Below are 144,179 nucleotides of genomic sequence, written 5' to 3'. Positions count from 1 at the left end.
CCTGGACTTTTATGACTGTTTGCAGGGAGCGTGCGGGATGAACGATGCCAAGCAGGGAGGTGAGTCGGGCTCCGCGCAGGAATCCATTGCGGGGGTGCTCAGTCTTACCGAATGTTGCCTCCTCAGTCATCACACCCCTTTTCTCTGTGCCCTGCGGCTCCTGCCCACAAGTAACACCTGCAGGGCCGTATATCTTTGCAGGCGGGAAGCTGCTTCCAATGAGGGTCTGCGAATACCAGCAGCAACTTCCCGACCTGCCCCCAAAAGTGTGCTGACCTGCCCTGGGGTTCCTGTGACCCAATCGTGGGTCAGATTATTTAGTCAGTGGTGCTGTGGTGGGTGCATCAGGTAGGGTACTGCCCCGCCCCATACCTTTGCACTTTATCTTTGGGGACCCCCCCCCCCCCACTTCCTCCTTTTCAAGTTCCTTTCGAGCTGAGCGGAGCCTGCGACTACGGACTGCGAGCCTGAGCTGCTCCTCCCGGCCCCAGCCCCTCCTCTCCTGTGAACTCTGCAGTCTGCAGATTGCACCGGCGGCCGTCCCCAGCAACTTTAAAGGTGAGTGTTGTGTCCTCATGTAACGTAACTGGTGCTCTGTAAAGCGCTCTGATACCCGAATCGGGTCAAGTTTGCGCTATATAAAACTCGGCAAAAAAAAAACGGACCTCAGTGATTTCTTGTAGAGAAGCAAAGACTTCACACCAAAACCTACAAGCCACTGCAGAACTCCAGTCCTGGTGGAGAAACTCTGCACCCTCCTCCTCACAACAGACACACCCGGTCTTCCTTCAGCCCCAGTCTATGTATTAGGGAGTCCAATATACACTGAGTGTGGCCGTAGTGGATTAGACGCCACTGACTGCTTGGGCGGGAGCTCATCCGTTTGTGGACAGCAATGGGCCAATATTTCATCTGTCAAGGGACCTAAACCTGCCCCCACGCTGATGCTGCGGAGTTACCTCTAAATGCATGTTGGGTTTTGCCGCCTTGTATAATAGGGTAATACACTTTCTGTGGAATGCGTTGTTTACAGCAATTTTTAAAGGTTCCTGTGAGGTTCGGTGTCAGTTGTGTGCCTGCCGTGTGGAGCGACTCTCACTTTAAAAGCAGATCGCTTCAGGCAGTGCATAAGCCAACTGAGCTGCCTTATCAGAAAGGAGCCAAAGACTGAGAACAGGCCCCTGTATTGATAGCTGTACCCCAGAGCTTGGATGCCATTCTCCACGCAGACCACTTCCTCCAGCCTACTGACCACCACCTGCACAGGGCACTAGGGATTACTGTCCATGCCACGCGCGGCGCGCCTCGAGGCACTCTCAGCTGCCCATGAACGCTAGTTTAGAAGAGTCATCAGCCCGAGGGTGCCGGAGCATGAGGGGGGTGCAGTAGGCTGCATCGTGAGCCACAGGTCCTGGACACAGAGCCTTTGAGCGCAGAAGGTCAAGGTTCTCAGCAAACGAGTACCCCAAAGACTGGCCCAGGGACAGTACCTCGAGGTGCAAAATGTCTAGGAGGGAAGGGCAGGAGTAGTTTGTAGCTCCTAATACCAGTATTTGCCCAGTATTTGCAGGAGCGAGAGAGACACAGAGAGATGGGATAGAGAGAAATACAGAGAGTCTAGAATAGATAGAGAACCTGAATGTGCCTCAGAAAAGTAAGGGAAGTGAAAGTGGTTGTGAATAAGGTGAAAGCCCTAAAGCGCTATGATGTGACTGACATAATAATGTGACTTCAAGCGGCCCATGGGTATGTTTGGCTCTTGCAGACATGTTTTTTTTTCACTTTGGTTCCGCTCTCTCGGTCTAGTTTCGTTTTTGCTGCACATTTCGAACGTTTGTATGTTTAAATTAGTATTTGGGGGTTTTACGTTTTTCCATCACCAATTGGAAAGAAGATTTATCACGTTCTTTGCAGAAACAGAAGTGTGAAATCGAGCCGGAGGGAAGTGGGCAGGCCCACCCAGTTGGAAAATATTTCTTGACAACAGGAATTTTTATTTGCATTTGTATTCCACTGAGAAACAGATTTTTACCTTGTAATGTGACAGAGCTAGCTGCACTTTTCTGAGAGGAATAGAATTCGGGCCTTGTTCACATTGAAAACTGAATAAATCCCTTCTGCCTGGAACAAAGTAAACGTTTCAGAGCGATATTTGTCTTTGATTAATAAGCGCTGGTGGGCAGATACTTATCCAGCCCCTGTGTGTTTCATCATTTGTGCTTCATTCACAGATTAATGATCGGAGTGGGCATTTCAGCTGCATTCGAATACCATTTGATTATGTACATATAATGTGCATTTAGGCGACTTTGAACAAATCTCTGTTGGTAGGTTCATTTGCTAATTGTGTCGCTTGTGTGCCTTTTGGTTTGTATGTCTTGCACTTATTTTGTGCTATTTGGAGTTTATTTAATTTACTTGTATATCTGTTAACTAGTTTCTGTCTCCTCTTTGGTATTATGTAGTACGTTTGAGTTTTTGGTGCATGGGTGTTGTCATTTGGGTGGATGTGTACAGTTTCGTTTGTACGTATAGCATTTATTGTGTTTGCTGCTTATCTTTATATTACAGACGGTACATGTGTGTATGTTTGTGCCAGTTGTCCTTTATACCATTTAATATGTATGTGACATTTAGCGTGTTGGAGTGTGTGACGATTTCTTTATTGGGCCTGCCGTTAGTTTTTAATTTTATGTCCACGCTCTGCTTGCTGCTGAGTGTGTGTGTGTGTGTGGTATTTCGAGTAGAGTAGTGAGTAGTGAGTAGAGTAGTGAGTAGTGAGTAGAGTAGTGAGTAGTGAGTAGAGTAGTGAGTAGTGAGTAGTGAGTAGAGTAGTGAGTAGAGTAGTGAGTAGAGTAGTGAGTAGAGTAGAGTAGTGAGTAGAGTAGTGAGTGCAGAGTAGTGAGTAGTGAGTGCAGAGTAGTGAGTGCAGAGTAGTGACTAGTGAGTGCAGAGTAGTGAGTAGTGAGTGCAGAGTAGTGAGTAGTGAGTGCAGAGTAGTGAGTAGTGAGTGCAGAGTCGTGAGTAGAGTAGTGAGTAGTGAGTGCTGAGTAGTGAGTAGAGTAGTGAGTAGTGAGTGCAGAGTAGAGTAGTGAGTAGTGAGTAGAGTAGTGAGTAGAGTAGTGAGTAGTGAGTGCAGAGTAGTGAGTAGAGTAGTGAGTAGTGAGTGCAGAGTAGTGAGTAGCGAGTAGAGTAGTGAGTAGTGAGTGCAGAGTAGTGAGTAGTGAGTAGAGTAGTGAGTGCAGAGTAGTGAGTAGAGTAGTGAGTAGTGAGTTGAGTAGTGAGTGCAGAGTAGTGAGTAGTGAGTAGAGTAGTGAGTAGAGTAGTGAGTAGTGAGTGCAGAGGTGAGTAGTGAGTAGAGTAGTGAGTAGAGTAGTGAGTAGTGAGTGCAGAGTAGAGTAGTGAGTAGTGAGTAGAGTAGTGAGTAGAGTAGTGAGTAGTGAGTGCAGAGTAGTGAGTAGTGAGTAGAGTAGTGAGTAGTGAGTGCAGAGTAGTGAGTAGTGAGTAGAGTAGTGAGTAGTGAGTGCAGAGTAGTGAGTGCAGAGTAGTGAGTAGAGTAGTGAGTAGAGTAGTGAGTAGAGTAGTGAGTAGAGTAGTGAGTGCAGAGTAGAGTAGTGAGTAGGACATCACAGGCAGCAGCTGTGCAAGCTTCTTACACTCACAAGGAGACCACAGGCAGCTGAGGTGCAATCTTCTCACACTCACAAGAACGACATCACAGGCAGCAGCAGTGCAAGCTTCTTACACTCACAAGAAGGACATCACAGGCAGCACCAGTGCAAAGTTCTTACACTCACAAGGAGACATGCCAGAAGAGGTGCAAGCTTCTCACACTCACAAGAAGGACATCACAGGCAGTAACGGTGCAAGCTTCTCCCACTCACAAGAACGACATCACAAGCAGCAGCGGTGCAAGCTTCTTACACTCACAAGGAGACCACAGGCAGCAATGGTGCAAGCTTCTCACACTCACAAGAAGGACATCACAGGCAGTAACGGTGCAATATTCTCACACTCACAAGGAGATCACTGGCAGTACACACCACATGAACACACTCCACAACACATAGCAACAATACATTGGCATTTATAATGCCATTAGCTCAAACTCAAATAAATCCGAGCCCGATTGCATTTCTAATGCTTGTTTTTTTTGCTGCTGTTTCCCAATTGATGTTGATGTTTATACTACCCCCCCTGTTCTTTCCCTCTGCCTACTGTAAAGCGCTCTGATATCCTTCGGGATCTTGTTTGCGCTAAATAAAACGTTATAAATAAAAAATATATATATATATATGATTTTCACTTGCTCCCTTCAAGTATGTTTCCTTCCTCTTGTTCTTAAACCTCGACGCATACAATCCGCAAATACTAATACTTTTGATTTGCTTCTTTGACATCCAACTGGTATCCAACTTTGGTCCACGAGGAACAGCACCATGTTTCTTTATGCTATCCAGTTCATACAGACCAGGTTATAAAACGACATTAAATAAATTACAGCCATTGATTGTTGTAAAGACATAAAATACATTCCGGAAAAACACTCTGTCAGATGTTTACTTAGAAATGAAACACTCTTTTTTAAAATATTATACTGCGAACAACTACCTGATTGACTCTTGCTCCCTTCACGTCTGCTTTCTTCCTCTTGTTTCTATACCTGCACTCACATTTCTTTAGAATAATCAGACCCTTCTTTTTTAATTTCCGCATGGAGACGGTTTTCCATTTTTAATGAGAAACCCATGCCACGGTGTAATGCTACTTTCGAGCAGAAATCCATTCGTTTTTAAATAACACATTCATTTTTTACCAATCCGCATACAACAATACTTTCATTTGCTTCGTTCACATCCAACTGGAGTCCAACATTGCTCCAGGAGGGACAGCACCAAGTCTTTCACTTTAGCTGAAAATACATTTGACATATTTAACTCTGTTTGCTATTGCCTTCCTCTTCATCCGCACTTTATTGAAACCCTTTGTACCAGTTCCAAATCTAACCCCATATGTTGGTTGATTTTTCTCAAAAAAACAACAAAGTATATGACAAGTACATGAGGGGATGTGCGTCCGTCAAGCTCTGACCCCTCAAAGTTAAGCATAGTAACACACACACCATGACATGAAATTACTAAGAAAGATTTTCAAAACTACACTACTATCTAACAGTAAATCTCTATAAAGGGAAGAATGCCGCCTTTTCATTAAGGCTTTTCTCCTTTGAGATGCAAACAACACCTCGCAGGGTGGAACACATTTTATAAGTAGGTGCTAAATACTAACTCATAATCTTTCTTTAATCTCATGCTGGGAGCCACCTAACCACCACCAACACCACTACCACTTACTCATCAGCACCATCACAACAGCCACCACCACCCTGCCCTAACCAACACATTCACGCTTCCACTCAGCGTGACTCTCAATTCTTATAGATGCTCTTAATTTCTTTTTTTTAAATATTTGTTTATTGGCATTTCAAAATAGACAATACATAATATATATCCGGATTGCGTAGATATATAACAAACATTTGCATCAAGATAACGCAACAAATTAAAAGAAGACAGAAGCATCCAATTAAACATGAAAAGTATAGACACCATTCGCAGACAAAATTAGCATAGTAAGTGGTCATAGGCAGGGCTGTGGATTGATAGCAGAAGATCCACCAATTCAATTTGTAAAGCTCTTAATTTATTAACAGCAACTTTCAATGTATTACTTGATTGGTGTTTGAATAAAGTTGTGACCTACGCTTGTTTACACTCAAGTGATATGTTCTCGCCTGAAATCATGTATCTATGCATCTAGTAAGGCTAAGTCATAACAAAGAGTAAAAACATTTAGCTGTCGTCTACAGCTTGAATGCATACTGTGAACCTAGGGTGAGTGCTTGATGAGCAGATTCACATTTGCAGAAACATCACATTTGATTGCCTTGTACATTTTCATTGCTGTGCAGGGGGAATAAGAAAATGTTGTGTTCAACCCATTACGTGGCAAGTTTTTTCTAAAGCAACCTACAAATGCAATCAATCCTGCTTCGAAGACTGGCTATGTGGGCTTTCATTCCTCTTGTTGTGTTTGTCCCTCCCCCTGAGCCTAGCCTCATTACTTGTGTCCTTCCACTGCTCCTTTTTCTGGTACTTATTTTTTCTTCTTGGTTAATCACTCCATGAGAGTGCATATATTTTCCCACTAGCTCCCTTGTGTTCATCTTTTCGCCACACTCCACGTAGCTCTAGACAGGGTGCTTCTCCTCCACCCCCTCCGTGTAGTGCTTGTCCTTGAGTGCTTCTCCGGCCGGGATTCCTTTCTCGCCCATGTGCCTCTCCCCCATGTGCTCTCTCTCGCTCATTTGCTTCTGTTCCCACATTGTTCTCCCTTACATCTGCTGTGTATGTTTCCCACCAACTTTGTGTTGCATCTGACCCTGTCCTCCATTTATGTTTCTGTCCACCCTAGCCCTCTGTGTTACTTTCCCCACCAACTTTAAAAAAAAATGATTTTGTACTTTTTTTTAACCATCAACCAACCTTGGATATTAAAAAACAGCTCTGTAATTTGTAGACGCGTGCTTGCGTGATGCAAGCCCCTTCAAAATGATACGGGGGTAAGAGCACCTTGTTTTTTTTGTTTCCTCTTCCTCAGCATCACTAGAAACCATTGGCCAAGCCAATAGGTTCTAAAGGCAAGACCTATTGGCTTTGCCAATGCTTGTTTTTAATGTGCAGTAAGCGAATTGAAACCGTGCCCCTCCGCTGCTCCTAACATGATTAAGGTTCTATATCTTCTGCCCTCCTACTCCCGCTGCCCGCTGCTCTCTCCATAGCACTTGCACTTTTTTACTCGCTTATATAGCTTTTGTTTACATTCTGGAAAAGGGTTTCATGGGCAAGGCAAAATAACAGATGCAGTCAGATAAAAAATATGCCAAAGGCATACAGGCTGCCCATCAACCAATATGTAAAGTGCTCCTAAAACCCATTTGATTACAGTGGTAGAGTACACCACTAAACACAAAATATAATAGTAATGAATCAGTTTTTCGTGATATTTTTCTATTTAGCTGTACATGAAAGTCCTCTTCTCTTTGAATGTATGTCACTGGCTAAACTTTAAATGTAAAGATTGCTTTTTTTTTGTATTTACAGTACCCACTACACGGCGCTGTTTGACTTGACTGAGGGCCTTATTTAGAGTTTGGAGCTCCATGGACCCCTGTCCTGGCGGTGGTCGTCCGAAGGCAGTGAGCCCTCTGCCGTATTATGAGTTGGGCAGATTGGCTTTGCAAAGAACGCGGATGGACTGCCGCATCGCTAGCTCACTGCCGACGGCCTGGGTCGCAGTCGGTGAAAGGCAGCCTGCATTGGGCACTACAGAGGTGCAACACTGCTGTCCGCATTATGAGAGGACTTCCTGACGAACTGACCACGGCGGTCGGACCATCGCCTAACGGTCAGCGGAAACGAAGGACTGGGGTGCAAAGTCACCCCTTTCCAATTCTTCCCTGCAGATTTCGTAGTGGATCCCTTTCTCCAGGTCTCCTCTACACAGGAGCATCTTCATCCCGAGGAGTACGACCCGGTCTGCGGCGAAATACAGGTAAGTGCTTTGGTACCATGTACCCATTACCGGAACTGCCCGCATATGGGTTGGACTCCAGCAATGGGTAGGTGGTATTTTTTCACATATATTATGCATATGTGGGCATGCGACACATATGCAAACAGAATTTACACACAAGCATCGATATATATGGAAATACATTGCCCATTGCCGCATCCACGCTGCCGGCCTCTCAGGAAACTCGTAATACGGTGGGCGGAAGGCCACAGGCGCAGCAGTTTCCCACTGGTCGCAGACGTGGTCCTTGGGCAGTCAGACCACCGAACTTGTAATAAGGCTTTGAGTGTTACTCACTGTGCGATGCTGTGTCTAAGTTAAACCCCCACCACCTCTAGCTGTCATGCATTATTTTCTTACTGTGAGTTGTGAATTCAAGAAACCTACCGGAAGCGCTTTCACAATCCAACATCTCGTCAAAAAGTTGCGCTTTCCTCTCAGTTAAATGCTTTTTTTACCCTATTTAGCAATTATTTTGATTTATCTATCACATTCCACCTCACCATTAACACAAGTCTATATTGGCTTATTAGTAAGAGTGTTTTTACCAAAAAGGGGTAACCCTGTGTCCCTCAGAACCTGGGTATGTATGGTTAAAGTCAAAAAATGGTTCTGTCGGGTGAAAGACTAAATTGCTTTTTGGTGAAGGCTAGGTTAGCTCATAACAACATATAACCAATAAGAATGAGAAGACCTCTCTGACAACAGATATAGTTCAAAACTTTTATATAAGAAACTTTTATATAAGAAACAAAGTCACATTTAAACACCGGAATTACTTCATTCCATTTCAGTTTCAATTATAAGTGAAAAGTGACTATTGGTGAGCAAAGTGAATAGTGCAACAAATTCAGTGACACTTATTTACAAATATATACAACTATATACAAAATTTATACAAGGAAGAGTGGGCGGGGGGGGCAGATTTTTGGCGGTCAGAGTTCTGAGTTAGTACTCCAAGGAGACAGATGGTAACTGTGCCCGTTCCCGGAGGTTTCTTGACCAATATTGTGCGTCGACGTTTCGATCCTAATGTGCCCCGATTGGTGGTCACGCGGATCTTTATCAAGACAGGGGGGAGGGGGGGAGGGGGGGGCGGTTGTATTTTCTGGATACTCAGGAGGCAAATGTCACACACTGTGGAGAAGGCCAATAAGTCGATCCAACGTAGAGAAACGCTTTTCAAAAGAGCAGGATACCGGCTGTCTTTGTTCGCGGTTGCTCAATGCAACGTAAGCCCCGCATAACAGGCATAGTATAATTTTAGGGGACATATTTAAACTTGCTGTGGAGTGTCACTCCCTCTAGTTTGCTTTCACATTATATTTCATTCATTATATTATCAAAAACATTAATGCAGGGCAGCCAGAAAAATGAATCCTCTAAGATATTGTTGTTAGCATATCAAGTAACAAATTTCAGTTCTCTCTCTCCTCCCTATTCCTCCCTTCCTTATTAGCCTCCGTAATCCCCCTTACTGCTTTCCTTACATCCTTCCTTACCTTCCTTCGATCCTAACCCTCCCTCTTTTTCCCACTCATCATTACTTTAACCATCTCGTCCACCTTCCTTGATTCCTCCTTCCCTCAAACCCTTCCTTCCTATTTACTGCCACTGTCACTTCTGCCTAGATTCCTCTCTGCCTCTATCTTTCTTCATTACCTGCTTTCCTTCTTCTTCCTTCTTGTCTGTCTTAATCCCTCTCTTCACTCCTTAATCGTATACACAACCTTATTTCCTCAACCCTTATTTCAACTTCACTTATTGCAGTCACTAATTTCTTGCCCTTCCGCATTTCACTAAGTCCTTTAGATTTTTCTTCTAGCTTTCTCTCCTATCCTTTTTTCCTTTTTATCCCCCCTCACTCCATCCTTCCTTCCCTCCCTTCATTTCTCTCTCACATCTTCTCATATTTCCTTCCTTCTCTTAATTCCTTCCTCCTTTCTTCCCTTCCTTCCCTTATTTCCCTATCACATTACTCTTTCACTCAATGTCACACAGTTCCACGCCACACAATTCAACTCCGCAATACATAATTCAACAAACCGCATCAGTCAACTCAACAACACAATTGCATAGCACCAAATACATCCAATCCAAGCACCATAATTCCACATCATGCTAAAAAATTCAACAGTACATGACATAATTAAACTCCAGTACATACCATTCCACACCCCAAAATACCGTTCCATATAATTACACGCCATCACACCCACTCCACATAATTCCAATATGCTCAATGCCACATAATTCCACTCCACACCACACATTTCCACTACATACCGCATACATACCCTCCACAACACATGGATAAGGGACATTATCATTTACAATGCAAATTGCTTCAACTCAAGCAAATGCAAGAGCAATTGCATTCCTTTTTGGATCACAAAAGTAAAAAAAGGCACCTGCATCATTTCACGTGGTAATGCATGCATGTGCCTACAAAATAATGTGGCCAGTCTTGTTTATTATAACGTTTCACCAGGCTGCACAGCAGACACACTGCTCTACAACATAGTTAAAACAAAGGCCAAACCAAAACCTTTGTCTAAACACTTATAATATCCCAAAGCTGAGACCTATTGGCTATACCAATGCTTGTTTTATTTTATTGTTTGCAGTTTCAGATGGCGTAAACTCGGTCCAGTGTCATTGAAGCACCATCACCTTTTTTAGGCACGGGGAGATTAAATGGTTTGCCCAGAATCACAAGAAGTTCATGCTGACGCCGAGATTCGAACCGAATTACAGGTTCAAAGTCTGAAGCTCTGGCTGTTAGGCCACATCTCCTTCTGATTATCTTCAATGCACATACCCCTGATGTTTCAGTGACTGCACAGAGTTACCTTCAGTGTGCATGCACTGGCTTAACTTACTGATGCACCAGGTTACAATCAGTGTGTCAGTGCCAGATTTCCTCAGTGCATGTGCGACAGGTTACCCCTACACAACTTACTTGGTCATGCTCCTGCTTACGTTCAGTGTGTGCACCCCTGCTCACTTTCAGTGCATGTGCTCCTATTTTCTTTCCTGGAATGTGTTCCTCTCACCTTCAGTGTACTTGTTACCAGTTTCTTCAGTGCATGTATCCCTGGATCTTCCGTGTGCGCACTCCTGCCTACCTTCAGTGCATGTGCCGCTAGTTTCTTTCCGTGCACATGTCCCTGGTATCTTTAGTGCGTAGGGCCATGGTTGCCTTCAGTGCACGGCCCCCCTAGTCTGTGCACCGCTGCTCATCTTCAGTTCACATGGTTCTGGTTTCTTTCTGTGCATGTGTCCGTGGCACCGTCACTGCACAGGTTCCTGGTGTCTTCAGTGCACAGGCCCCAGTCACTTTGAGCGCACGTCATGGTGTCTTCAGCGCATGCACAGAATATTACCTTGATATCATAAGCACTGGGTTATTTTTCATGCCCGAGAGGATATGCGCCAGATTGCCTTTAGTGCACACATACCTCCAGGGCATGTGCACCAGATTACCTTTAGTGCACTCAAACTTCCAATGCATGGTCACTACTGGTGAGCAGAACTCATGTAATTAGGTTTAGCGTACTCGCGCAGAATTACCCCAAAATTCTGCGAGATTATGTATAATTACTAAAAGAGTCATCCTGCATTTAACGCTATTTTCTTTGCACAAAAATGTCCCCTCCTATCCAAAATGGATGAGGATGCATTGTGCGCTAAGAAATAGTACTAAATGCAACAGAGCATACACAGCAGTGTGAGGAGCCGCTTGATAAATGTTCTCTTGGGGTAGGATTTTGCCCCGGGAGGTAATCACATTATTATCAGAATTTCTGGATCAGAGTAACGTGAAATTACCAAAATCACTCTGATTACTCCGGTGTCATTGAAATTCCGCCCAGGGCTAACATGAACCAGATGACCCTGAGTGCGCACACAACCTCTAGTGCGCGTGCACCAAATTTCCTTGGATGCACACACATCCAGTGAATTTGCACCAGATTACCTCCAGTGCACACATAACTCTGTTGCACATTTCCTTCAGTGTACACATACCTCAAATGCACATGCACCAGATTAACTCTAGTGCACATTTACCTCAATTGCACATGCACCAGATTACCTTTGGTGCGCACATACCTCAAATGCACTTGTACCAGATTACCTTTAGTGCACACATACATTGAGTGCACGTGCATCTGATTACCTTGCAGACGTGTAGTGCATGTGCACCAAAATACCAACTCCATTACCCCCTCTTCATGCCCAAAGTCCAGTCCATTGCCTGAATGCCTAAACCTGTCTTTAAATGTCATGGTCCAGAGACGTGTTTATTTGTAGACATTGTGGGTTAGATGTACATACAACTCGTCGCAAATTACTCGTTATAATTTGCACCAGTATTTTTGAGACCAGTGTGGTAATTTGCGAAACGACCTATGTGCTAATATGTAGTTTTGCAAATTATCAATTTGACCTATCTCATGAATATTAATGAGTAGGCCGCTATTGTTGACCCACTAGTATTTGCACCCATCACAGAAATTGTGGCCGGCTGTGGTCAGCAGACCACCATGTTTGTGATTGCTTTTAAATAAAGCAATAATTCATTTTTTTTTAATGAAGCCGTTTTCCTAAAAGGAAAATGGGATGCGTTTAAAAAATATAAAATGAAATGTTTCTTTTTTTTTTTTAAGAATAGGCAGTGGTCACTAAGCACTCCGTGAATGTCTGGCATGCAGCTACGGCCTCCTTGGGATGGAGAAATAGGTTGACAATGGCCACTCCGCTCTGGCACTCTGAAATGCTTGGTAAGCTGTGGAAGACGAAAGGCTTCGATAGGTGGGACCTCATAGGCATTTCTACGGTTAAGGACGTTTGGGGGAAGGGGAAGATTAAATCATTCCAGGAATTGCAGACTGAGTATAAACTTGCCCCATCGGAGTACTTTTGGTATGGTCAGGTACGGCATGCCCTTCTGTCATGGCTGCCTGGAGAGGCAGAACCTTCAGAGGCTTCCCCTCTGGAGGATAGAGTATTAGACGGCCACCTTCCGGATAAAACAATCTCTGTAATATATAAAAAGTTGATTAATGACAGAACTGACTCCCTAGAGGCGCTTAGATATAAGTGGTTGCAAGACGGAATAGAGCTAGACGAGGAGGACTGGCAGATAGCAGTGTCCTCTCCTAAAGAGGTTGCGATCCCATCTTGCCTCAGGCTGGTACTACTTAAGATTTTACATAGGATTTACCTTAGAGAACCCAGGCTAGTACATATGGGCCTTTCACATACGGGGCTTTGTAAAAGGGGATGTGGTCTAGTTGGTACTTTTATGCATATTATTTGGGAATGTGAGCATGTCACCACATACTGGCGCAATATACATAACACTATACACAGAGTACTTGGAGTTTCCCTCTCTCCGGAGGCACGAAGGTGTTTGCTTAATATATGGGAGCCTACAGACCTAAACAATTCGCAGACGGAGTGGGTCACCCTGGGGTATATGATTGCAAAAAGGAATATAGCCCAGCTCTAGGGGGCAGTACAGCCCCCCTCCCTGGTAGAGTGGGAAAATAACTTAGACTGATGTATGTTCAGGGAGAAAACTACATACCTAACGAGGCGACGCCCTCGGAAATGGTAATTGATTTGGGGGTCATGGAACAGTTTCAGAGGAGACATCTGTACACCACCTGTGAGCGCTATCCTGGATGAAACCCCTCCCCATGACATTCTGACATGTTTTTGGATTTTGTCGCATTTTATCTATGTTCTTACGGCCTCTCGTGTACGTCTCTGCTAAGGAGCGCTGGCAGCCTTATTAGTGGGCACCGCCAATGTATGTCACTTGCACTTATTTTTTTTACAAATTAAGCACTCGTACCAAGATAACTTTTCATTTCAGGACCGATACGGCAAATAATGTCCCTACAATTAATCTGAATAGGAATTATTTACAAAGCCAACGTTATCCTGAAAATGTGCATGGTGGAGAGGGGCTCATGCACTTTAATTTTAGATTTTGTAACTTTGGAAGAGAAGTGCTATGTTGCAGGGATGTAAGTTTACTTTGGTGCACACCTGTCTTTGAGTAAGTTTGAAACACAGAACTTGAAGCTGACAGACTCACTCTACGTTAGAGGGTGCTTGAGGAAGAGAGGGTTGTCTCTCGCCTCTCTGATCACTGAATTTCCTAAAGTTTCACTAAATTCTCCCTTCCTTGCTTCAACCACGAGGACAGAAAGGGTCTAATCGGAAGAAGGTGATGCGGCAATAAATAGAGGAAGCAGAGTTTATAAGAATCAAGACGGGGAAAGACGTTTTTAAAACGTCCCAAATAACAATAAAACAAGCATTTACAATGCAACGGTCTCGCCTTTGCAAAAGTTAGAGCTATTGGCATTGTAAATGACCATGCCATTTATTTATCTTTTTTCAAAACCAACATATAAATAAAAATGTTGTAATTTACAATGCCAATAGCTCTAACTTTTGCAAAGGCGAACAGGCAGACAGGGGTGCAAGACAACCAACACAGTGTGATCTGTGTACCAACAACAAACTACTACATGTGCAGGCTCCACTCTGGTGGATCACAACTACAAGGAGACTGTTTACTTTAAATACTCGGGGCACGCAGTCACCGGTTTATTATGACAGAGAAGATCATGAGTGAATTCAGTACCTTGCACACAGCGTTTTCTGTGCGTCTCATTACTAACTAGTCTCTCCCCACCAGGTAAAGCAGGAACTCTAGCACGTGTGTATTCCAGCCAATGTGACACTGTCACAGGGACCAACATCAGCGTCTTGGATCATGCAAATGCATGCTTTGGTTTGTCATCGTGTGCATTAGCACACAGCCTCCGTGAGAATTCAGTGAGGCAAGCAGAGTGCACACCCTACTCTCTGCAGCCGAAATTAATGCACGCGAGGGAACATCCGTTCTTCGGTTAAGCCCTATTAGGATGCTTCGAATTCCTATTAGGATGCTTTGAATTCTAGCAAATAACAAGAACAATTTTTGTCGGACTGGTCGTTTTTACAGCTCGGATGCAAATAGACCGCATAAGAATGTAAAGCACACTGATGAAAAAGATTTGTGCAAAACATACGGTGCGGGTATCTGTCATGTACACAACCCTTTCCCGTTGATGATAGAGAGCCGCCCATGTCGAAGTACTCCTCTCACAGCATCCAAACATGACCTCAGCCCGCCACCGAGCACAGACTCCCACCACATGCATGTGCGGGATGGGGGCGAAGATAGAGAAGAATACACATCCCGATGCAGCGCATCCCAAGGAAAACACCCCTGCCCTTCGAGACTCACAAACTGCATGGATTAAAGGGGCTGAGTACAGATAAACACAAATACGAGTTCTCTGGGTAGTGGCGTTCACGTCTCATGCACAGGAACCATGGGTTAAAGAACGGCGAACGGCCAGCAGCACCACCCACCCACTCGAAGTCTGGACCCTAAATCACGTGTATGCGAACCCGTGAATCCCAAGTTCACATCATCCCTCGATCAGAAGGGCTGCAGACAGAGTGCAGCCCACTGCAGAGCCCCTCCTCCCACGATCATGCGTTGCACGGCAGCAGCATGAGCAGAGTGCTGCAGAGAAAGCACACGAGCAGCACGGCACAGCACTCCTCATGACTGTGATCCCGTCCCTCCACAAACCGCGCCCAGGACAGAGGCATGCACACAGACTGCAGATACCGCACGCTTGCACTCTGCACCCCACCGTGGCTTTAGCGCACAGTTCGAGCAGAGGCGTAGCTCCCTCTCCGCCCCCTCCTATCCTTGCCCCTGCCCCGGTATACCGCCCCAGCAGTGACCAGAGAGCGCGGGTACCTTGCAGACACCATGGGAGGTCCTCGCGCCCCCAGCCAGCTACCGTGCTGTCCTGTTATCGAGTATACTCGGCGAGAGGTCTGGATCCGGGTCCTGGAGAGAAGCACTTCCGGGTTGCCGAGGGCAGCGCGGCGTCCCCTTCAGGTCACTGCAGGCGGTGGTCAGAGCGCTTCACAATAGGAACAGAAATTATCCATGAGACGAGTGAACACGTACATTAGGCAAAAGTGACAATTGTGAGCAAACAAAATACAAGAGGTAGCAAAGGGTACATTACAGGAGAAATAGACTGGGACCTCGGCAAGAGGGAGGGTGTAACGCCCATCACTAGAAAAGGGGCGGGGCTTAAAAAAAGAGAGAAAAACGCCCCCGAATCGCGTTAAGACGGGGCCTGAACTGAGTGACGCCCCTCTCCTCCAATGGCTGGCCAGCATTTACGAGGCCAGCCAATGGATAAGAGGGGCGTGTTCTAGCCCCCATATTAGACAACATAAAATCTCGGACTCCGCCCACTGCTTGGGACGCTAGTCCGAGACCTAAAAAGTAATATAACATAGTTACGATGTTTAGGGAACACGCAGGAAACTGTCGACTCACTGTGGTGGCAGAGACTCGAGAAGTTTGTATGACTCATCCTGAGCTAAGCAGAGAAACAACACCAGACTAAAAGAACAAACCATCCAGAAGAGAAGGCACAATTGTGGTACCCAGTGGATTCGTGTAAAGGGCCTCTAAGAGATGGGCGCTATGGCCTCCATATGTATCTGTCTCTCGCAAAGCGTCTAACCAGTGCCGGCTTTTAAAAGCACGATCTGGGGCCCCCTCAATACCAGGAAAGCACCCCCCTATACCACTTCCAGGGGAGGCTGATGGAAGGGGTCTTCCTATATGGCTAGCCCTCCTCTGTGGTACATGTATGTTTTTTCTCTTGTTCGTGTTACTTTCTTCATGTTACTTTCTTCATGAAAAGATGGGTTCAGTATGGACTCCTCCAAAAACCTTATTGGAAAAGACATCTTCTTGACCCGGAAGAGGAACAGACCTTGAGCATTTCACAGCAGGGCTAAATATCTCAGCAGGGCTAAATATCTCAGTGGATAGCAGTATTTAATTATGGGAGGTAGAGATACAGTGGCACGCCTGGTAAAGCAACTAGAACACAGGGTACAGGGGAGCCACAAGGACAATCATTACTATCGCGACACAAGGGATACCATCCATTTCCATTCCCTGCACTCCCCTGCAGGCAGTAGCGTACTCACCTTCTCTTGAGCCCTAGTGCAAAGAAGGAAGCGCCCCCCTTGCTACTGTTTGAATGATAAAATACAGCAATAATCAATGTTCAGTGGGCCCCGGCGCCACTGCACCTACTGCACAATGGAGGCGAAACTCCCACCTGCAGGCAAGCTATTATGTGCACTGACCCAGAAGTCAGGAAATGGGAGAGTGAAAGGCAAGCAGACATGTGGCTTTCATTGGTGTGGCAGATGCAGTGGCACCGGGGCATAGGGAAATGTGGGGCCTCCTGCACCCCAAATATAGTACTCAACCAAGGCCAGAAGGTGCAGTTTCCATGTTTGCAGCAGGACCCCTGGTACCCTTGCTACAAAACAGGAGGCAAGGTAAAAAAAAACAGCTAGTTATTAATAATTTTAAAACACAAATGCAGACAGTATTCTTCACAATAAACACCACCAGACCCACCCAGACCTGCAATTTACTGCGCGCTTCGAAATACATGACCCTATTAACAGAGTTTCTTTTAGTAGATGTGACTTCTGTAGTAATCATGGCTTACTTGTAAAGTCCAGCCGTAAAGCAGCTATACTACAACAGTAAGTCACAGCAAAATCTTTGTGAATCGAGCTCCTTGTCTCCAGGCGAACGTACACATGTTATCTCAGTACCAGTGCCCCCCTATTCTTACCTCATGCATCACTTTTATTTAATTAATGGGTAACACAGCCACATTTTGAAAACATCACAAACTCCCAAAGAAAGGCACTCGTTGGTGAGTTTAAAAACTTACCAGAACGGAGAGAAGACAACAAACCAGTGCACATTTTAACACACAGAAAGAGGATCTCAAAGGTTAAAATAGAAAGCTATATAGAATATAAAAATAAAATCAAAGCCAGGTTAGGCTACAAGAAATTCAAATAGTGCATTCCTCGGCACCCAAATACCTGACCCCACACCCTGGATGAAGCAGAGTCCAGCTGGGAATACATTGCTGGAAACAGCAGACACCAAAATTGTGATAACCATGACGTTATATTATAACGGAATGTGTGGGGGTGGGAGTGGGGGGTGGGGGGTGGAGGGAGTGGACTATTTATACAGTGTCTTAGGTTTTCTATTGCCACCTTTTCAATAGTCAAATAACTTACATAGCACCTATATATGTGAAAGTGCAAGTAACAATCTATAAGTGAATAAACCTCGGGGCACATGAACAACATTTTAAAGTAAGACCGGCCATACCAGGACTAGTCACGTGTCCACGCACGTGCAAAAAGCATAATTAAAGAATCCATACAACAGCATGTTGAAGCCACGTGCAAGGGGCTGACTAGAACATATAACCCTGTGGGAGAGGTGTGGCGCCGCGGCCAGGGCGACTGACGCTGGAATCTGGGGACCACGGTTCGATCCCCGGCTACGGCGGCAGGTCAGCCCAGCACCATGCGACTCTGGGCAATAGCTTGCTTAATCTTCCCGACGGCCCCCAGCGCCTAGAGACCCTAACGGGTGATTGTGCGCTATACAAATGTGGATTATTAACCCTCGAAATGCTCCAGCGGAAATGTATATCATAATGGCCCGAGCCTAAAGTCTGATGCCTAAGGCACACTACAAAAGCCATCAACCATGACATCTTTGCCGATCAGAGACACGGAGGCCAAATATGTGGACACCCGGATATGGATCTTCTTATCAGTGTCAGACCTCATTATCCTCAAGGCAAGTTCCATTTCCGAACCCCAAGTAAGAAGCACATTGGTTGGTCTGATCTATTACATGCGGGACACGAGCTTGGCAGAAAACAAAAGGAAATGCTGTTGGCAGTCAGACGATCGAAGGAGGGCCCTGCGTGGCAGACCCCCAGCCCAATGCCCATGTCTGTAGCAGTCTCGGCACTTACAAAATAAAAGTGAAAGCGCGAATGGCACGCTGAAAAAACGAGGTCTGCTTGGGGTTTGAAGATCTGTGATAACGATGGATGACCCCTTTAATAGCGCTGGGCCAAAGCATATAAGCATATTACAACAGCATTAGACATAGCATAGAAATTAGGGTAGTAAAATGGCCTCACGGGTTATCCACTGGGTGTATTACGTGTTCTGTGAGGAGACCTGGGAGGGCGGGGGCTGCCCGCGCATGCGCGGCATTTCTAACTTTCATTCTGAAGAGCCCCGGTTAGAAATGCCGCACATGCGCGGGCAGCCCCTGCCCTCCCAGGTCCGGCAGCTGAAGTCTCGTCGTGAAGAACATCGGAAAGGGGCTCCCATGCCTAAGGGGAGAGGAGCCCGGTGAGTGGGAGTGGGAGTGGGAGTGGGGGTGGTGTTGAATCCAAGGTCAAGGGACAATCGATATTTGCCCGGCGGTATCGCCTCTTTAACCCACAAATTATTAATCAATGAAGAGGCAGGCGCTGGAGACGGGAAGGCAGGAAACAAGGTTTATTCTCTCCGGAGGAGAACACAACAATTCAGACAGCAGGTATCGTCATGAGGTGCTCTATCTGCATCTCTGAGGCCTGGCCTCTTATACACAAGTTTATTACTTTATTACATATTACATATTCATGGCAATGCTTTGATGTACGGAAAGACATTCTCGGAACCCCCGCTCCAAGCCCGTTCCCACACACATATACAGCTGAAGTCCCACCCCGGTCACAACAGGTGATGATTATCGCGCAGCTGGACATTCCGCCGATTCATGGAACGTGGGGGTTTGATCGGATCTCATAGGGTGGGGGCTTTGATCGATTCGGGGGTCCTTTGAGGAGGGTAGCTTTCTACTGTACGGGGAGGGGCAATAAACAGTATCGGCAGGGCTAGGTGTCGGCCTGGGAACGGGGAGGACAAACGGGCACACAGGAAAAGGGGGTTTGCATCAAAAGGGCCTGGGACCATGAAAGGAATGAAGGGAGGTGTCGTGCTGGGAACAGGATGGGGTTCTGAGGCAACGCTGCGCTGAAGAGGGGTTTATGACCCAAGGCATGTGTGAGCGGGGGTTGGTCAGGGTGCGGGCTCTGTGAGGGAGGAGGGCTATGCCGGGGGTCAGTGGCATGAAAAAAAGGGTTGTTCTGATCGAGGCACCTAAAATGGCGGGTGCGCACGACAAAAAGTGTGGCATCAGGGGAAGAGGCAAGATGGCGCAGATAAGGTTTACCAAACCGTACTAATTTTCCACAGTCCTCCCTTTAACATATCCAAGACATCTTACTGGCCTATTTCCAATTCATGTCGACTGTGGTGATCCTCGGAAAAGAAGTGGGTACCCAGGTGAAGGAGTTATATACATTACATTTTGAAATCTTTCATCTTAGGAGGCGGGTCTATCGATAAAAACTCGTTTGCAGGAGAGTCGTAGTAATGTGATAATAGACAAAAAATGATTCTGTAGTGAGAGCATTGAGTACATTTCATAGTTGCTTATAGTCGTTTGGAATGTGAATTGATAGGTCATTAAATATGTGAGTTCTGTTCATGTTACAATGGTGGAGCATAATTAATACAATGGTGGCTGGGAGAGAAATGAGACGTAGCAGAAACGATGATTGAGGGAGTCAATGTTCGAAGTTAATGAGTTCTCAGCATTCTTTGTCGTCTTTTGTTGGCGCTGTGGAGCACCGGCGGTGGAGCTAAGGGTCCAGCTCTATTCGAGGTCCCGCGTTGCAGGGCACGACCTTTTCCTCGCGTTTCTGGTCAAAAAGGTCCTTTTCGCCCTGTGTCCTTTGAGTTGATTGTCAAAAAGGTTCAGATGGAAGAAATGTGCGTGTGAGCAGTCCTTTAGGGTAGGTCGGAGAAAAAGGGGGATGGAGCAGGGCCAGATCGGGAACAGACTAGGGGGACGGAAAAACTTCAGGTAGGCGGGCTCATGACCGAGTTTTGAGAGCGGGGACTTTTCGGCATACATTAGACATCGAGCAGGGGCATCAGGTCAGCCCTTTCCTCTTATTTTGTCGAAAACAGTGCCTCGTCCTGCAGCTCCTTACTGTCGCGGTCTCGCCCTGGCCAATGTTGCAGATGTTCCATAGTCTGTAGTCAGGCCACGTGCTCCCACATCCGGTCCTTCTTTCCTCCGACAGTCGTACCCTTAAATGAGTTTTGAAAAGACAGTCTTTAGAGAATTGGCAGAGGAAGGTAATCACATAAGTCTATTTCTCTCCCAGCTCCAGGTAAATGAGAACGCAATGGTGTTTTCTGCCTGGTCATGGTACGTGATCTGGTGCCTTTTATTGCATTACAGTTACGTCAGCTCTTCTGACGGAGACCCACCTTCCTAGTACGAGCCTTACAAAGCTATACCGTTCTCCTGGGCTATATATCAAAAAACGCAATGTGCTATCACCATGGTCTGATAGGTATCTTTCTGAGAGATGAACATAGGCTAAACATTTTTCATTCTATTAATGCATCCTGCCTTTCAGCTAAACATTTTACTTTCAACAGGGTTCATTGCAACGATTTCTTCACTTTGGTCTAATCTTAATTTTGCAAACATCGTTCTAGTTCCTACATAGCCTCCTACAACCTGACTACTTAATTAAAAAACCGGGGTCTTGTGGAAAACAACTAGGGGCATAGAAAAACTGTGGTAAGGGCGTAAATCGACCCATCTCTTACAACCGGGGGTGAGGGGCAGTTTAAATCTCCCGTCGGGGGCAGTTGATACGAAACTGGGGGTGTTCTGGGAAGATGGGGATGTTTCGATCACCTTTACTGTTTGGGTATTGCGACAATTCGGGACGGGGAAGGTCGCGTTATCTGAGGCATCTTTTTATAACACAGGAGCCGCTGACATGTAGTTTCCTTATTTCGGGTCAGATTAGGGAACCTCAGTCGTCTTACCTGTCCTTTCCCTCTTGGCCAAATCTCGGTTTCATCAATATAGCAGAAAGGAGAGGTAGTGACACGGCGTCAGGGTGATTTTTTTTCTTAGGACAAATTTTGAGCAAATACTCGTGATATTTGGGGCCAATTGGTGGGGCACTAGGAGTGGCGGTTTGCCAATTTAGGTGCTTAGTCGTTCGGAAGAGCGAGAGAGAGAGAGAGAGAGAGAGAGAGAGAGAGAGAGAGAGAGAGAGATGTGCAACAACAGGCTAAATAGTACACGTGCGACATGGGGAGTGGCCGTGCATTAAGACAGGCTATTCAGCGCATTACGCAACATAAGGCATTACGGGTCTGTGTTAGAATTTTGAAAGCACGCAGTTTGGGATGGACGAGCATTAGGCCGGGTACAGGGGACATGCATCGAGGAAAAAAAAGGGGGCACCAGTGTGTCGCATTTCTTGCATTCTCGGTCCGTTAATCAGTTAAGTCAACGCGTCAGTCATACACAAACATCATCTCATAGTTTCAGACATACGTGACAGGTGTCCATTCACGCAACATGGATCAAGGGTGATCGCTTTTATCATGTCATAAACTCTATTGGCTCTTTTGGTAAAAAGAGAGCAGTTTGTGGGTGTGTTTAGGTGCCACCAGGCAGTGTTAGTCCGCTTCGTATATCAGACAGGGCGAGGCTTCAGATCTTCACCATACTTTGGTCGCGATTCCGGTGTGGCCTGTAGAGGGGAAAAAAGAGGGGAGGGGGACAACATTCGAGCATATCAAAAGCACGGGTACGAAAGTCCTTTACTTACCTCATACTCGTCTTATCCCCTCGGGATAGAATCCCTGGGGTTTTTGGTTTCTGGAGCCAAGGGGGGAATGGGGGCAGTGCGATTCATAGGCTGTGAGTAGGGAAACGTTAAAGAATCAGAAGCACTTAGTGCGAGGTTTCCAGTTGGTAGGTGTATTTAGCTATTGGGGTCCTTAAACCTCTTTCAACGTTGTGATGTTCTAAGGTTTATCAGCTCTTCGGTCAACTCTGTTCCCTAGTATCTTTGAGTGTCGTATCTTTATAATATTTTATCATTTTACATCGTTTCATTTTACCCAACCTTTATATTCCATCTTTTACACCATTTCGCTTTTACCCATCCCCAGAAGTCGAGGTCTTTCTCCAGGCGCGAGTCCCTGAGTCAGTCGCATATTTGACGGCAGAGTGTCGTGTCTCAGATTCGATCCTCCATCCGGGGCTGGGCAACCATCTTCTATTAACCTTAAAGAGAGAGCAGAGTAGGGTGCACAGAAAAGAACTCTCCCGCCGATCCCATATTTTAAATAAAGCATGCAATATCCGTTCATAGTTTGAGAAACCTTTATTTTGCAAAATCATTCAGCATGTAGATCTATGAAGGTGCAGTCGTACTTGGCTGGACACGGTAATGGCTAAAGTGCGTACAGTAGGGGGTTAATTTGCAGCATTAGAAAACATTAGAAAGGTTTATTCATTCATTCGTAGGAAACTAAAAACGTCTATAAATTGGTCGGGGGATCGGGGGGCATTTATTTCATAGTTTAGAAGCACCGTCAGACTAGTCGCAAACAGATTTCCTATATGCATACCGTGTATGTGCGTCATGAGCGAGGTTATACATCAGCTATAAAAAAATATAATACATCGTACATTTGTAATCAACATTTTTTAACGGAGTCCCTTTATATGTTCGTCGAGTGAATTCTCTTTCTTTCTCGTTAAGCGTACAAAGGGTCAGGTACATGTCTCAGAAAATCAAGTTTTTCTTTATTAGCAAAAAGAAGACACCACGTGGCGTTCGTAAGTTCCTATTGTCACCGGCGCCATTTTGGGCGGGGCCGGGTTAGTCTGGAAGTAGCATCAGAAAAAAATGTTTCCTACAACCGGCAGTTGGACCAGAGTCCTTTTCGGTAGTTCGAGAATTCATGCTAACAGAAAGAGTGGCAATGTCATGCTTGTTTTGTTAGCGATCGAGGCAGTTGTCCCTTACCGGAAGCCTGCAGGGGCCGAGGGCTCCTGGGACGTTTGTAGAATCTTCAAGGCTGTGGGGGTGCTGTCGGAGGTGGGGGCTCGTGCCCCGGTGGGCAAGCGCCCGAGTTACGTTGCTGTTCACAGTTATTCTAGCGGCCGAGACCCGCCTTCCAGGGGGCCCAGACGCCATTTTGAGGCCTGCAGCGGCCGCCCTTCGTCGTGTCTGCAAGAGTGGAGGAGACCTTTTGGAATGAACCCATGTCCAGTGTTGCGGAAGTATGGCCACCTGCGGTGCATGTTCGGTGCTGTGCAAGTATCGGCACCGTTGCATGTTCGGTGCTGCGCAAGTATCGGCACGTTGCATGTTCGGTTCTGCGCAAGTATCGGCACCGTTGCATGTTCGGTGCTGCGCAAGTATCGGGGCGCCACCATGGTATGTTCGGTGCTACGCAGGTATTGGCACCACCGCCTGGCTGGAGGAGTTCGGCGCTGGGCCGGGGGCTGGGAAACCTCCTATCCGTGGAGGTGGGAGAGGCTCGTCCGCGTCGCCTCTCCCTCCCAGCCCGACCAGGACTGGAGGTATGTACAAGACATCCCGCCGCCCAGAGTTGTCGCGGCCATTGTTCATGACAGAAGTGGCGCCGGGCGTGCTGCTGCGGCCATTACGGAGGGGAAAAGAAAGAAGTGTCCTGTCCTTCTCTGGACCGGGCTTCAGGCGGATGTCGGCCGGACGCCCCTTGCTCTGGCCCCATGAACGGGTTCTTTGGCTCATCGGCTGCAGCCGGATCCAGTTGGCCCCGGTCCCTGGCCATTGGTGGCCGGACCGGGAAGACATGTGGCGGGACTACCTAAAAACTCCCATGCGCCACCGTGGCCGGACCGGGAAGACATGTGGCGGGACTACCTGCAGCTATCCAGGGCCGCTGCGGCCGGACTCCGCTGGCCCCTGCCTCTCCTCCGGCTCCACTCTATGTTATGATTTCCTGACCGGTTGTTGGCAGCAGGGCCCGCCTTATATGGGTTGCCGCCGGCTGGGCGTAACCGTAACCCTGCCCTACTTTGGAAGGTTCCAGAATGGGGGGGGGCGAAGGTTCTGTTGACTTTCATTTTCTAGTTTTACCGTTCTTGTTTCAAACGTTTTCTGTAGTTAGGGCATTATTAAGTGTTATTATTACATATTGTTATTTGTTTCTTGTTCGTTATGTTAAATAAAAGTTCAAGTTCATAAGTGGCCTATGGATTTCGTTTTCTCACTCCTTTCTTTCCAGGTTGTTCCATACTAAAGCTTCTGTTAACAAAAGTTTAAGTACCAAGGTAACACAGGCAGAGGGATGACGCAGATTCATGCATTACGTACACACAAACTCAGACGGGGAGACAGTACAAATATTATATAAAAAGACCCAAGACAAACATAATACAGTTATTGGCCATAATTATCTCACTTTTATATGCTGCGCATACTTTTTGTTGGAGCAATGGAGCAGGCTTTAGTTATATGCCTATAAGGACGCGGAAGAAAAGGAGGTAGTAGGTCTTCAGACATAGGCAATATCCCTAGTCCTATCGGCGAAGGATACTTGTGTAACCCTTACCTCGAAATACCCTAAACTTTTCCCTACTTGGCTAAACGTAAGGATGCTTGATCATGTGTGTGTACATTATTCTTTCTGTTTTCATCGGGGTTTGTCGTCTGTCAATTTAGAGCTACACTGGGTTTTCCCGTCTTATCGTTGTTGGATCTATGAGGACTCGAACATGTCGCTGAAATTGGCTTGGCGAAATCTGTGCCATCGGGCATAATCAAACGTGGTGGTTCTATCTGGCCTGTTCAAGTCAGTCTGATTCATCTTTGTCTCGCGCCTTTTCCCTTTCTGCCGGCCTGTTATTCCTGTCGGTCCTCTGCTCCTATTCACGCTCAGTAGAGTTGGGCATTGGGCTTTCCAGTGGCCGGCATATCTACAAAAAGCACATTGGTTTTGCCCTAAGTCTGGCCGTCCTGTGCGTAGTGTCGGGGGATTACTTTCAGGACGTTGTGTTCTGAGGTCGTCCTGTCGATATGTTCCTTTACCTGCTCTGTCCTCGTCTCTAATCTTTTGTTGCATTGCTTCTTTGCGCCACATACCGAGGCAGTCAAGCATAACGGGCGTTGTCTTATTATCACGCAGGGCTATTTCTAACGTTTCTATTTTATCAAGGTCGAAGGATCCTATCAGTGGCCACTGTTTCTCTTGGCTTTCTTTGGTATACCTGTGCCACAGTTTACTATAGGCTATGGTAACTAATCCATAGTTTACGAACATGTCTTTATTAGGGGTGCCTTCCAGCGGAGCTAGATGATCCACCTCTAATAAACGGTCCGGGCTGAACCAGCTATCGACCAGTGGGGAGAAGACAGACATGACAGCTCACGACGAGGGACAAAAAGTCAGCACTGCCTATCTTATCACTGCGCGCAAAGACTAGACAGAATATTTCTATTCTACGTTGTTTGCAGGCAGTGAATACCTCATGAACCAATAACAAAAACAACCAATAAAAATAAAATAAAACCAGTGGGGAGAATAAGTAGGCACGTAAAAGTCTGCGTCCTCTACCCTTTCACTATCCGTAAAGAGGAATCTGTTATTTCCTGTTTGCAGACAGAGAATCTCCAGAAAACAATCCGCGAACAGTAGTTCGGGGCCAAAAACAGTTAATCAGTGTGGGAGAGGGAGTCTCCCGAGAATAAGCCGTCAAATAAATAATAAAACCAGTGGGGGAGAAAAATAGGCACGACGGCTGCGTTTCCTATCCTTCACTGTTTGCAAAAGGGAAAGAGCCTACTGTTTCTCCGTGTGCAGACAGTGAATCTCCAAATGAGTCAACAAAGAGTAATACTAGTATTTTCTGAACAATCAACAATTATTTCGTGATTCGTCGTGTCTACACGACCTTACCCGGACCGTATGGACAGTTTCTTGTCTTCCGAATCCAGCGCCCGATCGTCCTCTTGTCTTTGTATTCCTCGCAGCACTCCTGATGGTTCCCAGTCAGGACCGTAGATCACTCGAGAGAGGTCTGTTCGGAACCAGTGAAGTTCGGATGATCGGCTGCCAGACGAGGGTCTATTGGGCAAGAGCTCTCCCGATCGTTGCAGTCGTTCACTCTGTCGTCAGGACCTCTCCCACTGGATCCACGAGTCGCTGATGGGCCCCACGCTTGGGACGCCAATTGTTGAATCTAAGGTCAAGGGACAATCGATATTTGCCCGGCGGTATCGCCTCTTTAACCCACAAATTATTAATCAATGAAGAGGCAGGCGCTGGAGACAGGAAGGCAGGAAACAAGGTTTATTCTCTCCGGAGGAGAACACAACAATTCAGACAGCAGGTATCGTCATGAGGTGCTCTATCTGCATCTCTGAGGCCTGGCCTCTTATACACAAGTTTATTACTTTATTACATATTACATATTCATGGCAATGCTTTGATGTACGGAAAGACATTCTCGGAACCCCCGCTCCAAGCCCGTTCCCACACACATATACAGCTGAAGTCCCACCCCGGTCACAACAGGTGATGATTATCGCGCAGCTGGACATTCCGCCGATTCATGGAACGTGGGGGTTTGATCGGATCTCATAGGGTGGGGGCTTTGATCGATTCGGGGGTCCTTTGAGGAGGGTAGCTTTCTACTGTACGGGGAGGGGCAATAAACAGTATCGGCAGGGCTAGGTGTCGGCCTGGGAACGGGGAGGACAAACGGGCACACAGGAAAAGGGGGTTTGCATCAAAAGGGCCTGGGACCATTCCACTCCAATCTACCTCACTCTACTACAAACTACCCCACTCCAATCTACCCCATGCCACTCCAATCTACCCCATTCTTCTACAATCTAGCCCACTCTACACCACTACAATCTACCACACAAAATGCTACCCCAATCTACTGTCCATACTACGCCATCTATCTACTCCACGCTACTCTAAACCAACCTACCCCACTCCATGCTACCACAGTCTACTTCACTCCACGCTACTCCAATCTACCTCATTTCACTCTACTCCACATCACTAACGTTTAACCTGCCGAACAGCAGCGACCCTGGTGTACAACATGACTAAAGCGTATTGTTCAAGCAGTGGCATAACAAATTTGAGCCCCCCCCCCCCCCACTTGAAAAGTTCATGGAGGGGGCCCCCACGCTCTGGATTCAGTCAGGACAGAGTTCGCAGGCCATGGACCTGCCAGTCGTGCACAGTGACGGTGCCCCCCCCCAACCCCCAGCCCCCTTGCACCGTAGGGCCTGCGGGGGCTATTGTAACGCCACTGTGTCAAAGCCAATAGCTCTCGGACAGGTAAGATCTATTGGCTTTGCCAATGCTTGATTATATTCTACTGCGAAGCAATCCTGATTACGCTGTCAGGTGAGAACAAAAGGTCGATTTTGCATGTTTCATAATTCGGACACATATTTTGGAGGGCCGGATTATACTGTTTTGATAGAGCACACCTGTGGGTTTGGCCCTCCTCGACTGTCACGTGCTTCTTTGTGCCACGCGCTCCCGCCCCCCACCTACCGACGGGCCGTGGGGTGTCCCTCCCTCCCTGCCGGGACCGGCGGTCCTGACACGGTCTGAACTCCGGGGCTGTCCCCGGCAGCGCTCGCTCGGTTCCTGCTCAGCGAGTGTGTCTCATCGCCGGATCTGGGAGGTGTGCGCGGGTTTAGGAGCCGCGCCCGTGGGCGGGGAGCGGCGGTGTGAGGAGAGCCGCAAACACCCAGAGCTTCACCGGAGACCGGCTGCGCACCTGGGACTCGGCGGAGGCCGGACGCCTGGAACCATGTGCGGCAAGGGTGAGTGCGGGGCCACGGTGGGAGAGAGGTGGGACAGCGCGGGCGGAGGAGATGGGGCGCGGAAGGGGACGGGAGTGGGATCTGTTGTGGGAAACCTTGTAAAGCGCCCTGACACCGCTCGGTAAAGTACGCGCCAAATAAAATCGCATTATAAATACAGTTTTCCAGGTGTTGCAAGCAAGACTGAAATTTATGAGACCGGACAAAGGTGACTCCCTCAATGCGTGTTACTGAACGTATTGTGCGCAGCAGCCACTAACCCAGTGCTCCCCCCTATGCACTGCTTCCCGCTGCCGCCAATGTCAAGTTTATAATCTGCCCCCCTGTTAAGTACTGCTCACCTCCAGGGTCGGATAGGTAAGGCGGACGCTCTGCAATGGGCCGGTACCTGAGTTGCAGCTGTGGGCCACTTTTTTGGCCAGCGCAGAGGACGATTTGGGCTGTGTCTGTGCTTGTTCAGATGCCACCAGTGAGGTCATGGGCGGCTTTTCCAGAGGCAACTGGGTCTCTATTACCTCCTTTTACCAAGGGGGGCGGAGGTGTCATTCCCAGTCTCTCGCTGGGCCAGTCCATTAATGTATTGGGCAGGGGGCCAGGTGTGCCTCACCATTGTAAACTAATCTGTGCACAGAGTCCTGGTAACATTTGCGTTTTTTGTATTTCAGAGAAGTTAATAAAACATGCCTCTTTTAGAGAACCCTCCCTTCTTTTTATAATACTTAAAACACTGGAGCAGTGTTTGAGAAAAGACACAATCGGCAAATGTGGGCCACTTTTCTTTAGGGTGTCCGGGCCTATTTTTGATCCCAATCCAACCATGCCGACCCTAACCACAGCACGCTTTGCACGCTGCTCCCTTAAACTAGTGTCCAGTTGTCTTCATCCCCTATGTACCGCCCCTTAATACAGGAGGTTCATAGCACTGCCTCTCTATACTCAGGACTAACCCAGACTGCTACCCCTATAAGAGCTGGTAGCCTTCAGCACTGCCACCTCCAGCCACTGCATGCCCCCAGTACAGGCTGTCACTGGTCAGCTTTGGACAGGCCGCATGGCTGCTAAAACCCATGTTCAACATAGGCACAGTTTTCTGTAAACATGTACAGTCACCAGCAGTCCGTCCTTTCCACTGTCCAGTGCAGCCACCGCCCTCTCGTAGCTAGTGCCAGCTTGACACCTACCCACTTTGACCAGTGCCAGCCCTTCACACTACATAGCACAACCATGGTTCGCCCAGGTAGCAGTCTCCTGTAATCACTGCCGGTTCTGACCACTGACCCCTAGTAACCAATATTAGCCTCGAGCACGGCCGCTCTGTAGCACTATCTGGGCATTTTTGCCAAAACCACCGCCGAACATGAGCGGCATCCTCCATTGAGGCCCGCCATCCCATAGTCTGCTCCTTGTAGCCGTTGTTTGTTCAAAGCATTGCCCTCAAAAGTACTGGTGATCCTCAAAACTCCTCACATATCACCACTGAACCCCTCTCCCGGCAAAGATAACCAGCCTAGCCATACAGCTCACTAAATTATATATTTCGTCAGGAATTGCTTTTTTTATGTTGTGACCATAGAATTCTGCATTTTACATTACTACTTTATTTTTTTATGAACGATTTTTAATATTTTCTGAAATCCCGGGATTTTATTTCCGAATCTCTTGCACGTAGTACTCCACTGTTAATACTGGTGTAAGATTTGTTTCTGTTTTGTTTCACAGATAGTTAATCTAAAATGGCACAGAATTCTGAGTACATAGTCAAAAGTCAGCATCAAAGTTGAAAGGTATAATGAGGGTAGTTAACTGTAAATGTCAGTATTTGAGAAGTTGGTATGAATGCTATGAAGTGTGCTTTGGTCACACTCAACCTCTGTTAAAGAGTGTCAAATAGTATTGGTGTTCGGAGTTTGTTAAAATGTGATCAGCATGGATGCTAAAAATTAGGGGTTAGGATATTACCTATTTTTTGGTGAAGTTTTTTGAAATTTCATAAAAATTCTGTGAAATTTTATTTTTAGAGCAAAATGTGGTTGGACACTATCTTTCATGCCTTTTTTTCACAAGTGCTTACTTTGCACAAAAAATAGGCATGGGATACTTGTTGGAGCTGAGTATCTGGCTCGCACACATTCAGACCATAATCTTCAATATATATCACTTGCTTGGGACACGCAACCCTCATCGATTCCCACGTGGCGTTTGCAACCTGGAAGACCCACCCATCCGCGAGTCTCTCCATACTGCCACTACTGAGTATTTTGACTATAAGGCAGGAAAGGCAACATCCGTCCTGTCGGGTGGGATGCACTAAAAGTGACGCTGAGAGGTCACTGCGTGGGTCTGGGCTGTGGGATGCAGAGACAGGTGGAGAGTGAGTTACAAAAGGTGGAGCAAGAGTTGCTGACACTTGAGACATGCTTGTCCAAGGACTCCTCTTGTGCTTCAAAGTTACTGACAGCGAGTGCAGCATTAATCGATTGGCTGAGATGCCTAAATTATGCGGAGCACTCTGCCAGGGCACGCGCGGTGGCAGATCGCTCAGAAACCCTTCTTGCATAGGTGATCTGACAGGAATAGCAGTGAAGCCCCATTATGGCATTGCAGTCCCGCAGTGGTTTAATGCGAATCTATACACACAACACAAAAAATACATGGGGAATTGGTTCTTCATTTCACGTCGTTATACCAATCGACCCAGGAGGCCTCTAAAACTCAGAAATAGTTTTTTCTTGAGGAACTCTGGTTCCCTAAGCTAACTCCAGACCAGCACCTGGAACTAGATACTCCCATCACGATAGCCCAGATTCAGGGCGCAATGCAATCACTAGCCTTGGGAAAAGTGCCAGGCCCAGACGGCTTCCCATCTGAGTTTTTTATAAAGCCTATGCGGATCTCTTGGCTAAAAAACTACAGAAGGTATATGATGAGGCATTGCACTCATCCCACCTGCCAAACTCCATGTATGAGGCTAAGCTGGTCACCCTACTGAAGCCTGACAGAGACCCCATTCACCTTGGATCTTACCTTCCATTGGTGTTGTTAAACATGGATTATAAGGTGTTAGCTGGAATACTGGCAGGGCGACAGGCCCCATTTAATAAATAGTGATCAGCATGGGTTTGTCCTGGAATGTACTACTTCTCTTAATCAACGCCGGCTGTTATACGATGTGCTCATTGCATTTGGCCCTGTACTGGATGCAGGGTACTTGACTTGGAGAAGGCATTCAACACTGTTGAGTGGCCATTCCTCTCCCATGTCCTACCTCGGTATGGGATTGGGCCCTATTTTATTGAGATGGTCAAGTTAGTCTATAACAGGCTGACCGTAAGAGTCAGGACTGGTAGCATGGTGTCAAAGCCTATAATGGTGTGAAGGGGCACCAGACAAGGCTGTCCCTCCCCCCCCCTTCCTTTTCTCACTGGCCATCGAGCCATTGGCCCTGGCCATGCGCGCTTCCGCAGGGTTATGGGGCGTACCATTTGGTGGTGACAAACACGCGATATAACTATACGCTGATGATTTACTATTATACATAAGAGATGTTGGAATGGTTCAGGAAACTATACCCAATACACTCATTCTCTTCGCACGTCTGTCTGGCTGCGGTTTAACTGGGAGAAATCATGCTTGTTCCCATTTGATCCCAGCCCACCAGACCTGGTGCTCTTAGTCAATGATGCCCCAGTCAACTGGCAATCGCCTATGTTTAGATACCTGGGCATTAGGGTGTACCATGATGATCAGGACTTACATGACGGCAACCTTACTAGAGCAACTATCTCTCTGGTGTCGCAGGTGACCTTCTGGAAGACACTCACCCTTTAAGTAGCGGGAATGGTGTTGCTCATTAAGATGGTGGTGCTTCTTCGATGTCTTTATTTTACTAATTTGCTGCTGTATTTACCACCATCCTTTTTCTGGCCCATAAAACGTATACTCCTTGAGTTAATTCGGACTACATCACGATGCAGAGTAGCACTCGTGAAGCTATAGCTACCATCAGATAAGGGAGGCTTAGTGGTACCCAATTTAGAACATTATTACCTAGCATCTCAATTACAATGGGTGGCTCGTTGGGCGGCAAAGCTACACTTATCAGACACAGCTGAGGACAGTACTCTGTATGCACTAGATATTTGTTTAAGCCATGTCGTAGGAAGTCTGGGCCCCTCCCCTTACTGTTGCAGGTGGCAAACCTCTGCTTTCAGTAATGTTTATTTCTTTCCGGCCTTTTGAGAGATGGATCAGAGACATTATTCTCTGTAGGGTCCATCAACCTTTTTGATTTTAACGTACCTCAGGTCCGCACTAATAATGGTGACAACCGAGGAACCTGAAGACACTTTTAATTTAACTGGATCCCGCTTTATCCTGTAAGTTTTATGTAAGAACTCTCTCCTACCGCCAGAAGTCTTCGTGGAGGTTGAGTCCACCCTGGTAGTACCACCTTACCAGGGTGGGGAGAGGATGCCTATGATGAAGCATGACACAATTTTGTGAGTGAGGCATCCTCTTCCATTAAGGATGGCCTCCTAGACCTCCTTAAAGATTCCACTAGACTTACTACAGCTCTAACTGCGCTTTCATTGCTTTTACATGAATTAGTGGCTACCTACTTCTTTTGTGTTTACTATTTCTCACAAGAAACAACAAAACATATGTTCCAACAATTCCACTGCGGGGATGCCTAGAGGCAATGGGAAAACTTCGCTGGCAGAACTCACTGTCCGGCAAACAGCGGGCATCCATACGCTAGGTGCCCTTTACTGAGACGGCACACTTATGACGTATGAAAACATAACACAGGAGGAGGGAATGCCATCTGGACACTTCCTTAACTACGCCTCTTGAATTAGCCCGTTGCGGTGCAGTTAGGGGAACATAACGCAGGAATTGCAAACGCACCTTATACTCCACTATATACATGCTTTGGGGGAGGACCGTCACCTCACTCACTGGTTTGCTGATGCACTCCGCTTGCACACTGCAACAGATTTAACTCCTTTGCGAACTTGATGAAAGATGACCGTAGGTCGCCCGTGTACAGCTGCGGAATGAAATCTAATTCTGGCGAGTCTTATATATGTCCCTCTTAATGCTAGGTTTAGATGAATCCAATACTACATAATACATAGGGCATTTTTGACCCCCGAAAAAAATAATCGCTACTTTCATAGACAGGACATGGGCTGCCCTCGTTGTACCCATCCTGTTGCTGATATTCTACATATGAATTGGTCATGTCCTAAACTGCAACATTATTGGGAGGGAATAACACAGCACCTGGCTGAATGTACTGATAAACAACGTTCAAATTCATGGGAGACATGTGTATTGGGGATATTTGCACGAGATAAAAAACACAGAGCCACAAACCCATTCCTAGATCTTGTAGTAGCCAAACGTCTCATCACGAAACACTGGAATTCCAGCGATCCACCGTCCCTACTGATCTGGTCTTACTTTATAATTAAAGTGTCCCTTTGAGGGAGGACATTCTAGGGCTACGGACATTTCCCATCTCAGAAAGCTATGAAATTCTTTAGGCCACTGAACTGTGTCTGCTACAACTATAAGCAGTCTACTTTTAAGTTGGTGGGTGCTGGTGGAGCATTCCGCTCTCGGGGACAACCACAAGAACATAAAGGAGTACTACCAATTCGAAAATTAAGCTCACCAGAGTTTATTTACAGCTGCAGGTTCTTCCATTAGGCCGTTAATGAAGGCATTCAACCTCTTTGGTTCATTAAGAGAGATGCACCTTCGTGAGAGGACATCTGCAGTGTCTGGTCAGTCGGATATTATAGTGGTCCTATTGGAGGTGATACAGATATGGAAATCTGTGTGTTGGCCACAGGGGAGGAAGTGCTCCTTGAGTAACAAAGAACACAAACAGTCCACCCCTCAGGCTTCTTGAGCCATGTATCCATGGGTTTGGGCAACAGCAGTGACAATGGCACAGAAAGTGGCTTTATCACCAAGGGATGTGGAGAGGTGAAAAGGATCCTTATTAGCTTTGTAGTTTGTCGTGAGCAGATTGGACAGCAGCGCTCTAGTTCTGGCAGAGGCTCTTCGCACAAGGAAGGCAGGCCCAGGCACATGCCTCACACCAGACACCTGGCTGTGCTTTCTCAGGATTCTGGCCACTGAAGTCATACTGGTTCTTTGCGCTCCTTGGAAATCTACTTCTTTCTGCATATTCTCAGTATTAACAGATTTCTCCTCAATCTAAGAGCCTTTCCCTGGCCCTGGAGAAGGATAGCAATATGGCGTTCTGTCCATGACCATGTCCTTCCTCTGTGCTGCACTGCAGAGCTCTGCCCCTCTTGGACCCATCCAATTTTCTAATTTTTCAGTGAAACACTAGAGTGTGTCTTTGTGATTCTACACTGTCAAGAACTCTGATTTAGCACAGAGGTACTTGCTTGGTGCTTGGGCAAAGCAGATCTAAAACTCCCAAATTTACAATGCAGTCCCTTAAAAAAATTTCTATAGAATGGCTGGCCCTTTGCCTCGTTGCACCCAAAATCTATGTTTCAACACGGGTGCTTGCGAAGATACTCAGGATAAAGGTTCCCTTATCGTTTAAAACTCCAATGTTCACGAAATTAATAGTCTGACTTGCACTAATAAGGATTTTAGTATCCTAAGAATCATGTTACGAAAGGCAGACAGATTGTTCCTTTTATTTCCTTCTATGGATGCTGGTATTCTGATCAAAGACATCTTTTTAATTTATTTGCCTAGTAAAGGGCCTAAGATATTGGCTGATTAAAGAATTGATAGTGAAAAACATATGTTACAACAAGTTTTGTGAAGGTGGTTTCGAGTTCCCTTTGAAAAGCTCCTGTTGCCAAGGGCAATGGACGATCGCTTTGGCCTGGGTGGCTTCAGAGCTTTTAAGAAAAATGTTGTTGAATGTATGATGCCATGGTTCTGCTGGTGATCCTGTGGAACCACAAGCATTTATAATGTAAGTGACATTTTTAGGGGAAGGGAAGTTGAAGAAAAGTAACCCTAGTTATCGGCCTGTTTTATCAGTTTGGGATTACACTGGCTATCCCTTTTTGTAAAATTATACAGATAGCTTTCCAAGCCTTAGGCTTTTGCAATGAAATTCATGCTAGGGATTCATAAAGTACCTGAGAGGCAGTCACTTTTGAGTTGATGCCGTGAGGGATCTGGACTACAGAACCAATTTACTTAGTTTCTGTGTTTAAATATCTTTTAAGAAACCGCACCATAAAATGTTCCTAAAAAACTTAAAGTTGGGCCCAAACTATAAAGAGAATTACCACCCAATTACTTATCTGACTTTCCTGTCTCACTATGGAAAATTGTGCTGCCCCACAACTTGATGAGTTCATCTGTGGAGATGGTAGTGGTTAATTAGACCCATCTGGTTTCAGGCATCGACATAGCACTGAAACCTTGGCTCACAATAGTGTGGATGAAATCTACCAAATAATGAACAAAGGGGATTCTTCCCTTCTGATATTACTAGACCTCTCAGAATCACTTGACACTATTGACAGAGAACTCTTAATCAATACCCTAGACACACCTTTTACTGTCGGGGGAACTGTCTTACGCCTGAGGTCAGAAAGGTGCTTACATCCTGATGCAAGAGAAGCCTTCACAGACCACACCGAAGCAGTAAAAGCCTTTGAGGATACTTTTTGTTGAGATCACACCCTTTTGGGGCATGGTTAATATTTAACAGTCTGTTTATTCAGAGATGAGTTTGAAAACTTCACGGCTCAATAAATCTGTTTACTCGGCCAAAGGGGACTTACAGATTGGGAAACCTTCTTCACAGAGTTTCCTTTCCACTTGCATTGTATGTGTTGTGCATCTGAGGCAGCATATACCTCCCCACCCTATATCTTCCACTTTAACCCAAAATGTACCACATTTCAATTCTTTCCACTCATAACCTTACTTCCATGGTCTACTGTGTCCTTTCCCACCACTTCTCCTCCTCAAGTGGCACTTTCCTTTGTGAGGTAGCAACGACCCGACCCCAGCCAGAATATCTTCATCTAACACTACCCCGCCCCCATTGACCACAACTTGTGTCAACGCTACGTTTTATTTTCCTGTAAGAAAATAGTTAAGGTCGGTAAATGTAAAATAGCCCTGAATATAACGTGTGACAAATTTACCTGGGCTGTGATTGATCCTATGAACTTAGGAACAAATTAAAACCGGTGCTACCAAATTTACTTGAAAAACATGATCAACTTGTTAAAATAAGTACAGTAATACTTGAAGATTATTCTTTCTTATGGCAACCAACCTTATGTAGGGCAGGGTGTTTCTCAGTTTGTTTAAAAATGTGTATATTTTAAAAATCTATGTAAGTCACTTAAATAGTTCCCAAAAAAACACTATTAGAGAAAAAAAATGAAAACGACTTGCACCATCCTCCCGCATCCTTCACCCGCATGCGCCCTCCTTTCTCAGTGAGCACTGTCCTCCAGAGGAAGCATTTTTCTACCACATCAGTCCTTTCCTCTTATGCCACTGACTTCTACCACAGTGCCTGAGGTTGTATTAATTTCCTGCTGGTTGTAGGGATCAGTAAAGAATGTCAGTGATAAGATCTGCCCTCCATACATACCCAGTACCCTGAATAACTAATGCTTGTAAAGGTTATCAAAGAGTCGCCTAATTCCCTAGTTATGCTTGGGAAAAGGTGCTACTACGCGCGCTAATGCTGCTGTGAAATTAAGCGTGCAGCGCTTATTACTATTTTAAAATTTACTGTTTTGTCTATTTTGGTTTATTTAATTTTTTATTCCCCTGATTTTAAAACAATACCGCTGTGCCCACATACTTGCAGCATAATTGTGCCCCCACCGCGTTTAGAGCGGAGTTTGTTGTCTTCTTTGCTGCCTGCTCGTGGCGCCTGGCCGCCATCTTGGGGGTGGTTATTCTTCATCGCGCCACTTGCCTGAGCGCTCTAGCCCCTCTTAGGAGTCCAGGTGAGCCTCTACTTAAGGCGAGCACTTCAGTTGCTCGGCCTTGGGAAAAGGTGCTACTACGCGCGCTAATGCTGCTGTGAAATTAAGCGTGCAGCGCTTATTACTATTTTAAAAATTACCGTTTTGTCTATTTTGGTTTATTTAATTTTTTATTCCCCTGATTTTAAAACAATACCGCTGTGCCCACATACTTGCAGCATAATTGTGCCCCCACCGCGTTTAGAGCGGAGTTTGTTGTCTTCTTTGCTGCCTGCTCGTGGCGCCTGGCCGCCATCTTGGGGGTGGTTATTCTTCATCGCGCCACTTGCCTGAGCGCTCTAGCGCTTCTTAGGAGTCCAGGTGAGCCTCTACTTAAAACTCACACCTCTCGCGCAGCGGTGACGCGCAGCGGTAGCGCCTGACTCGCGCCGGAGTCAAGCCAGAGTCTGCCCGTCTGCGCCCGTCCGCGCTAAGGACGCGCGGGGCGCTGCGGGACCCTCTCGGTAAATCTCTTCTAGGGTGGCAGGATGATTGTATATTCCAGTGCGTCGCTCCGGGCAATTGGGCAATCTCTTCCGCGGTGCATTTTTGCACCGCATCATCCGTTGTGTGGCCCTTATCAGTGTGCCTGCAAGGGATGGTCGCTTGACCTGCCAGTGGGTATTCGGGACTATGACATCCCCCCAGTTCCGCGGAAACGCACTTGTGCGCCCTTGCCGACTAGGAGTTTTGTCCATGGTCTACGGATATTAAATCTTAACACCAGATCTCTGGTAAAACACCACTTGTCCATTGCAGACCTTATTACGGATGAGGTGCCAGATCTGTTTGTCATCACTGAAACCTGGCTTCAGGACACTGACGCTGCCATCATCAATCTGGCCTGTCCTTCAGGTTATTCACTTTTTACGTGGAACCGCTTGTCTAGAGGTGGAGGTATCGCCCTAGTTATAAAATCTACTTTTGCGTGCACCTGGACGGGTTTGCATATTGCTGGGTGCGAAAGCGCCCTGTTTAAGATCACTATCAGCCCCCCGTTCTCGTTGTCGGGGATGGTTGTTTATCGCCCCCCAGGCAGTGATGTAGCTTTCAGGGGAGCTTTCCCGGAGGCGGTGAGCACGCTGGCGAGTGGCTGCGCCAATTTTTCTATCATAGGTGACCTCAACCTCCACTTTGACAAGCAAGAGATTGTGGCTATCAGTGGTTTTTTGGCGGACTTGGAGGCCCTTCAGCTGACCCAACTTGTTTCCCAACCCACACATGTGGCTGGTCACATTTTGGATCCGTTTTTTACTAACTTAACGGATGTCCAAGTTCTGGCTGTTTCTCCTGTGGCATGGACCGACCATTTTTTGGTGTCCGTCTGGCTAGCCCTTCCTGTAACCCCTACAATTCCACCTCCCAAGTGGATTCCGCGGCGCCACTGGAATAAGCTTAGGCTAGAGGACCTACATCACATCATGGCTAAAGAGCCATAAGGCCCTCTGCTTAATGCTACCTCGGGCTATGACCAGTTCTGTAGCTGGATTACCAAGGCGCTTGACGCTCTGGTGCCTATCATCTCCAGTAAATCCAGTTCCCGGCAGGCGAGCCTTTGGTATGACAGTGCTCTTCGCGCTTTGAAGGGATCTTGTAGACGGGCAGAAAGGGAGTGGCGAAAGACGTATGATGCCGTTAAAAAAACTGCGTATTTGGCTTCCGTCAAGCTCTACCATCGAGCCATCTGTAGAACCCGTGCGGCGTTCTACGCGACGGAATTCCGTAACAGCCTCAATCCATCTAAGACCATCTTTAAAACTATCAAAGATCTGATGGTTAAGAGAGCTGCTCCGCAAGTGGATGGTTCCATTTCCCACTGTGAGACTCTAGCCGTCTTTTTCTTGGACAAAGTCAAGAACATCTATCAGGCGTTCCCTAGTACGACGCTGCCTTCGATTCCCCTGAACGGCTCCCGTAGCTGTCCGGCATTGCACTCTCTTCCCACTCTTTCCTGGGATGAGTTTGTCAAACGGGCACAGCGAGTCAAATCTGGTTCTCCTGCGGACCCTCGAAGATCGGCCCTTTTTAGAGACCCCTCCTTTCAGGGGCACACAACAGTGTGCTCACTGATTAATCTCTCCTTGACCTCAGGTATCCTTCCTGCCAAGTGGAAGCAGGCGGTGGTTTCCCCGATCCTAAAAAAAACATCTCTGGATCCTTTAAAACCAGAAAACTACCGCCCTATCTCCTTGCTTCCCTGGCCGGCCAAAGTTATGGAGGCTCATGTCAACCTGGCCCTCTCTGAGCATATGACCCGGGCCAATGTCCTCGATCCCATGCAGAATGGGTTCCGTGCTGGTCACAGCACGGAGACGGCCCTTCTGGCAATGGTAGAACATCTGCGGATTGTGTTGGATGCAGGTCAAACGGCAGCGCTTATTCTATTAGACCGTAGCGCTGCCTTTGATACTGTGTCCCATCGCATCCTTCTACACCGCCTGGAAGGCATTGGCATCTGTGACTCTGCTCTGCAGTGGTTCCGCTCCTTCCTTAGTGATCGCTCCTTTTGCGTTGCCACCCCTCCTTTTCAGTCCAAATACCATCCATTGGACCTGGGAGTCCCTCAAGGCTCCTCGCTGAGTCCCACGCTTTTCAACCTATACGTGCAGCCGCTGGCTGATGTCGCCAGGCAGTGGGGCCTAACCATGGTCTCATATGCCGACGACACACAGCTAGCGGTCACGATCAGCGGGGATGCCGAGCAGGATGCCCTCAGGTTCCGAAATGGGCTGAGAGAGGTGGCCAGCTGGATGAATAACAACTGTCTCCAGCTGAACACGAAAAAAACTGAGGTGATGATCGTTGGAAGAGACGCGGATTGCTGGGGGGACAGTTGGTGGCCGCCTGAGCTGGGGCCGGCCCCTTCACCAGTGTTGGAACTCAGAAACCTGGGAGTGTGGCTAGATCATACCCTTTGCTTCACGACTCATACCAAGAGAGTGGCGGCAGGTTGTTTTGGTGTCCTACGTGGGCTAAGGCCGGTGCTCAAATTTTTTGATGCTCCGACAAGACAGCTGGTCATCCAAGCGACGATTATCTCCCGGTTGGATTATGCCAGCTCGCTCCTATTGGGAGCTAACCAATCGGAGATCCTTCGCTTACAACGTGTACAGAACGCGGCTGCAAGGGCAGTGGTCGGTCTGCCACGGACCTGTCCTACATCTAACACTTTACGGTCCTTACACTGGCTACCGATTAAAAGCAGAATCCACTTTAAGGCTCTCAGCCTTGCCTTTAGAATTTTAAAAAGGTCGGCACCAGAGATACTTAACAATCTTGTATCTTCTTACGTTCCGACCCGCCCTCTTAGATCTCTCGGCCAATCTCTTGCGGTTGTTCCGCGTTTCAGACTTAGCCGGATGGGCGGTCGTTCCTTTCGGGTGAGAGCCGCGATCCTCTGGAATGCTCTCCCTTTAGAAATCCGCCTGTTAGAGGACTTATTTGTATTTCGTAAGGCACTGAAAACCCTCCTGTTTTAAATTCTATCTCCCTACTTTTTCGTTTCTTTTAGTGTTGTGTTGTGTCCACCATTCCCTGCGCCAGGACGCTCCTTAGCTGGAGCATCTGTGCGCAATAAAAATGACAATAACATAACATGCAGTGGCATCAGTGTTGGCATAGTCAGAGGATGTAGTATCAAGGTTGGTTTTAGAAACGATATACTTTACTTTATTAGACTTTATTTCGGAAATTGCCATAAAAACGAATATAACAATAAGTTAAAAGGAAAAATCATTAAAAGCCTTAAAATAGTGACATATAGAATAGCTAGAAAGACACATAAAAATAAAAACTGCCAGCATATGAGAGAGACATCACAACAATTTAAAGTGCAAAACCATAATTAATTTCAGAGCTCCTAGACATGATTTTGTACTGTAACATGCGCCAAAAGTCCATATTAAAAAAGCAGCATATCATTTATAAAATTGTGGGATACAACATAAAAACACACAGGTTTTGGGCACGAGGCACTAAGCAGCAATAGGACAACCCTTTTCTGACTAGGTCTCCACATGTATGTGAGAAAATGAGAAACAGCAAACACAATTGGTTGAGCGGTGTCTGCCTTAAGTATCCTGGTTGCAATTTTGTAGTCCCTGATGCCCAGATTGCAGCCCAACTGCAGAATCCATTTCCTTCTATTTGTATAGTATTGCGGGCAGAAATACAGGACATAGTCCTATAGTTTCCTTAACTGCAGGACAAAAAGGACTGCTCTGGTCAAGTTCAACATTGGCAAGGGGACATTGCCACTTTGCAGTAAATGAACGAAGCGGCAAGGTCCAAGTTCAACATTGGCAAGGGGACATTGCCACTTTGCAGTAAATGAACGAAGCGGCAAGGTCCAAGTTCAACATTGGCAAGGGGACATTGCCACTTTGCAGTAAATGAACAAAACTTAATGTGAAGAGATCTGGCAGCCGAGGGCTCAATTATATCCATGTACTCTTCCAGACAATAGGTGTCTTTAAATTCCAGAAAACTGGAGGTCAGGGAACCTAATTCGCAGTCCCTGGGGGTTTACCATCTATGTGTCTCCAATACAACTTCTTAAGCATGGACTTGGAAACGCCACTTGAAGTTTCCGGATTAGCCCAAATATTTCCGTACCCAATCTCTTCAAGACAGTGCTTAATGTACTCCAACCAACGGATCCTAACAGCCCCAGGTGTTTTGTAATTTCGTCCAGACCCAGCCGAAAGGGCAGTAAGTCCTCTGAGTACCAGATCTTCTTCCAATACAATAAAGCTCTAAGTTGGAGGCAAGTGGTTGAATGGCAATATCCAATAGGAGTGGCACTGATGGAGTCCTGGTAAAAGGATTGGTGAAAAGTTTGAGAAAACGATTGTCTGTCAATTCCATATCATGGACATTGTCGAGCCCCCAAAATCCCACACCATATAGAGACCCCCCCACCCCTAGAGCTTGCAAGGTATACATTTGCAATGCGGATGTTATCGGATGAAAGCTAGATCCCTTCAAGGTTCTCAAGATACCACCAGTGTAATGTTCTGGCTTGAGTTTCCACTTTTGTAACTGAGGTGACCAACCAAAATGCTCATTAAGGGTGAGTCCAGGTATTCCGCAAATCCCCGTCAGCCACTGCACTAACGTGCCGTATGTACGCACTAAACTGCCGTTCCCTGCCCAAACACAGTATACAGATTGCCATGCTGCTTGAAGAACACAAGCCAGACGTGGTATTTCTGACAGAAACATGGCTCACCGAGCACTCTGAGCCGGACGTAGTTCAAGCCTTACCTGTAGGATATTATATCCTTAGAGCAGATATACCGGTAGGGAGAGGCGGAGGTCTGGCGATCATTCTGAAGAACCAGTACCGATGTCGGACCACAGCAGAGATCATTCCTGAATGTGAGAGCATAGCATTCCACATAGAGTTCAACGCGAACAACACTTTCTCCGGTACCTTGATCTACCGCCCCCCGCAGCCCGTAAAAGAGTTTCATAGGACTCTTCCTGAGACCATAGCGGGAAGAATTCTGTCCGCCGCTAACTACACGATTTTAGGAGACCTAAATCTCCATTTCAATTCCCCCTCAGACAACATTGCTCAGGAACTACTAGAGGATCTGGAGGCTCTCCAACTGTCCCAACTGGTTGCTGCTCCGACCCATGAAAGGGGCAACTTACTCGACCCCATATTTAGCAACTGCCCGGATCTAACTGTTGATCAACCCATCCCCCTCCCATGGTCGGACCATTTTCTAATCCCATTCACCTGGGTCAAACACAAAACCCCCCAGCTCCCTCCCCAGGTTTCCTCTAGAAGGAACTGGTCAAAACTCCCACTGGAGGCCTGGCTACACAAACTAGACTCCACTTGCCCTTCACTCTGCCCAGATCCCAACATGGCTAACTCCCACTACGAAAACTGGATCACCCATTCGCTAGATTCGATTCTCCCGATCCGTAAATCATCCTTTAACAGACTTCAGAAAACTGCCCCTTGGTTTTCTGACTCTCTTAGACAACTAAAACGCCTCTGTAGGCAACGGGAGCGAGCCTGGCGTCTAGACTTTCTCCCAGACAAAAAGGCCTCTTATAAAGAGGCGATTAAAGTCTATAAAGAAGGGATCAAAACAGCCCAGGCAACTTATTATTCTGAGAAAATATTAGAAGCAAAATCAAAACCTAAAGAAATTTTCCAGATAATAAAGCATTGCTCCACCGCCAATATGGCACCTCCACCTAACAAAACCAAGGATCAATGCAACGAGCTTGCGGATTTCTTCTATAATAAAGTCACAAGAATTTACTCCACCTTCCCCACCTCAGACACTACTCTGGATGTATCTCACTCTCCCCCCCTAAATCACCTTGGCACCCAGATCAGCCTGCCCTTGAGCACTTTCTTCCGTTGGACCTTGACACCTTAAGTAAAGTGGCACGACAAGTAAAATCCGGCTCCCCCCGCGATCCTGCTCCTCCAGAAGTCCTAATGCAGGCAAGTACAGCCACTTTGCCTGTCATCCGGGATCTTCTAAATACCTCTATATTCGCATGCTCAGTCCCCACAGCCTGGAAACAGGCCATGGTAAGGGCGCTGCTGAAGAAGCCCGGCCTGGACCCAGACGACTACTCCAGCTACCGTCCCATCTCTCTTCTTCCTTGGGCCAGCAAGGTGTTAGAGAAGCACATAAACATGCAGCTGGTCCAGTTCCTGGAGGACCACTCTCTACTACACACATCCCAGACGGGCTTTAGACCAAAGCATGGCACTGAAACCGCCTTGCTAGCCGTCACCGAAGAGACTCGAAGGATACTGGATCAGGGAGGATCAGTGGCAGTGATCCTCCTTGATCTAAGTGCCGCCTTCGATACGGTCAGCTACACCACCTTGCTGGACCGTCTCCATAACATCGGAGTCTCAGGTGACGCCTTAAGGTGGTTCGAGTCCTTCCTGTCTGGGAGGTCGTTCCAGATCTTTGACGGAGAGATGGTGTCCTCGAGTAAACCCCTGAACTGCGGAGTACCACAGGGCTCCTCTCTGAGCCCTGTACTGTTCAACGTATACATGAGGCCGCTGGCGGGTGTTGTCGAACCATATGGCATTAAAATTGTGTCATATGCCGACGACACCCAGCTGGTGGTCTCGTTGGCCACGAAGAACACTAGGCATTCCACAGCCGACCTCCTAAACTGTCTAGTGGATGTCAAGGGATGGATGACCAACTCCTCCCTAAAACTAAACGGTGATAAGACGGAGCTTATGCTCCTAGGCCCCACCTCTCCCGTACCATTCATTTCACTGTGGCCCAGTGTCTTGGGCCCTCCTCCCACCCCTAAGGACAGCGTCAAAAGCCTGGGGATATGGCTTGACAACAAACTCTCCTTTTCTACTCAGGCCAAAAAACTGTCTTCCACTTGCTTTGGCCTGCTTAGAATCCTGAGGAAAGTCCTCCCGCTACTCCCCCAAGAGGCCAAAAAGGTGGCGGTACAAGGCCTTATCCAGTCACGCCTGGATTCTAACAATGCCTTGTATCTAGGAGCACCAGAGATGACCCTCCGGAAACTACAGGTCGTCCAAAACTGTGCAGCCCGCACCTTGCTGGAACTCTCGCGCACTCAATCAGCCAGACCCGCTCTGAAAACTCTCCACTGGTTGCCAGTGAGGCAGAGAGTGACCTTCAAGGCGCTGTGCTTGGCGCACCGCGCCTTTTGGAAAACAGCCCCAGCCATCAACACTGACCTTATCATTCCTTACCAACCTAACAGGAACCTCCGGTCGACAGAGGCGTACCTCGTGGTTGTTCCCAGAGTGAAGCGAGCCAGGTCTGGGGGCAGGATGTTCTCCTGGAACGCCGCCAAGCTCTGGAATGCCCTCCCCATCTCACTTCGGTCTAACCCAGACCTCCTTTCATTCCGTAAAAGTCTAAAGACCCTACTGTTCGTCAACTCCGCCTCCCCCTAGATCCCCCCCAGGTACTCCCCTCCAGGTACTCCCTGCTTCTACTCAGCGCTTGGACGCTTTCGGGCAGCAAACGCGCTTTACAAGTACTTTTACAATTACAATTACAATTCATAGTTACAAACCCTCTCCAGTGGGGAGCCATTAATGACTGGGTGCGGTCTGGCCATCTTGCAAGGATTCAATACCACATATTTGGTTTTATTGAAGTTGATGTCCAGTCCTCTAATCCTTCAGAAGACACCAAACTGATCCAGCAAATTTTGGTTGTCCGTTGAGGCTTTCGAAACCAGAAGGGTGTCGTCTGCAAACAGGCGTTCTTGGACCTTCCTGTTTGCCAGACGCAGGGCAGCATGCTTACACTGATCTAATGTGGTTCCCAGGTGATTAATGTATAACAAAAACAAGGTGGGGGCTAAGAGACACCCCTGTTTCACCCCTGGGACACTGGAATTATTTATTTATTTATTTATTTTGTGTACTTATAAAGCGCAACCTATCACCCAGAGGGCATCCTGGAATAGGGTCTGTCAACTCCCCAGCAGGGCCACACCTGCCCTGCGCATAATTGTTCAGGTTAATCCTCCTGAGCACATCAATGAAATATTTCAGAACTGACCACATGCCCTGCCTGGGGACTAAATCAAAAGCCGACTGAAGGTTGACAAATATGATAGAGGCGCCTACCCCCCAGAGGGACATACTTCCAAAAGATGAGTTTGAATTGGAGCACTTGGTCAATAGTGCATGTCCTAGCCCTGAATCCTGCTTGGAGAGGAGTCAACACTCCTACATCCTCAATCCAAGCTTGTAGTCTTCTAAACAGAATAGGACAGAAGAGCTTCTGTGAGCTATCATTAGGACACGCTTGACCAAATACGTGCTCACATGTAAAAACATCAATGCCCTCTTAGACTCCTTTCCCTTTTTCATCAATCTTTTATTTTCCTATTACAGAAAAGAAAACTGTCCGCTATAATGAGCCGAGAATAAATATACGCTAATGTTGGGAAAGTAAAATCAGCATATAAATACAATATGTAATAGGTTAAGGAATACACTATACACTGAATTTGCTATTCATTTGTAAATGCAAACAGCATGCATGTATAATCCAAACATGATTTTGTAGACGTACGCACTGAGGGTAAAAAAGGTGGTAGGAAACGAGAGGAAGAAATATAAGCGCTGAAATAAATAAAACCATGAGACAATCCACATAGTGATACTATGTAGCACATGTTTCCAATTTCCCCCCGAGGCATGGCAAGGACTTTTCCAAAGTACCCACCTGATATAACTCCTGAATTTAGTCTTTCCCAAAAGGCTGCTTGTATATTTGCACTTTCCAGGACAGCACTTATTTCCACCGTGCTTGGCTCACATTAAGTCTTCTTAAAACCACATGAAGGAGATTCAATGGGTTTAACAATATACAACAAGCTGAATGACCGTCGCATCCTTAAACTCTGAAGAATCGAGATTCTGTGCCACTTCTTTTCTGTAATACTGTACCTATGGCCATTGCAATTTTAATTAATGAATTGGTCTATTAATTATGCCTTAAACTACCATTACCTGGAGGCATAAACAATGTCCATTAGAATTGCCTTTCATGACACTTTCGGCCACGTTTGCTTGTGATACTGGGGTGAAGACCAATCGGCTTTGCCAATGCCTTTTTTTCCAACAGATAGCTGCCCTAGGATAAGCATTCCGAGATGTCTGCTGCGCCTGCAAGCATGTATCAGCAGCAGGCATATTTCTGGGAGCCTGTGGGTTTATTTTTAAATAAAAACACTGTGCAGGAAAGAAGTTGGGGAGAAGGTAGCACAAGCAAAGAGACAGAAGGTGAGAAAATAGTCCTTTCTTGACTTCAGCAATGGAAGGATACATTTTATCAATTCAAAACACGATGAGAATGAAATGCTATGTGGGGAAGGCAACTGAAAGAATGGAGAGGAAAGCCATTGAAGCAGCCGCAGGGAAATTTAATGAAATCTACTAGAAAAATATTTAATCCTGTGCTAAGGGCTGGGCCAAAAGCCGCTCTAAGTGTACATTGGATACAGTAAGTCTGTTGCCAAATGAATGCTAAAGCTGACTGTAGGTGAGACCCAAGAAGAGATTTTCTTAAATGGAAAATTTCAAGTAAGTTTTTAAAAAATGTGCCACCTACTTCCTCACTCCATCACATACATATGGACAGAGTGACAGTTCATCCCTTCATACATAATGCATGATCAGGAAACTGAAAGTCCCCCCTGCCGAACCTTGAAATTTAAGGAAAGACTATGACAATTTAATTATTTTTTTCACCAGCACCGCAAAGACCATCTATGAAGGTCACTTTTTTAAAAACTCTTTATTTACATATTCTGCCAAAATCAATAAATATGTTGCAGCTTTGAATGTCAAACTTGATTGTGATTGAAAGCATACATTACCATCAATAATACATTAGTAATGTAATAAGCCTCGAAAAATCATAAATATTTTGCCAGACCTGCAGGTCTAGTGACTTCTATTATCTACTCAATGTAGCGGTAATGCTATTGACCCATAAAATGGTCTCATGTATATTAACCCCTTCAGCGCTCATGACGAGTTCAGCTCGTCATGAGCTACGGCGCTCCGGTGCCCATGACGAGCTAGGCTCGTCATGACCGCTCCCGTTCCGTGGAACGCTCGCATGCTGGGCTGATTCCCCTGCAGTGCTGAGCGTTCCATTGGAACGGGAGTAGCCATGACGAGCTCAGCTCGTCATGAGCACCGGAGTGCCGTCGCTCATTACGAGCTGACCTCGTCATGAGCATGGGGGCGCTGTGCGTGCCCCCCTCCCACCCCCCAGCACAGCGGGGAAACAGCCCCGCATCGAAGGGGTTAAGAATCTAACCCACATATAGGGTACACATGACCCCTGACTAATGCTTAATTTTTTAAAGAAAGAGTGCTGGTGACCGAAACTCTGCTCAGAAGCTTGTGGCCGGTGCAATTAAATGTGGGTGCGTGGCATACTAAGACTGATAGACTTACAACCATCAAATGTCTTTATAATCCACTCCCAGACACCCCCCCCCCCCCTTATCGCACTTCTGCAGGTTCCTGCTGTCTATTTTTTGTGAATATTTTGCAGTCTTTCCCTTCTTCCATCTTTTCGATATGTGTAATTTCCCTCACTTATCTCTGTAAATAAACCATGAGGAAAAAACACGTGCAGTTCCCCAAAAAATAAGTGTCCATGGCCCCCACCGGCAACCACTGACTCAAAGTAAGCACTACCCTTGACCTGCCTCTTAGTTCACTAATAGCATTGTCATCAGGGCAGGGGCTGGAATGTTTTCTCAGATTGTGTCTAAAAACTCTAACTTTTAATAAATATTTTACTCAAGCATGATGTTATAATGTACTCTCTCTTATAGACAGCAGCTTTTCCTTTGAAATGTCCACAAATTTCTCACTGACATGCAGTTTTATTGATAAAATTATATAGTGTATAAACAATAATGCGTAGAAATAGGGCATCATCACATATTTATCTTTTGCTCATCACCAAGTAACTTGTTATGATTTGTTTTGACCCTATTAAAGTCTTTGTTTCCATCACACTTCAGAATTACAGAATGTGTTTTCCTAACTTATATATTTTGAAATATGTGTACAGTTCATTTACATAATATATAAATGTATGTTAGAAATAAAACTAACGTCCTGCAGCCTTCCATTTCACACTCGCTGTACCCCAGCATGATTGTGGGAGAGTTCACTTTACTCTAAACTTATTAGTTAGAGAAAGAAAAGTAAACACCAATTTCCAGGATAAAATAAGCAACAGTTTGTAAGACATAAGCTAACATTTGACCTCTGTATTTGAAGCACAGCACATGTGACTGGATAAAATTCACATTTAAAGGCATAGTTATCCCTCATCCGCTTTCCTAATAAACAGAACACCTGTTCTTAGCCAGATCGAGGTCTCTCGCCAAAACGAACTAGTAGGCCCTAAAAATAGCTCACCCCGATTAAAAACTCCATAGCAAGTGGGCAAGTAGATTTTTCAAGACGTGGGTTTCCCAGGCATATTTCACATCACAATCTGAAACCTTCTCGGCAGGGTATCTGTTTATCTTTCCTCGTTTTTTGCACTTTACTACTAGCAACCCCCTCTATCCACCCAAAACCCCCATTGCTTTACATCTATGACCATGTCAAGCTGAGCCTAATTGCAGGATTCTAAAACCTCTCCTTAATAGCTTTCACATCTTGATCTAGCCCTTTCTCATAATGGAAATTCCCTCAATGGACATTAACTGCTCAAGTTGGTCTGGTATGTGGTAGCTGTGACAGCCTCTCTCATTGCTGTTCAGTCCATAAGTTCTTGAGACATTTTCTAGTCTGACCCCACACTACTCGTCTGCCTCTCCTCAGCTATTGCACCCTGTTAGACTTGGCATCTTTTGGTGTGTTTACCCTGAGTTTTTGCTCTCTGACCTCCCGGTTTTGACTGCTTTTGCTGGCGTAGTGTTTCTGTGTGCTTTTCTCAGTGCTGATCAGTGGTAAAGTGCAAGTGCTACTGTGGTAAATTGTGTTATGGATTGGTGTTTCCATTATTGGATATTTGATTTACTTGTTAGTCCCTAGGAAAGTGAACTGAGCGTGCCAGGGCCTATTAATCAAATGATCCTAGTGGGCCTGCAGCACTGATTGTGCCACCCGCGTGAGTAGGCCTGAAAAGGTAACTCAGACCTGCCATTGGGAGTCTGCGCGCAGTTTGTAACTGCCAAGTCGACTTCGCCTGTGCACACGCTTGCCAGTCCATCACCTTCCCTTTTCTTACATGTCAGCCACCCCTAAGGTAGGCCCAAGGTACCCCTGTAGGCCGGGTGCAGTGTATGTGAAAGGTAGGACATGCCCTGGTGTGTATGGCATGTCCTGATAGCGAATTACGGCCAATTTAGTTTTTCGCAATTGCAAAGCTACCTGTTCCCTATAGGACAGAATGGGGAGTTTGTTAATAACATCTTATAAACATAACTGGCCCGGGGAAGAGGTAGGAAAATAACGTTTAGTATGTCTGAACTCAAAATCTAAAGATGCATCTTTTAGTGAAGGTGATTTTTACATTCTGTGTTTGAAAATACCACTTTTAGAAAGTAGGTATTTTCTTGCTGAGTCACCCCGTGTGCCCCTGCTGGAATGTGGATTGCCTCTCTGGGTTTTTGATGACAGAAGGCTGGGGAGCAGGAGTGGCTCCAGATAGCCTACGTGGGTCAGAAAATGGCTAAATAGACCCAGGCTACGTGGGTCAGAAAATGGCTAAATAGACCCAGGCTGCAATTGGGAGAGGAGATTTCCTTGCACCTCAAAGAGACCTGCCTCTGACCATGCCGTCTCCACCTCCTGCCAGGAAGTCACACCAGAGAAGGCAGAACTGGTTCTGGCTCGCCACAGACACTCTCTGCCTAAGAGATCAAAGGATTTAGGGATATAAATATTGGGGCCCAGACCCCTGAACTTTAGAACTCTTTTGGATCAAGAAGACTGCCAAGAAGAAGAGCTGGAGAAGCTGAGGGCACCGCCGCAACGCGACCCTGGTCTCACCGCCGCCTACTGACGCTGCCACCGAGCCGCTGCTCGCACCGCGACCTGTGGGCACCGCCTTCCACACCGCCTTGCTTGACGACGCCTTGGCCTTCCCGACGATGCCGCTCCACGTCGAAATCGACTCCACTGCTTGCACCGTGGTTTGAGGGCACTGCTCGTAAAGTTACACTTCGCACCACCCTCATCCCGCACAGCAGCCTTGGCCTACCGATCCTGGCACCATCGACTCCAGACAGCGCTCCAGCAACGATAACGCCGCTTCTTAAACCACGACATGACGAGCACTGCATTCACTTCGCACCGCAACCCTGATCTCACTGACAACGCCATCTGACGCCGCCACCGAGCTGCTGCTTGCACTACGACCTGAGGGCACCGCACGCCGCACCGCTGCACTTTGCCCTGCAGCACCCGACGCCAGCGCTCCTGACTTCAACAGAGAGGAGTTAGATCTGCCATGCGGGTGACTTCGAGGGCCCAGATGACTCCTGCACCAACCTCCGGAATCGACGCCTGCGGACGCCGTGCTTTCAGAAGCACTACGAGAGGTCGCCAATGCTCTGCATTTCTAAAAGGTACTGTTTGCGGGTCTTCCCGACACCGTAGCTGGCCCGCGACACCGCTGTCAACCAGTACTGTTTGGATTTGTTTGTTCACGATGCTGTGATCGCCCCGAACGGAGCTATCAACTTCAAGAAACTCTTTTTCAAGGTTATTTTGATAACTGAAGATTTGTAAGTACTGTATTGTTGATTATCGTTTTGGGTCTTGTCTTAAATATATAAAAAGTAAGTCCGAATGAGGTCGCACACTGCTCGTCCCATCAGCGTGTGACCCCGGAGCATGATGGTCGATGTAGTCGGTATCAGCGGGTGCGCTTCTACCTGAGTTTAAAGTCTTGAGGGTGTTCACTGGTGTGCTTGCCATCCCTGGACACGTGTTTCGCGTTCATTAACGCTCATCAGCAGGGATTAGGCATGTGCACGGGGTTGCTGCGTGGGCTACCGAGAATATTCGTAGGTCCAGATACCTCTTAAGGCTCGCAGGTGCGTTGTCTCGAGGTCGTCACCTCCACCGGCTCAAGTGAGCCTGTATAAATAGTAAGTCCGAATTAGGTCGCACACTGCTCGTCCCATCTGCGTGTGACCCCAGAGCATGATGGTCGATGTAGTCGGTATCAGCGGGTGCGCTTCTACCCGAGTTTAAAGTCTTGAGGGTGTTCACTGGTGTGCTTGCCATACCTGGACACGTGTTTCGCGTTCATTAACGTTCATCAGCAGGGATTAGGCGTGTGCACGGGGTTGCTGGGTGGGCTACCGAGAATATTCGAAGGTCCAGATACCTCTTAAGGCGCGCAGGTGCGTTGTCTCGAGGTCGTCATTCGGACATACTTAAATATATAAAAATATTGGATATTTATCTAAACTGGTGTGGTGTAGTGCTTACACTGTATTACTGTTGGTTATGTGCACATGCTTTACCCACTGCCTCTAAGATAAGCCTACCTGCTCGTGCCAAGCTACCAAGGGGGTGAGCTGGGGTTATTTTAGGAGTGTAACTCCCTTATCCTGACTAGAGTTGTAGTTTCTGCCTGGCTTTGGCACATGCCCTAGCCTACTAAAAATCCCATTTCTAACACACACACAACCATATGTTTCACTGATGCGTGTGTTTGCTGTCTCTGTGGTCTTAACCAGCAGATTGCGAAGTGTCTCTTTATGAGCATCTCTTCTGGCTTAGTAAACTGCACTAACAAGAACTTACTTGAAGATTTCTTGACTTACTTACAGGCATGCTATTCCACATTCCTTGTCAGTCTTCATCCCACTGTGCTTTAACTGTCAGGGGCCTCCATGCAGTATCAGTTTTCAAGGCCATATAGAAGTTAGACTCCAATCTGCCTCTCCATACCAGATTAGGGGGCACTATCAGAGTCTTAGTTTGGCTTTGAGTAATACAGTTCATATTCTGTTTGGTGTCCTGTAAGAACATTTCATCTTGTGGTAGGACGGTTCCAATAAACCACATTCAAAACACCTTCCATTACAGAACTTTGATACAATTGAACCTACATGAGTAATATCTCCATACTTGACAACCTTTTAATTTTTGGGGGGAGAATCCAAATAAATCTACTGTCATTATTACCCATCCCAGCAAGTGCTTGCTGTGGATATAAGTCCACAGCTAGGAGCACCCTTAATGATGGAGCATGCCACACTTTGTGAGAGAGAGTCCACAGGAGATGCCAATCAGCCCTTGATGTTAGTGAAGTTGAATATGCAGGAATAAAATGTGACCACATTATAAAACCAAGGCTCTCTCTTGTTTCATGTACTGTAGGAATGCCTGGGTCTCTGATCCAAACTCTCCAGTACTTCATCAAAAGTAATACACATACTAATGTCTCATCTAGTCATGCAATCTCTTACTCCACTGTGTCACTGACCTGTCCTGAGTGATTTTGTTTGCATGGTTGTTGATTCCACAGGTCCATGTCCAGTGCCAGTGGGGGCCTCCGCATGGTCTTCTCACTGCCCGGTCCCAGAGCCTCCCCACCTGCCTTATTTTGCAAGGGTACTTACTGTGCGAGGATATTATTCTTGCACATGAACATTTCTGTAAAGAGACCCAATAATTCGATTCCGTTAACAGTCGAGACTCCCAGTTTTTCCCATCTTGCTGGTTCACTGCATGTTGAAGCAACACCACTATTTATTATACCTCTAGATCTGGTACCTGCATCGTTTTTTGCCTGATAATTTTTAACATCTCCAATTGGACTCCGCAGCACTTTCCTGCGCACACAACACTGGTATTACATATCCTATTCCTAAAAGAGCCATTCTGGTAAGGGGCACATTGACACTGCACAATACATAAGCATTTTAGTACGAAAACCATTTTAGCGAGCAACACTTGGCCGTAACAAAAATTGGTAGAATATTCCAAAATGTAATTGAACACTTCAGTTCCTTTAATCTCTGATTCATGTTGTCATTTTTTTCTGGTGTATGCTTCACTTGAATGGCCCGAAACGCTTCTATCTTCTAATGCTACTTCACCTCTGGACTGCCCTCCAGGCAAGCCCAGCCAATCCCCCCAGCATGAGCAACTTTGACCTGTCTCCGTTAATACGCATCCCAGAGACCCTCCCAAATCTTTACCTTTCCCGCAGCCTCTGTGGTAGCCACCTATTGGGTTGCACCAGTATCTCAGGGAGCCATCTGAATGACTGGTTGCACCTAAATGTATGCCTCAGTCCAGTAACACCAGTCACAGTCCAGTCTCTTAACTGGACATGCACACAGAGGCGTGAGAGGACAGCCATGTTTTGTTCCACTTTCATCAACCTATCTATCCAAAAGGACCCGACTCATCTGCACTATCATTGTTGACTGCATATATTACCGCTGCACATATAACAGCGTTATCCAGTCTTGAAAACAGGCTCATGTTGCATTTTGCTAGTGCTTGTAGCATGTAATCCCATCTCGGTGGTATTAAACACCTTCCTTAATGCTGCAAGAGCCTCTTTCTCTGCCAATGCTAGTGAAGGCAAAACAGGTGTAAGCAGTCGCAGATCTTGAGTAGTAATTCTTTGTATTATAAAACCATATTGATTATGGAAATCCGAGTTTCCACCACCTTCATCAATCTTTTTCTCTAAGTCCCTTCTAAATATATTGATGTCTCTATTCATTTCATTATTTTTTGTGGTATGATTTACATTCAAAGGGATCCTATTTGGAATGGGATCATCACAATCACAGTTTCCTTTCTAGTAGATGGAAATCTGCCTCTAAAAAGACTGCTTCTCTGTCAGTGGGCCTGAGAACAGATGGTGTACGTCCACAGGAGAGACCACCTCTCACTGGAACTGGCCTTTCGCCTATTCGTAACTTTTATGATAGTCACTAGTTCTTCCTTGGTCAAATGTGCTACTAACATTTCACTTTGTTCTTAAGGAAGCTTTTGCAGCTCAACTGCCCCCAAATAGGTGTTAATTTGTGAACTAGCTATTTCATCTGGATGACTATATATACTAGACCAAGATGGGTGTAGCTTTTTGAGATCAAATTATCCTGGAGTGCCATCCTTCTATATATTGCCTAAGGTGCATAAAAGTTTGATAAATCTTCCTGGTAGACTTATAGTCTACTCAACAATCAAAATTGGAATGGACACTAGTATCTACTGTAACCATTGGTTATATTTGAAAACCCTCATAGACGCTCTGATCTTTATGATGCGGTATATATCTATTATCCGCCCCTTATCCAGCGTCATGGCATAGTCATCGGGTAATCAAATGACGTGCTATATGCCTGCCTCACCCGAGGCAACCTCTGGTAAATGTAGAAGTGTCCAGAAATTTCAGGGACATCAACAGAGGGAAGGTGTATAGAACAGATAAAAACAGTGTCTCACCAAACACGAAATTTATTTTAAAAAGGTGGGCACTGTTGGTTAAAAGATTCTGCGAGATATAGGGTAACCGAGTATCTAGATTACCATATGTCTCTATGAGTAGGTCGACATGTTTCAGCTCCCTCTGGCCCTAACGGGTCTGTGGAGCATGTTATGTTATGTTATGTTAAGGACTATTTGTATAGCGCCTATCACCACCGGTCTCTACCGGTGGTGACAAATAAGACAAAGACAATAGTGATACTCACACAACTTGTGTAGTTTCCAAATTTTAGTATGACATTCTCATACTCAATTTCCTGCAATGTGGAAACATAAACAAACATCATCCATTTCATGAGTAAGTATCAACTGCATATAGCACATTTTATATTACATAGAGCTTTTTACGTGCAAAATATTATGAGCACTAAAACAGTATTGAGGTAAGAAGAGAAGAACAAGTGGGTCTGAGTCAAGGACACTGTTTGTCACAATTAAACAAAATCTAGATATTTAGCCTGGGATGCAGGTAACTGGTCTCAACAGTAAATTATGTGAGTTATTGTATCTATGTGCTCTCACATCGTAGGGCCTGCTGAAATATGCAAATGTATCCGTGGGTAGAGCTTTTAAGATCGTAAAATGCCCTTCATGCATACCATAGTAAACCAGTCACGTAGGGATCAAAATGCATGCGCTGCAACAGTGAACAATTTAACACGTGTAATGCAAACACGTACCCAGCTTTAAATACCTTTTGTTGGAGTAAAATTCTCCTCATCAGGGTGCCTAGGGTCGCATTATATGGTCCATGCTAGGATAGTAAAAACATAGAATATTGCTAGCAGGGCCCCGTTTTGCATATTAGTCGAGAAATCTTACCGGCAGTCTTCATACTTAAAACGCCATTCTTACCCACGTGAGGGAGATCGCTATGCTCCCTGTGCTGACTCTGCCCCTGGTTGAGACGGGGCCACTCCTCCCCGCTTTTAGCTAGTAGCATGGAAATAGACGAGGGACAAGTTTTGGGCAAAATTATACCTCCAAGATGGTTGCTATTAAAATAAAAATAAAAACTGAAAGCTTTATTGATACCATCCCCAAGCGTAGTGCCCAAGGGTCATCTTTATCATCTTATAATCGTTTTATGCCCAACTGTTGGCCAAAGTGGTGTTGCTCTCCTAGATCTTTTAGATCGGTCAAACTAATGTTACTATAAAAAATAATTAACATAAAATGAATGTTGTCTGACTGTCGATAGAACTATAATTGCAAAATTCCAGCAAACTATTCGGGTGATCGCCAGTATCTAAAAGACGATGTGTGATAACATGTATTGCCATTCGAATCAAGATTTACCAAGTGGCTGGGGTGGGTATATGCAATCTGCACACGTGGGCACTATCGCGCTTGTGCTGATCTTAAATACAACGATAAGTTAAGGCACATGATCCCGTGGAGATATTATCTACAGGAATATGATGTGTCGTTTGCATATTCTTTGAGTGGTCATACTCACCATGGAATGTATCAACTGGGTGGAAAGATCGTGCATCCTCCCCTTCACGTTGACAAGGTGAGCAAGTGCAAGGCTAAATTAATAGAACTGATGCCATGGGATGTTATCGTTCATCCCTGTTAAGTGGGTTCTGAGACGATTCACCCACCTTTGTTCCTTTTCGAACAATATCTTTTCTGCATTGTTGTTTTTATCATGGAGCATTTCCAAGATGGTCCATCTTAGTTCATCGCATGTGTGTCCTGCTTCAACAAAATGAGTACAAAGCTTCGTTGTGTTTTTCTTAAGTCTAATGTTGCTCGGGGGCAAGGCCAGCACCATGACTGGCTAAGACGTGACTCTCCAGTGCTCCGGCTAGCTGCCTCATAATCCGACGCTCAACTTACCCCAAACTGCACCAAATTCATACCGGAGGTGCCCCTGGCGGGCCCGACCCTGGGGAGCACGCTATTTCGCACAATTGTCCACTGACGACGACGCGGCGCCGACTAGAGGGTGATTCCCCCCCCCCCCCTCGGAACCCTGCGAGCCTCAAGATGGCGGAATGACCACAGGTCCGCGACCGGAGCAACCCGAGACCCCCGACCTGAGGGACACTCACAGACACGCGGCGCCTCGCCCTGGCTCATCTGCAGGTCCCAGAACGGTGAGCTGGCCCTCCTGGGAGACGTGGTGGGGATACCAGGGGACCCCGCCGGGTCCGGCGACCCTTTACTAACATGGCGGACGCTCCGGTGACGAGGAGCTGAGGCCGTCCGGGAGCGCCCTGTGAGTGCGGACCCCGCGAGGGAACCAGTGGCAGAGTCGGGAAGCGACTGGGAGGACCGCGGGGACCACCAAAAAGGTGGAGGTGAGCCCCCTGACTGCCTTTGCCTACCGCAGCCCTAACCAACATGGCGGCCGCGATTACGGGCTAGAGCGTGGTGCTCCGAGTTCTACTGACCGGCTACTGCCCACTCCTCAGTAGAGGGGCAAATAACACCACCTGAGGCTGGCGCTGATTTGGGAGAGAGACCTCGAATATTGTGCAGTCCCGCAGGAGGGGTCGAGGAGGCCAGTGGGGGTCGCTCCGAGAGCCTCGGAGGGGGAATGACCAGTGACACCTTACGGACCCATCCTGACCTGTTGGGCGCGCCATAGCAACCTGTGAGTGAGAGCCCTCCCATTGGCGACGTTGTGGTTCTCCACCGTACGACCCTCTGCCCTTGCTCCCACTTGGCCCGGAGGCAAAGACCTATCATCGTGACCCGAGGGGCCACTGGTGGTGAACAACGGACAACGTCGGAGACGGTCAGTCTTTCCTACCACTGTCAGCTGGAGAGTCGGCGGGCTGGACAGCCGAGGGGGTGATCCCGCGCTCCCGGGGCATAGCGGACTGAGACTCCTTCACCTGCCACTCTGGAGACGACGCGGGACTGGTGGGGCACCCTTGGGATTGTAAGTGGCACCCGGACAGTGGAGTCCGCTGTGGACCGTCTGAGGTATTTGACTGACCTGGTGAACTATGGGGAAAAGAGATCTACCGCCGAAAGTGTCCAAGCAGGGAACCATGGACAATTTCACTGCCCCACGCACGGCCGCGGTAGGCCCCAGCGATATGTCAGGTCACACGCTCGGACACCGCGCTGCTGATGGAGGCCATTCAGGCGTCACGGACGGATATCCAGGAGTCCAGGGCTGCCCTGGAAGTAAAAATAGGAGAAGTGTGTTCGGAGGTGACACTACTGCGACAGGATTTCCGGAATCTGTCCGAAAGGGTTACCACTGCAGAGACTCGGATGGGTGAGGCGGAAGACGCAATCACTACCCTGCGCAAGGACATGGCGAAACTGCAGGCTTCGCATCGCCAACTCCTATGGAAGGTCGACGACGCTGAAAATAGAGCGAGAAGGAACAACCTCCGCTTTAATGGCTTTAGAGAGGGAATTGAGAAGTCTGATATGGTGTCCTTCTTGCGCACTTGGCTCATGGAGACCTTCCCTACGGCGCAATTCTCCCCTTGCTTCATCATAGAAAGGGCGCATAGGGCCCTCCTGGCGAGGCCCCCGGAGGGAGCAAGACCGCAACCAGTCATAGCCCGCTTTCTTAATTTCGCCGACAGGGACCTCATCCTGAGAGAGGCAAGGAAACTGGGCGAGATACGTCTGGAAAATGCTCATATCATGGTCTTCCCGGACTACAGTCAGGAGGTACAAAAACAACGCCGGGCTTTCGACTCCGTGAAGGCGAAACTCAGAGACCTTAAAATCACGTATATGCTCCTCTTCCCGGCAAAACTCAAGGTGGTATATAAGGACCAGTCACACTTTTTCCCCCACCCAGAAGACGCTTGGCAATGGCTGGAGGAACGCCCGATCCTAAACAGTAGGGAAATAGCCAGCAGAGAGTCATCGGACAAAGCCCGGCAAGATGCAACCCACTGGGAACGTCCGAAATCACAAAGGCTGAGACTCTCGAGGAGGAAAATCCAGACGACACCCTACCACGGCCGAGATCTGAGACCCACACGGAAAGGGCGTTCGGCCTCGCCGACTGGATCTGCCGGGACGGGGTCAAGATTTACTGGACTACATTCGAAGGCCCGATCGGAGGATGGGGATGTAGATGACCTGGAGGATCGCACGTCTGGAGAAGAGGAAGTAGAGGAAGGGGGTCAATCCGCACACCCGCTGGTGGAAGAGATCCGAGTGCTGGAACAGGACTTCTCTGGACAACTAAGTGCACCTGAATCAGAGACACAAGGCTCCAAATCAAGAATCGTTGGGCAGCGGTCCGCTGAAAGTAACTAGGGGAGCGAAGAGGTCCCCATGATGATGCGCTCTTTGGACAATGGTGTGCGTGGGCTGTGGGAATGGCAGCCTGGCAGAGGAGAGGAGAGCACGCAAGTTGACACGCTTCCTTGTTTCACAAGTCTTATTGTTGTTCTTTAAATTTTGTTACCTGGGTGCCTGATAGGGAGGGTGTCTGTGGGTGGGCGACAGGCCTACTCCTACGGAAAGTTATGTCCTATCCAAAGATAATGCTGGAAGGGGAGGGAGGTGGGGAGGGGGCGGGGAGAGGGAGTTATAAAGTTTGTTCGGACGACGGTCCGGGGAGGGATAGTTGGGGGGGTTACAATTTCACTGAACTCATGCAGCAACACACGCTAAACACATGCTTCGCCTACACGTGCCGGGGCCAGATCGTATGCAGACACCATGTTCCCCAATGGCGAATACCGTAGTTGCTCCACGAGGGGGAGATAAGAGGTTGAGTGTCCTGACGTGGAATGTAAATGGTCTGGGCTCTAAAATCAAAAGAGGCCTGGTGAATGCCTTCATTAAAAGGGTAGACCCAGACTTTACCTTCTTGCAAGAAACACATCTCAAGGGTACCCTGTGCACCTTTATCGCTCGAGGGAGACACAGGGTCTTAGCACATGCGGGATACACCTCTGACTCTAGAGGAGTGTCAGTCATCGTCAGAAAAACCTCCCCATTCTGCATCACCCGCACCTGGACTGACCCACAGGGAACTTACGCAGGAGTACAGGGCACCTGGAAGAGACACACCTACACGCTTGTCTCAGTCTATGCACCACCCAAATTGCAGTCCCGTACACTCACTGCACTTACCCATATACTACTGGAGACCTCAGATACGATACAAGTGGTGGGAGGGGACTTTAATGATGTCATGCACACCGGCCGCGACAGGTCCAGTTGATAGAGCGCGCGAGGCCACCCGACCAACAGTTTTCGCCGTTTCCGGCTTCAGGGCCCATATACTTTTCAAATCACCATATACATCGATCAGGTGACTTCACGAGCTCTATCAAGTTGGTGTGAGTGTGTTCCCTGCTACCAAATTTCGGTGCACCCGACTTACCATCCACCGATGCGGGTGCCTAATGACCACAATGAATCAGGGAGCTAGCTGTAAAAGAAAGGCAGCAAAATACAAACCCAAACAATAACATTCAAATACTGTTTAAATGACCACGGACAACTGGAAGTTTTAAAATGTTTATCTAAATTCAATATTTTCTTGCATGAGGTACAATAAAACAAGGCAATCAATAACCAAGATAACGTAAATCACATAGGCAGAAAGAAATAATGACAGAGTAATCATCAAGTTACTAAATAAAATGTAACGAGAAAGATACTATGCAAGTCAGTATTATCTAAACAGGGATACCTAAGTGTGAGTGACTATAGGAGAGTTTATAATGAATAACACGCTTCACTTAAGGTGAAGGGGCCTTTGAACAACCTAGGCAACGAAGTTCTAGACCATATCAGGAAATGACACACTGCTATGCAAAATATAATTTCTAACAAATGAGAAGACATAGGAATAAACTTTATGGAAAAATATAAATGACTTTCAATAGTTGCGGAAAGGCATGGAAAATATAACATATGCAATGTTGAACTTTATTAAAGCAAAAGTTAGAAATTCAGAAGGTGCAAGAATTTCAAGAGGTTCAGAGCAATATTTACCTAGAAAAGTGTGGAAACCAAACCCTGGCCACGGGTCAGTTAAGGACAGGAAACCCTCAAGGAAGGATACCCCTCAAAGGACAGCAGGTGCAGAATGGACACCCAGGATAGGACAGGATACCCTCGGAATAGGAATCAGGACAGGACCCTCAGGACAGGACAGCAAACCCTCAGGACAGGACCCTCTTCAGGACAGGACCGGAACCCACAGTTCGGAAGCAACGCCTGCGCTCCACCCGCTCTGCAGCTATCGATCAAGACCCCGATTGGGTCAGCGAACTCCCAGCTAAGTGCTTGCCAGCACTTTAAGGTTCAGTAGAACCTTAGTCTATGGTCAAATTCGGACAGAGTGCTCCGCAGCTCTCTGTATCTTCAGTCACCTATTGAGTGCGTTGGGTCAGTGACAGGTCAGCTAAACCAGACAAGTCGGACGGTTCACTAGGTGAACCCAGGGTAGATATACAGTTTGGGGACAGTGTACCACCCCCCAATGTTGCAAAGTGTCAGAATCCCTCAATTTCGATTGGTCCTAAGGTAGGGTTTGGGTAACACACCAATCACAATACACGATTTGAAGCCTTCATTAACATATTTGGGTACCGCCTAGCAGGTTTGGGGTTCCCATGAGAAGTTACTCGGCAAACAGTAGCGCAATATTACAATGTATCATATAAGGAGCCACATTCGCTGTTCTCGCAGGGCAGAGGTGACTTTCTCAGGAGCATCTCGCCCATCACTGCCAACTGGCTATGTTCCATCAGCCAAGGTCCCTCGTGCTGCCGAATGTCGCACAGGCGCAGAAGGGACCTCCAATATGGCTCTCCTCTCACTCAGACCCCCATTTCCCGCGGTACATGAAAAGTAAGCGAAAACAAATTAATACATAATAATGTCATTATGAAAACACATCACAGGGTTTGTACTTTTAACTCATCATCAAGAAATAAACTTATTTGCATCTAAATGTTAGCTACATTGATACGGACACAAGAGCAGTGGCACGAGCATTACCACATGATAAGCACAGCTATGAATTACGCATGCGCATAACTTTCCCTCCACTTCTGCAGACGCGTCAGGACACGTGAGTGTGGCTGACGCATGCGCAGTAACTAAAATACAAGCGGCGGCCATTTTTTAGGGACACGGATTAATTCATTAGAAATACACATAGGCAAGCTTCGGGAACTTTGCTTAAACAAAATAAATGTTAGTAAAACATACATTTTTGTTACCTTATTACACATAAACGAGGTTCTTGATTTCGGCAAGCCGCAAAATATGCGAAGCTTTGCTTCATCAATCCCCTCTTTGATGATATCTACTATCATCACAAATTATAATGGAACCAGATGCCAACTTTCTTTCACACTTTATAAAGTTCTATTTCTTCCAGCAACCGTTCTAATTTTTCTCTTTCAGTTTTAGCCGGGTGAGAAGTCTTCACCTTTTTGTATATCTGATCATTCACTTCCTCTAATTCAATCTCATCCACACTTCGTTTCACTCCTCTTGCATTTACCTCGTGCTTTTTGGTGCGCTTGCGGCATTTACAGCATAAGAAAATGGAAAGTATAATAAGACCTATAATACCAATTGGCATCAGAATTTTGAATAATAAGCTTTTACCTATGCTAGCAAGCCAATGACCTACATTTGAGAGACCATCTACCAGTCTCTTCCAGGCACTATCAACCTCGAGTGGTTTGAGTTCCTTTGCCAAATTAGTAATATTTTTCACATATCTTTTGATCTGTACACTTTTATCCGGAATATAAGTGCAACAATGTTGCGCCTTCAACATCCGGCAGACTCCGCCCTCTTTCGCTAATAGGGTGTCAAGAGCAAGTCGATTTTGTAAAACCATTGATCTGATCGCAACCATTTCGGTATTGACCAGCAGAAATCCATGAGCTGTTTCAGTAGACAGCACATCTACTATAGTAGACAATTTGCAAATTCTGTGAGTGTTCAGAACCACTCCCACTCCAGGTATCAGTGCACTGAAAATACTACCCATAATTTCACCTATACTCTCCCTTTTACTACGCACTAAGCCATTAGTATCTTCATTGCTTCCAGCTTTTCCATTCACATGGTATATTTTCGGGAAAACAATGCCAAAGTAGCAGCTTCCATACCAGTGATCCGGCAATTTGAAATAAGCCTTGTCCCCACAAATATAATAAATTCCAGGAAACACAGGCTCTGACCCATTTTTGAAACCCCAACCTCCAATTACCTTGTAATTATGTTCGCATTCACTGGAACCAATGAAAACATTATTATAATAGCTAGTCTTCTCGCGGTGAAGACATAGCTTGCCTTTCTTTTCAAAATCCAGCAACAGAGCAGGACCCGCTCCACCAGATGATGTGCCTTCCATGTTTTCTGCCCACTTCGGCTTTTTCTGACTTTCGTCATTAGCCTTCTTCTGAATTTTAATTCTCCTTTTCTCTGCCATGTTCAGGAACATCTTTTCCTGCTCACGCAAAGAACAAGTCAAGTTATCTCTGTGTGCGTCTGCTATGTCAATGTTCCCTATAGTCAGAAAGTAGTCTCCCATATATCTTATGGTGTCAGTTTTGGTATGTACAGGATTCAAGTTCCCACGTATAGGAAGTTCAGAAAAGATCACGTCATTGTTAGAGTAATAATACTGTAACGGTCCCCTTTTGTAAAATAAACTAGCTAAAATGCTACAGGAAATTCCATATGTCAATGGCAGATGATGGTATGTCACGCCTTCAGCCACCGAAGTAGGTAGCTTCATGCAGACATAGCAATCTTCAATTTCCATAGTCTCTACATAGTGTATTAATAAGTTTGCAAAAACATTTAAGTGTGTCCTGTTCTTCATTCCATGATAATGTAGTCCTCCCTCGTCTGATGCTTCTAAGTCTCGTTTAGTTTGTCTCAATGCTCTCTCATGTCTTTCTACACTCTGTGTTGTTAGCTCCTCATTGTCAGTATTTACAACTTCAGTAGGGACAATGTTAGTATCTTTACTTACAGCAAAGGGAATGAAAATTGTTAATCCTATCCAGATAACTATCAGTACTACTACACTACATATACACACCTTGCAACACGTTTTGAAACGGCTGCAACTAGGCCTACCATTCACTGTTGAATCAGACATTTTAGCTCAGAAGGAGTGTTCTCACCCCTCTTTTTAGCTTTTTACACAACTAGCTTACTTTGTGCAAAATCACGGTGGTTCGTCTTCCTCTTCAGCTGAGTACTCTGGGACAGGTTCTCCGTCGCTCACGTCAGTTATATCAAGATCTTCAAGTTCTTCCAAAACCAGTGTCCATTCAGGAGACTTGTACTTTTTGTTTTGTCTTTTTATTCGCTCACTCCTTCTTTTGGAAGAGTCTTCTTCTTGCTCTGCTATTCGAGCACTTCTTCTTGCCTCTGCACGTTTTTCTTCCACTGTCTTTATCCTAAGTCTCAATCTTTTTACAAACCTAGGCTCAAGGTTGTTTCTTTTCTTTAGTCTCTTAGTCGGTACTTGGACTTCACTTTCTTTTCTTATTTTCTTGTTCTCTCTATCTTGTGGTAATTCTTCTCCACTTTCTTCTCCTACTTCCCTTATCTGGCTAGTTCCAGGGCTAGCATCAAATTCTTCTGCCTGGTTGCTAATCTGGCCTTGTTCAGGAATATTTTGTTTTTGGCTTTCGATTGTCTTTATTTCTGTTTCTGTTTCCTGAACCCGTTCTTTTAACCCTCTCTGATCCTGTTCAAGCACTTCGATCTCTTGATTTTCTTCTGCTCGAACTATCACTCTATTTCTAGTCTCTCCCTTATCTGCATCAGGTGTTCGCGGTGGTGTATCGAATACCTGCTCTGTCCCTGTCTGACCTTCTCCTTCCTCAGTTTTGATTTGAATCTCAAGCGGCTGAGGTTCTTCGCCTGTGCCTTGCTTTTCCTGACTAGTCCACTCTCTACCTTCACTAAGTCGTTCTCTTGTTCTGATAGGATCTTCAGTCAGATCAATCATCGGTATCCATTCTTCTGGCCATATGCTTGGCAGCTCGTCTTCAGCTACTCCTGGCTCAGTTTCCTGGACCTCTTCAGCAGGCTGGATTCTTGGCAGTTCGTAGTCAACTACTCCTGGGCCAACGTCTGCTGTTCCTGCAACCTGACTGGTGCTGGGCTGCTCGTTGTCAGTTGCTTCTGGTCTGGCTCCTTCAGGGTCCTCTGCTGGTTGCCCTTCTTCTTCAAATCCTTTGTCTGGCAATACCTTCTGGGTGTGTCCAGCGTGGATCCACTGAGGAACACCTGCGACTTTCACTGCAGTGGTTGTTACCAGGATTACTTGGCGTTTCTTTCCCCACCTTGGTGCCAGACAGCTTGATCGAGTGTGCTTCTTTATTTTGACCCAGTCTCCTGGAACCAAGCTGTGGAGAGGAGTCGTTGGATTGAGGATGCCGTCGTCTCCAATCTGGCGAGAGATAGAACGCACTTGGTCACCCAATCTTCTGCAGTATTCAAGCACCAAATCATCAGTAATACTCAACAGTTTGCTTCCTGGCACCCATGCTTGTCTCATCACTCTTCCCATAATGATTTCATGGGGACTTAGGCCTGTCTTGCGGTCTGGAACACTTCTTAGTCCCATCAGGACCAGGGGCAGGGCCTTCACCCAGGTCATGCCAGTAGCATCTGTCAGCTTTGCTAGTCTGTTTTTGATAGTTCCATTTACTTGTTCCACTATTCCAGAAGCCTCTGGGTGGTATGCACAATGGAGTTTCTGCCTTATTCCGAAGGCCTTACAGAGTTCAGCCAGTATGTCATTCTGGAAATGTCCACCCTTATCTGATTCAATAATGCATGGTATTCCGAACCTAGGTATCAGTTCTTTTAGTAAACACTTCGCTACTGTCAGTGCGTCACTTTGAGGAGTAGGGTAAGCTTCTACCCATTTTGAAAATACGCAAACAATGACAAGGACATATCGTTTCCCTTCACAACGGGGCATGGTGATAAAATCAACCTGTATCCTTATAAAGGGACCCCCTGATCTCCCAATCTTGCTCAGTTCAACCATTGTCCTCTTGCCTGGGTTCATCTGTTGACATGACAGGCACCTCTGGCAGAGGGACTCTGCTACCTTCCTGAACTTTTTACTGTACCAAGTCTGTTGAAATACCAGAATCATGGCATCCCTACCAATGTGTGATCCTTCATGTATTAATCTTGCCATTGTGCCAAGCAAGTGTCGGGGTAACACAGGCATACCAGTTGGGCCCAAAATCACACCATCCACACGTCTCGGTCTACACCCATCCTCCTTCCATTTCTCTCTTTCTTGCCAAGGAGCCGACTCCTGCCACTCTCTCACCTCATCCCATGTAGGCACTTCCTCAAACACCTGAAGCTGGCAGCTGGTTCCTGGCCCCCCTCGTTTTGGATTTACAATATACCGATCTTTGGCACACCATTGAGCCACTCGATCAGCATAATCGTTCCCCAGTGATACTCTGTCCATGCTCCTTTGATGAGCAGTACATTTTACCACTGCCAGTTCTTTGGGCAACTGGATGGCCTCTAAAAGGTCATGAACAACCTTTGCATTCCGAATGGGAGTACCTGAGGAAGTCATGAATTCCCTCTGTAGCCATAATTGGCCAAAGTCATGCACAACGCCATAACAGTACTGACTGTCAGTATACACTGTTATGCGTAAGTCCTTCCCAATTTTGCAAGCCATTATCATGGCTATCAATTCGGCTACTTGTGCAGACTTGATGTTATATAGGTAACCTGCTTGTTCAATTTTTGTGAAAGACACTACTGCATAAGCAGCACTCAAGCCTCCTAATTCATGTCTTAGACAGGAACCATCCACAAATAGTTCTTTATCATGCTCAGGCAATGGTACTTCTTTTATGTCTGGGCGTGGCTTGGTACTGAACTCTGTTAGGTCAATACAATCATGTTCATCATCATCCCCACCTTCCATTTCCAAGGGGTCGGGGAGTAAGGTGGCAGGGTTCAGAATACCGCACCTAACAATGCTTACATTTGCTGCACCCACAAGAATCCTCTCGTATTTAGTCAGCCGACTAGGGGTGAGATACTGTGTTTTAGTTCTGGTCAATAGAATTACCACTCCATGTGAAACATACACGGTCACAGGATGTCCCATGACAATGGACTCACTCTGTTCCAAACTTGCACAGGTAGCAGCTACTGCTTTCAGACAGCCTGGTAACCCAGCAGCTACTGGGTCCAGTGTGGCAGAGAAATAAGCCACAGGCCTTCTGGTCGTGCCATGTTCTTGAGTCAGGACAGACAATGCGCAATTATCGCGAGTGTCACAAAAAAGGGCAAACTCTTTGGAATAATCTGGCATTCCCAACGCAGGGGCGGTACACAGACAGTTCTTCAATCTTGTGAAAGCCATTAGACTTTCATCGTCCCACTGTACAACATCTGGCATTCCTCTCGTGGTCATTTTTATCAAGGGCCTGGCTAAGGCTGCAAATCCCAGAATCCACTGCCTGCAGTACCCTAATACACCCAGGAACATTCTGACATCTTTTTGAGTACGGGGCAACTGCATTTTTTGAATTATTCTCACTCTTTCTGATGTGACTTTTCTGACACCCTTTTCTATTTGGTGTCCCAGATATTTTACAGATTTCGCACAGAACTGTAGTTTGTCAGGGGCTACTTTATGCCCTTTCTCACACAGATGATTTAGGAGGGCAATGGTGTCAACCACACAGTCCCGGTGACTTTTAGACGCCACTAGAAGGTCGTCTATGTACTGCACTAACACAGAGTTCCCAGGTAAGATCAAAGTCTCTAGACATTTTTTCAAGATCTGATTAAAGATAGAGGGGCTCTCTGTATACCCCTGAGGGACCCTGTTCCAACAATACACGTGACCCTCAAAAGCAAATGAGAAAAGAAATTTGCTGTCGGGGTGCAGGGGTATCGAAAAGAATGCATGACACAAATCAATCACAGTGAACCATTCAGCATCCCAAGGAATCTGGTATAATATCACTGCAGGGTTTGGGACAATAGGGCAGCAAGGAACTACAATTTTGTTAACCTTTCTCAGGTCCTGCACTACCCTATACTTGCCACTAGGCTTTTTGATGCCCATAATCGGTGAGTTGCATGGGCTGCTCATCACTTCCTGTATGATGTTTCCTTCCAATAATTTTTGGATTTCCAGAGTGACACCTGCTTTCACTTCAGCATTCATTCGGTAGGGCCTAGTGTTAGGATATACTGCATTGTCCTTGATGGCTATCTGTATGGGGTCCACATCTTTCATCAAACCCACATCTTTTCCAGTGAAATCCCACACTTCTGGCTTTACGGCTTCCTGGAGTTCTTGGGGCAAGTCCTGCAGGGTCAATCTTTTAATTTCTGAGTCAGGTCTAAGCAACAATAATTTATAAATGCCGTCTTCATCTGGGGTCTGTATTTCAACACCCTTTGGTGTGCAAAAGATGGTACAGTTCATTTTGCACAGCAAATCACGACCCAGTAGATTCACTGGACTGGTGTCACAGACAACAAACCTATGCATTTGTTTAAAATTTCCAATTGAAATCTCCATTGGTTCGGTAACAGGAGTACTAATCAATTGATTAGATACACCCACTACTTGGATATTTTCTCCCGAGAGGGGTAGGTTTGGAACGTCCACTGTTCTTACAGTAGAACGGGTAGCGCCAGTGTCCAACAGAAAGGTGACATCATTTCCGTCAACCTTTCCTTCAATATATGGTCCAGACTGGTCTACCGGCAAGGAAGCGCCAAGTACGCACTCCTCGTCCTCCCCTCTCAGGCCCCGTCAGTCCTGATCATTACAAAGGAAGGTATCATTCAGCAGATACTGCGAAGTTGCTGTATTTCTGTTCTCCCCGCTTTCCCAAACCTCTATCTCTTCATTTTCTGCCTGTCTTCCCCTGTATACCTGCTTGGGTGCTCGAGGCACCTGAACTGTTTTTACCTGGGGTTGAGTCTTTCTTGGTCTTTCTTTCTGCGTCTGTGGAGTTAAATCAGGAGTTTTCTCATTAACATCGACTAATTGGGGACACTCGTTTCGCCAGTGTCCAATTTCGCCGCACTGATGGCAGGGAAATTTTTTCATAGCCTCTTCCCTGCTAAATTTGGGCCGGGGCTTTCCTCCACCCCCTCCCCCAGGACCTTTGTTCTCAGCATTTTTAACCATGTTACTCAATTGTTTTTCCTGTTGTTCTGCGAGCTTCACCTGAGCCCACATAACCTTCTCCTTAAGGGCCTTTTTCTTTTCTGCCATCTCGTCCTCGCAGTACTTAGCGTACCGCAGGACCTCATCCATTTTCTTAGTATGCCAACAGATTTTATTATCTTTTATCCACTGACAAATTTCAGGTCTTAAACCATTTACAAACCTGTAAATAAAGTGCGTCATGTCCTTCAAATCGATGTTATCAATACCACTGTATGTCTTAAATACCTGCAATAACCTCTCATAGAAGGAGTGCACTGTCTCGTCCCTTTCCTGTGTTGTTCTATCTATTTTTGTCCAATCAGTTTCCTTTGCGGGCACCTTTTCTTTCAAATGCTGAATTACCTGCTCATACTTTCGCATGACATCCTTTGATGGCTCTCCAGTTTCCTTGTTTCTGGGGTACTCCTCACTCGGCCAGTCTATGTTTATTTTACACTGGGTCCATAAATCTACTGGAACCACAATGTCGAAAAACCCATCCAGGTCTTTCCACAGACATTTCTGTACCTTCACGAACCTCTCCACCTGCCTGTACCAGTCAACTGGTTTCTCTCGTAATTTTGGAAAATCGTTCGTGAAGGACACAATATCCTGCCTAGACCAGGGGACATGCACATATTTTCCCCCTGGAACTTCGCGCATGGGGCATAACTGCTCAGGTTTTTCTACCTCTCTTAAAGCAAACTCGGGAGTCACTTGTCGGGAGCGAACCTCTTCCCTCTTTTTCGCCCACCTGCTTCTCCATCTTTCCACATCTCCCCATTTCTGCAGTACCCCCATTAATTCTTTAATCTGCAACTTCTTCCCTGCCACATTCAGGTGTTCTATATCTTTGTCTGAGAAGTCTGCTCTGTACGGTTTCTGTAAGGGCTTGGATTTTGAGATGTCTACCCCCATACTAACTGCTGTTTCGGTCAGTTTTTCATGGAGCACTCTGGTGTTCCTTGTAAAGCTTTTACATATGAACGACAATTCTTCTTCAGAGTAGGTATTCAATCGATCCAACCCCACATTTCCTGCCATTAATTCTTCTATTTCGACCCTCAGCTTGTAGAGATCTAAAGGCTTTGTTTGCGGAGTCTGCTTCTCTAATTCACGACTCCAACTCTCAATTTCATCCGGAGTTACCAGAGAGACATTCCTAGTACCTGTTGCGGTCTCTAATTTAATTTCCTTTGTATTAAAAGGGTTATACCTCTGCTGTGTTCCCTTTCCAGTCTGTTTGTTTGGCAATTCCAAAAACGCAACTTCAGACTCGCACTCACTGGACTGATCATCTATAATGATCGGTTCCTGTCTCGGGGTTGCCATGACTGGGGTCATAACTGGAGTAATCGGATTTCCCTGACCATTTCCATATAACGGGACCACCGGTCCAATAGTTACTGGAATAGTCAATGCCTCAGGACTGGTATTTAACTGAGAAATTTTCTGAATTATTTCTGTTCTTTGTCTAGCTAGAGCCTCTTGCTCCTTTTCCACTAGTACCCTTCTTAGAGTTGTGTCATGTAATATCTGGGGGGTCAATGGAGGAGTAAAACTCGGGGCAGTAGGATGCGTTTCACTTGGTCCTCCCCCATAATTTGGTTTCGGGAATAAAGTTCCAGTATTAAAGGACCTGCGCTCTTCCCCATATGGAGGTTGAACAAAAGGCAGTCCTGAATTCGAGGGTTTCTCTTCGCTTTCATACAAGGGTCTGGGAAAAAAGGTTTTCGTACGTGAATATTTTTCTTCCTGACTTGCGGGCACTTTGGGATATATATCCCTTGTTTCCGTCAGTTCGGGTTTTTCAGGATAGGGCAATACTTGACCACCCCCTCCCAGTCCCAGGGACCTGTCTTCTTCTTTTAGGAAGTGGCGTCGGGGAACATCTCCTACACTGGAAGGTCGGGTTCCCTCATTGTAAGGTGGCGGACTTCTGGTACAGATGTCATCTATTAGTTCATCATCTGAATCCCCCAGGGCCCCCCAATGCTTACATTTTTCAGTACTTTTCTCACCCGCTCCAATGTTATGACATGCAGGCATCATGGGAAACAGACCCTCAACAATCATGCTCTGCCTCCACTGTTTCATCCTTTTATCCCTGGATTCCTGTTTCTGCCTGGGGTACCACTTGGTCAAACCCTTGTCCATTCGGGGTCTTTCTCTTTCAAAAGCCTCAATCTCCCATTCCTCTAATGCCTCATACTGCGTTAGTCTCGGTCTGGGATGTAGTTCATTCATTCGGGTTCTTAAATTAAATAAGATCCTACCATTGAAAGTACCATCTAACGGAAAAGCCAATACTCCGTCATCTTTTGTGTACTTCACCCAATTCTCCAGCCACACACAGGTATTGTACCCTCGGTCAAACATCATGAATGAGGCGGGAGTATTGGGTGCTGGGACAAGAACACCTTCTCTAGATTTAATCGGTTTGTCCGTTTTAAAATAATTTTTCACCTTATTTACAAGGGACATTTTTCTCTTGGTTCCGTACATAATATCGTATCTGTTAGCCTTCCACTGATCCCTTTCAAACCCTAGATGCCTTGGATCAGGTCGAGTCTCTGTAGTCTGCGAGTGCCACATACGACTTCTGCGCTAACTTTGTTTACAAACTACCTCCAATCAGAACGCGCTTCAGAAAATTCGTGCAACCAATGGGTGCGCGACACAAAATAAGCTCCGCCAATGGGTGCGCGGCCCCTTCGTGAGACAGTTCCCACGCTCCGGCGCTCACCCCTCCTTTACAATTTCAGCTCCGCTACCCGCCCGCTGCTTCTACCAATCCCAGCGCGGCACAGAGTGACGTCAGAGGCGCTTCGCGACTGACTCCCTCCCTTCACAAGGTAACGGAAACTTTCTTTCTTTTAAAGTGCTCAGTGCTTGGTTATTTTACAACAAATACACATTCGCCACAGTGCTCAAGTGTCTAGACAGAGAAAGAATTCTTTTACTGCAAGTAAACTACTTCCATTTACTTTTCACGCGCTGCGGGCAGATCTCTTCCGCCTACCCTTCACTCTAGCATCGGTGAACCTGTTATTCCCCTAAACTCATCCACTTCTTTCCGGGATATATTCCGAGTTTAAGGTTTCTCAGCGGACCCCTCTGCTTTCACGCTAGCTCCGAGGAACCTGCTACTCTTCCGATGTGACCCTTACTAGGTTACGCCACTATGGGAATTTTGCCAATGAACCCCGTTACTGTCATTTATTCACACATGTATTCAGAAAACCCTAGTTAGTGCTTCCCGGTTATCCTAACCTGCACCTAACTTTCCTCGAACCTGTGACCTCAGGACAATGGATTCTATTCACCACTTGCCCTTTCAATTCCCCGGGGAGTTCGGACAACAAGAAACTAAACGATTGACAAATGCATGGATTAGTACATATAACAATATAAGAACAAGAATAATAACAATACAAAAATTCATGAGTTTCAGCAGCGTATTCACAAGAGAGTGATCAGTTCCCTCAGAACAGCCGCTCTTATAGCAGCATTAATATAATAGCAGCTTCCGACTTAACTAGTCCAACTAATCCCTGCCTTACTCTCAACTAGTCCCTAACCATCCTCTAGCTACCAGAAAACTGATAGAGCGCGCGAGGCCACCCGACCAACAGTTTTTGCCGTTTCCGGCTTCAGGGCCCATATACTTTTCAAATCACCATATACATCGATCAGGTGACTTCACGAGCTCTATCAAGTTGGTGTGAGTGTGTTCCCTGCTACCAAATTTCGGTGCACCCGACTTACCATCCACCGATGCGGGTGCCTAATGACCACAATGAATCAGGGAGCTAGCTGTAAAAGAAAGGCAGCAAAATACAAACCCAAACAATAACATTCAAATACTGTTTAAATGACCACGGACAACTGGAAGTTTTAAAATGTTTATCTAAATTCAATATTTTCTTGCATGAGGTACAATAAAACAAGGCAATCAATAACCAAGATAACGTAAATCACATAGGCAGAAAGAAATAATGACAGAGTAATCATCAAGTTACTAAATAAAATGTAACGAGAAAGATACTATGCAAGTCAGTATTATCTAAACAGGGATACCTAAGTGTGAGTGACTATAGGAGAGTTTATAATGAATAACACGCTTCACTTAAGGTGAAGGGGCCTTTGAACAACCTAGGCAACGAAGTTCTAGACCATATCAGGAAATGACACACTGCTATGCAAAATATAATTTCTAACAAATGAGAAGACATAGGAATAAACTTTATGGAAAAATATAAATGACTTTCAATAGTTGCGGAAAGGCATGGAAAATATAACATATGCAATGTTGAACTTTATTAAAGCAAAAGTTAGAAATTCAGAAGGTGCAAGAATTTCAAGAGGTTCAGAGCAATATTTACCTAGAAAAGTGTGGAAACCAAACCCTGGCCACGGGTCAGTTAAGGACAGGAAACCCTCAAGGAAGGATACCCCTCAAAGGACAGCAGGTGCAGAATGGACACCCAGGATAGGACAGGATACCCTCGGAATAGGAATCAGGACAGGACCCTCAGGACAGGACAGCAAACCCTCAGGACAGGACCCTCTTCAGGACAGGACCGGAACCCACAGTTCGGAAGCAACGCCTGCGCTCCACCCGCTCTGCAGCTATCGATCAAGACCCCGATTGGGTCAGCGAACTCCCAGCTAAGTGCTTGCCAGCACTTTAAGGTTCAGTAGAACCTTAGTCTATGGTCAAATTCGGACAGAGTGCTCCGCAGCTCTCTGTATCTTCAGTCACCTATTGAGTGCGTTGGGTCAGTGACAGGTCAGCTAAACCAGACAAGTCGGACGGTTCACTAGGTGAACCCAGGGTAGATATACAGTTTGGGGACAGTGTACCACCCCCCAATGTTGCAAAGTGTCAGAATCCCTCAATTTCGATTGGTCCTAAGGTAGGGTTTGGGTAACACACCAATCACAATACACGATTTGAAGCCTTCATTAACATATTTGGGTACCGCCTAGCAGGTTTGGGGTTCCCATGAGAAGTTACTCGGCAAACAGTAGCGCAATATTACAATGTATCATATAAGGAGCCACATTCGCTGTTCTCGCAGGGCAGAGGTGACTTTCTCAGGAGCATCTCGCCCATCACTGCCAACTGGCTATGTTCCATCAGCCAAGGTCCCTCGTGCTGCCGAATGTCGCACAGGCGCAGAAGGGACCTCCAATATGGCTCTCCTCTCACTCAGACCCCCATTTCCCGCGGTACATGAAAAGTAAGCGAAAACAAATGAATACATAATAATGTCATTATGAAAACACATCACAGGGTTTGTACTTTTAACTCATCATCAAGAAATAAACTTATTTGCATCTAAATGTTAGCTACATTGATACGGACACAAGAGCAGTGGCACGAGCATTACCACATGATAAGCACAGCTATGAATTACGCATGCGCATAACTTTCCCTCCACTTCTGCAGACGCGTCAGGACACGTGAGTGTGGCTGACGCATGCGCAGTAACTAAAATACAAGCGGCGGCCATTTTTTAGGGACACGGATTAATTCATTAGAAATACACATAGGCAAGCTTCGGGAACTTTGCTTAAACAAAATAAATGTTAGTAAAACATACATTTTTGTTACCTTATTACACATAAACGAGGTTCTTGATTTCGGCAAGCCGCAAAATATGCGAAGCTTTGCTTCATCACAGTGACCTGGCCAGAAGTGAACACCAGACCGCACTATGTAGTCAGATGTCTGCCATAGGACTTAAGTACATCTGGAGGTGGCTTCACCCGACACAACAGGCATACTCATACTACTCCGGGGCGCACAAGGTGTTCTCACGACTCGACTATATTTTTATGTCCCGCCAGTACCTGAGGGCAGATGATATTGCAGAGTACAGGGCCAGGGGCATATCGGACCACTCGCCATTGTATGTTAAGGTAGGACAGAGCCAGCGTAGACATCCGGGAGCCTGGCGTCTGGCGGCCTGGGACTTACACAACGCAAACATACTTAGAGGCATACGGGCTGATATTAAGGTGTATCTGGCTGAAAATGTGGGTACGGTTGAATCCAGTGTTACTCTGTGGGAAGCCCTGAAGCCAGTACTTAGGGACAGGATAAATTCTAGGTTGGGTGAAGAAAGACGGAGACTCCAAGCTGACGTGGCCGCCCTGGAACAGGATATCCTACAGAGGGAAAGAGACCATTTAGCCCAAGCAAACACTGAAACCCTTAGAAGGCTCCTAGACGCTCAGAAACACTACAGGGAGCTGGTGACGGACGAAGCGAAGACCCAATCACTTGCTACCCTTCACAGGCTATACGATGTGGGAGACAAGTCAGGGAAGCTCCTAGCATGGCTCAGTAGGAAAGAGCAGGCGGCGAGGTGGACTGACAGTGTTAAAACCAGCACAGGTGCTACTGTCAACACTGACACGGAGATTGCCGAAACTTTCGCCACGCATTTTGAGGCGTTCTACGCAGCACGTGATCTTGCCGCTCATGAGGAGGTGCTACAGTATCTAGATACAACAGTCCTCCCGACCCTACCGCCCGAATCCATTGCCTCCCTAGAGGTGGACATAACGATGGATGAAATTACTGAGGCCATTGCAGGATTGAGACCAGGCAAAACCCCGGGTCCTAATGGCTTCCCGGCGGAGTTTTTTAAACGTACGGCGGGACTTACTGCTGATGGGTTGTTACTTGCCATCTCCCCGCTAATGTTTGCTAATGTGGCTAAGCTGATTACTAGCTGATTACTAGCTTTTTAACGCGACTCTTCGCATTTATTGTTGTGGAATTTTAAAACTGAAATTCTTTTTAAACTGTAACTTGTGTTTGTGCAATTACCGTCAGTGAGAGATCTCACCTGCATTTTCACGCTCCAGACCCCGTTCCGCCCCGGCTGAGTGCCGTTTGTTGCGGAGGGTCGAACTGCAGAGCGCCAGTCCCCGCCTTCTATTCTCCACTTCCGCCCTGCCTCACCCAGCGCAGGTTAGCGGTCTAGTGGTTAAATGCAGTCCTACATTAATGACGATATGGCGGAAGCGCAGCGGACGAGCGCAGCGGGAGCGCCGACTTCGCGCCGAAGTCGCACCAAAGTCCAGCCCGTCTGCGCCCGTCCGCGGCCAGCCGCGACCTGCGGCCCTATACCCTGCCCAAACCTTTAAGTACTCGGCGTCTGAGTTATGCACCCTGCAATATGCTGTTCCCCCTCCACCTGTTGCCATCAGGAGGGCTCAGGAGTGCGGTATTTCGACCTCTCTATGCTCGCCAACCTCTTCTCTCCCTGAACTTGTCCCTATCCCTGGACCCCGGTACCCCCTGTCCATAAATCAGAGACCCGAGCCTTAACCTTCCTTTACCTCAATACCCGCTCCATGGTAAAACATCAATTAGAAATTTTTCGCATACTCGACGATACCAACGTTGACATTCTCTTTCTGTCTGAAACCTGGCTGACAGATGACTCTGCACCCGATATGCTGGCCGCCACTCCTAACGGCTACTATATCCTACAAGTCAACCGCCCTGGAGGACAAGTGGGGGGTGGAGTTGCTGCTATTATCCGCAAAGAACATGTCTTTTCCATCTTAGACTGCACTCCCATCCCTCACACTCAATCTCTTACTATTCAACTTCGTTCGGCCAGGACCTCTCTCACTTGTGTCCTCATATATAGACCTCCTATCTACATGCCTCTCTTTCCACAATTAGTTGGTGACCTCGTCTCCCAGCTTCTCATCAACCATGCCAAAGTCATCATCTTGGGTGACTTTAACTATTGGCCTACTGACCCTCGAGAAAGCCGATTGTCTGAGCAGTTCTCGGAAATTCTAACCAGCTTGAACTGTAAGCAATTGATTTCTACTCCCACACAGGATAAGGGCCACATACTGATCAGGTCTGGACGGCGAACTTAGACACTTCGACTCCATTGATCACCCCCTGTTCGTGGTCAGACCATTATTTCATCTCCTTTTCAGCTGATCTATCTAGCTTTCATCGTCCTCCGCCTCCCACCAACATCATAGCTCGCAATTGGAAGAATGTCAATCTGTCTGAATTGTATTCCCTTCTGGCCGCTTCAGCTCCATCTACTCTCGGGCCAGTTTCCAACCAAGCCTCTACCCTTGAGCACTGGCTGACGGCAGCTGCTGACGCTGTAGCCCCTCTAAAAACTGTAAAAATCTCACGCCCCCATGACGCCCAGCGCTGGTTTACCGATCAGTTAAAACTCGACAAACTAGCCCTTCGCCAAGCCGAACGTCGCTGGTGCCATAAATATGACCCTTTACTTAAAACAAAATTTACGACTTTACTGAGAATTACACAGCTTCCATTCTAGAGGCAAAAACATCCTACTTCTCCCGTAAAATCTTGGAGTGAGCCTCCAAAGCCAAAGACATCTTTTCGATTGTCAACGAGCTTTCCCTTCCTGATCGCATCACCCTTCCCCCCATGCCCTCTCAGGCCCTATGTGATGAGCTTAATACCTTCTTCCAGGACAAAATTTCTACTATTAAAAACATTTCCCCTCCTTCTCCCCTCCAATCATTCTCCCTTCCTCCTGCAAACCCGCAGCAATTCAATATTTTTCCTCCCATTTCCATTACTGAACTTCACAGTCTTCTCCATAAAGTCAGTTCTGGTTCCCCTGCAGACTGCTGTCCCCCTCACATTCTTAAAGAAATTTTCCGGACTTGCCCTGAACCTGCTTTGGCCCTTCTTAATGCCTCCTTAGCCACAGGGATCGTTCCAGACTCTTTCAAGCAGGCCGTAGTGTTGCCCATTTTGAAAAAGACCAACGCAGATCCACTAGTGTTGAGTAACTACAGACCCATCTCCCTCCTCCCTTTTTTAGGTAAGATCTTAGAGACCTATGTAACGCGGTGCCTGAGCACTTTCGTGGAGACCTCATCTTTCTTGGACCCGCAACAGGCCGGCTTTCGCCCCCTCCATTCCACTGAGGCGGTGATAGCGGCCGTCATGGACACCCTCAGAACAGGGGCTGACAATAACATTCCTCAAGCCCTTGTGCTGCTTGACCTGTCGGCGGCTTTTGACACGGTCGATCATGCCATCTTGATCGACCGTGTCACTAACGCCGGAATTCAGGGCATTGCTCTTGATTGGGTCCGATCCTTCCTCCAAGGCCGCTTCCAGGCAGTCCACCTCTCCACTTTCTCTGACCCTCTTTCCCTTCTCTCCTGTGGTGTCCCTCAGGGTTCGGCTCTATCCCCTCTTCTTTTTAATTTATATATGCAACCACTCATGGTCTCTCTCCGTCACTCCCCGGCCACTATTTTCAATTATGCAGATGATCTGCAATTGATTTTTCCTTTGGACACTTCACCATCTTCTCGGATTAATTTTCAAACCACAATGCTTTACATTTCTGATTGGATGGCTCATAGCCAGCTCAAATTGAACCCGTCCAAGACGGAACTTGTTCTGGTGGGCGGCTCGACCAACCCCTGGGAGGATAATTACTGGCCCTCCTCTCTGGGCACTCCCCCTCGCCCGGTCAGCTCGGTGAAAAGTCTTGGAGTAGTCATCTCTGAGGATCTATCTATGAAATCGCAAATCTTGGCTGTAACATCTGCCTGCTTTTTCCAACTGCGCAGGATCCGTAAGATCTGTCCATTTCTTACCAGAGAGGCACTTATTTTAGTCATCCTGGCCTTAGTCATCTCCAGGGTTGACTATGCTAGTATCCTATATGTGGGAATTCCCGCCTACCAGCTCCAAAGACTTCAGCTCATCCAGAACCAGGCTGCCCGGTTGGTGTTCCATCAACCTAAACACCAGCATGTTTCCCCTCTCCTAAGGAGTCTCCACTGGCTTCCAGTGGCCAAACGGTGCTCCTTCAAACTTGGGTGCACCATTTTCAAATCCTTTCAGAATCGAGCACCTCTGTTCATCTCTTCCAAATTAAAACGTTATCTCCCTACCCGCAATCTCCGCTCCGCTGCTGATAACCTCCTGTGCATTCCTTGTAATCGCCGGAAGAAACATGGCGGCCTTCGCTTCTCTTTTTTAGGGCCCTCCTTCTGGAATTCTCTCCCTTCATCCTTTCGTCACTGCCCCTCATATGATGCTTTCCGAAAGACATTAAAAACTCATCTCTTTAAAGCTGCCTTTGAGTAAAAATCCCCCGCCCTGGCTTGCTACGTCTGTTATGAGCGCCAAGAAACCGTCTGGTGTACGTGCGCGGTATAAATTTTTTAACATAACATACTGTCGCGCCACCTTAAGGGCCTCTTTACGGGTGCCTTTGAAGAGGGACAGCTACCCCCAGACCTGGCCAGGGCCACGATTGTCCCGATATATAAAGAAGGCAGACCCCGGGAGGACTGCGCTTCTTACCGACCCATCTCCCTACTGAATACGGAGGTGAAGCTGTTAGCTACCATCTTGGCAACCCGCCTGAGAACAGTTGTACCAGGCCTGGTTCATCTGGACCAGTCAGGCTTCCTACCAGATAGAGCCACTAAATTGAACCTCAGAAGAACCCATAACTGGCTGCAAGAAGTGCGCGACCGCAGCGACCCCCATTGGTTCCTTTCCCTCGACGCCGAAAAGGCGTTCGATGCAGTGCACTGGCCCTTCCTCTTTGCAGTTCTGTGTAAACTAGGTTTCGGGCCAAATTTCACCCGGTGGGTACGGCTCCTCTATACAGACCCGAGAGCCAGGATACGAGTGAACGGTACTCTATCGCGCGAGTTCCAGATTCAGAGAGGTACTCGACAGGGATGCCCTCTGTCCCCCCTCTTGTTTACACTCACAATAGAGGTGCTCGCCGCCAGGATCCGGCAAAACGATGACATTCGTGGTTTTACGAGCAGTGACGCCAACTTAAGGCCTGAAAAAATCTCGCTATATGCCGACGATGTCCTGCTCTATGTCACTGAGCCAGACACCTCGATCCCAGAGCTAATCCGGGAAATAGGATGCTATGGCGAGATGGCCGGACATAAAATAAACTGGCACAAATCGGTACTCTACGACCCTGGGGGAGGCAACCGATGGGGGAGACTACCAGAAGATCTACTGACAACCTCCGAGGGCTTCCAGTACCTCGGGATCTATATTACCGCAAGTGCGACTCTCTCCTTCGATAGAAACTTAGAACGGATCATACTTAACGCAGTGGCGGATATGAACCGATGGAGACAGCTCCCGCTGACACTCCTAGGAAGGGCGGCCATGTTTAAAATGGTCCTATTACCAAAATTCCTGTACGCGCTGCAAAACGAGTACTACCCAGTGCCGGCGGAGGTCTTTCGTGGGATCCATGCAGACCTACGATCCTTCCTTTGGCTAGGCAAACACGCCAGGGTGGCTTTGGCCACGCTTCAGAGGAATCAATATAGTGGTGGGATCTCCCTTCCTAATCTAGAGGCCTATTATTGGGCGGAGCACCTAACGCCAATAAATGACTGGCTCCATGCTCCGGCGGAACACCCGACATACGCTCTTGAACGAGCGCAAATGTCGTCCAGAAACTTACTATGCTTTCTGTATGGGACCTTGCGAGGGTCTTCCCTCCTCCCGGCTACGGCTATAACAATATCCGCATGGACGAAGGCCAACCGTCGCATGGGATGGGATAAGAAACCCACACGACAGACGCCATTATGGCATTACCAATGGCTGGCGGAACTACACAAACTGCGCGGTTTCCGAAGATGGGACGACATTGGCATCTCTACTATAGGGGATGTCATTGCCAAGGGGGGGCTCAAATCGTTCCGGGTCCTACAGTCAGAATTCGGACTCCATGACACACAAAAGTTTAAATATATACAACTACGACACGCCTGGAAGGCCCAAAACATTGCACTCTCGGAAATCCCTGAATATGCACCTCTTGAGGGGAGGCTCCTTCAAGAGCAGATATCGAGACAGGCGGTCTCCCTGACATATAAAACGTTAACCAACCATATGCTGGGGGATCTGGCTAAGCTCAGGGCTACCTGGGAGGCAGATGTAGGCGAGATGGAGGATCTGGATTGGGACATGGTACTCCTGCATCCCCGGGAGGTGGCAATCAAGTCCCGGCTGCGACTGATCCAGTTCAATGTACTCCATAGAACTTACTATGACAGGCAGAGGCTGTGTAGAATTGGAAAAGTGGAAGACCCAAGTTGTCTTAGATGCCGTCAAGGGGTGGGGGATTTCTACCACACGATATGGTCCTGCAGTATTATACAAGCATATTGGACCCAGGTGTTCAAAGAATTGGAGGAGGTCCTCTGGGCCCCGCTCATACAAGATCCTAAGCTAGCACTGTTGGGCATGACCAACGAGGTTGATCTGACACGACCCCTTCTTATATTTCTGGCTCTGGCATTGGTCGTGGCGAAAAGAGACATTGCAAAGCACTGGGGGGTGCCAGAGCCCCCAGTCCTGGAGGAATGGAGGACAGGGCTTGATCTCTACATGGCAGCCGAAAGGGTAACTTATAAGGCCAGAGGATGTCCCAAAAAATTCTGTAGAGTGTGGTCTAAGTGGAGGCTTTACCATGGGTTGGATGAGGGGCTGGGAGGGTGAGCCTTCCTTGATGAGCTTGGGTTGGGTCACCAGTTTGAATGGGACTCTGGCGCTGGGAGGGTGTCGCCCACTACTGTACTAATGGACTATCATAGGGTGTCTACGATTTGTGACTCAGGACTATGGAATGTGTTCTTGGCGCGGATGAGGGGGGGAGTGGGTGGGACGGTGTGAATGCTGCAGTGGTTTTGTAAGTATTTCAATGGACGACAATACCCTATGTTTTACGGTTATGGGGGAGGGGAGGGGTGGGGGGGGCTCAACGAAAGAGAAAATGCAGGGACTTAGAACACCACCTAGATGCTCAGAAATGTATATTGGATATACCTTATGCGTTCTACCAAAACTTGCCTCCGGGGTGTGGGCTGAATGGCCGTGTATCCATCTACAGACAGTGGGATCTACCATTGATAACGCTTGTTTGAAGTATCTGAGTGTCTGCCACTGACTTGTTATGAACCTGCAATAAAAATTAAATATAAAAAAAAAAAGTCTAATGTTGCTCCTGTGTGCTCCTATTCGCAATTTCACCTTTCTAAAGGTCATCCCTACGTATTTTTGTTGGCAGGGGCAGGTGACTAAGTATACCACATGTGTGGAATTACAGTTAGGATGTTGTCTTTGGGTCCAAACCAAGGTATCAGTGAGTTGTAATGTTTTTGTAGTGTTGGTGAATTTACATACTCCACAGGGATAATGGCCGGTTACGGGGACCATATTCACATCTGTGATGGTGGACTTAATTAACTTTTTCTTTGGACGTGTGTGGACTAGCACATCTCTTAGATTCTTAGTCCTCCTATTTGCGAATCTTGGTTTAGGCCAGTTGTATTTGCCCGATGTAATAATCCGCCAGTTCTTCCTTATCAATTTTTGGACATCATAGGTTGCCGGGCAGTAGGTGGTAACACAGTTTACAAGGTCTTTAATTGGTTCCTCACGGTTGCTTTGTAGAAGACATTCTCGAGGCTGATGTTTTGCCCGTTTCTTGCACTTGGAGATTACTGAGGGTGTATAATCTCTAGCTCGTAGTTTGTCGCTTAGATGTTTCGCTTGTAATCTATAATCACTGTCTTTGCTGCAGTCCTAACAATCTTTCCTGAAAATGGCAAACTAGAGACTAAGACCTACACAAAACCGACGGCTAAGAATAGTCTCCTATCATACCATAGCTACAACCCACGACCCCTCCGAGACAACCTCCCATACAGCCAGTTTTTACGACACCAACGCAACTGCAGTAAAGACAGTGATTATAGATTACAAGCGAAAGATCTAAGCGACAAACTACGAGCTAGAGATTATACACAATACTCACATAATTTACTGTTGAGACCAGTTACCTGCATCCCAGGCTAAATATCTAGATTTTGTTTAATTGTGACATACAGTGTCCTTGACTCAGACCCACTTGTTGTTCTCTTCTTACCTCAATAATGTTTTAGTGCTCATCATATTTTGCTCGTAAAAAGCTCTATGTAATATAAAATGAGCGTTTAATCTGTGCTATATGCAGTTGATACTTACTCATGAAATGGATGATGTTTGTTTATGTTTCCACATTGCAGGAAATTGAGTATGAGAATTTCATACTAAAATTTGGAAACTACACAAGTTGTGTGAGTACCACTATTGTCTTTGTCTTATTTGTCCTGACGAATGCTCCACAGACCCGTTAGGGCCAGAGGGAGCTGAAACATGTCGACCTACTCATAGAGACATATGGTAATCTAGTTACTCGGTTACCCTATATATCGCAGAATCTTTTAACCAACAGTGCCCACCTTTTTAAAATAAATTTCATGTTTGGTGAGACACTGTTTTTATCTGTTCTATACACCTTCCCTCTGTTGATGTCCCTGAAATTTCTGGACACTTCTACATTTACCAGAGGTTGCCTCGGGTGAGGCAGGCATATAGCACGTCATTTGATCACCCGATGACTATGCCATGACGCTGGATAAGGGGCGGATAATAGATATATACCGCATCATAAAGATCAGAGCGTCTATGAGGGTTTTCAAATATAACCAATGGTTACAGTAGATACTAGTGTCCATTCCAATTTTGATTGAGTATCTATACAGGGGAAATGAATGGACTTCAACTCCTCTTCCCTCACTTCTGATGAAGGACTTATAGTCTAGTCAAACAATTGTTTTCTAGAGAATACAACCATCTATATAGACTCCTTCCTTTCACCCTTTGTAGTGACCCTCCCGGCCTTCAGCAAGGACAACTGGCTGTTTTGACAAAAATCCATACTGTGGTATGGACACTTATTTGATGATTACCATTAATGCAGTTAGTCTATATACATGTACGGATCATGCCTCTGGAGTTAAAGCATGCAAGAGTTTTTAAAAACCTGACTAGCCTGCTATTTATGAAGGGTTATTTTATCGTCAAAAGACTGGAATCGTGATGGGCATCTGTTTCGCTCCCAACTTTGCCAATTTAGTGGTGGGCTGGTGGGAGAAGCAGATGGCTTGGGCGTAAGACAATCGGGAATTTCTCAAAAACATCTTAATTCGGACTTGTTATATTGACGACTTATTTCTATTATAGACTGGTTCTAGAAAAAAAGCATATGAATGTGTCAAAATTGAATAAGAACCCATACAATCTTAAATATACAGTAACAATGAGTTCCCATGAGATCACAATTGTGAATAGACATCTTGAGGATCAGGAAGGAAAGATAAATACTTCAGTACATCGAAGGTAACGGGAGGGAACCGCGTGTTTCATTTTACTAGCCAACATTCAAAAATTCTAATAGAGAGTATACATTACGGTGAAACATCAAGACTCAAGAAAATTTGTCGTCTTCCAGATGAACTAGAGAAACAGACATCATTAATGAGAAAAAGGTTTCAAGAGAGGATACACATCTAACACTCTGAATTTAGCAGCCAAGAAAGCAGACCTGCTAAAAAGGGATCTATTACTGCACCCTAGCAGCTTATTTAAGAGTGAGAAAAACAATATTCGACTTATCATGACTTACAACTCCTCATCCGACAAAGTGAGGATTGAAATATGTAAACATTGGAGCTTATTGAAAAATGACCTGATAATTGGCCATGATTTATCTGTTAGACCCTCCACCACATGTAGAAAGGGTAGAACATTGGGTGATATTTTAATACACAACTACCACACCAAAATTCAAAAGTACGTTTCATGGCTGAGCAAAACCAGAGGGTTTTTTAAGTGTGGGATTGTAAGTCCTGTAGATTTATTTCCAACACTTCTGAATATTTTACCTAGGTTTGGAAAAAGCAGAAAAATTACTAACTTCTTTAATTGGAATACATTTCATTGTATCTATGCCTTGATGTGTCCTTGCTCCCTTGTCTTCGTGGGAAGCACCATCTTCCCACTGCATAAGCTTATTTTGGAACACCAAAGAGCCATTAGGGAAGCGGACTTCACATACCCTGTAGCATGTCATTTTTTTGATTTTCACAAGAGCAATGTGTCTAGGTTCATGTTTTTTGACATTTATAAAATTCTAGCAAATTTGAGGGGAGGCAATAGGGTGGTACAACTTAGGCGCACTGAATCCAAGTACATCCTGGATTTATACAGTAAGATTTCAGCAGGGTTAAATAAGGACGAGGAGATGGAGGTTCATGGGGGATGAACTTGTACCTATTTGCCCTGCAACTAGTAAGCTTTATAATGGTTTTTCTGGAAGATGTGTTATGTAGGCTAATTTTCCTCCTACTTTGTACGGTTATGCAATGTGACAGTTGGCTGTAATTCAGAAAATACATTACTTGAACACATGCTTCTAATTAGCCTCATAGAAGACTCTGGTATTTTAAGGACATTGTAGGGTTATGAAATTAGATAGGCTGTAATTTATAGTATGCATCATTTGGGCACTTGCCCTAAATTAGTTTCATAAAAGACTTTGAAGTTGGAAGCCTATCATTATCATTAAATTGCCAGAGTCACAACTCCAATGTCCACCATGAAGAGAAAAGAAAGAGAATGTGCTATTTTTAATTACCATAAATTGTTTTTAATCATGCACATGATGTTTAAAGTATCTTTTGTATGTGTAAAGTATTTTTTCTGTCTTTGATAACAAATATATTTGCATCTGTGAAAAGAAGTGGAGTATATGCACTGTGAGAAAGGCTTCTACCGAAACGCGTCAGTGCGTTAGAATTAGAGAATAAAGGCTTATTTAACACGCTACCTAGAGTGCCCACTGTCTTTTCAGTCGACTGATCAGAGTTCGGATGTGATACATATGTGTATCTATCTATCTATCTCCTGTCCTGGGCATCCCTTTTAAGCCATAGCTTCATAGTGTGGGCCCTTCTCGTCAGAAGCCTAAACCAGCCTTTCCAGTTTTTCTTTTTGCCTCTGTAGTGTAGGCCAGTAGTTTGTGCTAATACATTTGTCCAGCATTTCCCAGGTGTCCGCTCCTGCCGTTTCCTAGGGTCAGTAATACTTCCCTTTATAGCTGTATGAGGGAGGTCTCCTGTTTATTAAGTGCTTGCTCCAAATCAGGTGTCCAACTTTTTCTGTAATAAGAGCTACTCATTTTCAATGAAAATCCTATTGAGCTACTAATAATATTAGTAGGCTAATTGCGACCACATCTCGCAGGATTACATTAGTAGCCACACCATACCAAATTGCCAGCAGCCATCACTTCAGTGCTTCAGGCAGGGTTGCCAGCAGTAATGTGAAGAAGGCTTTTCTCAATTTAGAATTCAACCTGTACATGGTTAGTGTAATGAAGTGCTTCACCCCCAAATGAGGACACTGTTGAGTGCAGCGTTTCAAACAGGATCGTTTATTGAGGAAAAAGTAATTCTATTCACAAGAGCACAGAGCGTCTAATTACGACTCGCTCCGGTCACTTCTGCCTCATACGCGTTGCGCGCGCTACTCGCTCCACCCCTTCGCGCATGCTCAGACGTTCTCGCTCTCGCTCTGGCGTACCGCGTAATCACGCTGGTGCCCGGAGCTAGAGCGCGACACTTCATATCTCCTCTTTTTCCAACAACAATGTAAAAGTTATAAGTCCCAAAGTTCAATAGTCTTTTACTTCAAAGTCTTTAAATCGAGTGGGTCGGACCACTACTCTCCCAGCACGTGTGCGTCTTACCGGAGTAGATTCCTCACGGGTACCTTCACGTGCAGGACTTCTCACCATTCTCTGTGTCCCAGAATCATTTACGGTGGAAGTGGTTTTTCTTGTTGTTGAAGATCCCTCCACATTCGCTTTCTCGCTCTCTTCTCTCTCTGCTTGCATTTGTTCTTCCTCTTGACTTTCCTCTCCTGCTGTCATCTCTTCTGCCCCACTTGCTTGTCTCTGATCACCTAGGTCATTCTCTTGGCCTAAGGGCCATTGCACAATCTTGTTGATCTTTGCCATGCGGTCTTGGGACCACACTTTTTCATCACTGAGTAATGCGGCTCTTCCATACACCTCCTCCACTTGTAGGGGTATGCTGTACTTGCTTTCTCCTTTCCTTCTGAGAGTGGCGAGCTTGACTCTCACCCATTCCCCTCTCTCTAGAGCAGTGTCTTTGGCATTCCGTCTCTTATTGTAATGGTCGGTGAACAACCTCTGGGCCATCTCCAGGTTGTGCTGAACAACGGCTGGTGACCATTTACTGGTGATCGTCTTCTCTCTCCAGACGACATTGTCCCTCGTAAAGGGGAGGCTCCCCCTCAAAATCTGGAAGGGGCTGTACCCCATCGAGGCAGGGGTGATTCTGTAGGCCCACAGCATGCTCTGTATCTCCACTTCCCAGTCCTTACCCTGCATAATTGCGGCCTGTATGGATCCCATCAGGACGCGGTTGAATCTTTCTACTTGTCCGTTACTCACAGGATGGTACACTGAGGTGTGTTTCGATTTAATCCCATTCCTCTCCATATACTTGGTCCATTTTTCCAAAGTAAATTGCAGCCCATTGTCACTTAGGATTGTCCTTGGAATCCCTTCACGTAGAAACACTGAGGTGAGGAATTTTAACACTGCGTCAGAGTCCATTACTTCTTGTACATCTACCTCTGGCCACTTGGAGTATTTATCTACCACAACACATAGGTTTTTTTGCTGTTCCTCGGGTGTCTAACACTGGTCCTAAGATGTCCACCGCAATATCTTCCCATGGGTTGCGCGGCTGCTCAAACGTGCCCAAAGCTGGTCTCAGGGGTTTCAAACTCTTGTCCGCTCCCTGGCACTGGTCACACTCTCTCACATGTCTTTCTATTTGAATGTCCATACCAGGCCACCAGTACATTTGTTTCACACGTAGCTTCGTTTTCACGATGCCGAGATGACCTTCGTGCAGCTGGCTCAGAAGTAGCGGGAACAAAGTTGTGGGGGGAACCACCTTGTCACTGCGGTACAGGAAGATTCCCGAGTCACTCACTGACAATTCCTCCCGCACTTCATAGAATTTCTTCAGGGTTTCTTTCAGCCTTTTCTTCTCTGGCCAGCCTGTGATCAGATAGTGCTTGACTTCTTTCATCTCACCATCCTCCTCATAGGCTTGCGCCCATTCTTGCCTGCTGATTATTCTTTCCGAGTCTTCCAATGCTGCTACCATTTCGTCCTCTCCTGGTGAGATTTCGGCTGCATCCTCCATGGCTGAGGCCCTACTAAGGTAATCTGCTACTTTATTCCGTGTCCCCGGTAAGTACTCAACGTCATAGGTGTATTCCAATAATTTGAGGGTCATTTTGGCTATACGTGGTGTGGCCGTATCATGTCCACTCGAGGTGAGCACATTGACCAATGGTTTGTGGTCAGTTTGCAGTTTGAAACGGGTGCCCCACAGGAACTGCCGGAATTTTTCCATTGCCCACCTCACTGCTAACATCTCTTTTTCAATGACGCTGAATTTTTGCTCTGTGGGCGACAACGCTCGGAGGCAAAGCTCAGGGTTTCCACGGTGTTATCATCTCGCTCCTGTGCTAGTACGGCTCCTAAACCTCTTTCACTAGCGTCGGTTGTCAGGATTGTGCGACCTGAGGGATCATATCCATGCAGTGGCACCGCCTGGCTTATGTTGTGCTTCAATTCCTCAAACTCACTTTGGGCTTCATCATCCCATTGGAACGCCGTCTTATCTCTTATGAGTTGTCTGAGCCTGTGGGTCTTAGTGGCAAAATGTCTGACAAATTTACTATAATACTTAGCCATTCCCAGGAATGATCTCACTTCATCCTTGTTGACTGGAGCTTTGGCTTCAAAGATCGCCTTCACGTTTTGCTTTTTCGGGGTGATTCCGTGACTCCCTATCTCATGCCCAAGATAGGTGACTGCCGACATACCTAGTTTGCATTTGTCCACTCAGCGGTGAGGCCCTTCTCTTGTAGCACCGTCAGCACTTTGGTCAGTTTCCTGTCATGGTCTTCTCGGTTTGCCCCCATTATCAGGATGTCGTCCTGAAAGTATTGGACGCCTTCCACATCTTTGAACAGGCGGTGCATGAGTTTTTGGAAAACAGCCGCCGCTGACGCCAACCCGAAGGGCATTCGGCGATACTGGTAACACTCAAAGGGTGTGATGAATGAGGTGAGCCTCCTGCTCGCTGGGTGCAAGTCTATTTGATGGTACGCAGAGGTGAGGTCAATGGTGGAAAACCATGTCACCCCTCTCGTTTTGACCAGCATCTCTTCAATCCTCGGCAAAGGGAATTTCTCAACTATCAAGCATTTGTTGAGCTCGCGCAGGTCCACACAAAGACGCACCTTGCCGTTGGGTTTTCTGGCTACCACCAGGGGCACCAACCACTCCGAGCTGTCAATGGGTTCAATTATTCCCTGCTCCTCCAGCCTTTGTAGCTCTTGTTTGACGGCATCCCTAACCGCAATGGGTATGTTTCTGACTTTGTGGGAAACTGGACTCGCATTTTCCTTGAGAAGTATCTTGTGTACGAATTTCTCGAGTTTACCAACAGTGCCTCCGAACACTTTGGGGAAGTCTAGTTTCAATTTCTCTAGATCCGGCCAACTGCCAGCGTCCGTTAGTAGCACTTGCTCCTTGCCACCTGGGTCTAATTTTATTCCGAGGTCTCCCTGATCTTTCCATCCAAGCACCGAGGGTCCTCCCTCCACCACGTACAGCTTGCATACTGCCGATCTCCCTTTGAATTCAAACTTCAGGGCTCTGTACCCCACCATGGTAATTATGTTATTGGTGTACGATATCGGTCGTATGTCCGGCGGTTCTAATTGCGGGCCAAGACTGGGTCTGAACTCTTCTTCCCATACCGATCTTTGTACAATGGAGTATGGCGATCCAGAGTCAATTGCTATCCGGATTTTCACTCCTCCAATTAGCATGTCTGCTTGTGGTTTGTCTGAGCATTTCCCCGATACCTCCAACACTTGTTCTTCAACACACAGGATCATGTCGTCTCCCTCCGGCTCTTCCTCTGCTGGGTCTCCTGTCGCGGATTGCGCAATGTACCTCACCATTGACTTCTTCCCTTTCTTGCGACACACCTTCTCATAATGTCCGATCATGCCGTAGAACATGCACTTGGCGCGGAATGCGGGGCATCGCTTGTCTTGGGCCGTGTGTGCTGTACTTCCACACCTATAGCACGCGAACTTGTTGTCCACGGTTTGTCTTCCTGACTGTCCCGGTTTTCCTGACCATTTGGACACGTTTCTTTCGTCTCCCGCTGCTCCTCCCTGCTTGCCCGGGGACTCGGCTTCATCAATTTTGTTGACCATCAGCCTTTGGGCGTTCTCCTTTTTTGCTGCTTCGGCACAACGTTTGGAGAGTTCCGCTTTCTTTACCATTGCGATCACCTCTTTGAGTGTTGCTTCACCATGTGCCCACAATTTGTCCTGCACTGATTTGTTGGTGGTGTGCATTACAATTTGATCTTTGATGAAGTCATCTTGAAGTTGTCCATATTTGCACATGATCGCCAGTCGTCTCAGTGCTGCGACATAATCGTCTATGGATTCTCCTTCTTCTTGCTTCCTTTGCTGGAAGTTGAACCGGTCAATGGAGACACACACAGCCGGGCGGTAGTGATTGTCGAGATCCTCCAAGGCATGCTTAAAAACGTCGTTGTCTGCTGCTTGCCTCGTCGCTGGTACGATATTGGCAAACACCCTTATCCCTTCGGGGCCTAGATTGTGCAGCAGTAACCGTTTTTTTCTTGCGCTAGAGAATGCTTCCCCGTTTTCATCCTCTAAGGCTTCTACGTAGTTTTTGAAGTATTCCCTCCAATCCTCCCATTTCATTTGGGGTTCACCTGGTCTGGGTAGGAATGGGATTGGCGCCGTGAGGGATGTCGCTTGGTTGCTCATCTTGGGCACTACCCTCGGTCCTTCTCCTCGGTACTCGGGGCTGCCTGGCGCACTGCCGTAACCTCCTTGGGCCGCACCTTCTCCCTGGCTTTTGGGGCTGCCTGGCGCGCTGGTGTTTCTGTCCTGTAGCTTATTGGGGAGGTGTTCTTTTTCATCCCCCGAGCTACTGTCTCCTTTCTCTGCCAGGGCCTCAGCGGGGCGTCGTCACCGCCTTACTGTGCTGCTCCTGGGTTGCTTCGTAGTAGGCCCTAGGGCATGTGGTGCATGTGGTTGGGACTTGTGCGCTTCTGCCACGCTCTTTCATGAATAGCGTGCTTCCTGCCTTGTTGTGTGCACTCCTTTCCAGTGTCCCCAGTGATTTCTGCCCTTAGCGCGTGGTCTAGGCGTCGCTGTCGCGGTGACTTACCATTTTTTTGTTTCGGGGTGAAGTCGATGGGGGATCCCACTCCTCGTCGCCACTGTAATGAAGTGCTTCACCCCCAAATGAGGACACTGTTGAGTGGAGCGTTTCAAACAGGATCGTTTATTGAGGAAAAAGTAATTCTATTCACAAGAGTGCCGAGCGTCTAATTACGACTCGCTCCGGTCGCTTCTGCCTCATACGCATGGCGCGCGCTACTCGCTCCACCCCTTCGCGCATGCGCAGACGTTCACGCTCTGGCGTACCGCGTAATCATGCTGTTGCCCGGAGCTAGAGCGCGACACTACAGTTAGCACCTGACGGCCTTAGCTGTGATGTCCCTGGAACAGAGGTTATAATTTTAGTAATAAGTTTCCACCTACCCTCATGATTTATCACTGAAATATCCCCTCCAATACGTATTTTAGAAATCCATGCATTTTTCTGTAAATATCAGCTTGAGTTCTGAAAATACACACTTTTTAATTGTGGTATACATACGTTAATTTATTCAAGCAAAAGCTTCTGATTTATTTGGCTATACCGCACACAGGAGAGCTACTTACAGGTAGGTGGAGAGCTATCAGTTGCTCACGAGGTACTCGGTGGAGAATCCTGCTCCAAATGAACCATATCATGAACGTCGGAAATGAACGTCGGAAATCAACTTCCCTAGCAATATCAACTCTATCGACTTCCCTATTATCCTTAAACTAATGCATGATTGTATGTCTGACACTGAACAAAAACACGTAGTCTTGCATGTAGGTATGTGTTGACGGTAATATCTCCCTGTGTAAAGTATTTATATGATCCGATAAGTATTGTTCTAGGTAGTTTGTGGCCTTATATCGAAATCGGTCTCCCTGTGTTAAAATAATGCAGCCCAGTCTGCTGACGTTTCATGTGTGCCTGAGTAGCAATAAACTCCTGGGCCAGTGGATGGTGCACGTCCGGGAGATCTTTCAGCTGTGCTTCAGTCATATTTGATTAGAGCTTGGCCTTGGCTCTATTTCAGTCAAGCATCTCATCCAGTATACCATACACTTCCCCAGCCAGACATGGAAACCTCGCTACACCGCCTGGTATTGTCCAGCACAGTTAAAAAAAATATATACTTTTGTCATCAACACTCGAGCATGTATGTTTACAATACATAGTTATTTCCCATCCAGCAGCCCATATATCCATATATATTTCCCATCCAGGCCTGCTTTTGTATATCTGTGATGGAACCTGTACCACCGGTGCTACTCATGTTTCTGTCTCCTTGCATATATGGAATACACGCGTAATGTGTTTGGCCATGCCACATTTTTACAGAGCTTGCCCTCTTCTACATCTTTTAAGTGCATTTACTGTAGGGGAGTTGTACTGATTTTATGTCTTCCAAAGTAAGAAAGCATTACATAATTATGAACAAAGATCCTGAGCGGAGCCGGATTTAATTTTAGGGATAATCTTGCTAAGCTGTTCTACTGTGGGAGCCTCAAAAGGCCTGAATCCTGGATACCCAGAGTATAGTTTTAAAGGCAGCTTGTTATCCAAACTAATCCCGCTGTTAGTGGTAAATTTAGTATAAATGTTCGCAACCTTATCCTGTAAAACCTAGCTAGAGAGTCACATAAATCTTGGCTATTCACAGTTGGATTGCTAGTAGTGGGTAAGGTTAGTTTTTTTGATAGTATAGAAAAGAGTTGTATTCGCGTCCCCAGCTAACATTATTTGCTCTGAAAAACAGGTAGATTTTGCAACTGAGACAAGCTTTTTATAATCAGTAAGGCATATTTTGCTTTTCCCAGTAGGGCATATTCTTTACGCCATTTGCGCTCTTGTCATCGACAACCCTGTTTGGAGACTCATCAAACCAAGGATAAGATGGCTTTTCTGATGTTTCTGTCTTTTACTGGGGCGATTTTATCATAAGTGAAATTCAGCCACTTTGAATAATCCTCTGCCATCTATTTCCTCTACGCTCTCTGCTAAATTCGGTATTGAGGGAATGAGGGAGGAATTAAGTTCTCATTTGCATTTTATGGCAACCCCTACCTGAAAAGCTATTTTGGAATGCCAGAGGGGGCTTTTCCGGTGTGTTTTCTGCCAGTTGACTGCACAATGGTCCGTCCAGGTTAGAGGGCGAGAAATCAGGTTGGTGACGTTCAGATCGTCTGAAAAAATCGCATTGAGCAAATGCCCTGCACAGTGGGTTGGACCACTTACTCTCTAGGATAATCCAACAGGCCAAACTGTCTATTAATCGTGTTGAGTCTGGATCATGAAGGTTCTTTATATTAAAATTAAAGTCGCCAACAAGTGTAAAATCCGAGCTCAAAATAACCGATTCCAAAAGAGAGCTAACCTGCTCCCTGAAGCTAGCTTTGGGTCCTGGGAGACTATAATCTAACATTCCATAGACAATTGTGTCTTGGTCAGTTTTAATTTTTGAACAACACTTCAAGCCCCTCCCCAATAACGGGAGTAAAAGCGGTTGGGAAATGGTCTCGAAAGACCATTGCCAGTTACCCGCACTTTTTAGGTTTCGCTGGAGCACGGAGCTTTAGCTCCGCCTCCAGAGAAATCTGTAGTCTTCAGTAAGGGACACTTGAACCCGCCCTCTGTTCCATTGGCTAGCTCCATAAATGGAGGCTAGCCATTGGAACAGAGATCTGTCCGTCATTCACGGACCAGATTCGGGGGCGTTCTCGCGATTTTTTCCCTGGGCGTTCCCTCTGTGTAGTCATGCGGCGGTGGGCGGAGTTGTTTATTTTTTTTTTTTTGTCTCGGCATCCAGCTCATTCCGCGGCCGACCGCAGCCGCCGGAGGAAGTCCAGTTCCAGGTGAGTGCTTTTTATTCCGCCCCCCCCCTCCCGCTGTCCGTGTGGCCCTTCCCGCCCCCCCCCCTCCTGCTGTCCGTCCGTAAATGCTTGTTTTCTGTGAGGAAACACATTCGCACTTTCCTACTGCATACGGAAGTGACGTCAAACCCCCTTTTCGAGGTGCAGCTGGAGAGAGGCGCACGCGGTTGCTGAGTGGGGGAGAGATAGGGAGTCTATTACGGGTTCCAAAGCGGCGCTAAGAGCCCCGGGCGGTGATTTCTGTGGGTCGAAACTGCACCAGACAGAAGCTCACGTCCTCCAAAGGGCTCCGTAATCGTTATACGGAAGCCCCGTTCTCTCTGAATCCCCACAGATCCGTCTTCGCCATGTTGGTGCTATTCGAAACGGCGGCAGGGTACTCCATCTTCAAGGTAAGGAAGGGGTGGGTCGGTGGGCAAAGGGGGATACATCGTGAGCACCCCGTGCTCAGAAACCGGGATTACTGTTCAATTTCACCTTTTGCTCTTACACTGGCCATGCAGTGCTATTTTCTTCTAGCGCCACGTGTTTGTTTGGCGAGGGCATATATATATATATCTTCTCCTCACCCTTCACTATTACCGTCACTATTACCTTTACTACCTCATGTATTTTTGGTTGCTCACAGTTTTTACTACCTCATGTATTTTTTTGCTCACAATTGTCACTATTACCTTATGTAAGTAACGTATGTTTTTGCAATCTGTTTTTGTAATGTTTCTCACTATGTTTCATCTCTGTTCCTAATGTGAAGCGCTCTGACGCCTTCGGGTAAAGTCCGCGCTATATAAAAATGCATAAATAAAATAAATAAATAAATAATAAATTCAAGTAAGAACGGGCTTTGGTTAAAGTGTCTGATATCCTGGAATTGTAATTCACAGAAAAGTTGGTCACAGGTTATTTGAACATTGCCCACAGTGTCGGCTACACCACTCGTATTAGATTAACATGGGGCGGGCCAGTGTCACGGGAGGTTAGGCCACGTGCTCATGTGATACACTTAAAATTATTTAGTTGCCTTCGCTTTATTTCCAAATCAAAGGGAGACCAGACAGTTGATCATTACAGTATTCGATGCAATATCTATATCTTTCTTTTCACAGCATTCTATGTAATCACAGTCGTGCCATATAGAAGAAAAGAACAGGAATTGAACATCAACAAACTTGTTATCGATTTCCACATATTCATAACATTAGTTGTAACAAGTGTATCCCGTCACCGGGGAATCCTGTATTTCTACAAACATCCGTTTTGTCTGGACATATTTACACAATGTAAAAGCAGTATACCAGATCTTAATTATTTTGCATTAAATGTTCAGGTTGTGAATGTGGCCTGGAATATTTTCATATAGGGTGTGTTGAACTCGGAAAAGTATTTCAAAGGCCATGATACTTACATTTGTTCTTTTATTTGGCGTTTTCGGGAATTTTGGAACTGCGTTCCCCCTTGGTGGTGTCGATAAAGTTTCTACCCCCGCCTTGTTATGGGTCTCATTCTTTGTTGGATATTTTTCTTGTATTATTCTAATGTTCTAAGGTGCGAACTTAATTTTTATTCTTTTCTTGTCCGAATGGCGAGAGCTGTAAATCCTTCCAGTGGCTCGGAGGGAGAGTCGCCTTAGTGTGGCTCTAGTTAGCGATTGTTGTTGGTATCTCTTGGGTAATCGTTTGAACTTGATTGGGGCCCGAGGCATCCGTACCCGACAACAGTAGAATCTTAGACCTCCAAAAGAATACATGTCTAAAAACATTCTTAATAAGAACACACAATACAGCGCGGCCGCTTAGCTTCATCACGGTCGAATATACAATGTCGTGTTTTTCAGTCTCTCTTCGATCCGTTTTGTCCATGTTGGTAGCACCTTTTGTAGCTCTTAACTCTAGAGCGGTCAAAATCGTACCGTTTGGACTGGCTGTTTTTCTTTTTTTTTTTTATCCACCCACACCACAACCCTGTCGGTATCTGATGACTAAAGATTTATTTAGTAGCGCCTAAATTAGCCCCAATTTGATGCATCATCAGGGAACGAGTCCTAATTAGTGTGCGCCCTTGGACAACGCTCTTACGTGTAGAGCGCAGGAATCCAACCTCCATCAAAGGCTCACAACTCGGCCACAGCCCCAATGTATTTGTTATCAAACAGCCAGAGAGCGAGCTGCACAGTACTAATGATTCGTACGTTCTTCGTCCATTATGCCTTGTACGGAGTGCCAGGATTGGCCTCTATCTTCTTATGTTCGCATAGCGAGACTTCACTTTACAATCTGTGACTCGGGGAGGGCTTGTATATTGGTTTACTTTAGGGAATGTTTGAAATGCCGTGGTGGTGAGTTTGGCCCAATTGCTTGGCAGAAATAGATTGTGTACATTAAAAAAAACATCCTTCACAATAAGCTATCTAAACGTTTATTACAGTTCACATATGTACTTGATTTACCATTTCAACAAAGTAGAACAATTTCGATTATGGTTGAACATCCTGTTCCACAACAAAATCACTGGGTGTTGGGCCACTCGGGCTGTGAAGAGGACTCCGGATCTGGAGTCCTGGTTTGGGTTGGTGTTTGACAAATTCGGTGTCCTCAGGAGATCAGTTCTTTAGGAAGGCAGAGCAGGTTCCTGTGGTTCTTGGAGGTTGCAGGATACGCCAGGTTCATCCAGCAGAGTGTGTGTGTGTGTGTGTGTGTGTGTGTGACTGCTCCTGGGTGTGTGTGTGTATGTGACTGCTCCAGAGTGTGTGTGTGTGTGTGTGTGTGTGACTGCTCCAGTGTGTGTGTGACTGCTCCAGTGTGTGTGTGTGTGTGTGTGTGAGACTGCTCCAGTGTGTGTGTGTGTGTGTGTGTGTGTGACTGCTCCAGTGTGTGTGTGTGTGTGACTGCTCCAGTGTGTGTGTGTGTGTGTGTGTGTGTGTGTGTGACTGCTCCAGTGTGTGTGTGTGTGTGTGTGTGTGTGTGTGTGTGACTGCTCCAGTGTGTGTGTGTATGTGACTGCTCTGGTTGTGTGTGTGGCTGGCTCTGGGTGTGTGTGGCTGGCTCTGGGTGTGTGTGTGGGTGGTAGTAATTGCTGTCTGCTGAGCTCATCTGTAGGGTACAATAGTTGTCACATTTGCGAGAGATTAAGCTATTGGCAATGTAAATGACAATGCCATTTATTTATCTGTTTTCAAAACCAACACATACATACAAATTTTGTCATTTACAATGCCAATAGCTCTAACTTCTCCAAAGGCGAAACCGTTGCATTGTAAATGCTTGTTATTAGATCTATCCAAACAAAACGTACTGTAACGGGGAGAGGAGGAGTTGGGGGGGGAGGGCAGCAATAAGTTCTGGACCCGAATTATCGGCAGCCCAAGTTTCCGTAACGAAAACCAGATCTAGTTGGTGAGTCGTTAGAAATTCAAAGAATTCAAATTGATGCTTAACCAGCGACCTGGTATTCTTCAACGCACATTTAACACTTAACGGGGGCAGTGTCCTTTCACTACTCATTTCCCCAGAGGGTCTCTTCCGCCCTTTACAAGTGCTCGTTTTGTGTGCTATCTGACCAGAAGGATGAAAGCTTAGAACAAATTCACAATATGTGCAAGGAGTCGCTAATTTTGCCTCCACCTCTCCAGCATGGTTGAGAAGCAAGAGGAAACATCCAGCGTTGTATGTGGAGTGGAGTGCGTTAATACATTCTTTTATTTGAAAAATCTCAATTCTTGAAGCTAATGGAACTTTTGTGGCTATCTCTATTAGGAATTTCTCGTTCATTGGGCACAATTAGATAACCTACTTTCCCCCCCCAATGTTTCATATGAGACCATTTGATAGATGGTGTTGCCTCCATTCCCCTCTTCCATCCATCAAAAGGGGCATGGAGTAAAGCAGGAGTGAACCTTTTGTTGAAGAGAATTTGTGGGGAGAGGATGAAATATGATCTAATTTCTCTGCCACTGAATCCCATATAGGTAGTTGTGTTCGCCATGCTCTATAGTATGTGTTCTTAAGCCTTTCCCTTCTATACAGCCATATTACCTCCCATAGTGGCCACCATGCATTGTCATGATCCATGGCTGCCTGTGGTATGTCCGACTGTAGTTTGCACCACTTTGTTTTATCCGCAGTTGGGTTGCTACATAGTGCCAATTAAAATCTGCTTGAGCCAGTGCCCCTCTGTGCTCAGGTTGTTGTAGGAGACACAAGGTATACAAACATGTGTGCGCTGTTCCAAGATAGTAGTCCAATCTCTCATTTGTGATAGATTGGCTAAGTAAAGGATCATCGGAGGCAAATTAGTTGCGGAACACCAACCCTCACACACCAGCTGGTGGCATGCTTCATCATCGGGCGGTGCTCCATGCCGGGCTGGCGCTGCAATGCCGGACGGGCCCAGCAACGGTGCTCTTTATTGGAGTTCTGTCCGAAACGTCCACTGATATCCGACCCAGTAAGCGTGCAGTAGGTTGGCCAATAGTTGTAGAGAAAGTAATTTAAAGTAAACTAAAGGGGGAGGAGCCAAGATGGCGATCGGGACGGACGCGTAGGCTCCCGGCTCCGTGAACCTCCGAGCTCCACACGACTCTCCTGTCATCATCCTGATATTGCGCTTCAATTTGGTGTTTGGGAATGAGCGCTGAAGCCGATAGCGCGATCCCGAGACCCCTGCCGGCCCCATTACCATAGAAATCTGCGACGGCAGTCAGCGGCCCTAAAAGACTCTGGAACCGGGGCGTCTGCTTCCAAATATGGCCGGGTGCTGATGCAACAACAGCGGCCATCTGTTCAAGGGCGGAGTCGGTCTACTGGAGCGCAGTGTCCATCGGTCGGATTTTTCCCACAGGCGTCCTGCTTGACAAGCGAAGCGGCCGCGGGGCACTCCCGAAGCGATGGCCTGGTGGAAACTTTATATATATGAGGAGCGCAGATGGTAGCTGCTCCGACGATGTTTAGGATTCGGCCCGGTTTTTGCGGGCCACTCCCGAATTTTCGGCTGGCGCTGAACCGGAGCGCAGATGATCGCTACAGGAGACCGGTCCTTGGGGTTCTGCCTTCCATGTCTCCGCGAACCGATTGTGGTCGCATCGAGCTGGCCTTGCCTTTGATCGACTCCCAGTCCCCATCTGCGATGGAAACACCAGAATGCTGCCCGGTTGAGATGGAGAATGCTATCCTGGCTACCGGGGTACAGCAAAAGGTGGAGTGTGTACAGTCATGCGGCGCTGCGGTATGTGCGAAAAGGGCTAGGCTGTTCCGTGGTGACATACTTGCTGCTATTGGTGACTTTCGATCTGCCTGGGAACATTGTTCCCGTGAGCTGGGGAGGAAGCTGGACGGTGTCACGCTCGCGCTGGGGCACTCACGGTCAGACGACTTCTTGGTGCACGAGGATCCGCCCCGCACTGTCTCCGAGGGGGGCCGTGTCCACCCGTGTATGCGGAGGAGTACGGGTGCTAATGGACTATGCGATGAATCGTGGACAACTATCTGTGGCTTTCGACTATTCTGATGGTTCCCTTTCACGACGGATGTTAGCGGTTCCGTACGCTGCCCCACTACCGACGTCCTATGCTTTGTCACAGCGGCGGCTGGTTCCCGTGCCTGTTTCTTCCGTCTTTGTCCTCGCATCCCTGCTGTGGAATACGTGTCCTGGGACTGTCTTGGGGAAGATGGCCGTATGGGCCGATGACTCTGTTGGTGGCCAGCGACGTTCATCTTGTTTGCTCGTGTTGCTCTCCGGCCTTGCTTGGCCACTTTGTTTCCCTATATCGGCTGATGCTGGAATCGATCGGCAGACGTGCCTTTGGGGACTTGCAAGGACTGGCCAAGGATAAGATGTATCCCTTACAATGTTGACAATTGGGTGGCTGGCGGGGGTGGGGGTCGCGTGTTATTCTGCTATGCTCATTGGTACAATGTGTTGATACTTCTCCCCATTACTGATTGACTCGATCGATTACTGTTGTGGATTATGTATCTTGGGGAGGAGTGTATTTTGCGGGAGGGGATGGCCGGGAGCCCGTACGGATGGCCCTCCCCCAGTTTTTACAAAACTAACCTTTTTTTCCTTTTCTTTTCTGTGACTAAATTTCGGGTATTCTTCGTGGGCGACAGGCATGCTGCTAGGGGGGGGGGTTGGCCGTAGCCTCTGCAGCGGTGCAGGGTGGGGGGTTGGGAGTGGTTTTTTGTTTTGTTTTGTCCTCTCTTTTTTTGCCTTTTCTCTTTTCTTTCTTTGCCTTTTTAGTAATCCATACTGCGGTAGCTTTATGTTCTTGGGGCGGGCGATGACTGGTGCGAAATGTGATTACGTGCTCTTTCATCCTGATAAGTATACTTCTGCACCGATACTTCGATTATGATTCTCCGCTTTGTATATCTTCTGTTGTGTGCATCGCCCATTATCTGTCCTTGGTTTATCATATTGCATTTGATCCTCTTTATTTTGTATTATTAAAATTAACCTTCTTAACTCCTGTAGCTCAACGGTCACGTTCAACTGCAGTACAATTTTGGGGACACTGTCGCATTTCGTACTGGGGAGACTGCTGAGTGACCTTGTTATTGACAGATACGCTGATAATTGCTTTCAAGGCCGGCCAGAGTGGTTGTAGGCCCGTACATGTATGCTATTGATACACAATAAAGGTTTAAAAAAAAAAAAAAGTAAACTAAAGAACTCCCTAACGACGTTTCCACTACAAGGATCCTTTGTTAAGATTAAAAACAATGAGGTCCCCCTGAGAAAATAATGTTCCTGGAGATCAAAAATAATTGGGCAACATGTTTCTTGCCACCTACAGGATCAGTGACAGTTGATTAGGATCGTTTACTATTTGCCTAATCTACGTAGGGCTTGCCTTAATCTGGTGTGAAAAGAAAGTATCCAGGTATTTGTAGAATAAACCTCCAGTTACCCATATTCAGGAAACCAGTCTTTGTGCCCTGTGTGACCCGAACCTTGGGAAGAGACAGGCCCTAGGAAACGAATGGGAAGAGGACATTAAACAGCATGCTTCATTGCTCCATCTTTCTACAGACCCCCACATACAGACAGAATTAAGAATATTGAATAGGCGTGGGGGTGAGGTGCATTGAAACATTTGTGCACAAGCTGCATCTGGCACACAATACTCACTCTGGAGTTTAAAGACACTGTATACCATTTGTAATAGAACTGCTACTGCCAAACATGTACTCACTTGATCTGCACAGAGCTCTGAAGTTTGCTGATTCCCTATATCAGTAACCATCCAGTCCAGGGTCTTCTGTGCGTTCTGATTTCCAAAAGGTGCGTCATCTCTCCAATCTCACATTTGTCTACAGGTCACATATTGTCAGATTTATGTGCAGGGCCACAGGGAAGGGATGAATTGCCCAAGATCAAATAGTTCACTAAAGTCGGAAACACAGTTCTACTTGCTCCAAAGTTATAACTTTACCAGCATATTACATTTTGGTATATAGACCATTCGACTGGGTACTGCTTCAGTACTCCGGTCGATATTAAGTCCATTTCCCAGTGACCAGCCGGCAAAGGATAGTCCCTTGGCCTTGCCCAAAAATCACTGCCACCCAAGTTGTGACCTAGTGGGTTAGTTGGAAACTAGGGGGGCTGGTGGCATAGTTTTTAATCCTGGCTTCCTCTTTTGGCTAAACTTTGTGTTCTTGGAAAATCACTTTTTTAATGTAGTCCTCCCTTCTTTTTTGGTAAGATTGTGAGTATTTAGAATAAATCTAAAGGCTGCTACTAAGTGTGTGGGTTAAAGAAAAAATGGGACTCCATATTACCTGTGGGAGAGATGAGTGTTCAGTGTCATGGTAAATCCAACAAAATGTAATATGGAGCGAGGAGCACTGTCCTGCCGCCTCGGGTCTACTACTTTAACTAACTGTTTGATGCTGGGCAATTCATACTATCCCTGGGCCTCTGTCCACTGATCTGACACTGTGCGAGCACTTTGCATCAGGTTTAATCGAAGAAATAAACTCCAAATCCATATTCCCAGAATAGGGTCCCAGCACGGTTTTCATTCACCCATTGTGACTGTTTAACAGTCTGTGGTACAGTGACTGTATTTGCCTCTCCATAGCTGAACCTGCTGCTGAAGCTGCCTTGGGCAGGGTCTTGTTATACAGAGACGATGCTCTGAGATACCTCTTCAGTTTGGATATGTAGAGAGGCCGGAGGTCATTCCAGTCTCTTACTTGTTATGGAGAAGGAACACTTTCAGGTATCTGGGTTTCCTAATATATCTATGGAAGATGATGTTGTGAAGGTTAACCTGGCCAAAGTCTTCAATCAATCAATCAATCATGGCATTTGTATAGCGCGCTACTCACCCGGAGTGTCAAGGCGCTGGGGTGGGGGGGGTTTGGGGGGGGGGGGATATACGTTACTGCACGAACAGCCAGGTCTTGAGTTGCTTCCTGAAGGAAAGGTGGTCCTGGGTCAGCCGAAGGTGGATGGGGAGGGAGTTCCAGGTCTTGGGTGCCAGGTAGGAGAAGGATCTTCCTCCGGTGGTGGCTTTGCGGATGCGTGGGACGGCGGCAAGGGCGAGGCTGGTCGATCGCAGCTGGCGGGTGGGCGTGTAGAAGGTCAGGCGGTCGTTGAGGTACTTGGGGCCCAGGTCGTGGAGAGCTTTGTGTGCGTGGGTGAGGAGCCTGAACGTGATCCTCTTGCTGACAGGAAGGCAGTGCAGGTCTCTCAGGTGGCCGGAGATGTGGCCGTGTCGGGGGATGTCCAGGACGAGTCGTGCAGAGGCGTTCTGGATGCGTTGGAGTCTTTTCTGCAGTTTGGCTGTGGTTCCGGCGTAGAGGGTGTGCCTGTAGTCCAGTCGGCTGGTGACGAGTGCCTGGGTGACCGTCTTCCTGGTCTCGGTGGGGATCCAGCGGAAGATCTTACAGAGCATGCACAGGGTGCTGAAGTACGATGAGGAGACGGCGATGACTTGTTTGGTCATCGAGAGGGAGGAGTCCAGGATGAAGCCCAGGTTGCGTGCGTGGTCCGTTGGCTTGGGAGTGGAGCCCAGGGCAGGGGGCCACCAGGAGTCGTCCCAGGCGGAGGGCGATGATCCCAGGATGAGGACTTCCGTCTTGTCTGAGTTCAGTTTCAGGCGGCTGTTCTTCATCCTTTCGGCGACGTCTTTCATCCCTTCATGTAGGCTGGTTCTGGCGGTGGCGGGGTCGTTGGTGAGGGAGAGGATCAGCTGCATGTCGTTGGCGTAGGAGATGATGTTGAGGTTGTGTTGGCGTGTGATGGCTGCGAGAGGGCTCATGTAGACGTTGAAGAGGGTTGGCTGAGTGATGATCCTTGTGGTACGCCGCAAATGACTTCGGTGGCCTCGGATCTGAATGGGGGGAGGCGGACTCTCTGGGTTCTTCCGGCGAGGAACAAGATGATCCACTCCAGTGCCTTCTCTTGGATTCCTATGTTGCTGAGGCGCTGTACTAGGGTGCGATGGAAGACAGTGTCGAACGCTGCAGAGAGGTCCAGGAGGATGAGGGCTGTTGTTTCCCCGTGGTCGAGCAGGGATCTGATATCATCGGTGGCTGCGATCAGGGCGGTCTCGGTGCTGTGGTTGGCTCGGAAACCGGATTGCGAGGGGTTGAGGGATCCATTTGTCTCAAGGAAGGCGACGAGCTGTCTGTTGACGGTCTTCTCGATGACTTTGGCAGGAAAAGGGAGGAGCAAGATGGGACGGAAGTTCTTGAGGTCGGTGGGGTCCGCTGTTGGTTTCTTCAGGAGGGCGCTGAGCTCTGCGTGCTTCCAGCTCTCCGGGAAGGTGGCGGTGTGGAAGGAGGTGTTGATGATGTCCCGTAGATGGGGTGCGATGATGGAGTCGGCCTTGTTGAAGACGTGGTGGGGGCAAGGGTCGATAGGTGAACCGGAGTGGATGGTGTTCATCGTGCGGGTGGTGTCTTTGAGGCTGACCTGGGTCCAGTTGCAGAGGGTGGTGGTAGGAGGCGTTGGTTCGATGGTTGGGTGCGTGGTTGGTGTGCTGAAGTGGTTGTGTATGTCGACGATCTTGCGGTGGAAGAACGAGGCGAGTGAGTCGCAGAGGTCTTGCGAAGGAGTGATGTCGTTGTTTCCGGCGCTGGGGTTGGAGAGCTCTTTGACGATGCTGAAGAGTTCCTTGCTGTCGTGGGCGTTGTTGTCCAGTCGTTCTTTGAATGCTGTCTTCTTGGTGGTGCGGATCAGCTGGTGGTGCTTGCGGGTGGCGTGCTTGAGGGCGGTCATGTTGTCTGTGGTCTGGTCGTGGCGCCAGGCTTTCTCGAGGGTGCGGCAGTTCTTCTTGGAGTCCTTGAGTTCGTCGGTGAACCAAGGGGTTTTCTTGCTGCCGGGTCTGTTGGGAGGGTTCTTTAGTGGTGCGAGGTCATAGGCGCAGGCGGTCAGCCACTGTGTGAGGTTGCTGGCTGCTTCGTTGGGGTCCGTTGCGCTGGCGGGTGGGTTCTGGCTGAGGGAGGTGGTGAGCTGCTCGGTGGTGATCTTGCTCCAGCTCCGGGGAGGCGCCTGTTGTGGGTGGTGGAGGGTCGTGTTTCTCTTGAAGCTGAAGTGGACGCAGCTGTGATCGGTCCAGTGAAGTCCAGTGGAGTGGCTTGCTGGCGGAGAAGACGGGGTCAAGCGTGTGGCCGGCGTAGTGAGTGGGGGTGTTCACCAGTTGCTTGAGTCCGAGGTTGTCCTGCAGGGTGGTGGTGTTTCTGTCGATGTTGTTCTCCAGGTGGAAGTTGAGGTCCCCTAGGAGGATGTAGTCCGTGGAGAAGAGGGCGTGCGGGCTGATGAAGTCTGCGATGTCTTCGCTGAATTGTGTGCGTGGTCCCGGGGGTCGGTAGATGAGGGTGCCTCTGAGGGTCGTCTTGGGGTCGGTGTGTATCTGGAAGTGGAGGTGTTCGGCGGCGGTGAGGGTGTCGTTGCAGTTGGTCGAGATGCGGACGGTGTTCCTGTGTACGATGGCGATACCTCCTCCGGTCTGGTTGGCGTGGTCTCTCCGGATGATCTTGTATCCGTCCGGGATGGCGATGGCGATGTCCGGCGCTGAGGAGGCGTTAATCCAGGTTTCTGTGAGGAAGGCGACGTCTGGTGCTGTAGTGTCGGTAGGTTCCATAGTTCGACGGCGTGTCTGTGGACGGAGCGGGTGTTGAGCAGGATGCACTTGAGGTGGTTGTTGCTGGTGCTCGGCTTGTCGGATGCGGTGCCGGTCCGCTGGCAGGTGAACTTGCAGGCATGGCAGATGAAGGGTCCGTAGGTGCGTTTCAGGGTGGCTTGGTAGCAGGTGGTGTTCCGTCCGGTGTTGAGTGCGATGAGGGTGGCGGCGTCGTAGGTCCGTCCTGAGGTCTGGTGTCGTCGGGGGCCAGGGGTACGGGCGCTGGGCGCGGGACAGGTGCGGACGGGCGCAGACGGGCTTGCCTTTGGCACGCCTTCGGCGCACAATCGGCGCGTCCGCTGCGCGGTCTCCATTTAAGGTGAAGTGGGAGGGAGGAGCAGCTGGGAGGCGGGAGCGGGGAGGACACAGAAAAGAAAAGGGGGATGGCCGCGATGTCACGGCGGCGGGCAGCGGAGGGGGGGGTCACACCAGGGGAGCAGCGTGCGAAAAAAGCTGAGTTACAGTTTAAACAAAATATACAATCAGAGGCACAGGAGAAAAAAACGGAGCTACAGAAAAAAAGCCAATTACACAGTCAGAGGCGCAGGAGGCAGCAAACTGTGTCACGATCAGTAACGAGGGGCAGACTCGCCTACAGCAGGAGGGCCGTGCGGCCACAACTCTGCAGTCGCTGCCTTTCTGGATCTCCCCCAACTGTCGCCAATGGGGCATGTGGCAATAGACCTGATGCTGATTTTACCGCGCCTGCAGTATATTTTTTTAGCTCTACCAGTGATACTCAAAAAGTCTTTCTTTACCAAGGCTCACGTTACTCTGATTTGATATGGGGCCATGGCAGGAAAATACTGACACTACAGAAGGTACAACTCTCTTACTCAAATTGCAGCTTAGGAGCCTTAAATTATGAAGCTATGTAGCCTCACCTACAATGGCTGATGCAGTGGCTGAGCGCTGGTCACAACTAGGAGAGAGTTGAGTTGCAAAGTAGTTTAGCGGGCAGGTCGATACTTGAGAGGTTACTATCGCCACAGTTGTGTAGACTGGCTACAACAGCTAAGGTTTGTTGGCACAAATGGGTCCAACCAAAAGGAGGCATCCTCCCTACTCCCCTGGGCTATCCTTGTGGGTGATGCCGGCAAAACCGAGACAGGAGAACCACATGACTGGAGTCTGTGGAAAGGATGGAATATTGGCGCTTAGCTTCTGCGTGACTAAATACGCTTCAAGAGCTATCCAATGTCTGTGAGATTGAGCCTGGTAGCTTTCTAGCCCACAGGGCATTCACTGCTATTACGAGGCACCTGTGGGGCCCAGCTGAACCCAAGGTGTCTGCCTCTACACCTTCTACTTTTCCATGGAGGGGGGTGATGGGCTGTTTCTTTTATACAATGCGTTGTATTCCAGATGTTCTCGCACATGCCTGTTGTTAAAGATAAATAGTATACTTATTGGGCCAGTACCTGATGGAGGGGCAGTGGATGCAATCGTGTTATAAAGGCTTCTAGAAAAGTCGGGCTGAAATTCACACCGTTCACTTTCCTTCATCAGTCCTACCTCACTCCGGACTGTATTAGGCACATGCTTTTGGGTGCCTCTTCTGTGTGCCCGAGGTGCGGGCAGTTGGAGGCACATTCTTTTCTCGTTGTGTGAGTGTGCTGTTCCTACACCAACATGGGCGGAGGTGGGTAGAGCTATCTCAGAAGCTGTAGATGGGGACGTGCTCATCGAACCACCGATGTGTATGCTGGGACAGATGCCCAGGATCCAAACAAATTAAGCGCAAGCGCTGTTTCATTGATTTAGGTCTTGTACTTTTTAAAAGTCGCATAGCAATGACATGGAAATCTCCAGTGTGCCGCAGATTGATGGGTGGTTGTGCGACCATTAGTGGTGGACGAATGCTGAAGTGGGCGCAATTGAATTCATCCATAGACAGCGGCGAGCACCATTAGGGTCAAGCTGGGACGTCTACATAGTGAGGTTGGAGGCCAAGTCAGACCATAGGCCCCCATGAACGGACAGTCCCCTTGGGGATACTGAAAACGGAATGCAGAGTTAATCTCAATGGTTAACCCCAGCATGAAATGGAGGGGAGCTGTGGGTTGACGCAAGAGGGGCAATGGATGGGCTGGGCACTCTGGGGTCAGGGAAGCACCACAAACATAACATTCCCCTTCCTTGGGCTAATATGCTCAATATTAATCTCTTTTAGTGAATACCAAGTTCCATTACTGTCCTACAACAGGATCTCAAGTTCTTTCTGTTATTTGTTAAGTCAAAATTAGCAATTCTCTTTATTATGGTTGCTACTGCTTTGTGCAGGACCTCTCCTATGCTGCAGCTCCTCCCTTCCAGCCACCAACAGACACCTCTTTTACATGAAGTGCTGGAAGAATGGGAGAAGAAACACAGCCAGACCACGGAAGTGATCCCACCTGACCACTCCATTCCTCCTCTTGCTTTCCCTGTGAAGGGGTCAAGAGTGACGATAAAAGTAACGTTGGGGAACACAGATCTTTGACTTGGGGACAAACATACTAAATGGATGACGGTTGACTACCTCAGTAGCACTCCACCATACTGTGGGCCACTATGGTGCTTGGGGGGCTCTGAAGATTGTAGAAGAACACGGCCCAATCCCCCCACAACCTCAACCTCCCTCTCCAACCCCCCCAGAGATACCACTATGTTTAAGGCTCTGAAAACTCTTCCTCTCCCCTTAGGGAACACCAATGGGCACAAAAATAGAAACAGCCACTGACGACTCCACTACATGTTTACTATATCTATATCTCTGGCTTCACAGCAACGCCTTTGCTTACTTCTCCTCCACAGATCGTGCTAATACATCTTTTATTACAGCTGCTCTACACATCTAGTCACAGCGCTCTTACGCCATTTAATACAGATTGACCACAGGCCTCAATCCCATGTTCTTTACATCTCTTTTGAAGTGCCTACTAATTTCCCCACTTTTAAAATGAATTGCGAGTGAGGGTGAAAGTTTGGGGCCGCAGAAGGTGTTGGATTAGGACTTTGGGTACAGGCAGAGTTGGGGATGGTCGGATTTGAAGTTACGGCTGGGTTTATGGTAAGCGTTACATTTAGGCACGGGTTATGGTTGCATTTGGCTGGTCTGAGGTCATCCAAGTGTGCCATCATATCCACACTGTGGACCCACTTTTAACCATTTTTTCAGTAAGTGAAAGGGTTGCCAATAGGGTTGTCGTTTGGGCTCTGTTTGTCAAGTTTGAATTTAAGGTTTTAGGTGAAGTGGATCCGCACCTTCCATAGCTGTGCCTTTTTTGTCCTTCTGCAGGGTTCTTGGACACCACCGTTTTCGGGAAGGTGTTGATGAAGTTGGGCCTTGCGCTAGTCGTCGTGGGACACCTGAACTTCATTATAGGAGCCATCGTCCATGGACTGGTGCTTCGCCATGTGAACAAGCTACAGGACATCATCTCCCTGCAGTACTCCATCGCCAACATCCTGACGGTGGTGTCAGCAATCCTGGTACCCACTCTTGTGTTCTGGCATCCTGGTTTCTACTGAATACTCAAATATCTTGTTACTACCTTTAAATAGTTTACATTGTGCTGACCCATGTTACATATTTGGCAACAGGGTTCCAACTTTTTCTGCCCACGTGAGTTACCTGCATCCAAGTGTACATACAGTGTAAAACGCAGAAACCGTGTATCTCTCTTCTGAACTTACTAAAAAGCTCATGTTGCAGGATATTAAGGTTGTGCACCTTCAATTGTCACATTCAGCTGTCGGAATAATTACATTTTGTTGACTTCCTGCCCCCCACTTTAATGAACGAATGTGGCAGCTTGTGATACATATACTTGGTTTTATATCTTGAATTCAATCCAATACATTTTTGTAGCTCCTAATCCTAGGAGTAGCAAAATATCTGCATGTCCTAGGAGATTACAGCTGAGGTACAAGATAGTGATGAGTTCTTACTCTAGACCCTATTAATGATCACATCCTACCTCACTCCCCATCCATGTACCTGTACAACTCTTAACACCGTTAGCTTTCGTAGACTACAGACCCCCCTATTCGGCTCATACCCACCGGTGGCAGTGATCAAACACCTTAGACCTACCTTCAGTGATTTCGATATGTGTACGTGGCTATGGAAAACAATTGGAATTATTCTGATTGCACAGACGAAAGGGAGGGGGAGACCTCATATTTCATGTTCAATTGCTGCTCTTACTGCATAGTTCTGAATTTTTTGCAGCATGCTCATCCATTTTCTTTTCAGTGCCTGCAGCAATGCTTAGTCTTACTTTAATACGTGTGAGCAATAGTGTGCATGATGTAGAACTCTAGTGTATGATCACCACATTAATTCTTTTTTATAATGAAATATGGAATCGTCATGGGACATCAAATTTCTACTGTCTTGGCTGTAGGATATCAACCCCACCTTTTATGAACATATTACAAGAAGAGCCACGCTTCTGAGTCGCAAGTTAGGAGCCAGCGTTGTTTTTGAGCTGTTTAAAGCCAGCCAATTGAACGTCATGCAAGTCTCGTGTGAGAAGTTGGCCTGGTATTTGATGTTCACTATTCTAGTGAGCACCTTGCACCAGTCCAAACAACCCTTATGGTGATGGTTGTAAAGTCAACCTTATAGACCAGCTATCCTAGTGGTAGCATGGACAAAGCAGTCTTAGGCTAAACTCAAGAGGTCATGTGAAGCCAGCTGTTTTACCATATGTAACCCATTTAATACCAAGTGAAAGGACACCACACAGGTTGTATCTCAAAATATATATGTATTTATTTCTAACACAATCCTCTGAACTCTTTATGAGGTCAGAGGCACCAGCACATAACAAGATACTTAATTATAATACAATAAGTTGCACAAAATACAGTAATGCCCTAGGGGCACTTCGAACCATATACTAAAATAGTGGTATAAGAACCACGTCACGAACAAAGGATAGGCCTAGGGCCTAGAGAATCGCTGGGGCTATGCTGTACTACCAAAGGTTAGGGAGCAGGAGGCCCACGGGATGCGTGTGCAGTGTCTTTACACACACGCGAGTTACCATAGAGTTAGAATGGGAACAAAAGAAATGGAAACTAGTTCTTTTAGAACACTTCCGGATGGACTAGGGAAAAGCTACTTGAAACTAGGACACTAGGATAGTCAATACCCACAGGAGTACCGAAATACTCGCGTCACCTCACCCAGAGGAAGCGGGTGCATAGGTGTCAAAGTGTGTCGGGTTTCGTCGCTGATTCCTATGGAGCCTTGGAGAAAGATGCTGCAGGCGACTAGGAGAGAAGTGTCCGGTTGGATCCAAGGGTGGATCGAGGATGAAGAGTAAAGCAGAGGGGACAGAGTCTGGGTCACTAGCCAGTGACCAGGAAGGAACCAGGCGATGTCGCGAAGCAATCAGGTGATGTCGTGAAGCTTGTCTCTGCAGCCACGTGGACCAGGAGGTGTTGACGACAACCAGGAGCTGGATACGGACTGTCCCACGAAGGCTCTCGCTGTCGGCGGTGTCGGCTTCTGGATTGGAGTCAACAAGCCTTGGCAAAGGCAACCCACGCAGGAATCGAAGATGGCTTCTTGATCAGGCCAGCAAGGCCTGATGGACTTCTCCTTTACAGGGAAGCAAGGACCAGTCTGGAGCAACCAGACCAGTGGTGTAGATTCAAGGTTTCGTTGTCACAGAGGCCACTAGCCAACGGGCAAGCGACCGGACAGACGCGTCGAGCAGGAAAATGCAGAAGGGCCCCACGCAGAACTTGTGGAGTGTGGAGGGCTGATCTTCGGTGCAGTTGGTGCTCTGGGCTTGGGCTTCTCAATCCCCAATGCACAACTTCGAGGGTGCCTCAGAAGTTGCACGGAAAGCAATTCGCTGGCTTTCCAAGATGACCGATCCCACGTCTCTCGTCGCCTCCACAGGTCTCAGCTCTGCTGTGACTGTGGATCGGGCTGTTGGAAGTCTGGAAGTCTGGGTCGTGTCAGGCTCTGTGCTCGGGCTCCGGCATGAGCGTTGAAAAAGCAAACCGTTGATCGCTTGATGGTGCCTGCTTGTGCAGGGTGGTCCCTCCTTGACCACAAGGGAGATTCTTCAGTCTTCTACGTCGAGTAGGATGTCGAAGGTCCAGAGTTTCGTTTCAAGTTTTAGTCAGGATAAAATCTAAAGTCTTGGGACTCAGTTCCTACCTATATACCAAATTTAGGGGCTGGATTACCTGCTAGGTGCCTCCTATGGGTGGGACCCAGGAAGGGGGTGGTAACACCCTTTCCCTTTGTCCAGTTTCGCGCCAGCACCGGTTTGAACTGGACTATGCATGGGACACCTTGTGTGCCCCAGGCAGTGTCTCATTTCATTCAGCCCTCCCTGCCCCAATACACTATGGCCTGTCTGGGGTGGTGCTAGCACCTCCCAAGACGGGAAACCTATTGTCCAAGCCTCCCTCGCTGGAAGGGCTCCCAGCAGCAGGAGGTCATACTTGTGTCTGTGGCAGCAGCATCCATTTTGTGATGCTGAGGCTCTGGTTAACTTTAACCGGGATTAATAGGAACAACATGTCTTCTCCCTCTAGAAGGGTGGAATGCTACTCCTGTCACCAGAACTGACGAGGGGGTAGTATTCCAACGCGTATGACACCTTACACGACATGTTTTGATAAAGCCAAACCAGAGTTAGCATTTAACCGCGAGGTTCATAATGCACTTAAGAATATATGGTATGGCAATATCCTAGAACAGCTATAAGGACATTGTTCCGAAAGCTGCAGACAGGCTCAGCTCATGCTAGAGCACCATCTCACATAAAACCAAGCACTCTGCCTCCAGGATTGTTAAGGCCTGCCATAGGAGTGACTTATAGGTGTATATGTGTCTAGATATAAGGTTAGATATAGGAATACTATATCTAAGCAAGGGGTGATTACATGACCTTGCCCCAGCTGAGTGATCAGCCAGTTGTGTCCGTTTGGATGGCCAGCCGGGGGTGGCAAAAGATATGCTGCAGCCCCTGGTAGGCTTTGGGTGCACCTATGCCCTGGGTACCTATGGTACACTGTACAGGGACTCATAAGAGTGACCCAATTCCCAATTGATGATGTACCTAGAGTATATGGGGTGAATTTAGAGAGAGAACAGCAGGGCTGTGGGTCTGATTAGCAGGCCCACAGCCACATCTAAGTCGAAAACCAGTGAAGCAAAAAGCAAAAAGTGGGGTGACCATAGGAAAGCAGACCCTACTCTCCTACATCTCGCCCATTTCATTCAACTTGTGACCGTGTCAATATTTCCTATAGGCGGATAAACAGCTAGGTGTCAGGAGCATAGATCTGGGAGCGCCAACTTCTCCGTACAGCTTTGTTAGCAGCGAACGGAAAGGTGCTGATAAATGGTTTTTTTAAACGGGGATAGAGGAACCCAGTGAAGTGCCACAAGTAGTATGATCTACATGTTCACTACACTGTACCTTGGCTGCCCTGTCCACTAAGAAGTCCTTGAACCCTCCGATTATGCTTTTTGGGCACTTTAGGTTGACATTGTTTTATTGAACTTTAACACAAATGACTCCTATGAATATAGCTATATCCGCCCTTGTGTGAACACATTCAAATCCAAAGACACCCTAACTATGAAAATAAAATTGTATTCAGCCTGTGCCCTCACAAGTCACATAGTTGGCCCAGGTGGGACCATTAAGAGGTAAGGAAAAAGCAGAGAGACAAAGAACATATGTCCAACCCCCAACTTTCTGAGGACCCCAGGCCCACAAGTCACCCTTCTCTCCTAGTCAGGACATCCTGAACAAGCTACTTGCATATTGCATTACAGTGTCACCCTGTGTTGATAGCAGTTTGTGTCTTCAAGGAGGTTTGGCCAGAGTCTAGCCGCAAGAACACATCATTCTAACACTTCATCTTCATTCGGAAAGCCTACTTGGACTATAATGCCTCTCTCCACCGAATGACTCGCATCCATAAGGGGTTTCTTTCTTAACTTCGTCTCAACACAAGTCGGAATGAGAAGTAATCTTTCGTCCATGAAAACCTTGGCCTACTTAATCACAACTTTCAGCACCCTTTCCATTAACTCTGGAGTCATGAGAGTAACCATTACAGTACCTTATATTGCCTCCTCAGGATTCCTGCGGCAGTCTAAATGCATTGCATACAACTTGGTTCACCTCCTTGGTACCCAATGCCATCAAGTCACCAAAAGGTCCACGCATCACCTCCCTTATGAGTTCAGCTGTTAAGTGCGTGGAGAGCCCCAGCACTCTCAAGTGGATTCCCTCCATAAATTCTGACGGCATTTGGCTTTGCCTTCCACCAGTGTTAAATCACTAAACCACATTAGATATTTATTCATGCACTAGAGCATGGGATTCTTTAGTTAGGCGCTCCAACACCTGAAATCTGCTTGCAGACTTTCACCTGTTACTGTTCTACACCGGTCACCATTCTCTGTTAACACTTCCAGTTTGACTTCCACAGCCCATTCGATGTTGCCCATCTTCTCCATGAGATGTGATCTCAGGAGGCCCCTTGCCTAGTGGTAAAACCTGCATCGTCTCCATGGCATGCAAAAGGATCTTGTTTGTCCTTTCATAACCTTGCACTTCTCGGATGGGACAACTCTTCCTTCCCTCCGTCAAGACACTACAGATTGTGTGGTTGGGACATCTAGTTGCTATCGAGGCTCTGGTTTATAATGCACTTCACCACAGGTGTCAGCTCTCTAACACATGTCCAGCGAAAATGGGGACTGATGGGGGAAGAGATGGGCTAGGGGGAGAGAGGGTTGGGGAGTGCTCTGTGGCACTTTGATCCTGGTCAGTGGATGACCAGGAGAATCATATCATGCTCTCCTCCTGGGAGTATTCTTCCTCCTCTCACTCTCCCGTGTACTAGCTCGCACCCACTGCAGCTTAATCGGTTTAGCCGGGGCACACCACTTCATACTCCTCCCCTTTTCTGTCCCCTGTCCAATAGTTGTCACAACGAAGAGCTCTTTCCCCAAGCTGATGCCTACGCAGCCCTTGCACCTACTCTGTGAGGCCCCAAGAGGAGGGAGGAGAGGTCTCCGCTACGTCCTCCTTGGAGTGACCGCCATTCCACTCCCTGCACAAATGCCAGTAGTTCCATTTTGGTCACACCATATGCTCTCTCTGGTTCCCTCAATGTACTGGAACCAAATGACACAGTTCGACTGTCCTTGCCATCATGTTGCATGAACACTGCTATCAGTCTACAATTGCTTGGGATTCAGATGTGCGGCATTGACAATTTAAGAAATTTAAAAGCTTTGATATGAGCTTCACCCCAAATAAATGTTGCACGTTTCTTCAGTAGCAATCTCGGTGGTTCCACTTTTAGCGTAAAACAATTTTCTGTGGATTCAGGAGTAGTTGCCTTTAAAACAGTTTTCTCCAAAAAGGAGTTTGTGAGCTACTGGTAGCTCTCCAGCTACCAGTACGTACCTCTCGTGTACAACTTGCCTACTAAATTAGAAGCTTTTGCTTGTCTGAATGAATAAATGTATATCAAAATTGAAAAGTGTGTATTCATGACAAAAAATGTGTGTATTCCTCAGAACTCATAAGCTGATTTTTGGACAAAAATAGCTGAATTTCCAAAATATCTTTAACGCTGATATTTGAGTAATAAATCATGTGACGCTGGGGAGTCTTATTTCTAATAGTATATTCCTGGTGCCAGGGGCATTCAAGCTATGGCTATTAAGTATCATCCATGTAAAGAAAGGCATTCTATATTGACAAAGCTTTTTTCCATTACTTTTGGCGCCCCTGTCTGGTTCACTGAGGTGATCACAGCTAGTTATCTTGCATAGGGTGGCTACTAATGTAATCTTGCCTGTTGTGGTCACCACTACAGCATGAATAGTATTATTAGCTTGGAATGATTTTTATTGATCATAAGTAGCTCTTTCTAAAGAAAAGGTTGGATACCCCTTCTCTAACATGACCTTCATATGACACTCTTTTGGCTTGGCTCAAACATTCCAAATGGTCATATTATGCTATTTCTTGACAACGGAATTTACATTTATTCAGCTTAAGTGATCGCCCAAGTGCCTCCACCAGAACATGCAATCCTGCAAACACATTTGGGGCCAGATGTACATTGGTTTGGCTCTGCAATTACCATATAGCGATTTATTTTTTGCGATCCGCAATTTGGGAATCGCAAACACCCATGTACTAATTCCCAGTGGGTCGCAAATATGCCTACCTCATTAATATTCACGAGGTAGGTCTCAGTTTGCGACCTATTAGGAATCACTAAACTAACGGGGATGGTGGCCTGCTGGGGTCAGCAGACAACCATTTCTGTAATTGCTTTTCAATAAAACAATTTTTTTTTTTTAATCCAGCCTGTTTTCCTTAAAAGTAAAAAAGATGCGTTCCAAAAATAAAAATGGAAAGTTTTATTTTCATTTTTCAAGAGTAGGCAATGGTCTGTGGGACCACAGCCTGCTCTTAAAAAATGTTTTCACCAACATTCAAAAAGACGGGGGGTCCCTTCCAATTTGCAAAGGATACCACCAATTCGGAGTTGGTGGTAAAATGCGAATGTTTTGCGACCGCATTTCGGTATCAAAACATTCACACATAACACTGGGAGTCAGTATTAGAAAGGGAGAACATGAACTGCTCCTTCCAAATACCAAATTGCAAACCCTATTTGTGATTCAGTAATAGGTTACTGAATCGCAAATAGGGCTTGGTACATTTAAAAAGGCATTTTTTCATTCGCAAACTGCCTGATTCGCAGAAACTGGCCTTTGCAACCGAAAATTTGCTTTATACATCTGGCCATTAGTTCCTAAATATACAGCATGTCATCCCAGGGACCTCTATCTATTTAGTGGGATTCACATTCCTAATACCTGTCTCAAATTATTAATAAGAAATATACCCCAGCCCTCCACAGTTACATATGATATCTATTTACGTAATCAATTGGTCTTCATTTAGATCTTTTTAATTCTTTTAACCGGTGCAGAACAGAAAGAGATAATTATTTGTTGTTATCAATTAACGACATAGTACATTAATTTCAATGTTGTTAAAAGGAATCCGATTTTCCAGTCCAGTTGAGGCAGCAGTGTTGTGATGAAAAACAGCCGACACGTGTTTCGTCATGCATGTGACGTTTTCAAAGCTTCAAAAAAGCTGTCTGTGTGAAAATAAAGAGTAACATGCAAAACATATACTATGGCCAAAGAAGAATATCGTCCCGAGTAATTCCTAGTACCAGTCTTGGCTAGTTCAACCTATGCAGCATAATATCTCCTAATTCCGAATTTCACCAAAGTTGTAGTAGTCAGTACTGCAGTCAGCGAAAATTGAGGCATTTCGACTCCACTTGTTGGGTTATGTGAGCTGCATCAGTCGAACTCTTAGGGCCTAATTTATGCAGGTCTTGCGCCACCGGTGCGTCACTTTTAAAAAGGGAAAAAGTGACGCACCGGCGGCGCAAGGCCTTTATAAATAAGGCCCTTAGTAGTTTATCATAAGCAGCACCATGCTAAGTCCCTGTATTCAGATCGTCTGCGTTTTGTGCAGGCTTGATCTTAATACAGGGACTTAGCATGGTCCTTCTATGATGAAATACTAAGGGTTCAACTGAATGCACTATCTCCTTAATCGACTGTTAAGAAAATGAATAACAAAAAATAATTATTTCTGTTGTTCTGCACCTGTGAAAAGAATTAAAAAGATCTAAATGAAGACCAATTGATGTCGTGAATAGATATCATATGTAATTGTGGGGTACCGGGGTATATTTCTTATAAATATTTCGACACAAAGGTTCTTTACTTTGTGCAATCACATCTTAGGTGGTAGGGAGTGGCATTACCCTGAGTGACACTATAATTGAATTGTTCTCTGTATACTTTGTGTTTTTTTTTTATACTACATGCCCACTAAAATAGCTAATTTTACAAGGTGCTGCACTTTGTTCCACTACCACCCTATGCTTGTTGTACCGGTCTCAACTTGTTCAGAAAATACTGGAGGAAGAGAGAAACCAGTGAAAGGTCACAATGCAGTTTCGTTAGAGTTCTTTGGAGAGGTTTCCTGCCAGGCCCATTCTCTTTGTATGAAAAGGTGGCACGTGTTGCAAAATAACGATGGACTTGATTGTGGCCCCAGGAATTACTAGTGCGAGATTACAACAAGCATTCCAACCATCACTTTTTTGTGCACATCAAGGTCTGACTAGGACTGAAAATAGGCACGGGTATCAAAATAAAAGTAGCCCCTAGTAGTGTCTTATAAGGCTAAAAAAAAAGGCTCATATTTGCAAGTTGGGGAAGTTTTTAACTTTTAAATATATGCTGTATGTTTAGCAAGAATGGAAAACTGCATGGATTTGAGCCTGGAGTCTGCATAGTTTATTTTAATATCGGTGAAATCGACAGTAAAAACCGGCCCAGTAAACCATACTACAGGCCCACAAAGAGCCACAAAACTGGCCCACACACTGACCTGTCAGGCCAGCCAATCGGGTGCTGTCTGATTGCCCTAGTGCAGTCCGACGTTGATGATGACAGTTGTGTTACCAGGTCTAAAGATATTTAATATGGGTGTTTCTTGTTCAGCAACTCTTTTGCTAATTATGGGTGGCAGAGCAGAAAATGTATTTCCGCTTCCTTGGAACTACCACAAACAATTTTTGGGACGGAGCTGCTTTGTCCTTTACTGACAGTCCATTAAGTAGGGATAGCCCACTTGTTGGAGACTATATTAACACTCTCGGCCACTTTCATAAGTTCTTTAACTTATTGTGCTACATGTACATGCCTTCAAGGTCTCCATAGATGCTTCAACCCTTCCGGTGGAGCTTTGATTTGTGTCTTGTTCACAGAGGGTTAGGACATGATCTGTTCCAGGGATTGGCTGCTGGGTCAGCTGTTTAATACAGAGGGTGTCTAAGGACAGCAGCCACTATAAAGTATGCCTCTTTGCATGCATACACAACTTAGCCCTTTGGGTAATATTCAGCCCAGGCAGAGGATCTAGATAGGGGCTTGCTTTGGATTCCTCTGTTAGCCTTAAATTAAAGTTCCCTATGATGAGCAGACGCCTATTATGTTTGAAGGCAGAATGCAATTCTGCCAGTTCCATCACAGAGTTCGTGATTTTTGAGGCATTATAAGCTTAACATCCCACAGAATTAGCTTTCACCGTGAATCGTAAACAATATGTTAACAGTAACTTATTTTCTTTCACAGAGCATTGCTTCATTAAAAAATAAAGCTGTAGGCAGTGTTTATGTAGCCGACAGTGAATATTAATAAATATGTCCTGGCATGCAAATTTGGTTACATTTTGTTCACTAGCTTTAATGCTCTAGCCAGTGACAATAAGATTGAATTGAATTGGAAAGCACATTTCTGGAACATACCAACTGTCCTACAGCTCTCTGTCCATATCCCTGAGCAATCTCTCTCAAGACTAGTGGCACAAAGAAATCCAAGGGGTTTTAATGTGATCTATTTGGTATCCTTGTCCGGTGTCTGGAGTGCAGGGGACCTAGGCTTGCATGTCGAGAAGTAGGTTCCAGGCACTGGGTCACTATGCAAGAGTGTTCTTAGGACAGAAGTTTGCTGCAAGATGGGAACATTTACAGTCGGACAGTAATATACTGACAGAGGAGATCAGTAAGCGAGCCAACCACATTAGGACAGTGGTGAGGCAGGGAGATTCATACATTGGAACGAGGAACTTAGACTTACTGAGGCAAGATGCTGACACTAGTGGGGCATGCGGACATTTACATCTGGGATGAGAGCCATGCACAGTGGTGCAGAGACACTATTACCATGGGACTTAAAGCGGCAGAGGTACACAGGAATACTCTGAGACACTATCAGCTGGACACGTGTGTGGGACTCGAATAGAAGAGCTGCCGGAGAGGGAAGATGTGTAAACATATGAGCATTTCAATTATAAGTCCCCTTTAAATGGAATTCATGTCATTGTGCCACCTCTTGGTTAATGGAAACAGACACTTTCTTCAGCTACGCTTCAACTCCATCAAATTTTATAAACTATAAAAATCTTCCTGAAATCAATTCAACAAAATTGGCAAAATTAGTCAAGGTGGAGAGGTATGAGAAGTAAATAATGAGCACAGGGGATATCCAGGTATATCCAGCAGGGACATAACTGTCCTTCATCTCCTATTATTTGCAGCTTTCATAGCAAGTTTTGCAGACATCAGGAAATTCTAAGTCTTCAACTCTGAATTTAAGCACCGTATATCTTAAGTTAAAACACATTCACTTGGGTACTATACTTTATGCATATCACGGATTTAGTGATTAGAGAAGTACCTTATCAAAAAATTGACAACTTTTACATTCGGAAACGATCTGGTCAGAAGGAATAAATAAGGCCCCAGGAATTCGCCAGTTATAATTCACAGCTCGAACCTAAATACGCTATAGTGAAATGTTGGTTTTGGTTGTGGTGATGACTGTCCACCGGTTATTTGGAAATGTTTTAATTCTTCTATTCAGCAATACTCTTCCTTAAAGAATCTTTTATCAGTGAAAATAGGCGTTTGGAGTAGAGGTCAAAGACAGTTTGTAGACCTGAACTGCTTGAGGTTGGACTTGAACAGAATGAGGCCTCTGCCTCCCAACAGCTAGGGCTCCCCAAACCTTTCCATCCTCATGCCATTTTTAGCTAACACTGGCCCACATCTCAACCGTTCATTTCATAACGAGATGCATCTCAACTTGTTTGTCGTCTCCAAATTGGCAGTCACTGGTAACCCTTTAACACCTCCTGTCCTGAGTATTTTTCGCTTTCCAGTCAATGAAGATCCGGAGTCCTCCCCTCGTCCTCAGCATTTTGAGCTCTCTGGTAGTCCCTTTTCCACCACCGGATCTTTGTTCCAACCTCTTGACGAGGATTTTCTCTTCCGGAACTTGCAGCAACTTCCCTAAGACCCCTTACCTCTACCTATGGTGTCTATTTTTTACTGATGATGATCTTGTAGTGGTTATGAACATCTCACCCTTAAACTGTGTTTTCCTTTGCAGAGTATCACGTGCGGCATCACCGCCATCGTGCTGTCTCAGTACCTCTCCAAGAGGCCTCTGGTAAGCATACATCATACTAAGAAAAGGAGGGTGTTGCCATGCTCTGGAAACTGTTTGCAGGCACCCTTAGAGTGTGAAGTTAGTAACATGGGGACTGCATTGAATGTGTGGAGGGTAAGAATGAAGGGGCAGCAGGATTGACTGAAGACAAGGTGACTGGATTGCTGCATAGATCGGTGTGGGTCTTGCTAGTCACAGGTTCAGATCTCGTGGAGTTTGCTCAGTGTTTTAACCTACTAGGTCGGTGAAGCGGGTGTGGTTTAGTTGTTATAATGCTAACCATGATGATCATAACACTTGGAAGCTTCAAACCTTTGACACAAAATACTATATACATACCGCATTATGAATATTATCCTAAAGGAGCTCCTGACTACAGCTGCAGGAGCTGCTCCCTTCACTTTGCTAGAGAGATTTTGGATGTGATTGTTTTTCTCTTGAGTCGTATGGAACATAGAGAGTACTGGGTAATGTTTGCGATGAGCCGTGTTGTTCCTACTGGCCTAGGAAATTTTTGCTTACATGGTTTTCCAAGACACCTAATGTATTCTTGGCTCTCTGTTGCTAGGATTGGGCAAACATTTCAGGCTTACTTGATTGAGGATGTGTGTAATTGATTAAAAAAAAAAGGAATTTTATTAAATGTGATATAGATCTAACAGTTACCTCAAATTCATTGTGGTATTCATGGTATTTCATTGAAAATGATTCTTTAATCTTACTTAAATGATTATCTTTACTTTTTTTCTTTGAAAATGATTATCTTTAATATATAGGTAAACAGATGGAATAGTTAAAATAATGGATAAGGCTCTGGGGGATACATTGCCAAATAATTTTACATATTGTCTATAAACAAAAAATGGAAGCCAGCACCTATACCTAGTATCCTAAATGGATTCAGAACCAGTATTCGGCAGAGATCAAGTTTTCCTCAGTAATACCGTCTCACGTTTTAAGTCGAGCCTGGGCAGCTCATGCGCTGCTGCGAGGCATGCATAAGTAGAGTATGGCTATGAAGCCCTGCTCACTCCCCGCCTATATTTTTAATTGGCTTGTATCATTGCCCTTCGTAAATGCTGGCTTCCGAATCGTTATTAGGCTTGTTATTCCCTCTTTGGTACTGCCGTGGCTGCATTTGTAACCTCCCATGGCGACTAGACCTTTTACTGGTGTTGCGACACAATAGGTCTTATTTAGTCTGTAAGCACTATTTTCTTTAATGAGTTTCTCCTACCTCGGGCCTGACGTACTTTCCTTGCCGTGCACGCTTTCACTTTCAAGCAGCCCCGGACAATGGCAGCCACTCCTTTGAAATACAATGGATATCTCATTTACAAGAGTTTGAGCTATTGCCATTGTAAATGACAATTGCTTCAACTCTCGTAAATGCGAGACATATTGCATTGCAAATGCTTGTTGGTGAAGGGGAGGTGAGTATTTCTTGTGATGGCTTGGTGGGAAGGAAAGCCTTGTTTGAAGAAGCTTGGTTTTACATATTTCTCGAAGGCAAATTTGATGGGAACCCTCAAACCCCTAGACCTGGGTGCAATCTTTTCAAGAGCTGTGGTTTTTCACACAGATGGTCTTGGCTTTGTGTGACTTGTGGTTGAACTTTAGTAGAGAGATCAAGGTAGCGGTGCAGGCTCACTGGATTCGAATCAGCAGATTGTTCGGTAAACGTGATTTTGAGTACTTGGGGCTGTGGCCCTCTCAAACTTTGAAGATAGCACAGAAAGTTTGGAGCTTTCGGAGTCGCCAGGAGCGAGTTAAGGGTTTTTAGTTCCCAGGTGGCATGCTCCAAATTATTGAGGATGAAACAAAGTCTAGCTGCCTGGTTTTGTAGTCTCTGTAGTTTCACAAACTTTATTGTATCTTCTCCATAGATAACATTGCAGTTGTTCAATCTCAACATCACCAAGTTCCTCTTCAGTTGGATGTAATGTGGTTACTGGAGTGAAGGGGCACTCTTCTCATCAGCTAGAGAATGAAATTGGTCTTTCTCAGTCACTGTTGGGATTAGATGTTCAAAGAAAGATTTAAGTCAAACACAATCCTGTTATTTTGACTTCGTCAGGCTGGGTGCATCTCCCAGTTAGCTCGAGCTGGTTCTGGGATATTGTCTGGAATAATTGCACTCTGGGGGTTTCAGTCGTTGAGCCTACAAACAGTCAGAGATAAACAAGGCGTCTCTGAGTGACAAAATAATCCAATAGGGACTCCTTGCAGCTCAGTTGCTTTTGCTGGTGCTGTGAGGTGTTAGGCCTTAAATTGATTGAAGATATTGAAGTGCTACATTTACCTTTGACAGTAGACTCCATTGCCTTGCAGACCCTCTTATCTCATAGTTTCTGGTTAGAGCTACTAGATGGACAAACCGACCGGTATTTTACCGGCAACTTTCAACTTAAGGGGTCCACTACTTATTTGGTTTCCGGCAGGGATGGGCAGGAGGTTGGACTGCTAGGAAACCGGAGGAGATGGCTGATCTTATTCTCAGGCTTTCTCACTATAAAATACCGATAAACTATTGTGAGCTGTAGTGGGGTGTGTTTACTTGATCCCAAGACATACATTTTTATTGTGGTTCCTGCAGGCAGTGCAAATCTAAGAGATCTCTTTGGCTTATTTAGAGCTGGAGAAAGCATTCCTATCAGGGCTAAGGGTTGTTGGCCTGGATCACCTGAAGGTGAATCTAATCTGATCTTCTGTGCCTAGCGGAGAGCAGGAGTAAACATATCCCTTCATTCTTAAAAACAGGATGTAGGATTTACCTAGGCCCTCATCTACCTTTTTTTTCTAGCTGGCTATGGAACAAGATTACCTTTTGGGAGATACCCTCGGATCCTCGCTACCCTCAAACAAAGACTAAAACCAATTGCATGATCAGGGGCGCAGGGTTGCTATGCTATTTTTCCATGGAGACAACTAACTGTAATATACAGGGTGTTCGGTTTGCAAGGGCCAGGCCAGACCATACTCCTATCAAGTCGGAGAGATGAAGAGGCAGTTTCTTTATCTGTGGGTTTAGGGACCGAAGTAGACTAAAGTAAAGTAATCCCAAAAGGTGGTTCTGGTGGTTCTGGCAGATCTGGATAAAAGGGACATCCTTCTTGGAATTTGACAACCCTGGAACAAGAATGAGATCCTATAGTCCTAATTGTGGTCTCCAGATATGGCCCAGAGCAAAATGGTCCAGGCTTCCAGGCTTCCAGGCTCCCAGCCCCCATACTTCATCCCCGCTCAGAAGTCTCCTACTCATTTTGCACCCTTACCTGTAGCACTTGTCTTCCAGAGGACATGTCAAACTCTATCTGGTGCAAGGTTATCCCCTCTGGGAACATGGCACCTCTGTACTCCAGAAGGGAGGACTCTGAGGATCTTACATATATTCACCTTTGCCTAGTTTCCAGCCACTGCCCTTTCAGGAAATTCTGGAAGACCCCACATGGCAGACACTGAAGCATCCACACCAAGTTCTAATTCCTTCCTGGCAGAAGAAGGCACTAGGTGGGTTTTGTGTAACCCTCAGTGGAAGGTCTTCGTTGCATTCTGCCTTGAGCTTCTTTGTGAGTTTGTGTCCCTAGAAAGTCCCTTATAGGCTGCTCCTTTGGGGAGCCTAATAGTAGGCAGATCAACATGTATTACATGCCGTAGCGATCTTAAGACTCCATTTTGGCACTGCTGCCTTAACTGGTGTTTTGAATCACATTAAGCTCCTTTGAATCTAATTTTACATTTTGCAGCCAGATTAATATTCTCATTGAGAAAGAATGACCACTGCTCTCCAGCACTACATGAACTGCACTGGCCACAGCTGAAAGCAAGGATAAAAGAATAATTTTCAACTTATGAAACATAACTTGCAAAACAATACATTTTATGCCACCTCTTACCTTTCAACCTATTTTCTATATCTAGAGACCAGAGAAACTTCTGCTTCTGGAAAGAACTGCCAGTTCAACTCCCCACATTGGAAACTCCTTTGTCGCAGAGTAAATCATTCTCAGGGTTGCTACTTTTGCCTGGAACTCGCTTCCATTAGCTGACAGTCCCCCAACACAACTTAACTGTGGTAAATGAAATGATGCCATGTCCACTTAGTACTTAAGATCCTTTATTCAGGTTCCTTCCAGGTTAGACAGACAGGTTAAGATTGTAGGTAGAACAGAGAGAAACCCCACCAGGAGCTCGCTGTTGATAGCTCAGCCTCAGATGACCAACTGCCACAATAGGTAATAGAGAGGCACAGTGAACTAGAGAGAGACCCTGGCATTCTATGATGTCATAGGAATAACAGTACTATCTAGCCAGAGAGGAACAGTGAGGAGAACATTTACCACACATCCTCTCTCTTTATGGAGTAATAGCAGAACAAAGGAATAATCAGCAACAATACCTAATATACCCCAAACAGCAAGGAAGTACACACATTCGAAGAACTAAAAGTAGTAGTGTACTACAAAAGATGACTTTAGCATGAGGTATTATTAGGAGAGAAGAGAACAAAGAATCAGCATTATGACATAATATGCCACATCCCCTTCCCTTAACAAAAGAGTAAGGTTTTGAAACAAAACTAAGACTACCCTTAACATTACCCTTGAAGAAGATACGTCGACACTAAATGTATGAAAAATTACAACTGAAAATCTCACCTAAATGAAGCCCTGGCCAGTAGCCACAAGAAGGTAGACTCAGACAAAACACAGTGTACAAACAATCTTCCCCAATAACAGGAGACAGCGCATACTGAACCTCCCTTGAAAAGGGTACGCTGCAAGACAACATGGGCGTTGACTACCCAAAAAATCCCACAAAGTTTCCCCTGAAAAGGGTACACCGCAGAGTAGACAAAATATCTCTGGGAAAAGGGGCACGGACTAGCCATAACTACTTAAGAAACATACTATGGGCGTTGACTACCCAAAAAAAAAACACAACCTCCCCTGAATAGGGTACACCGCAGAGTAAACAAAATATCTCTGGGAAAGGGGCATGGACTAGCCATAAATATTTATGGAACATACTATGGGCATGGACTACCCATCAACATCCCCAAACAAGCAACATTGGGTATGGACTACCCACAAGTACTAACATCCCCAGACTAGGGTACACCGCAGGATAAACACTATAACCCTGGGAAAAGGGCATGCTCCATTCGTAAATACTCATCAATGAGTAGGAGAACATATACTTTGTGAACTGGTATGGGCATGGACTACCCAAATGACACTACTTCACCAATAACTGAACAACACCAAGCTTCAAATAGGATACACCAGGAGATGCATCATAACCCAAATAAACAGATAATGACTCCTTTCTGCGCTGTACCCTCTCCTGGGGACATTGGTGTCTGTGGGTAGTCCATGCCCATGGTTGGTTGTTTGGGGGTGTTGATGGGTAGTTCATGCCCATAGTTTGTTCCATGAGTAATAATGGCTAGTCCATGCCCCTTTCCCAGAGATATTTTGTTTACTCTGCGGTGTACCCTATTCAGGGGAGGTTGTGTTTTTTTTTGGGTAGTCAACGCCCATAGTATGTTTCATAAGTATTTAGGGCCAGTCCGTGCCCCTTTTCCCAGAGATATTTTGTCTACTCTGCGGTGTACCCTTTTCAGGGGAAGCTTTGAGGTTTTTTATTGGGTAGTCAACGCCCATGCTGTCCTGCACTGTACCCTTTTCAGGCGAAGTTATATTTTTTTTTGGGTAGTCAACGCCCATGTTGTCTTGCAGCGTACCCTTTTCAAGGGAGGTTCAGTGTCTGTGGGCAGTCCATTCTCCTTATTATGCGCTGTCTCCTGTTATTGGGGAAGATTGTTTGCACACTGTGTTTTGTCTGAGTCTACCTTCTTGTGGCTACTGGCCAGGGCTTCATTTAGGTGAGATTTTCAGTTGTAATTTTTCATACATTTAGTGTCGGCGTATCTTCTTCAAGGGTAATGTTAAGGGTAGTCTTAGTTTAGTTTCAAAACCTTACTCTTTTGTTAAGGGAAGGGGATGTGGCATATTACGTCATAATGCTGATTCTTTGTTCTCTTTTCTCCTAATAATACCTCATGTTAAAGTCATCTTTTGTAGTACACTACCACTTTTAGGCCTTCGAATTTGTGTACTTCCTTGCTGTATGGGGTATATTAGGTATTGTTGCTGATTATTCCTTTGTTCTGCTATTACTCCATAAAGAGAGAGGATGTGTGGTAAATGTTCTCCTCACTGTTCCTCTCTGGCTAGATAGTACTGTTATTCCTATGACATCATAGAATGCCAGGGTCTCTCTCTAGTTCACTGTGCCTCTCTATTACCTATTGTGGCAGTTGGTCATCTGAGGCTGAGCTATCAACAGCGAGCTCCTGGTGGGGTTTCTCTCTGTTCTACCTACAATCTTAACCTGTCTGTCTAACCTGGAAGGAACCTGAATAAAGGATCTTAAGTACTAAGTGGACTTGGCATCATTTCATTTACCACATTAACCTCCTCTTTTTCAGAAACCACTAAAACGTTATATAGCAAAGGTGTGACTTAGTCATTGTGCTGCTGTCCCCAGAGTCCCATCAGTTAGTGGCAATCTACAAACAAACTTGCACAAAGGGTTGAAAGTTCAGTAGTATGTAGTAGACCACTCCAGGTTCCTCTCAGGGTTACCTGTTCTATTTGCATAGTTAGCGCCTCTTCCACGCAGAACATGGCACTAGCTGTGTTGTTGGGTGGGGGCTGGGTGTTTTCAGATCAGGACTGTCTCTCTTCCTTTGACTGGATGGCAACACTGAAGGTATGCATCCTGTGACTTGTTTTTGCACGTTTAGTCCTCACGGATTTTGTGGCCAGATTAGGGGACCCATGACCCACTGAGTTATTTCTGGCTTTGGGACCTGGGAATTGCTACAACATTTCTTTTCAGACTTCTGGTAACCGGGGCGCATACTTAGTTGGCTGTTGACCCTGACAAATTTGACAATTCCACTCGTGCTTCTGCAGCCAGCTGTTTTGCGTCCGCGATCTATCAGCGGGGTGCTGTCTTGGCCAGACTGGATGTTGTACAAAGCTCAAAGGTTTATTGCTTTCCTTCTGTTCAGTCGGTTGTCAATGGTTCTTGTCACCACATGCATCTGGATCCTCCTAGAGACTCTTTAGCACTGAAATCCTTACATTTGTCGAACTGGGCATAGGAAGGCTTTCTTTCCCATTCTCCTTTGTGCTCAACATATATATGGGTTTTTTTTAATATATATGTGACAACCCTCCAATACTACACCCCTGACCGAACCTCTGCTTCATTAGTCATGTTACCCACCATGTATTTAGGAATATCAGGGCGTGTACAGCTATTATTTGTTGAGCTGAGAGTGACACTAGGGAAGATGGAGTTGCCCTCGGGTCCTGCCTATCTTTTATTTTTTAGCATTCCTGTTGATCTCATGCCAGCTCATGCATATCCATATTAATTAGTCAGCTGCTTTAACATAAGCTTTTCCTGCTCTAGTCATTGGGCACTTTCCGCTTATTTGACTTTCTGTGCAAGAGGCTGAATTTCAAGCCTTGTCTACTACATGTGAAAAGCAGAGAAACAACTAGGCCGCAGTTTCCCTAAAGATATTGGGTTCTAAAAGGATAAAGCAGCAGTTGGGGAGTTAAAATGGCTGGGGTATGTCTGATTGGGGTGCTGGGCTACCTCTAGTCACTGGATAAGCTTCTTTCTCTCCCTTCGAAATGGAAAAGCAAACTGGTGGCAACAAGCCGCTCTTCTGAGTGACCACATGACCTGTACCTTTGCATGATTTATTCAGCTGTGCCACTGTTCACTGCTTCAAGGCAGACCCCCCCCTAACTCTTATAAACAGCCTCCTCCCTATAAATACACAGAATTTTATATAATCTGAAATCTACACCATGTGCCTGCCAGTGTGAGGTTGTTCTTAATCATGTATTGCTGGACAGTATCTGAAGAGGTTGCAGTCGTTTACCACTGGTTTGCTAGGACCACCAGTACTTGCAATGGCGCACCCCAGTTGATAACTTGTTCACTTGCTTAGATTGCTTGACTTTTTTGCCTGTCTACATGTTGAAGAGTCTGTTGTGGGTATGTATCAATTTAATAACTTTGGTTACAGTGATTACTTTCTTCTGTATGTGTGTAACTTCTGATAGAGACTACTAACTGCAGATTCCACATCTTTTAAATATTTTCTAGGTGTCCCTGGATCTGCGTACGTTTGAGCAGTACCTCTGTGAGCTATCTGGCTCCGCACTGACCCTCTCCCGAAATGATGTGCTGAGCCAATATCGGCACCACTCCTGCACGCTGACATCAATTCCTTTCTTTCTGCGCCCCAGACCTGGAGATACCTCCTGTCCCTTCGAGACCAGCGTATCTGAGGAATTTTACAGTGTGCTGGGAAATGTCACCTCCCAAAATGACAGGTTTTAAACCTTGCAAGTACTGTTGCAAGCAGATGTCTGTAAGAGATCTTCATCAGGTTTGCCTGTGGTGCCTGCGATTGAGTCACAACTCTAAGGCCTGCAGTGACTGCATGTCGATTAGCCCGAAGCCATACAGGACAACAAGGTGAACCTCTGTGTTTCCAAGCACCGGAAGACTCCACGTCGATGCAGGCCTGAGTTCAAGGGTCGGTCTTGGTCCCGTTCTAGAAGTAGCAGGATTCAATCCCAAGGTCCATTATCGTCGCACTCCAAGTATTCAGGTAAGTCTAAGAAAAAATATAAAAATCCACGCTGAAATCTGACCCTTCCCATCTATCTCCTACTCATTAGAAGGCGCAAGGGCTTAGTCATGTTTTCTATTACTTTAAAAGTTGGTCAACATCAAAGCCCATCCTCCAGCTTGTTCCGGCATAACCTCAGTTTCCAGGGCCATCTGTGACATTGAGGCAGATGCAAGACTTACGCAAGGCCTTGGATCCCTTCCGGCTCCCTCTGGCCTGCATCTGGGCCCCAAGGAGCAGAGAGTCTCTCCATCTGGGATACTGCACAGGGGGTTCGCCCTCAGTACCAGTTGAACCCTCTGAATCCACCACTGGGCCTTCCTTGCTCCTGTATCGACTCAGCCCCTAGCTCCACAGTCCACAACATTTCCTGGTGCTTTAACACAAGTGCAGACTCCACCAACACTGGAGAAAGAAGTGCCAATCCTGCTCTCCTACTCAGAGTCATGCCACTCCGGGCTCGACCAAGGCTGCAGTTGTATTTTTGTTGAACCTCTACCTCCTCCCTCTGACCGATGTCCCACGTCACAAAATCCATTCCTTGTGTGGGTCAGACTCCAATAATGACTATGAAGTAGGAGATAAAATTGCCCAACCCTGCAACAAATAAAACTGATATGATGATCTCAGAGATGCCAGTTGCTCGAAAACTCTCCTGATTCAAGCCCTACGTCACCCCTAAGTCCGACCACTGAAAAAGTGATCACCTTGGGATGTTCATGCTGAAGGTGGCTGAAGTTCTCGACCTCCTCCACCTTAGAGGTCAAAACTAACCCTGGGTGAAGTACTACGCCACGCTTGCGTAGTTTGCGCTACTTCGCACTACCTGAATTGCACGTAGCATATTGCAAACACGCGTAGCGGTTATTTTTTGCTTGCTCGTGGTCATCAACGTCAAGCTGACGACCGCGAGCGAGCAAAATGACATCCCGGCGAGACTTTTTCCTTGTTCGGGATCAGCAACATCAAGTTGCCAATTAAGAGCGTGGAAAATAAACCTCCCGGCGAGATTCTCAACGCGGATTGGTCACGTATGCTCGCTAGCGATGAGAAACTGCCAGTCCATGTTGTGAAAGCTGCCGCTCGAGTAGACATCTACTCGAGCGGCAGAAAACGACCGCTTGCACTGTGCAAGATGCAGCTTGCACTGATTGCACAGTGCAGACAAGCATCTGGCACTGTGAAATCAGTGCGAACAGCATTTTGCACAGTGCAATATGCTGTTCACGTAGCGACGCGTAGCTCGCGTAGTGCTAAGTGCACTTCGCGTAGCTACATGTAACGCTACTACACGAACTGCTCCCAGGGTTAGTCAAAACCAAAGTGCTGACTGAAGTACTCCAGCCAGGGCATACCACTACAGATCACCTTCTACCTTTCAATTTGGCACTCACTGATACCATCCTAGGGGCCTAGGCCAAATTTTCCCCTGGTGTCTCCAGTAAATCACCATATTGCATGTTGCCACCGACCTGGCCCCAGCAACCCTTGCCATTTTGACCCCTCCTCTGAGAGCTTGGTGGTGCAGGCTACCACCAGTCAGTCTAATCCTTATTATTTCCTGACTACTACCCCAGAAAGAGAATCCAGGAAAGTGGAGAACTTTTGGTACGAAGGTATTTTCTTCCACTAGTTGGGTCCTTGGGTCAATTAATGCCAGTTGCCTGCTGGGCCGCTATTCCCACGCTCTCTGGAATTCGGTTGCTCAAGTCTTACCCCCTGTCCCAGAAGACACCGGGTAATTCGCCCTGCCTCACCAGCCACATCAATCCTACCATTCCTTTTGTGGTTTCGGCATTGGTACCCCATACCGACAGCCACTTTAGGCTTAGCAAGGTGCCCTGTCCTTTTATGGCAGAGGCCATGGCACCCACTGCCCATGTGATCTGGGACGATTGGGACAGTCCACTGCCATGACCCCACCTGCCAAACCCCTTTAGCATGCTCTTAATGGAACACAGCTACCCAGTTGGTGGAAGGATTCCACTATTTCTACCGGGCTTGCGGGCCATAACATCAGGCAAGTGGGTCATGCAAATTGTACAGAAGGGTATGCCCTACCCTTCAAAGCGACTCTGCTGCACCTTCCACATTTCCGTGGAATGACTGACGGAGGACCACTTGTCCAGCTTACAGCAGCAATTGCAAGTCTTGGCCAAAAGAGCTATTTAGAGGGTGCTTGCGCTAGCAGTGGAATGTGGCTGTTCCTGCCGCTACCTTCTAGTGCCAAAGGAAGGCGAAGGTGTTAGTTTTATTTTAGACCAGCCCCTATTCAATCCCTTCATCCAAAATGCTCACCCTCGCCCAGGTCTTGCCTGCCCTCGACCCTGGAGACTGGATGGTGGCGTTGAATCTGTAGGATGCTTATTGCCATACAACCATCCTGCAGGCCCATTGGCGCTACAAGCCGTTTGGGGTGGGACAGGAGCCTTTTCAGTTTGTTGTGCTCCTTTTTTGTCTCACTAGTGCCCCTTGGGTGTTCATGAAGGTGTTAGTGGTGGTACCAGTGCAACTTCGAAGGTCAGGGGTCCACGTCTTCCCCTACCTCGACAACTGGCTGTTGAAGGTGGGCTTGTGCCAGGGAGTTAATAACCACTTCCAGGCCAAGGCAAACCCCCTGTTATCTTTGAGGTTCCCTAATAGTGTGCCAAAGTCACCCCGTACTCCTTTGCAAATGCTCCCCTTGATATGAGCTATTTTGGAAATTTTGGTATGCCTCTCCCCCAGAAAAGAGACACCAGTACATTATAGCTATAACCATGATCTTTCAGCCTTTGTCCTGGATTTCAGGGAGGTTGACTCCAAGGCTGCTGGGACTGATGGCCGTGTGCCTCCTGCCAGTCAAGCATGCCAGAAGGTATATGCAGTTCTGCAGTGGGATCTGAAGCCTCAGTGAGCCCAAAATGAAGGGAAGCTTTATGACCACGTCCAGATTTCAGCAGAGATTGTGAAAGATGTGCAGTGGTAGTTATTGTACCGATATTGGGTCATTGGCAGACCCCTCTCTCTACCCCACCCATTGATGACAATTGTGTAATTTCTGGGTTGGGGCTGCAACCTAGGGGAGGTGGAGATCAGAAGGACTCTGGTCTCTGGTGGAGTCCTGGCTTCATGCCAGCCATCTTAAGCAGAGGGCCATTCGCCTGGCATTGAAAGCCTTCCTTCCTTCCACCAAGGTAGGGCTGGTATAGGTGCTGACAAACAATACCACCGCCATGTGGTATTGCAACTAATGGGTTGGGGTAGGGTAGGGTTGTGGACTCTGTACCAGGAGGCACGGCGTCCCTGGAAATGGTTGTCAAGGAATTTTTCTGATGGTGAACCATCTGGCAGGATCTTTGAATGCCAGGGCGGACGAACTCAGTCGTAGACTCCTAGCAGATCACTAGCAGCAGTTGCACCTAGAAGTGGTGCAAAGTCGCTGCCACAAATGGGGAGAACATTGCTCCATTTTTTTGCCACAACTGAGAATGCACAGTGTCCGCAGTTCTGCACAACCAGGCCGAGGTCATTCCAGTGACCCCAGATTGAGCATGAAGAGTATAGTACCCAGAGCTCATGGGCATGAGCATCTGCCATCTGATCAGGCTACTCCTCCCGGGGGATCTGCTGTCGCACCACCCGGACCCGTTCCTGCACCCCGGCCTTCACAATCTTCACCTTCATGCTTGGAGATTAAGCAGTGACATCGCTTGGACCCCAAAAGAGCACTGATCTTATACATCAATCGTACCGGAGAACACTGGGTGGACCATCAGCTCTTTGTGGGCTTCGCAAGAGCAAAAAACAAAAACGAGGCCGTGCAGAAAAGAAACGTTCATGCTGGATTGTGTTCTGCATGAAGATCTGCCACAAACTGGCCAGAAAACAGCTTCCGGAAGGATTGCAAGCTCATTTAACCAGAGCCAAGGATGCTATTTGGGCATCACTCCATATGTTCATAATGCACTACAGCCAAGTTGGTCCTGTAGGACTTTTCGGCTTGAGTCCCTTCACACACACCTCCATATAGGTACAACTTTGGTATCCATTCAAAACGTGAGCAATCTGCAGTTAGAAGTCTCTAGCAGAATAATAAGATACTTACCTTCAGTAATGCTTTTTCTGGTAGGGACTCGATCTAACCACAGATTGCTCATTGACTCTCCCGCCCTCCCCATTCAGTGATTGGGCTCCATTCATTAATAAGATCCCAAGGTTAGGAATCTGCATACTGGTTGAAACACATTTTTTTCTGAGGCTGTGCGTCTTGGGGAGCGGACCGCCTTGAAAGCAGCTGACGTCAGCGTGTGGGATTGGAGCCTATCTTGGCTCTGCACATCATTCCAGAAGCACAAAGCGGTCAGTGTAGAGCCGTATGGCGCTACCTACCAGTGCACAGATGTACTGCTCAAAATTTTCCAGATCCAGTCTGACCCCTGGGGAATATTTCAAAGGTGAGGAATCTGATAAAAATGTGTCTATCAGAAAGAGCGTTCTTGAAGGCTAAGTAACTTGTTCAAACAGCTCATTGTGTAAAGTATCACACACCTACAGTGTCAAACTGTTCACAGTGTTTATATCTTTATGATTTCTTGTAGAGTTGGTCAGTCTTCGTCCTCTCTGTGGTGAACACCCTGCTCTCAGCCCTCTGCACTGTGGGCATAAGTGTGTCTGTGGTCATTACTTTCGTCAACGAGGGCCGCACCTTGCTTGCCTCATGCACCTTCATCGACCTTGACCTCATACAGATCTCACATGAATGTCCCTTCGACCCCACTCGAATCTACGTAAGTGACTCTTACTTTTAAATGTCTTCCTCCTTCCTGTCTTCCTGTCATCCTATGAGCATCCCAACTCTACAGATTTTTTGTATAAACGTATTAATAAAGTCTTTGTAAGTGATGAGTGTTGTGTAGAAGACACCAGTAACACTAGTGGCTGTCTCTTATGTTTAGCATTTATAGGTTGCATTCAGGTGGTGCAGGTGGAGAGATCTTACATACACTAATATCATTTGGAGGCATAAATATTAAAGTTAGAGGGATGTGAAAAGCGGTAAAAGGAATCTCCAAATAGCAAGTCCATGTAGTCTTCTGCCTAGACGAACCAACATCTTCAATCTGACTCTTTGGGGGAGTGTAATATACCCTTTTGAATGGTGGTCAAAGGGCTAACCCAGGATTAAACATCACCTATGGAGAAACAGTAAATGTTACCCATCACATTGACTCTTGTACTGGCAGTTCTTTTCTGCTCCAGACCTATGGGGTGTCATACAAGCAGGCCAAGGGACTGAACCCTTTTTTTGCACAGCAAGGCAAAATATTTCAATTGGCGCCCAGTGAACTTACACAGACGCCAGGCGTTGCTACCATAATGGTTCCTTTCTCTACATTCATACCTTGTGGCTAAGGTACAGAGCTGGTTGTAGGGGAATTTAGTTTGGAAAAAACGTTGTGTAGAACTACCAAAGCAAGAGTGTGGCATGAGCAACCTGTATATTAACTCGCCTTCCTCTGATAACCTGAAGTCTGAAAATGCGTTTTAGTGTTAGTGGGGGGCTGGGAAAGTGAAAGACTATGCAGTTTCCCCAGATAGGTGTAGATCTGGACTTTAGCTCCTGTACTGGAGTTGAAGTCCAGCATGTATGGTTAGCGAATGCATGAGTAGGCGTCCCAATTCCAACTCCACAAGTACCCTTCTACGGAGCATGTTGCTATGAAAAAACCGAGCTCTTTCTTCGAGGTTACCTCATGAAGAGGATCCTAGAGTTTGCATAGCATTCCAAAGCGCACGAGGACAGTCACTGAGTACTGGAAGCCTGTTTACCAGTGAAGAACCACCACATACAAGCATGCCTTTAACAGTCTGCCAGAGGAATGAATGGCCTAGAGAAACCACAAAAGTAATTAAGGAATTGGAATTCATCAAAGTCATGCCTCAGAGGAACAGATATGGAAAGAAGGAAGAATGATTTTCTGATCCACATAAAAAATAGAAAAAGCCTTTATGAGGCAAGATGGACGAGTCCTTAACATAATTATATATGCATGGAGCACAGGTGTAGTGTTCGCTTGTAGTGCAAGCCTGAAACCCACTGGCCCTCTCAGCAAAGATCATAATACCATGTTCCATGCCCATGCCGTCAGCTTCGCCAACCATAAAAGGTCCAAATTCAAGTTCCAAACATGAAATTGACAGTTGACAACACATGCTTCAACAAAAGACAGCTTGCCTCTATCACAGCCAGATGTCTGAATGGATATGAACCATCAGTACATCGACTAAACAAAAGGAACAAGATGAGGGCTTGACCTCCTTCCCTTAGCTCTTTGGCACAGCCTAATGTATGCCTGTATTGTAGGCCTATATACTGAGACCTAGTCAATTGCATGATGTCCCGGTTTCTTCTTGACCGCTCCATAAACCAAGAACTGACTCCAGGTTCCTGAGCTCTGTGACTGACCGCAAGTGTGTAGTAAGAGGAAAAGAGGGCGCCGCCTCGAAGCTCCATCATCTTCTCCATCCATGTGGCTGGAAGACTATACTGTATCTAGAAGAAATGTGTCCATGTGTGAAAGAGGGTCTGGCCATGAAGGAGGCTAAACAACCTCACTTCACATTCTAATTGAAGGCACACAGGTCTGAGTGATTGCCACTGCCTCCTCGCCTAACCTGTCATCCGAGGAATACCATGACATTTTGTTTTTTTCCAAAATCTGCGGTATAATTAACTGAAGGTGATTTTCTTTAAAAAAACACGTCTTTATAGTTGCTGCGCACAGTCAGAGCGAGCTAGCACATGAAGTAAAAGCATTCGTGACAAATTATCCTTGAATACTTTTGTAAATGTCATGGTGGGCGGGAAAAAAAGGTCAACTGAGAGTTTTCAATCTGTCGTGCTGCAATAAGGCTGGTTCGGGATAAGTAAGTCGGAGCAATGCATGTGAGCAAGTGCATACATGCATTTGGATGCAATAAAGAGGAAAAGGTCAAATGAAACAGAAAGCCATAAAAGATGGGCCAGTAAGGAGGGACATGAGCAGAATAGTGTAGACAGTGGGGAACTGAAGACATGTTTCAAAGGAAGAAGGGGGCTTGATTTTGACCAAGCCTTCGACAAAGTAAACGGAGCAAAACAGTACAGAACTACAGTCTGAGTTAGGAGTTTAACTGATGGGAAACATGTAAGTAGTTTTCTTGCTGTGAGATGTTCTCAGCATGTAGGCAATACTTCAGCAGCAGACTACCTACAAGGTTGCTGTGAATTCTTCTGAAGAAGCACCAGGAATACTCAAAGGGACCAAGTTCCCAGCAGTGTGGGGGTACTGGTCACTTTGCTGCGATGGTCTGCCTGCGTATTGGAGGAGTAAGACTGCTGATAGGCGCATTTGTTTATACTCGCCCAGTGCCAGATTTATATTTCTGGAAGGCTCAGATATGGCGAGTGTTTTCTCCCTTTGCCTTGATATCAACATTGCTGAACTATTGTCTGTAAGTATAAATCTTCTCATCCCCTGAAATGAGGGCAGATAATCCTCCAGGAACAATGAGATAATGTTGAGCTTCAGACGTTCATATGCAGGAGACTGCAGACATTGATTACTTTCTGGGGTTCTGGAGTGATGCCTTGGCTGTAATCCAAAGTATACAGTTGGGTCCAAATGATGGACTGAGCTCCATCTAGGAGACGAGGGGATGGGGGGGTGGGAGGAATCGGAATGCCCAACAGAGGCTTTATTTCTCTCCTACTATTTCTAAAATGTATTGTTCCTTGAATGAAGAGGGGCAGTTTTAGTGGCTTTCAAACTAGTGCAAAGGACACTGTTCTTATTGCTGCAATTTATTCTTTGTCAGTTGTTTGTCCGAAGATGCAGCACACATCTTGCCAAAAAACAGCATACCCAGCCTCGGCTGACAATAGGAAGACCACTGTCAGGTCTGTGAACATCCATGCTGATGCAGTGGTCATTGGCGTAGTCACCGTGTCAACATGGGCAAGCTGTGAACTATTCAACATGAGAAGTCTGTTTTCCCTCCTTGATATTGGCCTGGATTTCTACATGAGCTCGTCCCCAGACACCAGATAGTTCCTGGCATACATTGTGAATGCATCTGGATAGAATGGAATGGGTATCAAAGTGGCAAGTTCTCATAAGGCATCATCCACACTAAATTCATAGCCTTTACTCAATTAAATAAAATACTAAGCATTCAAGTATGCTTCGAGTCTGCCCCTAATTGTGTAAACTGTACTGTGTGTATCAAGCTTCCAAATACAGAAAGAGGCGAAAGGAGGCTTTTGCCAAATTTCTTTGACAACATGAAGTATTCAGACTAAATACGTAGTCTGCATAGGTCCTTGGGTATCTTTGAGGGTAACCGGTTGAGAACACTAGCATCTCCATGAAATGCACACAAACCATTATGTTGATTTACCATTGCGTGATGTCGCCGTTCCTGCAAATTGTGTCTTTGAGCCCTAAATGTATTTTGTTATCTCTGCTTTTCAAGCTATCTCAGTTGTTTACAGTCTTCTTCACAGAGTAATTCCCAAACACCTTGCTCCACTATATAGCACCCAAGCACTGCACTGACTTACATCCTTGCCTTTACTGTTGCTGTTGTCTGTCTGAGCACTTGCGTCCCTCATCCTTCCCTTCTCTAACTCCTCGATCACTCCCTCCGAACACTTTCCCAACACATAACACCTTTCACTGACCGTGGTCTTCACAGAGTGCTTGCCTAACTCTGCTCTCTTTCCTTCACAGAGCACCTCCTTGTGTCTGTGGGCAATCTCCATCTTTCTGGATGTCATTGAGGTCATTTTCAGCGTCCGGTTGTTCCTGCATATCCTCCAACTCTTAGAAGTGAAAATCTGCTCCAAGACCAAGGTATGGTATGGTCTCGCCCAGCTAGTACCTCCTCTAAGCAATCCATTTCTGAGTAGCACTAGGCATTGTACCTCACCTCAAGCATCCGACTGTCTTTCATCAGGATAGCTGTGTAATTCTGGTTGTGTCCTTCACATGGACATTCTGATCTGGGCCATGGAAGTAGACCGACTCCGATGTACCCATCACCCTGAAATCAGAAACAGAGAGAGCGAGAGAAACGCCGTAGGAACCAAGGGGATAGGGGTGCAAGAACGAACCAAACAGTAAAATTCCTCTGGGCAAAATCACTTGAAGTGCAAGCTGTGAAAACCTTTCTACACAATAAATAAAAATACGTTGTTTATTAGATATAAGCACATGTAGACATAAAAATTATATAAAAATGATGGTGCACAACATAAACAAAACACAAACTCCAAGTCAATGCATCAAATTAAAATGTAAATAAATACAAAGGTCGTTGCTATTTTCTATCACATATCATTGGATGTTAGATCCATATATGTCAATTAAAATATCTTTCCACATATACATATGTCGTCTCGAGCAAAATAGGCATATTTCTTGCCAATAGGCAGATTTCAGGAATTTATATATCTAATATCCGATGATGTCTGGTTTAAAATAACCCACCAACAACATATATACTTATTTATATTTTAATATGATGTATTGACTTGGAGTTTGTGTGTTGTGCTTATGTTGTACCTCATACTATGTATATTATATTTTCCTCTACATTTGTTTAGAAAATTATATATGTTTGTATATTTGTTGTAGGAGGTTTTTGCACAATTTGCACTTAAAGCGATTTCGCCCAGGGTAGTTTTATTGTTTGGTTTGTACCTTTCACTCTGTACTATATCAAATGTGAGGGCCTAGCCTGATATGGCCGCGGCCCTGAGATGATTAAGTGTCTTCCAGAGAAAACTGTCATGAGCATGGATTGTCTGTTATAGACACACACCTGCACTGTAGAAGTGTTCACCTGGCATAGCTTGAAGCAGTGGCATGGTAGCAGTGATCCCTTGGTATAACTGGGTTCCTGACAGTGAAGCATTGCTCCCTTGCTATCTATGGTTGGGGGAACATGGACGCGCAGCAGTGTTGACCTCTTAGGATTAGTCACCTTGGCATAGTAGCACCGCTTCCTCGATACAGCTGGCCTCCTTCACATTGCCCTTGTGACAACGGAAGTCCTTTTTGCACTCATTCATCCTGTCTCTTCTCATGCAGGTCAAGTGGGACCTACCATCAGAAGAGGCCCAAGCCCTGAACGCCCCAGTCCAGGTGAGGAACAGACGCTCTGAAGAGGACTCGTGGCTGTGAGGAACAGCGGCTTCAGGAACATCTGAGGAGCAACCACTAGTGCATCTGGCCAGGAGCAGATACTGCATGGTCCTGCATGGAGCATCTACTTAAAGGATCATGTTTTTAGGTGGATCTGCCACTGAAGAGCTTTGTTGCACATGGAATGAATGACTGCTGGACCCCGACCCGACCCAGCAGCAAGTGCCTTGTGTGGAGATTAGTCCTGCACTAAGTGCTCCACTGAACTCTGACCTTGCTGAAAGTTCCTCATCATAAACTCAGTGCTCACAGCCAGCTACCTGCTTCAGGCAATTGACTCCACATCCAGCCTCTTACTCTGAACTCTGACTTTTCAGCAAGCTCATTACCCTGGAGGCTGCCCCTGCTGCAAACTCCCTCACCCTGGATTTTAGCCTTGCAGCCAAATCCTATCCCTGGACTGTGATCATGCGGCCAGCGTCTCACCTCTCACCCAGGCAATGCTGCCACGTTCTCATCTCTGACTTTGGCCGTGTTGCCAGTTTCTCACCTCTGACTCTCACAGAGCCAGTGCCTAACTTCTTGCTTGTGACCCTGCATGCATCTTTAAATCACCCTGGTTTCCCTCTCTGCAGACATCTCATCTCCCTGGACTCCCACCCTTCAGACATCTCATTTCCCTGGACTCCTACCCTGAAGATATCTTATCTCCCTGGACTCCGTCCCCTGCAGACATCTTCACAATGCTCTAACACTGCCTCCATCTCCGCACCCCTGGATTCAGACCATGCAACCAGCTCTGCACCTCTCGACTACGACCATGCAGGCATTTCTTCATTATGGACTATGACGTTTCTGCCAGCTCTCTGCTAAGCATGACGAATCTGGAGCAAGCTTCCCAGTGCGATCCTTCTGTGAGTGTCTCTCTCCAGCAGTCAGCTCCTCACTCTCGAGTCTGAGTTACTGCTTAGCCAGTCTCCGCAGCCTGGCCAGGCAGCGGGCAGCGCACACTGCGTGTGTAAAGCACTTACTTTAAATTATATCGCACTTGCGCTGCCATGCAATGTTGGATTGTACTAGTGCCTATGTATAAGCGGTGCCTGATGTCAGAACCTTTAAAGTTTTATACGCTGAAGGCAAAACAGTTTCCTAAACTGGAAAAGATTTGGTGTGTATAGAAATAAGACGAGAAGTGGCCACAATTCCTGACCCTCTAAAAAGGCAGCAGTACCTATGTGCACGAGGCGTTTGGCCCGCTTGAATCCTATTATGCAATTAGTAGGAGGTCGGAATGTCTTGTCGTATTGTAGAAACCTTTGAGATCAACCAAGTGTGGGGAAGGTACATTTGCTGAGTGATTTTCTGATCACTTGAGTTGCTGCGTTTTTCTGGTTCAAGATTTCTTGGGGAGGTGCTGGGTGAAGGAGGATCAGTAACAGCGGGCATGATGATGCTGCCCACAGAGGAATCCAGGAGAGGTCGTCTTGGGTTATGAATGTGAGGATCAGGATTCTGCTTCAGTAACGAGGCTCTTTTTGAAGGGGCACTTTCGACCTAATATCACTTGCTATTGAGGTGTACTGCAGGAGCTCTTGGCCATGAAGGGTTCAGGTGGGCATATGGATGCCAACAGCACCCAGAGTCTGATCATACAGGTGCTGGCCGCGCTTTTTCTACCACTCAATGTCCATGGGTGACGCATATCAGTTAAGGCCAAATTGGAGATGGTGGTCGCACTACAGGCATGGCCGTTTAGTATTGAACAATCTACTGCACTGAAAGGTACCCATTGGCCAAGGAAGAGGCTCGTAAACTATTTTCATTTCCCAACACTTTTTAACAGTCTGTGCAGGAGTGCACTTTTAGAGCTAAGCCTTGGTGGGATTCGAATTGGACGAGACTGAACGCCATCAAATGCTCTGTGATTTTCCCAGTTGGACCAACATCTTTTTCTGAAGATCTTGGCAAGGCTCTGCAGATTGGCTGTTGGTTGGCAAAGTTCAGCTGTACCCAAGTCAAGGCTTTCTTTTCTCTTAGCAGGTGGGAAATAGCTGTCTGTAGTTATTGTGGTAGGATGCCTCTTGCACATATGGTATGAGCTGGTGGGACAATGGATCATCCACTATCTTTTAAACATAGGGTCTGGTAGGTAGCACACCTCGAATGTGTCTGTGTGTGCAGGGGGAATCGGATTAGACAGAGCGGACGTAGTTTGAAGTGGAGCTGTCTGCTCTGCTGAGATTGAAATGGTGGTTTGTGGGTCTCCTTTGGTATTGAAAGACTCCAATTTCTTTCGTGCATTGTTTTTCTCCTGATAGCAGTTCAGTATTTTGTCAATGAAGGAATTCGATATCAAGGGGACGTCCTTGAGAAACAAAGGATGTCCGCTGACGTGAGTATTTGAAAATGGTGCTTTTGCGCATTATAAAGTTCGAGTTATTCTATTTGTAACCTGGGCATTCTGCAGTGTATTCCATTTTATGTTTTAAAACTACTGGCTGCAGAATTTATGCTGTCCTAAAATATAATGGTCTCCTTTTCGTTGACTCTAGCTTATATTGTGGTTGTTTTAATACCACGAGTAGTCAATCTTTGTACTGGAGTTCATAATGCTTTGTGTAGCTTGGGCTGTAGCACCATTGCCACTATGACATTTGCAGGTATCGAAATTGGATTGAAACCATTTTAGTGTTCTGGGGTGAGTTTTTGTGGTAATGACATCCAGTTGGATATGGCCAAATTGTATGTGGGTTGTCCTTTGTGCAGTGTTCTTGCGGTAACACAATCTGGATAGGTTTGTGATAGCTCGAGTTGTGCCTAGAGGAGGGGATTGCTGTTGGTATGAGCTGAGAGGACAACCTGCTGTGTAGGTGGGCTTGTATTCTGCTTGCTTTCACTTGATGGTCTCTTTTGGGGGGGGGGGGGGGGGGGGGGGTTGGTTCGGTTTCTTAGAGCTCAGTTTCGCAGTACAATGCTGTTCGATCCCCCACTGGGCGGCGGAGCTTGCGGGCCCGCCTTTATGTGGGAAAGATGGCCACAAAGGACATTGGATATATTGCATACATGGAATAATCTGTAACTTTATTACGAAAGTAACTCATGTGAAGATCGGTCCAGCCTGGTCTGTGCTGGTGTCTGCTGAGCGCAGACCAGAAAGGAAGTTGTCGGGGTCTGTCTCTGTTCACCCCCTCTCCAAAATACATACTGGTATGGAGTAGCTCACTGTGGTATCAGCTACCCACTGGGCTGTACTGACTGTAAAATAATGTTAATAAAACGAATAATTCTGTGTGTACTTTGCTGTACCTCTGATTCCATTGTAAGGTAAGAAGATTTTACGTTATTTTTGTGGCTAAGGCTATGAATTATGTGGGTGCCCTGGGATCACTTCATGGGTAATGGTAAATCTAGGTTTTTTCCGATTTAACGTGTGGTATTTGTCATATGTTTCGTCTTGTCTCTTATTTATGCCACATTATAAGAGTTGTTTTTTTAGCATTTATTTTCAATAAAACAAATGTCTTTTTCATATGAGATAATCTCATATTAAACACGGGTTTCTAGAACGAGAGCTCTGGCTTTACTGAATGAATACACAGCCGGAATCCGGCACAGTTGGGAGGGCTGGGCATTTTAGATTTTAGAGCGGACAGGCTCTTTCCCATCCATGGCAAACTTTCAGAGGCACCAACCTTACTGGCCCTTCGGCACTGATAACGCACTTTCCTGAAAGTGTCTGCTAGTGTGGTAACGAATCGAGGTCGAAGAATCCGTGAGTCACAAGCTTCATCTGTGAATGCACAATTCACAGCGTGCAATGGAAGTTAAGTACAGCAAAGCCCACATCTACCATTTTACCAAAGGTTATTTGCAATCATATTGACTATTAACTACTCGTGCTTTTCCTCCTACACCAGCTGGATGGTTTAACCACAATGAAGGAATGAAGGGGGGTGGGGGAGAGTGAACGAAGATGTTGTGGTGGGCATGTCTTCTAAGAACACACTGTTACAGCAGCACAATCAGTACAATACATGTAAACTTGCAGGATGTTCATTCTTGTCTGAAATTACAGCCTTGACACTGATGAAAGATGAGGTACTCAGGTGGGCCAAGTAGGAAAACCTGTTGCCACAAGTGGTCACTGCTTGCCACTCTATAGAAAGCATGTCTAATAAACTAATGCTGCAAAAGGACACGTAATACACCTGTGTTCTGCAACATGATTTGTATTATTGATTTACAAAAACATCCGAATCAATCATTCCCCCTAGAAAACATTGATCTGATTGCAGACGATGGTTTGTCAAAAAAATCTTACCATTTCTATCAGTGCGGGAAAGGATGTG

The 144,179-nt window shown here is 46.5% G+C and overlaps 1 protein-coding gene across 1 annotated transcript; it reads left to right on the top strand.

Annotated features, from left to right (window-relative positions):
- Positions 1–28,092: 28,092 nt before the first annotated feature.
- TMEM54 (transmembrane protein 54) lies at positions 28,093–143,125 on the top strand. Its single transcript, XM_078680753.1, has 6 exons — positions 28,093–28,382; positions 109,105–109,298; positions 120,874–120,933; positions 134,242–134,430; positions 138,415–138,537; positions 139,777–143,125. Exons 1-6 carry the CDS (start codon positions 28,370–28,372, stop codon positions 139,867–139,869), a joined length of 672 nt encoding a protein of 223 aa, XP_078536879.1. The 5' UTR covers positions 28,093–28,369; the 3' UTR covers positions 139,870–143,125.
- Positions 143,126–144,179: the final 1,054 nt, after the last annotated feature.

This window comes from Lissotriton helveticus, chromosome 3_1 (genome assembly GCF_964261635.1).
Source record: "Lissotriton helveticus chromosome 3_1, aLisHel1.1, whole genome shotgun sequence".
Taxonomy (NCBI): Eukaryota; Metazoa; Chordata; class Amphibia; order Caudata; family Salamandridae; genus Lissotriton; species Lissotriton helveticus.
This window is presented reverse-complemented; position numbering and strand designations above follow the sequence as displayed.

Coding starts and splice junctions, on each gene's coding strand:
- TMEM54 (XM_078680753.1), top strand. Junction 120,934..134,241: donor ACCTCTCCAAGAGGCCTCTG/GTAAGCATACAT, acceptor GATTTCTTGTAG/AGTTGGTCAGTCTTCGTCCT. Junction 134,431..138,414: donor TCGACCCCACTCGAATCTAC/GTAAGTGACTCT, acceptor TTTCCTTCACAG/AGCACCTCCTTGTGTCTGTG.